Source organism: Jaculus jaculus, chromosome 1 (assembly GCF_020740685.1).
Source record: "Jaculus jaculus isolate mJacJac1 chromosome 1, mJacJac1.mat.Y.cur, whole genome shotgun sequence".
In the NCBI taxonomy this organism is placed as follows: domain Eukaryota; kingdom Metazoa; phylum Chordata; class Mammalia; order Rodentia; family Dipodidae; genus Jaculus; species Jaculus jaculus.
The window spans coordinates 223,811,666-223,949,843 of NC_059102.1; the positions used below are offsets into that span (position 1 = coordinate 223,811,666).

The 138,178-nt window shown below is 49.2% G+C and overlaps 5 protein-coding genes across 9 annotated transcripts; 4 read left to right on the forward strand and 1 right to left on the reverse strand.

Annotated features, from left to right (window-relative positions):
- Positions 1-7,784: 7,784 nt before the first annotated feature.
- Pgpep1 (pyroglutamyl-peptidase I) lies at positions 7,785-31,562 on the reverse strand. 3 transcript variants are annotated; one of them, XR_006633239.1, is made up of 6 exons: positions 31,458-31,562; positions 28,088-28,140; positions 18,111-18,227; positions 15,471-15,703; positions 12,391-12,694; positions 7,785-8,441 (listed from the first exon to the last, which is right to left on the reverse strand). XR_006633239.1 is itself a non-coding variant. In XM_004666021.2 (5 exons), the coding sequence occupies exons 1-5, from the start codon at positions 31,489-31,491 to the stop codon at positions 12,502-12,504; spliced, it is 630 nt and encodes a 209-aa protein (XP_004666078.1). In that variant the 5' UTR covers positions 31,492-31,562; the 3' UTR covers positions 12,124-12,501. The 3 variants fall into 3 exon arrangements, 2 of the variants coding, with proteins under 2 accessions (XP_004666078.1, XP_044989068.1); XM_004666021.2 differs by lacking the exon at positions 7,785-8,441 and having other exon boundaries at positions 12,124-12,694; XM_045133133.1 differs by lacking the exons at positions 7,785-8,441; positions 28,088-28,140 and having other exon boundaries at positions 12,124-12,694; positions 31,458-31,555.
- A 16,695-nt stretch (positions 31,563-48,257) lies between these two features.
- On the forward strand, positions 48,258-60,033 carry Lsm4 (LSM4 homolog, U6 small nuclear RNA and mRNA degradation associated). Of its 3 annotated transcripts, none has more exons than XM_045141980.1 (5): positions 48,258-48,404; positions 55,503-55,635; positions 58,187-58,285; positions 59,132-59,315; positions 59,614-60,033. In XM_045141980.1, exons 2-5 carry the CDS (start codon positions 55,633-55,635, stop codon positions 59,703-59,705), a joined length of 378 nt encoding a protein of 125 aa, XP_044997915.1. In that variant the 5' UTR covers positions 48,258-48,404; positions 55,503-55,632; the 3' UTR covers positions 59,706-60,033. The 3 variants fall into 3 exon arrangements, with proteins under 3 accessions (XP_044997915.1, XP_044997914.1, XP_044997916.1); XM_045141979.1 differs by having other exon boundaries at positions 48,265-48,404; positions 55,594-55,635; XM_045141981.1 differs by lacking the exon at positions 48,258-48,404 and adding an exon at positions 51,111-51,172 and having other exon boundaries at positions 55,594-55,635.
- Positions 60,034-76,859: 16,826 nt separating this feature from the next.
- On the forward strand, positions 76,860-78,642 carry Jund (JunD proto-oncogene, AP-1 transcription factor subunit). The gene has a single exon (XM_004666022.2). The coding sequence runs from the start codon at positions 76,970-76,972 to the stop codon at positions 78,002-78,004; it is 1,035 nt and encodes a 344-aa protein (XP_004666079.1). The 5' UTR covers positions 76,860-76,969; the 3' UTR covers positions 78,005-78,642.
- On the forward strand, positions 78,020-101,517 carry Iqcn (IQ motif containing N). The gene is made up of 5 exons (XM_045142494.1): positions 78,020-78,260; positions 78,625-78,722; positions 91,148-93,493; positions 93,533-94,495; positions 100,457-101,517. Exons 1-5 carry the CDS (start codon positions 78,020-78,022, stop codon positions 101,438-101,440), a joined length of 4,632 nt encoding a protein of 1,543 aa, XP_044998429.1. The 3' UTR covers positions 101,441-101,517.
- A 1,047-nt stretch (positions 101,518-102,564) lies between these two features.
- Positions 102,565-122,047, forward strand: LOC101615653 (IQ motif containing N). Its single transcript, XM_045137450.1, has 4 exons — positions 102,565-102,647; positions 107,029-107,913; positions 121,381-121,541; positions 121,648-122,047. The coding sequence occupies exons 1-4, from the start codon at positions 102,581-102,583 to the stop codon at positions 121,693-121,695; spliced, it is 1,161 nt and encodes a 386-aa protein (XP_044993385.1). The 5' UTR covers positions 102,565-102,580; the 3' UTR covers positions 121,696-122,047.
- The last annotated feature ends 16,131 nt before the right edge of the window (positions 122,048-138,178 follow it).

Here is a 138,178-nt window from a genome sequence, read left to right on the forward strand (position 1 = left end):
GCATTGGGCATAGCAAAGAAATATTCAACCAATATGATTTAAAACAAACAGGGCAAACATCAAACCCTGTAGCTCCAAGTACAACACTCTAGCCAGTGACAAGTCTCCAAGTCCAATAATTCTAACCAGCAATAAGTCTCTGGAGTTTCAATTCTGCCCCTCCAGCCATGCTATTCACAGTCCTAGAAAACTTCATCTCAGACCAGCAGCTCTTCTTGGCAGCCATCCCATAGTCCTGGCATCTTCATTGGGTCTCTGCTTCAACCCACAGTTCATCCTCATTGGGCTCCATGCAGGTAATTCAACAAGCCTGCTTCACACTGCCCATGGCCATTTCCAAAATACAAAACCATGGTGCAAATGCAATGATACTCTCTTTCCTGCATTTGTTATATTCCATAATACCAAGTGGGCTACCAACTTATTAATTCATGGTAGTAATAAAGCAGACTTTGGAGAAAGGAACATGCCTTCAGCATTCAGGCCCCTTCCAAAGAGTCTGCATCCTTTCTGTTGTCCCAATGCAGGCCAGCTGACCCAATCTCAATGCTTGTAATCTCTCATACAACTGCAACTGAATGGGCAGAATTTCAGCCCAAAGATTTCATTTTTTCTATGTCATATCCCTCTGCTCATACCAGTCCAGTTCTATGCAATGCAACCCTACATAAGGTCTCAGGACACAGTCTTAACAGCAAATCTCTCACACAAACTCCTTCTAGCCCAGTCCAGGCAAAGCTTTCTCACCCTCATAAGCCAAACCTCACAGTCTGTAGTTCTTACTGCATTCAGGTCTTTCAATTCTGACCAGAATAGTCCATCAAGGTGTACTTACAACACTGCAAGGCATCTCTTAGGCCATGATTTCAAATTTGTCCACATTCTCCTGAAAAGCAGTCCCAGAAGGCCAAAAGCTGCACAGTCAGGTTTCTAGCATTAACAATCCCACTCCCTGGTACCAATTTTACTGCTGTAGTCAGGTTTGCATTGGTGGCAGAAAACACTTTCCCAAGAGCAATTGGGGGCGGGTGGGAGGGTTTATTTTGGCTTAAAGACTTGAGGGGAAGATCCATGATAGCAGGGGAAAACGATGGCATGAGCAGAGGGTGGATATCACCTCCTGGCCAACATCAGATGGACAATAGCAACAGGAGAGTGTGCCAGACACTGGTAAGGAGAAATTGGCTATAAAACCCATAAGCCCACACCCAACAATAGACTGCCTCCAGGAGGCTTTAATGTCCAAATTACCATCAGCTGGGGACCTAGCATTCAGAACACCTAAGTTTATGGGGAACAACTGAGTCAACCCACAACACATGGGTCCTGGGGAATTAAACCTTGGTTCTTTGGCTTTGCAGGCAAGTACTTTAACTACTAAGCCATCTTTCCAGCCCCTTCCTTGGTCCTTGCTCTCATGTCAAGCAGGCCCCAGAAGACAATGGGATACTTTTAAAAACAATATATTTTCTGGGCATGGTGTTACACACCTTTAATCCCAGTACTTGGGAGGTAGAGTGTGGTGGTTGATTCAGGTGTCCCCCATAAACTTAGGTATTCTGAATGCTAGGTTCCCAGCTGATAAAGATTTGGGAATTGGGCTGAAGAGATGGCATAGCAGCTAAGCGCTTGCCTGTGAAGCCTAGGGACCTCAGTTCGAGGCTCAACTCCCCAGGACCCACGTTAGCCAGATGCACAAGGGGCCACAAGCATCTGGAGTTCGTTTTCAGTGGCTGGAGGCCCTGGCACGCCCATATTCTCTCTCTCTCTCTCTCTCTATCTGTTGCTCTCAAATAAATAAAAATAAAATATTTTTTAAAAGATTTGGGAATTAATACCTCCTGAGGCAGTATATTTGTGGTGGGCTTATGGGTACAAGAGCCAATATCTCCTTGCCAGTGTTTGGCACACTCACCTGTTCCTGTTGTCCACCTGATGTTGGTGAGGGGATGATGCCCCAGTGCCCCATCGCCCTGCCTGGCCCCATGGGGCTCATGAGAGACACTCTGAAGACCCAGGACAGCAGACCTTCGGGTCCCCAGGGGCCTCCCCTCAGCTGTCCACACCTCACTCTTCCTGGCTGATGGCCCCAACCTAAAACAACCAGTCTTTGATTCAGAAGGCCCCATGCTCCAGCTGGGCTGATCCTCCCACCACCTTCACACCATGAGTCCTCATAGACCCTCACCTCTGCTCTCTGGCCCGCCCCAACTCTGGGAAATCAATGTAGGTATCTGGCATCCCTAACCAACCACTCTGGCTGTGCCCTTCCCTGCACCCTCATCATTCTTCCATCCCTCTCTCTGTCTACTCCCCAACCCACCCCCACAACGCGCGCACACACACGCCTCCTTGCTCAGTAAGCACACCCAGCATTTGTCCTCCTGGCTGCCACTTATCACCGGCAAAAGACATAAACAGACCCTTCAAAGGGGCTGAGAACATAAGTCTCTGTTGGGTATCAGGCTGGGCAGCTGGCTCAGGATGAAGACTGTGTCCTCAGTCTGCAACTCACAGCATGCTGGCTGTGCTGGCTACCAAAAGGTGGGGGGATGACCACTAGCTGGGCTTGTAATTCTGAGAGTCCCTCAAGACAGGCCACAGTGGCAACAACATCATCCTGGGGAGTTGAACCTAGGTCTTTAAGCTTTGGAGGCAAGTGCCTTAACCGCTAAGCCATCTCACCAGTTCCCCCTCACCCTTTCTTTCTTTCTGTTTTTTTCTTTTTTTGTTTTTTCAAGATAGGGTTTCACTCTAGTCCAGGCTGAGCTCAAAGTCACTGTGTAGTCTGGTGGCCTTGAATTCATGGCAATCCCTCCCACATCTGCCTCTGGAGTGCTGGGATTAAAGGCATGAGCCACCACACCCAGCCTTATGCTGGATGTGGTGATACACTACATAGTGAGTTGTAGATCAGCATGGGCTAGCATGAGACCCTAACTAAAAAAAAAAAAAAAAAAAAAATCACACACACACACACACAGTTAGTCAGGAGGCATAGTGGCACACACCTTTAATCCAAGTACTCGGGGGCAGATGCAAGAGGATCACTGTAAATTTGAGGCCAGCCTGAGAGTACAGAATTTGTTCCAGAGCAGCCTGAGCTAGAGTGAGACCCTACCTCAAAAGCCTAAGGACCCAGATTCAATTCCCCTGTACCCACGTAAGCCAGATGCACAAGGTGGCACATGCATCTAGAATTTTTTTGTAGTGGCTAGAGGCCCTGGTATACTCTCTCGCTCTCTCTCAAACAAAATATTATTATTATTTTTTTTTTTTTTTGGTGTTTCGAGGAAAGGTCTCACTCTAGCCCAGGCTGACCTGGAATTCACTATGTAGTCTCAGGGTGGCCTCAAACTCATGGCAGTCCTCCTACTTCTGCTCCCAAGTGCTGGGATTAAAAGCGTGAACCACCATGCCTAGCTATAAGTAAAATATTTTCTTAAATATTTTATTTATTTGAGAAACAGAAAGAAAGAAAAATGGGCATGCCAGGGCCCCCAAACAAACTCCAGATGTAAGTGCCAACTTGTGCATCTGGCTTACAAGGGTTCTGGGGAATCAAAACTGGATCCTTAAGTTTTGCAGGCAAATATGTTAACCACTAAGCCATCTCTCCCAGCCCCTAAATATTTTTTTTAAAAGGGGGACTGAAGAGATGGCTTAGCCGTTAAGGCACTTGGCCGCAAAGCCAAAGGACTTAGGTTCGATTTCCCAGAACCCATGTAAGTCAGATGAACAAGGTGGCGCATGCACCTGGAATATGTTTGCAGCTGCTGGAGGCCCTGGAATGCTTCATTCTCTCACTCTCTCTCGAATAAATAAAATATATTTTTAAATTTAAAAATATATTTTATTTGAGAGAGAGAGAATGAGAATGTGCTCACCAGGGCCTCCTGCCACTGTAGACTCCTGATGCATGTGTCATTTTGTGCATCTGGCTTTTTTTTTGGGTACTTGGGGAATTGAACCCAAGCCAGTAGGTTTTGCAAGCAAGCACCTTTAGCCACTGAGCCATCTCTCCAGCCCCTACAAGAAGATACTTCTAACTTGTCCTATGGCTCTAGTAAGTCACATGTCTTCCTAGTCAGGGACAACACACACCTAGGGATTGGACTCTCCAGCCATTGTACAGTCAACACGAGAAGGGTCACAGCAAAGTAAAAGGTCCTTGATGTGTTCAAGGAAAGCCGTGTGGTCAGCACGACCCTGTCTCATCCAAGCAAATGACTGAAAGAGCCAGAAAGCTCTTCCCAGTTCCTAGAGAGGCACTCCTAAGAAAAGCACATTGAGAGTTAATTTTGGTTACCTACTTGGTCTTAAACACCCAGCTCAAGAAAATGTAACCGAAAAATATTGTAATATAAACAAAGATTCAGGCTTACAGGCTCCCCTCTTTAAGTTGAAATGTAGCTATCTGCCTCTCCTGGTCATATGCTTCTAACACTGAGTGCTTACCACAGACTTACACCTGTGTCCAACAGGATAGGCCCCTCTCCTACTGTCTCAATAGTGACCCTAATGCTCTTTCCTTTTAACTCATATACATGTCACCCCAGGGTTAAAAGAAACAGATCAGCCAGGCATGGTGGCACACACCTATAATCCCAGCACTTGGGAGGCAGAAGGTAGGTGGATCACCATGAGTTCTAAACTGCCCTAAGACTAAAAAGTGAATTCCAGGTCAGCCTGGGCTACAGTGAGACCCAACCTTGAAAAACCAAAAAGAAAAAATAAAAAAAAAAAACCAGACCAAAAAAAAAAAAAAAAAAAGGACCTGCCCAGAGGATGATGAGAGCTAGACATCAGGCTGGTTCCCAAGAAGTAGAAGCCTTTCCACTGTGGACTTTGAGATAAGATTCCCTCCATGCCCTGTGGCCCTGCTCAGCTTGAAAAAGGTAAGAGTGGTTGTCGCCTTATTTCTCTCATAACAGTTGGAGTTTCCTCTCAGAAGGGGAGGGATGATACAGATGAGGAACAAAGTCACTTTATTTTGCAGGTGATCAGCACGGGACACAGGCCCAAAGGAACATGGAGGCTGCCCTGCCCTGGCAAGACTAGAGCTAGTCTGATGCAAGACAGCGATAAAGTGGTTTCCTGATTTTAACTCCTTGTCCTGGCTTTGTCCCCACCCTCCCCCAGCCTTCTCTGAGTCCACACTTTCCTCCCAGGCTCAACAATCACCTTTAAATACATTTGAATTTGGAAATTAGGTTAATCCTAACTGGATATCCAATTGCTTATGTATCTATGTTTTTTTGTGGTAGGGTCTTACTCTAGCCCAGACTGGCCCGGAACTCATGGCCATCCTACCTCAACATCCTAAATGCTGGGATTAAAGGTACGTACCACTACCACCTACACCTGACTTGGTTGTCTAATTTATAAAGACCTGATCTATGTTGTCAAGTGGATTTCCAGGTTAGTCCTTCTCGTGAACCTCCCAGACAGACATGGGAGCTCCTCTAGGTTTGGGAGTTTTTCTTCCCCCCTCTCTCTGCTCTCTTCAAATAAATCTTTCGGACTGGGGAGATGGCTAAGTGGTTAAAGGCACTTGCTTGCAAAGCCTGCTGGCCCAGGTTCAATTACTCAGTTCTCACATAAAGCCAGATGCACAAAGTGGCGTCATGCATCTGAAGTTTCTTTGCAGTGGCAAGAGGCTCTGGTGCCCCCATTCTATTTACTTATTAAATAAAAAGATTTTAGGGGCTATAGAGATGGCTTAGCAGTTAAGGGTCTTGCCTGCAAAGCCTAAGGACCCATGTTCAACTCTTCAGGTCCCACATAAGCCAGATGCACATGGTGATGCAAGGACACAAGATTGTGCATGCATCTAGAGTTTGACTGCAGTGGCTAGAGACGCTGGCATGCCAATTCTTTCTCCCCTATAAAAAAAAAAATAATACTTAAAAATTTTCAAAGCTGGGCGCGGGGGGGGGGTGTACACCTTTAATCCAAGCACTCAGGAGGTTGAAGCAGGAGGATCACTGTGAGTTTGAGGCCAGCCTGGAACTACAGAGTGAGTTTCAGGTCAACCTGGGCTAGAGTGAGACCCTACTTCAAAAAAAAACAAAACGTAAAATAAATTCATAACACCTCTACATGTCTGCATTTTTCAATTCTTTGCTAATTGCAGACAAAAACTTTAAAGCCACTGGCTTGGGGAGTTTTAAGCTCAGCCACGGCCCAGGCTCTCACCTCCCAACCTTAGCAGCCCGCACACGTCCTAGAGCTGAGAACATTGGTAGTTCCCATTTGAACCTGGAGCTGGGGTGGGATGTCTTGTAGCTTGGGTGTCCTGCCTTCAGTGTGACCTACCTACCCAATGTCCCCACTCCTTGTGTTTACGACTTTCTCATGTGTTGTGACTGTAAAGTCTATGGCAGCTAACACTCAGCTGATGCTCCAGGGGGTCCCAGCAGGCACTGGGGCTGGAGGGCCTCTGAGGACAGGACACAGTCATCAGCAGCAGAAAGGCTTCCTAAATGGTACCTGTGTTCCCAGGTGACAGCCACACACACCTGGCCCACAGTGACTTACATTCTTACCTCCTTTGAAGCAGAGTGGTTATTTTATGAGGACAAACTGGATGGATTAAGCAATGGCAAGGCAGCTGGCACCAAGGCACCGGCTGCCAACACTCATGGAACTGATGCCCTGACCTATGAGGAAACCGAGGCTCAGGGAGGGAAAGAAAGACCCTGATCCCTCCTTGAGAACTCTCCAGTCTTAGGGTAATGCCCATAGAGGACCCCAAGACCTGCTGGATCAGCCTTACCATCACATGAGTTTAGGGTGCTGCTGAGTGGAGAGCCAAGCACAGGCAAAACAGGGTGCTGTCTCCCATGTGTACCCATGATGTCATCAGTCACACAAGGACGCACAGAAAATGGTGTATTTCAACAGTTTTATTTATTCTCTGGGTGAAAAGTATGCAGCCTCTCAGAGCCCAGACAGGGAACCCTCTCTCCTCATCGGGGTTCTGGACATGGAGCTCAGCTGAGGCACTTGGCAGGACCTCTGAAGGGTCAGGAAGGCACTGGGGCTGGAGGGGCCTCCAAAGGGGATAGGTCACCTTCAGCAGGAAGGCGTTCCATAGATGGAAACCCTGAGATGTTGAGGAACCTTACAAACTAGGTCCCCCCCCCCCAGGGCAGGCAGAAAGTGACCCCACTGTGACCTCCGGGGAGGGGACACCCACATCCAGAATGGGCTTGATGTCTCCCCAGCAGGTACATGCATGAGGCCCAGGTTAACGGGGTGTGTGGAGGTACAGGTCTATAGTTCTAGTACTCAGGAGGGGGAAACAGAAGGACTGTTGAGAGTTCAAACAGCCTGGGCTACATAACAAAAATCTGTCTCCCCCTCAAAAAAGAGGGGAATATCAGCAACAACAAAATCAAACAGCAAACTAACAAACAAAACCCAGCACACCCAAACCAACAACCCAGCTCTCTGTGGACTTCTCCAAACAGCACCAGGACATGCAGCTTCCAGAACCCAGCTACCTCTTGTACCGGGGCCCTGGCCCCTTCCTTGCGCCCATGTTCCTGGACATAGTGAGCATTCATGTGTCTGTGAGGGTGGCTGGATTTGGTGGAGGGAGGGCTACACAAAGTGTCTCCGCCACCCCCACCCCCACCCCACACCCTGAGTCTCCATGGTCTGGTTCAAGCTGACCTGGAATTCACTATGTAGTCTCAGGGTGGCCACGCACTCACAGGGATCCTCCTACCTCTGCCTCCACAGTGCTAGGATTAAAGGTGTGCACCACCACTCCAAGCTTCACAAGGTGTCTTTTTAAAATTAAAAAAAAATTTGGGGGGGGTGGGACAGGGTTTCAGAGTCCCAGCCTGGCCTTGAACTCAAGGCACTTCCACCTCAGCTTCCCAAGCAAGTGCCGGAATAACGGTGTAAGCCATCAGGCCTCTCGCTTTAGGGTTGCATTCTGTTTAAAATATATAGAGATTGATTTCAAGTGTTGGAGAAGGGGTTATCAGGTGTTCTCATTGTTACAAACAAATGCCAAATTCAGACAGTACTTTTGGTGGTCTGGCTTTATGTGGGTGGCTGGAAAATTGGACCCAGGCTGGCAGGCTATGCAAACAAGCACCTTTAACCACTGTGTCATCTCTCCAACCCCTGCTCTTGGGTTTTTTGAGGCAGGGCCTCCTGTCTTGCAGACTGGCCTTGAATTCACCTTGTAGCTGAGGATGACCTTGAACTCCTGATTCTGTTGTTCCACCCCAGAGTGCTGGAACAGCCTCCTTGGACAGTTGTGCTTAGCCTCCATTCAAGATTTAGCTTTCCCACGTGAACGTTGGCTAACTCCTGGCCCTCACAGCCACTGTGCAAAAAAAGCAAAACTAAACAAACAAAAGAGGATATTTGTGGGCTGGAGACACGGCGCTGAGGTAGAGTATCTGGTTCAATTCCAGCTACTGCAAAAAAGAAAAGACAGTGAATGCTTTCAGCCAGCCAGCCCGGACCTTTCTGAGACACTGGAGCTTAGAAAGTGGGCATTTACAGGATAGAAAAACAGAGCCTTTTTTCTGCTCCCCCAAGTCTGTGGACTGGTGGCTGCGCAGATGACCTGAGTGTGTATTTACACATCACCCCCGCCCCCCCCCACAGCATCTCACTAGATGCTGGGATCATAAAGAAGAATGGGGGCTTTGTCCCCTGCATCCCCAAGGGGACTTCTGGGCTCAGACACCATAAGGGGCGGAGAGGTCAAAGGTGAACAGTCTAGACAGAGAGAGAAGGGGTGGGTGTGAGGTCACGGTGGGTGTGGGGACACAGGCGACCCGGCACTTACACCAGCTGGCCTGGCTTCCAGCCCACACTTGTCAGACAAAAAATGCATCTTAAACCTGCTTTGCCAGCCTTCCCCCACCCCTGGGGCGCAGCCTTTCTCTTCCAGAGGTTTCCATGCCAGCAAAGAACAGAACCATGGGGTTCCCTTCTTTGCTGAAGCGATTGCCACTTTCAAAGATCTGTCTCCCAGCCCTGTGTGAGGCACACCTGTCACCCCAGCAGGCAGGTGGAGGCAGAAGTTATGGCCAGCCTTGGCTACATGAGACCCTGTACATGTGTGAGTCCATTTCTGGACTATCCTCATACCAAACCTATAACACTGTATTATCTCAGTGGCTGGGGCATGGCTCTGAAGTCAGGTGGTATAAAAGGTTCGACCTTGCTATCCTGAGTCTTCCTGCCCAGAGCACATCTGTCCATTCCCGAACGTGAAATACTTTTAGCAGCTTCTGCACTGCTCAGTACACATATGTGATACTTACTTTATTAAATTTATCTGGGAAATTTTATGCATATCTTGAATTTCAAATTATTTGTTGCTTATGTACAGAACTAAAACTGACTTTTTGTTTTGTTTTGTTTTTTCAAGGTAGGGTCTCACTCTAGCTCAGGTGGATCTGGAATTCATGATGTAGTCTCAGGGTGGCCTTGAATTCACAGTGATCCTCCTACCTCTGCCTCCCAGGCACTGACTTTTGTATGCTGTACAATCTTATAACCATAAATGCTCAATTCTTAGATTCTTTAAGGTTGTCCATATATAATTCAGGATTATATGGGGAAAAAAAAAAAAGACTCCCATTGCCCTTCTGCTGGCCCTGCCTCTCAGAGTGGCCTGGGGATCCTGCCTTGGTCCAGCCTTTGACCAGAGTCAGCCACCTGTCAGTACTCTCCCAGTCTGGCTTCTGAATTCTTTCCTTCCATTCACCCATCTGCTTCCTGTTCAAATCACATTCAGAGTGCGCAAGACACCAGGTCACAGTCCCCATTCCTGAGTCACCACGAGGCACTTGATGCCCTACAAGACCTTCCTCAGACATCCTTCTCCCCTTTCTTCCTCCTCAGTCCTCAGTCTTTCCACGCCTGGCCCCCACAATGCTCTTAACATTGGGGAAGCCCTGTCCATTTCAAGACCCACCCACTCTACAGGGCCCTCCCTCCTGAAAATGAGAGGAGCAGGGAGGACACGTAGTGTCTTAGTCCTCCCTCCTCACACATGGCCATCTTAGCCCAAGACAGAAACCAACTCCGGGAAGGAGCAGAAAGACAGGAAGAAAAAAACAGGCAGCAAGTCACAACCTACAGGGTGAGGGGGAGAGGTTTAATGGTTACCTAGTTAAATAAAAGGAACTGGTGCTGTGGAAAGGTAGGAAGGCCACATGCCATGCCATGGACAATGAATGACAGTGAGTGACCACACTCCGAACAGAGATGAAATGAGTAAAGATGGAATGTGGGTTTCAGGTTAGGACCCAGCTCCCTCCTATCTTGCCCGGCCCTTGGAGAAACCCAGAAAGGCACATGCACCCTGAATGTGGTCTAAGACAAGCAAGGGTCCTGGCATGCCTGTCACCCCAGGCAAGGGCAGCAGGATTGCCTTGAGCTAAAAACCAGCCCGGGCTACAGAGTGAAACCATTTCAAAAACGAAAACAAAAAAAAAAAAAAAAGCCTGGGCTAGAGAAATGGTTTAGCAGTTAAGGCACTTGCCTGCAAGGCCCAAGGACCCTGGTTCAATTCCCCAGTGCTCATGTAAAGCCAGATGTACAAGGTGGTACAGCATCTAGTGTGCATTTGCCGTGGCTGGAGGCCCTGGTGCACCCATTCTCTCTCTCCTTGCTAATAAATACATTAAAAATAAAAAAGTCTGAAGCCAGTCATGGCAGTGCATGCCTTTAATTCTAGCACTCAGGAAGCAGAGGGTAGGACTGCTGTGAGTTCAAGGACTACATCGTGAATTTCATGTCAGCCTGGGCTAGAACAAGATCCTACTCAAAAAAAAAAAAAAAAAAAGGCTAGGTGTGGTGGCGTATGCCTTTAATCCTAACACTTGGGAGGCAGAGGCAGAAGGATCACTGTGAGTTAAAGGCCAGCCTGAGACTACATAGTGAATCCCAGGTCAGCCTGGGCTAAAGACCCTACCTTGAAAAAAAACAGGGGGGGGGGAGGCTGGACATGGTGGCACATGCCTTTAATCCCAGCACTTGGGAGGCTGAGGCAGGATTATGAACTTGAGGCTAGCCTGAGCTACAGAGCAAGACTCCGTCTCAAGCAGACTTAGCTGGAGGAATCCCAAATTCCAGGGCCCCCAAATTCTGCTCTCAGAATCTGGCTGAGATGTGGCAGCCCCTCACAGTATGGGTCTGGGCTATGGAAGGGATGACTCCAGCACAGGCAGAGCCCAGCAGAGTCCTGGCATTTTAACCTGCCAGCCACAGCTGTAGAGTGAGGACTGGGATTCTTCCACCTGCACCCACTTTCCCTCCATGGAAAACCCAAGATTTAAAACATGTTTTATATGAATCCATCCATGGGTTCCCACATGGCAACACAGCAAGTTTGCAGAGGTGGATCTGAGGGGAAGGAGGAGGGAGTTAGGGAGGAGGGGAGGCGAGAACACGGCTCATCCTCATCACCTCAGGAACCAGTGAAGCCATGGTGGTCCATGATCGCTGGGAGAAACACAAAGTGGCTGCCTAGGGGCCAGGACCCTCGGTCCATCTTGGATGAGTGTCAAGCCTGGAGGGCCTCTAGCTTCCTTGAGAGTTGACTCTCCTCATCCCAGCCAGGTAAGTCCTAAGTCATCAGAAAAGATGAAAATAGATTTGGGGGTCCTAGGCACGTATCCAAAAAATGTCCTTACAATGTCCCCTCATTCCAAACATGCATGGACATGCTGAGCCTGGTGGCATGTGCAAGTTCCTGGGTCTTCCAGAGGCCTCCTAAGGGCACCAAAAAGATGTCCTTGCACCAAGAAGGGAAAGCCCATGCAGATGTTTGGTGACATTTCAGCTGCTAGAAGGTTGTTTTGTTTTTGTAAGTCATAGGCAGACCAGGCAAGGTGGCACATGCCTGTCACCCCAGCACTTGGGAGGCTAAGGCAGGAGGATTGAGTTCACAGGCTACAAAATGAGACTGTCTCAAAACAAAATAAAGTAAAATAAAAGCCAGAGAAAAGGAAACAAAGAATGGAAAAGGGAAGGAAAGGAGGGAAAAAAGGGCAGAGAGAAAGGAAAAAAACATGAAACAAAAGCCAGCCACATCTGGAGATGACCGTGCTGAGGCTGCCCAGGCTTTGGGGACACAGATTAGGGCTATTAGCTCTTCCAAACTTTTAATTTTGAGTGAACCCCATGTGCACGGAGCGAGAAAATTTTGAGCAAACCCCATGTGCACAGAGCAAGCACTGTAATCCTTCACCCACAGCCTGGGCATCAGAGGGTAGGGTGGCTCGGGATGGTACAACCAGCCCATGAATCCCTGTGGCAATCCAGACCTGCCCCTGGCCTTCTGGCTGGCCATGGCGGCAATGTCCCCAAACACCTGGGCATGTTGAGAAAAAGACCTCCGTGCACCTGCTTGTAGCTGAGCAAGAGAACAGCAGGTGTGTCCATTGGCCTTTCATTTGGACCCGCATGGGAAGTGTCTCCTGGAAGTCTTCCTGGGGACATGGGGTCTGGTAGCTGTCAGTGTTGGTGGCAGTAGCTGATCTTGCCTTCGGACTGCTCCAGGACATCCAGCATCTCCTCAATGATGGCCCGCAGTGCACGGCCCAGCTGGTGGGCATTGTAGGGCTTGCCCAGCGGGGGCACATGGACGAAGGCTGAGCGGCCACGGCTGCGGTACAGCGACGTGTAGTAGGTGAAGTCACACAGGTACCTGTAGGGGAGAGTGCCAGGTGGGCAGGTGAGGGGACAGCATCTGCAGGAGGACAGCCCATGAGTAAGAAAGCTTGCTGTCCAGTGAGTGGCACCACGGTGGAGTGTCAAGCCTCTAGGAAGTAGGGCCTCGTGGGGACAAAGTAAAGTTACTGGGAAGGTGTCCATGAAAGGGAAAGGTGTTATTTATGAATTTTTGGTTTTTCCAGGTAGGGTCTCACTGTAGCGTAGGCTGACCTGAAACTCACTCTGAGGTCTCAGGGTGGCCTCTAACTTTATAGCGATTCTCCTACCTCTGCCTCCTGGAGTGCTGGGATCAAAGGCATACTCCACCATGTCCAGCCTTTTTTTGTAGCCCAGGATAGACTCTGGTTCATGGTGTAGCTGAGGCTACCCTTGACTGCCTGATGCTTCTGCCTTTGCTGAATGGCAGGCATCCACCACCATGCCCGGCTTCCATTTACTTCTGTTCTTGTCTGTGACAATGTGAGCCACCTTGCTCCAACACAGCCCCCACACCATGGGACCAAGCAGCCATGGACTGAACTCTGAAACTACATTCATCTTACATGTGTTTGAATGAATGAACGAACGTGATGTGTTCCTACATGTGAGTGCAGGCCTGCAAGTGGAGGTCAGAGGTGCTTTGAGGAAGGGTCTCCTCCATGGCTTCATTCATGAGCTTCCAATAAATTCTTTTTTTTTTTTCAAGGTAGGGTCTCACTTTAGCCCAGGCTGACCTGGAACTCACTGTTCCTCCAGGCTACCTTTAACTCACAGCAATCCTCCTACCTTTGCTGGAATTAAAGGCATGGACCAACATGCTAACCAGTAAATTCTATTCTGCCTTCACTTCCCTTCTCTCTGTAGGTACACTGGAACACAGATACCCTTCACAGCTTCCAGGTTTCATGTGCAATCTGGAGTCTGAACTCAGGTACTGACAATCATGGAGCAGGTCCTTTTCCCCAATGAGCCACTTCCCTAGCCCTAACTTACATGTTGTCATAGCAACATAGCATCTATCCCAACAGCACAGGACTTGGAAAGAAGGATGCAGGTCCTACATGCCTGGACTCATATTACAACAGGAATAAAGGGGCCAGGGTAGAACTCCACCCAGAATCCCAGTGAGGAGGGGGTGTGGCTGGGAGGTAGAGTCCTGCCCAGAACCCCAGTGAGGGAAGGGGCATGGCTAGGTGGTATGAAGCCTTGGTTTCATCCTTAAGACAACAAAACAAACACCAAGGAGGTCACCCTGTGGGTAAAGGTACAGCCTATCAGTCCAAGTTCGATTCCCCCATGTCCATGTCAAGCCAGATGCACAAAGTGGAATGAGACCCATTCTCTCTATCCATCTCTCAAATGAATAAACTTCTTTAAAAAATGAAAACACTGGGTTGGAGATATGAATTAGCAGTAAAGGTGCTTGCCTGCAAAGCATAATGACCCATGTTTGACTCTCCAGATCCCATGTAATCCAGAGGCACAAGATGATACATATGCAAGGTAGCATATGTGCACTAGGTAGTGCGTGTGTCTGGAGTTCAATTACAGTGACTGGAGGCCGTGGTGCACCAATGCTCTCCCTCTCTCTCAGAATAAATAAATAAATAATAAATAAATAAAAATAAAAAGGCCAGTCTGTTGAGTTTGCCTCAAAAGAAAAAGAAAAGTAAACACCTCAGGAACCACATGTACAGGTCACAACAGGATGTTCACTGACATGAAGTATAAAAGCAGGACTGGAGAGATGGCTACATGGTTAAGGCCCTTGTCTGCAATGCCTAATGGCCCAGGCTTGGTTTCCCAGTACCATGTAAAGCCAGATGCACAAAGTGGTGCATGCATCTGTTACTAAACTGGGTTATCCACAGTGGACACTACCAAACAAGGTGAAGGACTGCCACATATCCTGAGGAGTGAGGAGCATCCACATGTGGAAGCTAAGAAAGGTAATTCACCAAAACTGCATGTGCTGTGACTCCCCCCCACACATACACCTGAAAACAAAAACGCAAAGGCAGGTGAAGTCAAATGACTTACAGACAGCCCATAAGACCCATGAGGTACCAAAACCTGCAAACACTCCAAGCCCCTGACAGAGAAGTGGCTCGAGAAAAGAAAAAGGAGGGTATGGTGGCACATAGCTCTCACCCCAGCAGTGACAGGCGGAGGCAGAAGGATCAAATAGGCCAAGTTAATCCTCAACTAGATCCCTGCAAGTTTTGGAGGCCAGCCCAGACTACATGAGACCCTGTCTGAGAAAGAAGGGGAAGAGAAAAAGAAAAATCAAAACAGGTACAGTGGCTCACTCCTGCCATCCCAGCACTCAGGAGCCTGAGGCAAGAGGTTGCTGCGGGTGTGAGGCCAGTCTGAGGCTTGGTGTATGACTGTCTCAAAAAAGAAAAATGGACAAAAGATAGTGCATGTTTCATTTGCACACACCCTCCTGTGCATCAAACCACTGCTGGGTGTCAGAAGGCTCAAGCTGTGTGCACACTAGGCACACAGGTGTGAGCCGTGTGGCTGGGGAAGTGATAAGGAGACTGGTACAGAGGCAATTGTTTCTGAGCCTTTTGGACCTGTGGCTGGTTGAATCTGCACTCGCGACCCCAGTGATTCAGAGGTCAGCTGTACGCACCAAGCCGCATGCTTCACGCACGCTGAGCAATTGGCCTGAAAAGGCCAAAGCCAACCTCTCAGCCTGATCACTTCAATCCCAGGCCCCTCCCTGAAAGGAAACCCTACTGCACCGAGTACCCCAGCACCCCAACCTGCCAGCATCCTGGGAGATGGTCACCGACACATCCAGACCCAGCGTGGTGACTCTCTTGCACACGGCTTCCATGTCGATGACGGAGTCAATGCTTTCGGGCCCATCCTCCACGCAGCATTGTGAGCCGGGGCAGAAGCGGCAGTTGTCCAGTCCTTTATAGCCTTTGTTGTGGCCACATTTCTCCAGTGTGACTGTGGTCGCCATGCCCGACACCCCGACATGCACCACCAGCTGCAGACAGACAGGCTTAACATGCTTGGTGTGGGGCCAGGAGTCCCCAGATCAAGGACAGGACACAGCAGTACTCTGGACTCTACCTGAGGTCATATTGTTTCTGACCTCATGCTGCTGGGACAACACCCTTCAGGAGCTCTTAAAAGGTCCACCCAGAGGACATGCAGGGATTCAAGATGCGCTCACTGCAGCTTTGCCTGTGATCAAATGCCACAGGGGACTTGCCATGCACAAAGAGGAGTTGCTTGAATTAACAACAAATTTGTTGCTGGCAAAATGCCCACGGCAGCCAGGCGTGGTGGCACACGCCTTTAATCCCAGCACTTGGGAGGCAGAGGTAGGAGGATTGCCGTGAGTCCGAGGCCACCCTGAGACTACATAGTGAATTCCAGGTCAGCCTGGGCTAGAGTGAGACCCTACCTCAAAAAATCAAAAAATCAAAAAAAAAATGCCCATGGCAGTTTTATATGGAATGATATTCATGACATAACATCAAATGCAAAAAGCAAGGTCTAACCTGCAGGAATCTAGGTTGAAAACCATCAGAGACTAAGGAAGACAGAAGGCTGGGAGATGGCTCAGCACGTAAGGGTGATTTCTTGCAAAGCCTAATGGCTTGGGCTTGATTCCCCAGTACCCTCTTACAGCCAGACACACAAATTCATTTTAAGTGCAAGAGGCCCTGCCCCATCCATTCTTTTTTTCTTTTTCTTTACTTACAAATAAATAAAAATATTTAAGAGCTGGAGAGATGGCTCAGCAGTTAAAAAGTGAAGTCCTTACTTGCAAAGCCTAATGGCTTGAGTTCGATTCCCCGGGAACCCACCTAAAGCTAGATGCCCTAGCACACCCATTTTTATATTTTCTCTCTCTGCTTGCAAATAAAAGTAGAAAAAAAAAAGTTTTTTTAAATGCCAGGCATGGTGGCACATGCCTTTAATCCCAGCACTCAGGAGGCAGAGGTACATGGATTGCTGTGAGTTCAAGGCCACCCTGAGACTACATAGTGAATTCCAGGTCAGCCTGGGCTAGAAAGTGAGACCTTACCTCGAAAAATTTAAAAAAAAAAAGTTACTTTAGTGTTTTTATAGAAGTGACATTCGAATCTGGGTTACATCTATAGAAGACAATCCCCAGAAAACAATCTGATTTTCCTGCCTCCACCTCTTCAGCACTGGAAGACAGGTTTGGCACACCTGGCTTGAGGAGTTTTGTTTTGTTTTTCAAGGTAGGGTCTCACTCTAGCCCAGGCTGACCTGCAATTCACTACGGAGTCTCAGGGTGGCCTCAAACTCATGACAATCCTCCTACTTCTGGCTCCCAAGTGCTGGGATTTAAAGGTGTGTGCCACCACGCCCGGCTGGATATATTTTTTGTGTATGTGTGTGGCACATCTTCAAGTGTGCAGATGCATGTTTCATATCTGTGCACATACACATGTGTGCATGTGGAGGCCAGAGGTGGATATCAGGGGTCCTCCTCAGTCACTCTCCTTTTTCTTTGTGTTTGCTTGGGGTTTTTTGTTTGTTTTTTGTTTTTTTCAAGGTAAGGTCTTACTCTAGCCCAGGATGACCTGGAATTCATCATGAAGTCTCAGGATGGCCTCAAACTCACTGCGATCCTTCCTCCTCTGCCCCTGAGAGTGCTGGGATTAAAGGTATATGCCACTATGCCTGGCTGTTTTGTTTTGTGTGTTGTTTGTTTGCTTGTTTGTTTCAAGGTAGGGTCTTGCTCTAGTCCAGGCTGACCTGGAACTCACTCTAGATCCAGGCTGGCCTTGAACTCACAGAGATCAACCATTCTACCTCTTGAATGCCAGGATTAAAAGTGTATGCCCCCATACCTGGCTCAGCAAGATGTTTTGTTTTTTTTTTTTTGTTCATTTTTATTTATTTATTTGAGAGTGGCAGAGAGAGAAAGAGGCAGATAGAGAGAGAGAGAATGGGTGCACCAGGGCCTCCAGCCACTGCAAACGAACTCCAGACGTGTGTGCCCCCTTGGGCATGTGTCTAATGTGGGTCCTGGAGAATCGAGCCTCGAACCGGGGTCCTTAGGCTTCACAGGCAAGCGCTTGACCGCTAAGCCATCCCTCCAGCCCTCAGCAAGATGTTTTGATCTTCACTTCTTTTTCATTGTTTGTTGCAGGGAAGCTCAGGCCTTGCACATGTTTGATGACAAACATCTGAGCCGTACTCACAGAACCTGTTGCTGAAGCCCAGATCCCCCCTTGCCCATGCAAAGCCCAGACAGCCAAACCACATCCATGAGGTCTTGATTTCTGCCTTCCTCCCTCACCTCAAAGGAACACACAACAGTACATTCCAGGGCACAGCTGTGGCATTACCCATATGGTCGAGGTGGTAAGAGGGGTGCTTGGGGGCATCCTGGCCTGTCCCACACTCACCTGTGGGCTGTGCTTCTCCCACAGTGCAGGGATGAGCCTCTGCACTGTTTCATACTCCACCGGGATCTCATACACATGCAGGTCCACGCTGTCCCCAAGGCCTAGCTTCTCGAGCTCCTGGAGAGATGACAGGGATGTCAGGGGGCTGTGGGAGCATTGAAGGACAGCAGCACCCTCCTGAGGGGACAAGCCACTCTTCTTCAGAAACCAGGTACTACAGCTGGGCATGGTGGCACACTTGCCTGTCATCCAGGCAGTTGAGGCTAAGGCAGGAGGATCAAAGAATTCAAGGTCATTCTCAACTACATGAGGATTTGAGGCCAGCCTGGGCTTCATGAGACCCCCCATTCCCCCCCACCAAAAAAGAGCTGCATGTTGTTGCAGGTGTGCATGAGAATCATTAATGTTCTTCCCAGGGGTCATCAATGTACTGCCTGTTAACTGCTTAGGGACAGAGCACAGAGGAAATTACCTCAGATCTCAACAAGACTCAGCCTGAGTCAGGGACAGGCACAGGTGGAGATGTCAGGGACAATAGCTCTGCTGACTGGTGTGACAATTCTTGGGTTTCGGCCGAGACCAGACCAATGCGGTGGATGTGGTGACTCCCACGTGAGGCAGTGTAGTTTGCTCCCCTGCCCCATTTGTGAGTTTCTGAGATGGTGAATTATGTAGCCCAGGATGGCCTTTAACTTTTTTGTTGTTGTTTTGTTTTGCTTTTCAAGTTAGGGTTCTGCCCTAGCCTAGGCTGACCTGGAATTCACTATGTAGTCTCAGGGTGGCCTCCAACTCATGGTGATCCTCCTACCCCTTCCTCCCAAGTACTGGAATTAAAGGTGTGTGCCACCATGCCTGGCAGTTGAACTCTTGATCCTCCTGAGTGCTGGGCTGAAAGGTACACGCCACCACGCCGGGCTGTTCTGTTGAGATTTTCTTCTTTATGATCTTTTCAGCCAAGCCTCAGCTTCCAGGAAGTAGAGGCACAGATGCCATGGACTTAGAGTATCCTTTAAGGGCTGAGAGGATCCAGACATGAGGCTGGACCAGTGTCTGCTGCTGGGCAACTCTTGCCCTCGTCTGTCTGCCGGGCTTTGGTCACCAGCCACTGGGAAGCAGAGAAGGGCTTGCTGGAAATCCCTCTTTCCTCTCCCACAATACCCTCTTCCAGCAAAGGTTAGGGTGACACGCTGGCATACACAGCCATTAAAAGGTGACAATGTCATAATGGTCAAATGCATGGGCCAGGGCTGGGAAGATAGCCCAGTGGCTACAGGTGCTCACTTGCAAAGCCTGCTGACCTTGGCTCAATTTCCAAGCCACCCATGTTGTCAGATACAAAAAGTGGTGCAAGCATTAGTTTGCTGCAGCAAGAGGCCCTGGCATATGTGCACACATGCAAATACAGTTTAAAAAATAACTAGGACTGGAAATATTGCTCAATGGTTAAGGCACTTGTCTGCAAAGCCTAACAACCCAGGTTCAATTTCCCAGCACCCATGTAAAGCCAGATGCACAAAGGGGCACATACATCTGGAGTTAGTTTGCAGTGGCTGGAGGACCTGGTGTGCCCATTCTCAGTCTCTTTATCTTTCTGCTTGCAAATAAATAAATAAATAGAAAAGTCTGGGTGTGGTGATGCATACCTTTAATCTCATTACTTGAGAGGCAGAGGTTGTAGGATCACTGTAAGTTTGAGGTCAGCCGGGGACTACAAAGTGGGTTGCAGGTCAGCCTGGGCTAGACTGAGATCCTACCTTAAATTTATTTTATTTATTTATTTTTTTTTAATTTTTTTAATTTTTATTTTTTATTTATTTATTTGAGAGCGACAGACACAGAGAAAGACAGATGGAGAGAGAGAGAATGGGCGTGCCAGGGCTTCCAGCCTCTGCAAACGAACTCCAGACGCGTGCGCCCCCTTGTGCATCTGGCTAACGCGGGACCTGGGGAACCGAGCCTCGAACCGAGATCCTTAGGCTTCACAGGCAAGCGCTTAACCGCTAAGCCATCTCTCCAGCCCCTTAAATTTATTTTTAATGCATAGTCTCCTGTACAGCCAATCCACTGAGCACCCCAGCCATGGAGCTAACATACTGGCCATTTCCCTCATGATTACCAAGGGCCTGCTTGGGAGTGGCCCTTGCTGCTGCTGTCAGGTGCCACAAGAGATCAGACAGCAAATAACTGGCCTGGAGGAAGATCTGTATTAGTCCTTTTTCTGTAACTGTAGCAAAATACCATAGTCAAGGTATCTTATAAAGAGAGGATGCTAAACCAGGTACAGTAGCAAATACCTGTCACCCCAGCATTTAGTAGGCTAAGGTAGGATTGAGGCTAACCTGGGCTGCATGAGATTCTGTCTCAAAACACCAACCAACCAACAAAAACCAAACCAAACAAAATTTTAAAAAGCAACTGTCGGACCTACGGAGATGGCTTGCTGGTTAAAGGCACTTACTTGTAAAACCTGCCAGCCTGGGTTCAATTCCCCATCCACCCATGTAGCCAGACAGGTATTCAGTTCACTTGCAGCAGCAATACACACACACACACACACACACACACACACACACACACACGAACACATACATATTTTAATAACTACTTTTAAAAAATAAGCAATACATCCCTTCCCTGGACCAATGTGCTGAGGGTGGAGGGCGCCACCTTCTGGACAAGGGAAAAATAGGAGGGGAAGAACAAAGGTCCAGCCTGTCCAGGGAAATTTGTCATGTGACTGGACACTGAAACCATGTCACCCTCACAAAATCCAAAAACAAAATAACCACTCTTAGCCAGCCACAGTGGCACAGACCTGCCAGCTTAGCATTCCAGAAGTGGAGGCAGGAGAATCATGAGCTTGAGGCCAGCTTGAGCTACAAGAAACAGTCTCAGAAACAATTAAACCTGGGCTCAGTGGTTAAAGCGCTTGCTTGCACAGCCTCCCAACTGGGGTTCAATTCCCCAGCACCCACATAAAGCCAGATGCACAAAGTGGCACATGCACCTGGAGTTTGTTTACAGCAGCAGCAAGAAGCCTCTGCCATACTCTTTCTCATTCTCTCCCCCCCCTTACTTACAAATAATAATAATAATAAAGATAAAAAAAATAAAAATAAAACGTTCACTGTCGAGAGAGTACAAAGGTACAAAGATGTCCTTGGGACATGGAGGAGTTCTGCAAGTCTTACACAGGGTAAAAATCCTGTTCCCCAAATAATCAGGACTATAGTGTTTCAGACTGAAGTTTTCCGTATTTTAAAATCTTTGAATGGGGAGGTAATATGATGGAGAATGGAATTTCAAAGGGGAAAGTGTGGTGGGGGGAGGGTATTACCATGGGATACTTTTTATAATCATGGAAACTGTTAATAAAAATTGTGACAAGAGGTTGATATTGTATATATGTAATTACAATGATTGTAATGAGGAGGTAATATGATGGAGAATGGAATTTCAAATGGGAAAGTGTGGGGGTGGGGAGGGAGGGAATTACCATGGGATATATTTTATAATCATGGAAAATGTTAATAAAAATTTTAAAAAAAATTGTGACAAGATAAAAAATAAAATAAAATTTAACAAAAAAAAAGTCTTTGAGCAGGGCTGGAGAGAGGGCTTAGCAGTTAAGCACTTGCCTGTGAAGCCTAAGGACCCTGGTTGGAGGCTCGATTCTCCAGGACCCACGTTAGCCAGATGCACAAGGGGGTGCATGCGTCTGGAGTTCATTTGCAGTGCCTTGGAGGCCCTGGTATGCCCATTCTCTCTCTTTCTCTCTCTCTCTCCCTCTCTCTGTCTGTCACTCTCAAATAAGTAAAAGATAAACAACGACAACAAAAAAATCTTTGAGCATGCCTGTCCTCCAACATTCAAGAGGCTGAGGTGGGAGGGCTGTGAGTTCAAGGACAGCCTGGACTAAAGGCCTCCTTAAAAATTAAGTAAATTAGCCAGACGTGGTGGTGCACGCCTTTAATCCCAGCACTCGGGAGGTAGAGGTAGGAGGATTACCGTGAATTCGAGGCCACCCTGAGACTGCATAGTGAATTCCAGGTCAGCCTGGGCTAGAGTGAGACTCTACCTCAAAAACAACAACAACAACAATAACAACAACAACAAGAGTATAGAAATGAGACTGGGTGTGATGGTGTACACCTTTAATTCCAGCACTCAGGAGGCTGAGGTAGAAAGATCGTTGTGAGTTTGAGGACAGCCTGGGGCCATAGAGTGAATTCCAGGTCAGCCTGACTTAAACAAATAAGTTAATCTTATAAGTAGTAAATTTTGAAACACTAAAACTAAAAGGAAAAAATGATACATTACAGTATTTATTTATGTATTTTCTTGTTGTTAAGCCAGGATCTTGTTTTATAACCTAGGCTGGCTTCAAACTCCTGAACCACCTGCCTCAGTCTCATAAATGCCAGGATGACAGGCATGCTCCATGCCTGCTGATGGTCTTTCCTAGTCACCTGACCTAAGAAACAGACACCAACAGCACCTGACTTCACAGTAACAGCAAGAGTCCTCAAGAGTGCTAACTGTGGGACAAGTGGCTGTCCCAAGTTCCTGCCTCCTGGGTCCAGGATGTAAGCACCCAGTTCCCTATGCTCTTCCCTACACCGCGGTTGTTCCCTGCCCTCCACACTGATCCCTACACTCCAGGATGTTCCCCGCTTCTCATGCTGCTCCCTATGCTCCACGCTGTTCCCCAGGACATATGCTGAGACCTTTTCCCCAAAATAAATCAATAAGCAAAGAAGAATGTCCAGAAACAAGCCTGGAGCTACCACAGGACCCGGTCAGCTGACGCCAAAGACCCTGAAGAGCTGAAGGGCAGTGGAGCAGCTGCAGGGAGAGCTGAGCAGTCAGGGTTACTTCCTGTGCTCCTGAGAGAGCACCCCAAAAGGACACAGCTGCTTTCCTGTGGGACTTCCACCCCAAACATAACACCTCAGTGTAACCATAAGGAAACATCATACAAGCCCACCTGAAACATTCTAGAAAAACAACAGAGCAGTTTATCACCACACTTGTCAATGCCAAGACAAATCCAGAGCAAGACCAAGGGATGGGCACAGGTGACAGAAGACTTACAGGACACGGTCAGGCATGGTGGTGGATGCTCAGCATCGAAGCACTCATAAGGCTGAGGCAGGAGGACTGCTAGGAGTTCCAGGCCAGCCTGAGATAGACTGCCTCAAGAAAACAGAATGCCAAGGACAGTACATGCCTGTCACCTGCCCACCTGCCTCTCAAGGTGGAGGCAAGGAGGACCACAGCCAAGTCTGAGGCTTCCTGTGATCCTGTCTCAGACAATTAAAATGAAAAACTTTCTGGTGGTGGGGGGGGGCTGGAGAGATGGCTCAGCAGTTAGGGTCTTACCTAGAAAGCCTAATGACCCAAGTTCAATCCCCCAGTACCCACATAAAGCCAGATGCACAAAATGGCACACACATCTGGAGTTCATTTGCAGTGGCTAAAGGCTAGAGGCTAGAGTTCCTGGTCTGCCCACCCTCATTCTCATTCGTATTCTCTCTCTCTCTCTCTCTCTCCCTCTCTTTCTTTTTGAGGCAAGCCCAACAGACTGGCCTTTTTTTTTTTTTTTATGCAAGAGAAAGAGAGAGAGAGAAAGAACTGGCATGCCAGGGCCTCCAGCCACTGAAATCAAACTCCAGATGCGTGTGCCCCCTTGTGCACATGTGTGACCTTGCATGCTGTGTCACTTTGTGCATCTGGCTTACAGGGGACCTGAAGAGTTGAACATGAGTCCTTAGGCTTCGCAGGCAACTGCTTAACCATCTTTCCAGTCCTCCTCCTCTCTCTCCCCCTCCCTCCTTCCATGCCAGGCACACCGTTAATCCCAACAAGGTAGGAGAATTGATTGATGTGAGTTTGAGGCCAGCCTGAGACTAGACAGCAAATTCCAGGTCAGCCTGGGCAAGATCCTACATCAAAAGTAAGGAAGTAAATAAATAAATGCTAGCTAGGCTCAGTGGCCAGCATGTGCCAGGTCTGGAGTTCTGGCCCCAGCACCCAGGGTTAGCTGGGACAGCAGTACCTGCAGGGGAGGGTGGGAAGTTGGGGTGGGAGGGGCTCACCAGAAAAGTTTCTGGTGAATGGGAGTGTTTAACATCCTGGTGACAACCAAGGGAACACATGAATGTCCACAGAGCAGATGGGACTGGTGCTTTGCTCCCAGCCGGGGCTCACCCACTCCAGAAAAGGCCACAAGCAGATTCCTCTGGAGCGGTGGAAAAGGATGTCCAGCCCTCACCTGGAAGAGGGGCCCCAAATCCCTCTCTCTTGGGCTCTACCTGCATCCCAGCACATCCTGTGAAAGTGCCAGGCTCAGGTGCCCCAGCCACAGCAGTGTTCCCAGTGGTCTAACAAGACGGTGCCTGACCTGGGCCACAAAGACCCTCTTGGTTTGCCTGCTGTGTTCTCAGCAGGTCTGTCTACACTCACTCTCACCATGCCGGGAACTGTCCCTGGTGGGATGTCACATTTTGTAACCCACTCAGGCAAGGACAGCTGCAGACCCAGGCCAGAAGCGCCTTGGCCCTCCACCCCCACCTAAGCCTTACAGGAAGAGATCAGAAGCCCATCACAGGAGCTGACACTCATGAAAGGCACCAAGCTGCCTGCAAGAAGGGCCAGGGACAGCCACCACCCCAGAGAGAAAGGACAAAAAGGCTGACTGTGTTGCTGTACACGTTTACAATCCCAGCACTTCAGAAGCTAGGCAGGACTGTGAGTTCCAGGCCAGCCTGGGTTACAGAGCAAGACCTTGTCTCAAAAAACCATGTCTTAGCTGGGCATGGTGGTACATGCGTTTAATCCCAGCACTCGGGAGGCATAGGTAAGAGGATTGCCATGAGTTCAAGGCCACCCTGAGGCTCCATAGTGAATTCCAGGTCAGCCTGGGCTAGAACAAAACCCTACCTCAAAAAAAAAAAAAAAAGAACAAAAAATAACCTGAGCCAGGTGTGGTGGCACACACCTCTAATCCCAGTACTCTGGAGGCAGAGGTAGGAGGATTGCTGTGAGTTTGAGGCCACCCTGAGACTACATAGTATATTCTAGGTCAGCCTGAGCTAGAGTGAGACCCTACCTCAAAAAAAAAAAAAAAAAAAAAAAAAGCAAGCAAACAAACAAAAAAAACCTTGGGCTGGAGGGATGGCTTAGCAGTTAAGGCATTTGCCTGCAAAGCCAAAGGACCCAAGTTCAATTCCCCAGCACCCATGTTAGCTAGATGAACAAGGGGGCACATGCATCTGGAGTTCATTTGCAGTGGCCAGAGGCCCTGGTGCACCCATTCTTTCTCCCCCTTTTTCTTTGTCAAATAAATAAATAATAATTAAAAAAACCCAAGTCTGATACGGTGTGCACACCAAACATCCCAGAGGTAGAGACCAGAAAGAGAATCAGGTGTTCCAGGCTGGCCTGTGCTATAGAGCAAGACCTGTCTCAAAATGAAATTTAAAGCAAAAAGATATAAAGTGAGAAATAGTCTGCAAAGCCAAGGAATATTACAGAAAGTGGAATTTCCCCTTAGGCCATGAAAAGTGGCTATCAGAGGCCCTAAGCTCCTAGGGATTTCCAGAGATTGTTTAATTGATTTTTTTCCCCCTATTTAGATGCAGATTGGAAGTGTCTGGGGCACAGGAATTCAGACACTTGCTTTGTGTCACTCAGCCCCGTGAAGTCCCCTGTCTGCAGCTCGCACAAAGCCAGACACACATGTCTCCAGGAACACGCTGGCTCTTTTTGTCTGGGGCTCTGGGGACTGGGGACGTGGGCAGGGCTGGCCACGCTCCCATCTGCAGGGTCCCGGACCCCGGGGTCCTCCATCCTGCTTGCAAAGTGGGGTGGGAAAGGAAGGGGGTAAACAGGAGACTTTGAGGTCTGGCCTGGCTAGGAGGGGCGGCGGGGGCATGCCAGCGCTGGGCTCAGGAATCTATGGTGGGAAAGAGTTAAGTCCTTAAATCACGCAGCTAATGGGCTAAGATTAATCCGAGTTCAGCTGTGCTCTCTGCCCAGCTGATTTATATAAGAAGCAAACATGTCTTCCTTTCCCGGCCCTCATTGTTCCCTAGTCTATCTCTCTAAAAGTCCCATCTGGCAAGAGAATGGGACGGGTTAGCGACCCATGACAGCAGGAAAGATGCCCCCTTTCCTGCTGCCATCCAGAGGCAGAGAGGTGACACTGAAAGACCTTCCCTAATGCCCACCTGGTCTCTCAGATCTCAGCAAACTACCCAAACTACACTGGGCAAGTCTCACTTTTGTCACCTGAACCGAGTCACGGTTTCTCTTGCAAGAAATGGGGAGGGGAGGAGAGCGGAGCATATTTTTCCTTTTTCTATTTTTAATTTTTTAAAAATTTATCTGAGAGAGAGAAAGGGCATGTCCCCCCCTTAAAAAAAAAAAGGAAAGAAATCAAAAAGAAGGCCAGGCATGGTGGTGCACGTCTTTAATCCCAGCACTCGGGAGGCAGAGGTAGGAGGATTACCGTGAGTTCGAGGCCACCCTGAGATTACATAGTGAATTCCAGGTCAGCCTGGACTTGAGTGAAACCCTACCTTGAAAAACCAGAAGAGAGAGAGAGAGAAAGGGCATGCCAGGGCCTCCAGCCACTGCAGATGAATTCCAGATACCTGTGCCACCTTGTGCATCTGACTTACGTGGGTCCTGGGGAATTGAACCTGGGGTCCTTTGGCTTCACAGCCAAGTGCCTTAACTGCTAAGCCATCTCTCCAGCCCCCAAAATATTTTTATTTTTTTGTAAGCAGAGATAGATATAAAATAGACAGAATGGGCTCCCAGCTACTGCAAACGCACTCCAGATGCATATGCCACTTTGTGCATCTGCTTTTACATGTGTAGTGGGAAATCAAACCTGGGTCATTAAGCTTTGCAGGCAACTGCTTTAGCCACTGAGAAATCTCTCCAGCCCTATTTTATTTATTTGTGGGTTTTCGAGGTAGGATTCTCACTCCAGCTCAGGCTGACCTGGAATTCACTATGTAGTTAGGGTGGTCTCAAACTTACAGCAATCCTCCTACCTCTACCTCTAAAGTGCTGGGTTTAAGTTAGATGTGTGTTACCATGGCTGGCTATTTTTTTTTTTTTTGAGACAGAGTTTCACTAATAGCCAAGCTGGCCTGAACTCCTCCTGCCTCAGTGAAAATGATTTTGAGCTAAGTGTAATAGTGCATGCCTGTCATTTCAGAATCAGGAAGGAAGATCATGAGTTAAAGGCCATCTGGAGTACAAGTGAGACCTTGCCTCAAAAAGTCAAACCATTTAATCCCAGCACTTGGGAGGCAGAGGTAGGAGGATCACTGTGAGTTAGAGGCCACAATGAGATAACATAGCGAATTCCAGGTCAGCCTGAGCTAGAGACCCTACTTCGAAAAATGAGAGAAAAAAAAAAAAGTCAAACCAGGGGCTGGAGAGATGGCTCAGTGGTTAAAGGTACTTGGCTGCAAAGCCTAACTACCTGGGTTCTGCCTGCAAAGCCTATTTGACCCAGGTTCAATTCCCCAGTAACCATATAAAGCCAGATGTATGAAGTGCAGTATGCACCTGGAGTGCATTTGCAGCGGCTAGAGGTTCTGGTCTGTCCATTCTCTGTTTCTATTTTTTCTCTCTCTCTGCTTGCAAATAAATAAATTTTAAAATATCAAACCAACAAAAAAAAGTACTCAACAAACATGAGCTCTGAGCCAGGCATGGGTGGTGCACGTTTTTAATCCCAGCACCCAGGTGGCAGAGGTAGGAGGATTGCTGTGAGTTAACCACCACCCTGACTACATAGTGAATTCCAGGTAAAAATCAAAATAAATAAATTAATTAATTAATAATAATAACAATAATAAAGGTCTGTGAGTCACTGTGATAGTGTGTGTGTATATCCAACCAATGTCCCTAGAGAATTTGAGATGCCAGGGCACGTTCCCCCAGATGGAAGTTACCTGGACAGCAATCCAGCTTGCGTTCACAGTATGCTCCCCAAATGGGCCAAACCCTGAAAATACAGAAAGAGCAATAAGTTACCCACCACCCAGCCCTTCCCAGCATACACCAGGCTGTGAGCAGCAGCCATCTACATAGTCCAGGCTAGCCAGGAACTGTTGGCAATCTTCCTGCTTCAGCCTGCTGAGAGCTGGAGTGACAGGCATGCACCACCACACCCAGCTTCCTTACCCTTCTTTGCCTCTGTGGAAACCTCAAACCTGAAACCTAGCAAGACACCCCAGAGAGAGCAAGCAAGGCATCTTCCTTTCTCCATGTCTTCCCATTAGCTGAGACCCAACCTGTAATTATGTTATCACTGTCTCTGTGTTGAGCTCTCTTCCAACGCTGTTAATCCAGGGCCACTGGAATGTTAAGAAACACAAAAGAGAAAGGGTACTCTCTCAAACCAGGCTGTCTAGTCCAACCTCCAGGCCCCACCCTCTCCAACCATGACAGGTGCGGCCTGAGGCTATTCTCCATGGCCCCCAAGCACTGGGGCCATTTTCTTTCCTGGGTTAACTGACAGGAGCAAGAACTGAGGTACAGAGAGGTGAAGCCTGCTCCACAAGGCCCCATAGCAAGAAATTAACAGCCAAGATTCAAACCCAGGTGTGGGAGGTCAGCCTACCCAACGCATCTACACCTGAAGCTCAGTGCTAAGGCAGGAGGACAGGTCAGCCTGGGCTACAAAACAAGACCCAGACTATAAATAAGTAAATATCTTTTTTTCTGAGATGTTTTGGTATATACGTAGGTTGATATGCGTGGTGCATGTCGTGTAGGAATGTGTGTGCTGATGCATGTGCCCTGTGTGCATGCATACGGAGGCCAGAGGCAGACACCAAACATCTTTTTCCACCTTACTTCACTAAGGAAGTCTCGCTCACTGAAAGCACGGCAACCCATTTGTTCAGACTGGCTGGCTAAGGAGCCCCAGCAATCCAAGTCTCCTGTCTCCACGCCCTTGGTACTGGGGTTATAGGCATGCTCCACCATGCCTAGATTTTATTTCATTTCATTTATTTATTTTGTTTTTTCCCAGGTAGGGTCTCACTCTAGCCCAGATTGACCTGGAATTCACTAAGTAGTCTAAGGGTGGCCTCAAACTCATGACGATCCTCCTACATCTGCTTTCCAAGTGCTGGGATTAAAGGCGTGCGCCACTATACTCGGCCATGCCTAGCTTTTTAAGTGAACTCAGGTCCTCATGCTCACATAGCAAGTGCTCTTATCCACTGAACCATCTCCTCAGCTCCAATAAAAGCCAATGAGGGGCTAGAGAGATGGCTGAGCGGTTAAGGTGCTTGCCTGGAAAGTTAAAGGACCCAGGTTCAACTCCCCAGGACCCATGCAAGCCAGATGCATAAAATGGCACATGCATCTGGAGTTTGCAGTGGCTAGAGACCCTGGCACACCCATTCTGTCTCTCTCTCTCAAATAAATAAGTAAATATAAATAAAATGTTTTTACAAGCCAGTGAGAGAGCCGGAAAGGTGGCTTAGCAGTTAAGGTGTTTGCCTGGCAAGCCAAAGGACCCAGGATGGATTCCCCAGGAACCATGCAAGCCAGATGCATAGTGTGGCACGTGCATCTGGAGTTCGTTTACAGGGCCTGGAAGCCCTGGCACGCCCACTCTGTCTGCCTCTCTCTCTCAAATAAATAATTTTTTTTTAAGCCAGTGAGAGCCGAGAGCAGTGGCGCACGCCTTTAAAAATTGTTTATTTTTCTTTCTTTATTTGAGAGTGACAGAGAGAAGGAGGGAGGAGGAGAGAGAGAGAGAAAGAGAGGGAGACAGAGAGAATGGGTGTGCCAGGGCTTCCAGGCACTGCAAATGAACTCCAGACGCGTGCACACCCTTGTGCATCTGGCTAACGTGGGTCCTGTGGAATTGAGCCTCCAACGGGGATCCTTAGGCTTCACAGACAAGCGCTTAACCACTAAGCATCTCTCCAGCCCGCGCACACCTTTAATCCCAACACTTGGGAAGCAGAGGTAGGATGATCACCGTGAGTTCGAGGTCACCATGAGACTACATAGTGAATTCCAGGTCAGCCTGGACTAGAGACCCTACCCAAAAAACAACAACAAAAAGCCAGTGAGGATTTGGGTGCGTCCAGCTTGATAAGGATTTCACTTATTATCTATCCATGTCCATGTCATGAGAGGGACACCAGTTCCCAGGACAGCAGGTAGAGGCAATATCTCAAGAAGTCACCTCCCAAAGAATGGAATTTCAAAGGGGAAAGTGTCAGGGGGGAGGGAGGGAATTACCATGGGATATTTTTTTATAATCATGGAAAATGTTAATAAAAATTTAAAAATTATAAAAAGGCACCTCCCACTCCAACTCTCTCCCAAATAGCATATCCTCTGTGAGCCTCAATTTCCCTTACTGTAAAAGGGAAATGGAGGTGATATAATGATTTAATGAAAGGAAAATGTCCAGTGTGGTGTCCGCTTAGTGGGTGCTGGATTAATAAATACCAGACACGATTGTGTGTAGGCGCACATGCTGGTCATCCCAGCACTTGGGAGGCTGAGGCAGGAGGATCACTATGAGTTCTAGGATAGATTAGGCTACAGAGTCTCAATAAACCAAGCAACCAAGTCCTCAAGATATACAGCAGAATGCCCGTGGGGGTGGGGTACAACACCTGTTAGGCAGATGCTAGGGAATTACACGACCCGCTCCTCTGGACCATTTACACCTGTTGGAATCCTGGATCTCGCCCTGACCCTGCTGACCTCGAAGTAACGTGAGCCGGGACTTAAGTCAAGTGGACCACGGAAGGGGCGGCGAGGAGGGACAGATGGTTTCGGACATTCAGTGACATTGGGAGCTGGGCTGGCCCACAAACAATCCCAGAGAGTAGCTGGGACATTCTGGAGCTGGAAAGATTGAGATGCCCCCCCAAGTGCTCGGCCCCCAAACAGCAGGGCGCGGGGAGCCGCGGCTGCGGGGTTCACTGGCCGCCAGGACAGTTCCTGACCGCGAATCGGCCTTTGTCCCCCGGGGCGAGGGCGAGCGCGAGGGCGTGGGCACGGCCGGATCTCGGGAGGGGTAGCTTCTGCCTGCTGCCGGCGTGGCACACGGCGCAAGGTCGTGCCCTGGAGGCCACTGTTCTGCTCCGCGCCCCCAGTCCCTGCCATTCCGAAGCCACGGAACCCCACAGGCGCTTCCATCTCAACTTTTTAGGTCGCCGGGACAGAGCTTGGCTCCCGCCGGCGATGACATATTAGAAACCAGTACGCGAAGCACCTGTCCCGGCCGAGCCCACCGAGTTTCCCGAGCCACCCTGGTCGCAGCCCCGGGCCGCCGCCACATACCGGTCACCACTACCGCCTTCCGAGGCTGTTCCATGTCGGGTTCCGACGCGCCTCGGACCCGATCGCCCCCGCCGTGGAACCACAGCCGACCAGGCACCGCGCCGCCCCGCCCACGAACCCGCCCCGCCCACGCCCTGGCCACGCCCCAGAGGACTGCTGGGCGTGCGCGGCTCCGCCCGCCGCAAACCACGCCTCGGACCCGAATTCGCACACCTACTGGCTGTGCACGACCTAGGCCACGCCCCCATGCCGCGTTAAGGAGGACTGCTGGGCGGGCGCGCCTTCACCGCGGCCCCGGCCGGAGTACGGCCCGGGCCTCGGCTTGTGACCAGAAATGCGCGTGCGCGACCCCGGCCCCGCTGTCAGGCTGTGGGTGGTGTGGCCCCGCCCCAATCTAGACTAAGCCCGGAGCCCATCTCTGGAGGATTATGAAGCGTACAGGACCCTACCTCGACCCAGACCACTTCCGCTACGTAGGAGCCCGGCTCGCCTAGATCTCAACCACGCCTCAATCTGCGCTGGTGCAGCTCAACCCCGTCCCAGACCACTCACCTCTGACCACGCCCCCAAATGGGTGATGAGCGTGTGCGCCCGCCCTCGACCCAGACCCCGCCTCAGATGTGGCCCCAACCACCACCCACCACCCTGCTCCTGGAACCTGACCACGCCCAATTCCATCCAGGCTCCGCCCCCAACTAGCTGTTGAGCCCTGGGTCCCCAACACTGTACTCACCGCCGCTGGTTTCCCCGCCAGTGCGGTAGGGATATTTACTCAAAGCCTGGCCGCTTGCGTGCTCTTTTTTTTTGTTTGTTGTTGTTCTAGCCCAGGCTGACCTGGAATTCACTATGTAGTCTCAGGGTGTTCTTGAATTCTTGGCGCTCCTCCTACCTCTGCCTCCAGAGTTCTGGGATTAAAGTGTGCCACCACGCCCAGCCCTCCAGTGATCTCTTAAGTGTCTGTTGTATACCTACTGCATAGAATTTTCTGAGTGCGCACCACCAAAGAAACTTCTGTTTATTCACCACAAATTATAAATGAGAAGACAGGCCCGGATCAGAATTTTTTTTTTTTCCGAGGTAGGGTTTCACTCTAGGTCTGGCTGATTTAGGATTCACTATGTAGTCTCAGGATGGCCTTGAACTCAAGGTGATCCTCCTACCTCTGCCTCCAGAGTGCTGGGATTAAAGGCGTGCGCCACTGCTCCGGGCTAAAATATTTATTTATGCATTTGAGAGAGGAAGAGGCAGATAAAGAGAGAATGGGTGCGCCAGAGCCTCTACCTGCTGCAAACAAACTGCAGACACATGGGCCACCATGTACATCTGGGGAATTGAACCCAGGTCCTTAGGTTTCTCAAACAAGTGCCTTAACCGCTAAGCCATCTCTGCAGCCTGGGATGGCATTTCTTTAATTTTAATTTTAATTTTATTTATTTGAGAGAGAGAGAGAGAATGGGCATGCCAGGGCCTCCAGCCACTGCAAGCCGACTCTAGATGCATGTGCACCCTTGTGGAGCTGGCTTACGTGGGTCCTGGGGAGTCGAACCTGGGTCCTTTGGCTTTGCAGGCAAGCACCTTAACCGTTAAGCCATCTCTCCAGCCTGGTAATGTCATTTTTGCCCAAGTCCACAGGGCTAAAGACTCCAGGGCCCAGAAGGGCTGCTCTAGCCAGGAGCTTAAGGGAGGGAACTGGACAAAAAAAAAAAAAAAAATACAGCCGACCGCATTGGGCTGTTGCTAAGAGACTAATGTGGCCCCAGAGACCTTTTCTTCCTCCCTCTGCCTCTTAGCTCCAGCCAGCTGTCTTGCAGAGCCAATCACAGTCCTAGCCCAGGGTCTTTACATGGGCTGTTTCCTGGGCCTGTACACCTGCAAACCTGGCTGTCTCTCCTTTGGCCTTCACCTCCAGTCTCAGTTCCTCCTAGGTACCCTCTGCCTGTCATCCCTTTAAAGAATGGACCATTCCATGGCCACCTGTCACTTCCTCCAAGGGTCCTGTGTCCCATTCCCTAATCCTTTCCACTGTTCTAGCTCACCCTTTACTTCCTCTGGTCCAGTAGGGCATGCTGGCTAGATGTCAATGTTTGTCCTACAACCCACATCACCTGGCACACATATAGCCTCTGCCAACCTGCATCTGCCATCAAGATCTCCCCAAAAACAGCCAGAGAAAGAAAAGGAACTCCTGGCTGTGTCCTTGGAGACAGGGCTGGCTTCGGTTTGGGCCACTAATGGTGCATTCCAAGCAATCTTGACCCCCATTTTCCAGGACACTAGGGAACAGCGGGTTTCCCCCTGCGCACCAGTCACACACCCAGAGCAGAGTTCTCACACAGCATGGGAGCCTTGTTTACAGACTGGAACCTGAGGTCATGAGCAGAGCCATTACTTTGGCTTTTGGCAGCTTTAGGTAGAATTCAGAAAATCTAAAAGTCAGCCTTGGCAGGCCTTCAGAGCAACAACCTGGCCAAATGGGAGAAGCAGGCAGACCAAAAGACTCCCCCAAAGTCAGGTATTCAGCTAGCCATGCTTCAGGGTCAACAAACCATAGATGAAGAGCACCCTAAAAAAAATTCCAGTGTGTGTGGAACCCACTTATCATCCCAGTACTCAGGAGGCAAAGGCAGGAGGATTGCTGTAAGTTCCAGGCCACATTTGCCTACACAGCAAGGCCTTGTCTCAAAAAGATCAGAACCAAGTTAGGAGCAGGTCTTTAATCCTATTGCTTGGAAGTTCAAGGCCAGCCTGGACTACAGACTGAGTTCTAGTCAGCCTAGGCTAAAGTGAGATCTTACCTCGAAAAAATAAATAATTAGGCTGGGTGTGGTAGCGCACACCGTTAATCCCAGCACTCTGGAGGTAGATATAGGGAATCTCTGTGAGTTCGAGGCCATCCTGAGACTACATAATAAGTTCCAGGTCAGCCTGTGCTAGTGTGAAACCGTACCTCAAAAAAACAAAAATAAATAAATAGAATAGACTAAAAATAAAAAATAAAGGGCTGGAGAGATTGCTCCAGTTAAGAACATTTATTGTGCAAACATGAGGGCCTAAGAGATCCTGACAGACAACTCCAGTTCACAGAACACAAATAAACAACTGGGCATGGCCAAGCACATCCATGATGCCAGTCTTGTGGGGAGCAGATAAGGGAAAACAGTTGCAGATTGTAAGGGTGTGGTGGTTTGATTCAGAGGTCCTCCATAAATTTATGTGTTCTCATTGCTAGGTCCCCAGCTGATGGCAATTTGGGAACTGGAGCCTTCTAGAGGTGGTGCATTGCTGGGAGCAGGCTTATGGGTGTTATAGTCAGCTTCCCCTTGGCAGTGTTTGACACACTCTCCTGTGGTTGTTGTCCATCTGAAGTTGGCCAGGAGGTGATGTCCACCCTATGTTCATGCCATCCTTTCCCCCTGCCACCATGGAGCTTTTTCTCCCCACAAGGTCCTTTGGCTTTGCAGGCAAATACCTTAACCACTAAGCCACCTCTCCAGCCCCAGTTTTGTTTTGTTTTTTTTTAGTGGCCATGGGCACTGTGAAGCAGGCTTGTTGGACTATCTACATGGAGGCCTGATGGAGCCATGTGACTGGGCCATGGGTTGCAGTGGAGAGCCAATGCAGATGCCTGGACTGTAGAATGGCTTCCAGTAAGAGAGCTGGCACTGAATGAAGTTTTCTGTGACTGTGAGTAGCTTAGCTGGAATAGAAACTTGTCACTCATTAGAATGAGCAAATATTTCTTTGCTATGCCCAATGTCATATTTTGCAGTGTGAATATTCTATGCCATTATTATTATTATCCTTTTTTGTATTATGGCTCATTTAAAAGACCTTGGACTATGATAATATTTGAATATCATTAGGATTAATGCAAACTCTGGGGACTTTTTAAGTTGGACTGAATGCATTGCATTTTACATAATGGATGGTTTATGGGGGGCTAGGATAGAATGTGATGGTTTGATTCAGGTGTCCCCCATAAACTTATGTGTTCCCAATGCTAGGTCTCCAGCTGGTGGCAATTTGGGAAGTGAAGCCTCCTGGATGTGATATATTGTCAGGTGCAGGCTTATGAGTATCCTAGCCAGCTTTCCCTTGCCATTGCTCATGCCATCAGTTTTCCCTGCCATTATGGAGCTTCCCCTCAAGTCTACAAGCCACAAGCTGCTCTTGGTTAGGTGTTTTCTGAAGCAACATGAAACGGACTGCACTGACTGGGCTTAAGCACTGGGATCACTAGGAGACTCCAGCTCAAACAAGCATAATGGAGTAGAACACCCCGTGGTGCCCTTCTGTCACCACAAACCAGCATGCAGACTGCCGCATGGGCAATAATTGTGCATACACCACAGACACACACATACACACTATCACCACATTATATATGCATGCAACAAAAAATAATACAGTCTGACATGGTGGCTCACACCTTTAATCCCAGCACTCAGGAGGCAGAGATACAAGGATTGCTCTGAATTTGAGGTCAGCCTGAAACTACATAGTGAATTTCAGGTCACCCTGGGCTAAAGCAAGACCCTACCTCAAAAAAAAAACAAAAATAAATAAATAAGTAGGGGCTGGGAAGATTGCTCAGTGGTTAAAGATGCTTGCTTTCCAAACCTGATGGCCCAGGTTCAACTCTCCAGTGCCCACATAAAACCCAATGCACAACATGCATGCATCTGGAGTTCCTTTGCAGTGGCTAAGAGAAACTAGCACACTGATTTCCTCTCATTTCTTCTTTGCTTACAAATAAATAAACAAATTTAAAATAAACATAGGGCTAAGTTGTGGCTTAATTGGAAGAGCAGTGCCTGGCATGCACAAATCCTTGGGTTCCATCTCCAGGACCACGTGAACCAGGTATGGTGGCACATGTCTATTATCCTAGCACATGGGAGGTTGAGGTAGAAGGATTGCCATGAGTTTAAGGGATACAGAATGAGTTCCAAGTCAACCTGGGCTAGAAATGGAGGCAGGAGAATGAGGAATTCAAGGTCATCCTTTCTCATAATAGTAAGTTCAAGGCCAGTCTCAGCTGCATTAACTAAAAACATAAAAAATAAAAACAGCCAGGTGTGGTGGCACATGACTCTAATCCCAGCACTTGGGAGGCAGAGGTAGGAGGATCACTGAATTTGAGATCACCCTGAGACTACATAGTGAATTCCAGGTCAGCCTGGGCTAGAGCAAGACTCTACCTTGAAAAAAAGAAAATGCAGGGCATGGTGGCACACACCTTTAAAAAAAATAAAAAAAGTTGTATTGGGCTGGAGAGATGGCTTAATGGTTAAACACTTGCCTGTGAAGCTTAAGGACCTCTGTTTGAGGCTCAATTCCCCAGGACCCATGTAAGCCAGATGCATAAGGGGGCGTATGCATCTGGAGTTCTCTTGCAGTGGCTGGAGGCCCTGACACACCCATTCTCTCTCTTTATCTTCCTCTTTGTCTCTCTGCCAGTCTGTCACTCTCAAATAAATAAATAAATAAAAATAAACAACACAATATTTTACAAATAAAAAAGTTTTAGTTATTTACTTGAGAGAGAAAGAGACAGATTAAGTGAGAGAGAGAATGGGTGCTATGGTCTGTAGCCACTGCAAAAAAACTCTAGACATATGCACCACCTTGTGCATCTGGCTTAGTTGAGTAATGGGGAATAGAATCTGGGTCCTTAGGCCTCACAGGCAAGCACCTGAACCACTAAGCCATCTATCTAGCCCCAAGTGACACATACCTTTAATCCCAGCACCTGAGTGGCTGAGGAAGGAGGACTGCTGTGAGTTCTTGGGCAGCCAGAGACTACAGAGGGAGTGCTAAGTCAGCCTGGGCTAAAGTGAGGCCCTACCTCAAAAAAAAAAATCAGTTTGGAGAAATGGCTTAGAGGTTAAGATGCTTGCCACCAAAGCCAAAAGACCTAGGTTCAATTCCCCAGGACCCATGTAAGCCAGATACACAAAGGGGTACATGTATCTGAAGTTTGTTTGCAATGGCTGGAGGCCCTACTGTGCCCATTCTCTCTCTCTCTCTCTCCTTCTCCCTCTCCCTCCCCCCCTCTCGCTCTATATATATGAATATATGTACATATATATGTATCTATCTATCTTTATCTGCCTCTCTCAAACAAATAAATATTTTTATTTATTTATTTTATTGGGGGGGGGGTATTTTGAGGTAGGGTCTGACTCTATCCCAGGCTGACCTGGAATTTAGTATGTAGTCTCAGGATGATGTTGATCTCATGGCACCACCACGCCTGGCTGATCCCAGCATTTGGGAGGCAGATGTAGGAGGATTGCTATAAGATCAAGGCTAGCATGGGACCACAGAATGAGTTCCAGTCAGCTTGGGCTAGAGTCAGACCCTACGTTGAAAAACTAAAGAAAGAAAGAGGCAATTGACTTCTGGTTAAGATGGCGGCATAGGTACCACGCCAAAGCAGCCTGGGGGAAAAAATGACCAAAAAAAATCAGCAAAATACACACTTTTACTAAAAAGTGAGGTGTATAGGAAATTGAAGCAGCAGTGGAGAAGTAGAAGAGATCCAGAGCCCGCACAGGCTGGCAAAAGCGGCCCCGGCATCTCTGCCAACCTCGGCTTCAGCGCAACAGGAAGCCGCCAGACTCCCCTCCAGCCGCAGGAAAATCCAGGTGCGGGAGCTTCCATTCACACTACGCTCTCCGCAACTCAGGAAACGTGAAGGGAGAGCAGCAGTGAGCAATGGAGGAGCAGACCACGAGGTAGAGGAACACGTGGAGCAGTGAGAGAACCAGAGCAGCTGCGGCTCCCTCCCCTCCCCCACCGCCTGAGCCCAGCTCCAGTGAGCAGAGCAGCATCCCGGGACCCGGCCACGCCAACTTGAGCCGACAGCGGGACCCAAGCAGGAGCAGAGTCCAGCAGCAACATCAGTGCCTCCAGCACCAGTAACAGTGGCCCCAGCAGTAGCAGATCCAGTAGCAGCAGCTTCAGCAGCAGCAGAGGCAGCAGCAGCGGTGGGCCCAGCAGAGGCAGCTTCAGCTGCTGACAGACCCAGCAGCTTTAGCAATAAAACCACAGATTAACCACTGGGACATCATGAAATTACAAAGATTTTGCACTGCAAAGGACATGGTGAATAAAGCAAAGAGGCAACCTATAGAATGGGAAAAAATCTTTGCCAGCTATATATCTGATAGAGGATTAATATCTAGGATATACAAAGAACTCAAAAAGTTAAATAATAAGGAATCAAACAAGCCAATCAAAAAATGGGCTATGGAGCTAAATAGAGCATTCTCAAAGGAAGAAATACGAATGGCATATATGCATCTAAAAAAATGTTCTACGTCACTAGTTATCAGGGAAATGCAGATTAAAACTACATTGAGATTCCATCTCACTCCTGTCAGATTGGCCATCATCATGAAAACAAATGATCATAAATGTTGGCGGGGATGTGAAAAAAGAGGAACCCTTCTACACTGCTGGTGGGAATGCAATCTGGTCCAGCCATTGTGGAAATCAGTGTGGAGATTCCTAAAACAGCTAAAGATTGATCTACCATATGACCCAGCTATAGCACTCCTAGGCATATATCCGAAGGACTCATCTCATTTCCTTAGCAGTACGTGCTCAACCATGCTTATTGCTGCTCAATTTATAATAGCTGGTAAATGGAACCAGCCTAGATGTCCCTCAACTGATGAGTGGATAATGAAGATGTGGCACATTTATACAATGGAGTTCTACTCAGTGGTAAAGAAAAATGAAGTTATGAAATTTGCAGAAAAATGGATGGACCTGGAAAGGATTATAGTAAGTGAGGTAACTCAGGCCCAGAAAGCCAAGTGCCACATGTTCTCTCTCATATGTGGATCCTAGCTACAGATGACTGGGCTTCTGCGTGAGAATGAAAATACTTAGTGGCAGAGGCCATTAAGTTAAAAAGGAGTCATAAAGGGAAGAGAAAGGAAGGGAGGAGGGTACTTAATAGGTTGATATTGTATATATGTAAGTACAATGATTGTGATGGGGAGTTAATATGATGGAGAATGGAATTTCAAAGGAGAAAGGGGGGGGGTAATTAACATGGGATTTTTTTTATAATCATGGAAAATGCTAATAAAAATTAAAAAGAAAGAAAGAAAGAAAGAAAGAAAGAAAGAAAGAAAGAAAGAAAAGCAGGTTTATGGGTCTTAATGTGGCACCACCACAGGAAAGCATTTCCTAACTGCCACAGTAGGTCAGCCACACACCCAACTAGCCACATAGCCACATAGTCACAGCTGGTTTTTGCACCAACCAATTCCACTACCGTTTCTTTTCTTTTTTGATATAGGGTCTTGCTCTAACTCAGACTGACCTGGAACTCACTATGTAGTCTCAGGGTGCCCTTGAACTCATGGCAGTTCTCCTACCTCTGCCTCCCGAGTGCTGGGATTAAAGGTGTGTGCCACCACGCCAGGCCCACCATAGTTTCTTTTCATCCATCACAGGCCTCTCCTAGACCACAAGGGGGTGTGTTCCCATCTGGCCTAGGTGTCCATGACTACTGGTCACCTAGATGTCACCAAGGGTTATGATGGCAAAATGTCTGGTACCAGCTGTTCAAAACAGTTGTGGCTGAAGCTGTGTTTTGGGGACCCAGGGCTATCAGCAGACATCATCCTGTAATTTTCTCAAGGTGACTCTGGAGTGTGTAGGTGGTTGGTATAGAGGTCTGGCTGGAGGTTTGAAGGAACTTTGCTCAAGATATCCAGGGTTCTGGCTCCTAAAAGAGACACAGGGGGCTGGAGGGATGGCTTAGTAGTTAAGGCATTTGCCTGAGAAGCATAAGGACTCAGGTTCCATTCCCATGTAAAGTCAGATGCACAAGGTGGTGCATGCATCATGCATCTGGAGTTCATTACAATGGCTAGAAGTTGTGGTGTGTCCATTCTCACCACCCCTTGCAAAAAAAAATAATTAAAAATAAAATACTCTTTCTCAAATGAATAAATAAAACATACAGACAGATCTTTTTTGTTGTTTGTTTTCTGCTTCGTTTTTTCCTTTGCCTCTTTCCCTCTCTCAAATAAATAAATAAATAAAAAGAGACACAAGTGTCTGGAGGTTCCCAAGAAACTGGACCTGATCCCTGTTTGGTGCCCAACCTCCATGGTGTCACCAAGAGAAAGAGTTAGCAAGTCTGTCTTGGAAAAGGGTCACAAATGGGGACAACCCAAGAAGGCAACCAAGTGGCCCACCCCAAGATAGAAAAGTTCAACCTACTTAACCAAAGATCCTGTCAGTTTCAAATCCATTCACTCTGGCCACCACAGACCACATTGTCTGACATTACCACCCTCAGTTATTAGTTTTAAAAAATGTCTTTGGGGGCTGGAGAGATGGATTGGCTGTTAAGACATTTGCCTGCAAAGCCTAAGGACCCATGGTCAACACACTAGATCCCACATAAGCCAGACCCAGAAAGGTGAGGCAAACACAAGGTAGCATATGCCCACTAGGTGGTAGAAGTATATGGAGTTCAATTGCAATGGCTGAGGCCCTGGCACACCAATTCATATTCCCCCACTCTCTCTCTCTCTCTCTCTCTCTCTCTCTCTGTAAAATAAAAATTTAAAAATAAATAAAAATAAAAGTAAGCCAGGTGTAGTGGCGCACACCTTTAATCCTGGCACTCTGGAGGCAGAGGTAGAAGAATCACCATGAGTTTGAGGCCACCCTAAGACTACATAGTGAACTCCAGGTCAGCCAGGGCTAGAGTGAGATCTTACCTCGAAAATAACAACTACAACAACAAAAATGTCTTTGGGTCAGGCATGGTGGTGCACGCCTTTAATCCCAGCACTTGGGGGGCAGAGGTAAAAGGATCTCCATGAGTTCGAGGCCACCCTGAGACTCCATAGTAAATTCCAGGTCAGCCTGGGCTAGAGTGAGACCCTACCTTGAAAAACCAGTAAAATAGGAAAAAAGGTCTTTGAGGCTGGAGAGATAGCTTAGCTCTTAAGGCCCTTGCCTGCAAAACCTAAGGACCCAGGTTTGATTCCCCAGGACCTACGAAGCCTGATGCACAAGATGGTGCATGTGTCAGGAGTTCATTTGCAGTGGCTGGAGGCCCTGGAATGCTCATCCTCTCTCTGTCTTTCTCTCTTTCTCATAAATAAATAAATAATAATAATAATAAAAAGACTGAGTGTGGTGGCATACACCTTTAATCCCAGCACTTGGGAGGCAGAGGTAGGAGGATCACTGTGAGTTCAAGGCCAGCATGAGACTACATAGTGAATTCTAGGTCAGCCTGGGCTAGAGCGAGTCCCTACATCAAAAAACCAAAACAACAACAAATGTATTAAAGGATTTTTTAAAATTTCTTTTTGGCTGGGCATTGTAGAATATGCACATCACTCCTAAACCTGAGCCAGGCAGATTAAAAATTCGAGGTCGTCCACTGCTCCATAGTGAATTCCATATTCCATAGGCCTTCTGGGTTACTTCAAAAAAAAAAAAAAAAAAAAGGAAGGAAACTGCTGGAGAGATTGTTCAGTGGTTAAGGCGTTTGTCTCTAAAGACTGACAACCCCCAGGTTCAATTTCCCAGGACCCACATAAAGCCAGGTGCACAAAATGGCATATGCGTCTGGAGTGTATTTGCAGCTGGTAGAGTTCCTGGCGCATCCATTCTGTGCCTGTCAATCTCAGTTTGCAAATAAATAAATAAAAAGAACCGGACATAGCTGGGCGTGGTGGCACACACCTTTAATCCCAGCACTCAGGAGGCAGAGGTAGGGGGATCGCGGAGAGTTCGAGGCCACCCTGAGACTACAGAGTGAATTCCAGGTCAGCCTGAGCTAGAGTGAGACCCTACCTCAAAAAAAGCACGTACTTCAGTGATGAGGAAGAACTCAGTGACTGAAAGTATATTTTATGTAAATATCATCAAAATAAAATCTCAGAATACAAAAAAAAAAAAAACCAAAACAGCCGGACATGGAGGCACGCACCTTTGATCCCAACACCTGGGACTACAGAGTGAGCATAAAATGAGCCTGCACTATCAGACACTACTTCTAAACACCGGCAAAAAAAAGAAAATGAATAGCGTGAGGGTCAGGTCTCCTCCACATGCACATCCCCAGTGACCCTGAATCCTATGAGGAATACCTAAAGGTGGGGAGTAAGCCATAATTTATTTTCTGTTTAGGTTCCCCTGACTCCCCTGCAGTGCCCTTGATGGCAATTTGAATGTGCCTTGCTCACAACCCCTCAGTGGGAGTCTAAGCGGGGCTCCACCTCCCAGCCACGCCCCTCCTCACAGGGATTCTGGGTGGGGCCCCACCTCCCGGCCACGCCCCTCCTCACTGGGATTCTAGGCGGGGCTCCACCTCCAGCCACACGCCCCCTCACTGGGATTCTAGGCGGGGCTCCACCTCCCAGCCACGCCCCTACTTACTGGGATTCTAGGCGGGGCTCCACCTCCCAGCCACACCCCCTCCTCACTGGGATTCTAGGCGGGGCTCCACCTGCAGCCACGCCCCTCCTCACTGGGATTCTAGACGGGGCTCCACCTCCAGCCACGCCCCTCCTCACTGGGATTCTAGGTGGGGCTCCACCTCCCAGCCACGTCCCTCCTCACTGGGATTCTAGGCGGGGCTCCACCTCCCGGCCACGCCCCTCCTCACTGGGATTCTAGGCGGGGCTCCACCTCTCGGCCACGCCCCTCCTCACTGGGATTCTAGGCGGGGCTCCACCTCCCGGCCACACCCCTCCTCACTGGGATTCTAGGAGGGGCTCCACCTCCAGCCACGCCCCTCCTCACTGGGATTCTAGGTGGGGCTCCACCTCCCAGCCACGCCCCTCCTCACTGGCATTCTAGGCGGGGCTCCACCTCCCAGCCACGCCCCTCCTCACTGGCATTCTAGGCGGGGCTCCACCTCCCAGCCACACCCCTCCTCACTGGCATTCTAGGCGGGGCTCCACCAACCAGTCTCGCCCCCTCCTCATTGGGATTCTGGGCGGGGCTCCACCTCCCAGCCACGCCCCTCCTCACTGTGGATTCTGGTCTGGGCTTTACTCCCCCATAGCCTTTCACAGGGCCTTTTGAAGATTGAAGACCCAAACTGCAGCACATGGGTCTGGAGGCAGGGCAAGATCGGATTTGCAAGGCGTCAGGAATAGCTAGATCCAGACCAGGACTCTGCCCTGAAGGTGTAACCAAGTTTGTGCCTGCACCCAGCTCAGCCTTCCAGGCCCCGTGAATGGCCAGACTTGGGCTTATGTCCTTGATGACACGGTGGAGAAACTGGAACAGTCCCAAGCAGAGGTGTCCATAGCTCTCACATTCCACCTCACGTCTTCACACTTTCAGTGAGCGTCCAGGGGCTGGACAGTAGTCACCATGTGCCAGAGTGTGAAGTGCTGAAGTTCAAAATGTAAGACAGGATGATTAGATGCAGAGACAGTCAGCGAAGCCATCACGAAGTAGATATGCATGAGTGCCGAAGTGCCAAATTCCAAGTGGGCTAAACAGTAAACAAGAACTTTGTACTGGGTATGGTGGCTCACACCTACCGTGATTTCCAGAACAGCCTGGGCTACATCATGATAACAAAGCAAACAAACTAAACTAACAAAATGATTCCTTGGGCTGGAGAGATGGCTTAGCGGTTAAGGAACTTGCCTGTGAAGCCTAACGACCCATATTCTGTATCTCTTCAGATCCCACTATTAGCCAAGTGCACAAAGGTGAGGCAAGTGCAAGGCCGCACATGTGCACTAGGTGGCACAAGCCTCTGGAGTTCAATTACAGTAGCTGAGGCCTTGGCACACCAATTCTCTCTCTCCAAAAAAAAAAAAAAAATTAGACTGGAAATACCAATCAGTACTGGAAATACGAACCAGTGGTCGAACTCTGCCCAGAACCCCCAGTGAGGGGCCCAGGTTCCTGGCTTACCGTAGAGCACATACTCTCAAGGTCTTCCAGAGGAGAGGGAGACAAAGGAAAATACAAGGAAAGAGCAGAGTAGGGGAAAAGGTTAGGAAAGAAAGAAAGAAAGAAAGAAAGAAAGAAAGAAAGAAAGAAAGAAAGAAGGAAGGAAGGAAGGAAGGAAGGAAGGAAGGAAGGAAGGAAGGAAGGAGAAAGAGAAAGAGGAAGAGGAAGAGGAAGAGGAAGGAAAAGAAAGGAGAGAAAGAAAGAGCTAAGAGGTCTGGAGAGATTTCTCAGTGGTTAAGGTTAATGACTGGAGTTCAATACCCCAGTACCCACATAAAGCCAGATGCACAAAGTGGTGCGCTGGGCACATGCATTTGGAATTCATTTGCAATGGCTAGAGGCCCTGGTGCACCCATTCTCTCCCTTCTCTTCCTCTTTCTGCTTGCAAGATCTAAGAATGAAAACTGCAGTGAGTACATGCTGCCACACCGGGGCAGACTTGCAGAGGTTTCTGGGACGTACTGGCGCTTGTGGATTGTGCAGGAGAAAGATGTTCACAGAAAAGTCATGAAAAAGTGGACCAGCATGCAATTTTCTTTCTCCTTCCACCACCACACTGAGGCAGAAATATGGCATGTTCCCTCTTTCTTTTTAATTCATCAAGTAGCTCTGCTCTCCAGAAGGGTCACTCTCTGGCAGGAGGCCTGTGACAGTTGCACCCCTCCAGTTTCACAGTCCTCCATGTCTCTGGATCACCCAGTAGGACCTGAACTCACCAACGCTCATCATGGATGTCAGCACCAACTTTGATAGTAGGAGTTAATCTAGGCCTGCTGTTTGGGGGTTAGTGTTCCTAGGATATGGAGGACAGGGACTCCATCTCTTCCACCACCTGGACCCATGTGCCCTAGGCCTCTACAAAGGGTAGGTACTCTCTTGTAGTTGTCTGTGACCTTCTTTGGGCAATCCCAAGTGGATGTGGGCCAGCAGTTGGGGAACTGAGGATCCAGTAACCAACGGAATATGGTATAGACCCCTGGGAAAGAAGCAGCACTAGGCATGCTCTCCAGCTGTCTGCACTGCACCCACAGGAAGGAAGCCCATGTTGCACACTGTATCCCAGCTCTTTGGCTCCAGCTACGACACGGCTTTCCTAGGTGTCTCTCTTCCTCATCCCCACAGGGGTCATCTCCTGGACACATGACACATCCTTGAGTTCATTTCAAATCTGACTCCAAGGGGGCTGGGAAAACACATCCTAAGACATGAGGTCAGTGGTCATAAGCTCTGAGGCTGGATGGCTCTCCTTACCTACTTTGTTTTGTTTTTGAGACAAGGTCTTAAACACAAAGCTCCGGCTGACTTCAAACTAAACTCCATATGTAGTCAAAATGATTTTGAACTCTTGATTCTCCTGCTTCCACCTCCCCAGTGCCGGGATGATAGGTGTTCACCACTACACCCAACTCGCTTTCTCATTATGTATTATTAGTTTGGTAGTGCTGGGGATAGAACCTCATGGCCACCCTCCACCCTGAGCCATGGACTGGGCTGAGACTTCTCACTTGACCAGTCAGCACAGAACCCTGCATGGAGGACAAGGATGAACCTTCAGCTTTCCAACAGAATCAGATAACCAACCCTTGTCTCTCACCAGGTCCTAAGAGGAAGATTTCCCAAGCCCAGACCTGCTAGCAGGAGGAAGGTAGGCTTGTGGCTTCTGGTCTTTTCCTGCCCAGGCCACTGATCCTTGGCACTGGGGAATCACTCACTGACATGTCCAGCATGAACAAGCTACATTCTTGCTCAAAAGCCAACAGGAGGTGGCAGCAACAAGGCCTGGCCCTTGTTATGAAGCAAATCTGAGGGCCAGGAATGAGTATGGGATCAAGGGTTACTGAGTATGCATGCACCTAGCCCAGGGTTCCATTCCCAGCAGCCCCAATAGAAAGTGAAGATAAAAGCTGGGTGTGAGCTGGGCGTGGTGGCAAACACCTTTAATCCTAGCACTCAGGAGGCAGAGGTAGGATTGGCCTGAATTTGAGGTCAGCCTGAGACTCCATAGTAAATTCCAGGTTAGTCTGGGCTAGAGTGAGACCCTACATCAAAAAATTATACAGAGGTTGGAAAGATGGCTTAGCGGTTAAGGTGTTTGCCTGCAAAGCCTCAGGACCCATGTTCAACTCTCCATATCCCAAGTAAGCCAGACACACAAAGTGACACAAGTGTGCAAGGTCACACACATGTACACAAGGTGGCGCACACGTCTGGAGTTTGACTACAGTAGCTGGAGGCCCTGGTGAGCAAATTCTCTGGCATACGCTCTCTCATAAAAAATAAAATAAAAATATGGTGGTGCATGCGTTTAATCCCAGCACTCAGGAGGCAGAGGTAGGAGGATCTGTGTGAGTTCGAGGCCACCCTGAAACCACATAGTGAATTCCAGGTCAGCCTGAGCTAGAGTGAGACCACACCTCAAAAAAACAATAAATAAATAAATAAATAAATTAATTAATTAAAGGCCAGGTGTGGTGGTGTATGCCTTTAATCCTAGCACTCAGGAGGCTTCAGAGGTAGGAGGACTTCCTTGAGTTAAAGGCCACCCTGAGACTACATAGTGAATTCCAGGACAGCCTGGGCTAGAGTGAGATCTTACCTTGAAAAACCAAAAAAAAAAAAACCAAAAATAATAAATAAGATAATGAAAGTGAAGATAAAGAAATGAGGGCTGAAGACATGATTCAGTCTGACAAGTGCTTACTTTGCAAGCATGAGGACCTGAGTTTCATACCCAGAACCTACAAACGCTGTGTATGGGGTCCCAGATTTAGGGAAGTGAGACAAAAGTTTCCCTGGGGCTTGCTGGTTATGTAGCCTAGTGTAATTGGTGAGCTCCAGGTCAATGAAGACTCTGTCTCAAAAGAGGTGGACCAGATTAGGACGATGGCTCCATGGATAAAGTGTAAGTGTGCAACCCTGACTTTTGATTTCTAACAGTCATGTGAATCCTGGGCAGGTATGGCTCCTCCTGGAATCCCAACACTGGACAGACAGAGACATGGGGTCCCTGGGCCAAGTTGGGTAGATGAATTGTCCAGCTCTGGATTCAATAAGCAATTCTGCTTCATTAAATAGAACAGAAAGTGCCAGGTGTGGTGGCAGAAGTAGGAGGACTACTGTGAGCTCCAGGTCAGCCTGGACTAGAGTGAGACCCTACCTAGGAAAAAACCCTAAATAAATAAATAAAATAGAGAGTGATGGAGGAAGACACCCGACATCAACCTCTGACACTTCACAGGCACAGGCACATACAAGCACTGCACACCCACTAATACGCACACACGCATCTGCCTAAAGAAGAAAAATGTCATCCCAGCACTCCAGAGGATCAGACAGTAGAATTCAAGACCAGCCTGGGCTACATGAGATCCTGTGTCAAAATACACATACATACATACATAATGTAAAATGCCAGAAATGACCCAAGTCCTCAGTTTCGAGTCTCTCGCCTGCACAAAGCACCCGACTTGGTAAATGTAGATCACCCTGTTCGGCGCGTCTGAGTTCAAGATGTCTTTATCTTACTGAATAATAATAAACAGATGATAATAACAGGAATGGCAGTACCAGGCACATCCCACAAGTCAGCAGAAGCCTCGACTTCCACTAAGGCCTGGCTATCAGGGGCACCGACTACCATCGCCCACTGCGGGGAGCCCAAGAACACTGAGCGCTCGGTGTGCGCATGCGCCACTACCCACAAGGCACCCTGCCGGAGCACGATGCCCTGCGACTTTTTGCATCACTTGTCGGATGCACTTTACAGCCGCTCCCCTTATTACGGCCCACCAGGCCTACCTTCCCCGGCAGACCCCGCCCTGACCCTCAGTGATTGGTTGTGCTGCCCAAGAGAGGCACTCGCTGATTGGCTCGCGCCTGTGCCACTCCTTTTCAGCTAGTGGCGCGCCACAGAGTGACCGTCGGTGGGAGCGCGGACCGTGCAACTGGTGGGCAAGTTAGGTCCCTGCCGACGACATGGTGAGGGCACGGTGACGGTGGGGTGTTGTGGCGGCGGGGCACGTAGCCTTCCGGGACCTTTGGGGACGCGGGGCGAATGCTAGGCGTGGAACACACGTACATTCCTTGTTTAGTCCCGCCCCCTGCCCGTGTCGGAGAAACTGAGGCACACATTCCATAGGTGTCGCTTATTTAGTGCTCGTCCAGCCCGTCCACGTGGGTGTTTGTCTGCAGTCTCTCTCTCTTTTTTTTTTCTCATTTGGGGACAGCGAGTTTAGGGACCGAGGAGGGGCTGCGACGAGCTCTTCCGGTGCAGGCTACCTCTGGCTGGAAAGCATGACTTCCGCTTGGCGGGGCCGGGGCTGAGCTGTGTCTTGAGGCGCGATTGGCCGACTTGGGTTTGTGTTGCACGGTGGTTGAGCTGCACACGCCCCGGCTGAAAAAAGCGCAGCGAAAGGGACATCAAGTCTCCTGGTCACATAGCATGCCATGACAAAATTCTTCCTTTTGGTTGGTGAAAGAGGAACTCAGAGCCACAGCAAAACCACATGGAATCTCTGGAGTGGGGTGACAGCCTGACGTCCAGTTGTGCAGGCTCAGAGAAAAGGGCTTCGTGCCACATGCCGGCACTGGTGGTGCCTTGGCACAGGGGACAAATGACTGGAAACTTCTGTCTCGTAACCCCTGGGTGGAAGGATTTTTTTTTTTTTTTTTTTTTGCGGGGGAGGGGTTTGCTGTAGCTCCTGCTGACCTGGTTCACTATGTAGTCTCAGGCTGGCCTTCTGGGATCCTTCTACCTCTGCCTCCTGAGTTGTGGGCTTAAAGGCGTGGGATACCGCACTGGGATGAGTATTTCTTTTTGTTTCTTTTTTTTTAATTATGTATTTGAGAGAGAAAGAGACAGAGAATGGGCATGCCAGGGCCTTCAGCCACTGCAAACGAACTCCAGATGCCTGCGCCCCCTTGTGCATCTGGCTCATGTGGGTCCTGGAGAATTGAACCGGCATGCTTTGGCTTTGCTGTCAAACGCCTTAACCGCTAAGCCATCTCTCCAGCTCCTCATTTTTTTTTTTATTATTGATAACTTCCATAGTTATAGACAATAAGCCATAGTTCCCCCCACACACATTCCTCTTCACAACTCCACTCTCCATCATATCTCTTCCCCCCCACATATTTGGTTTTTATTGTTGGTTTATTTGGTTTTTTGTTTGTTTGTTTTTGGTTTTTTGATTTTTTTGAGGTAGGGTCTCACTCTGGCCCAGGCTGACCTGGAATTCACTATGTAGTCTCAGGGTGGCCTCGAACTCATGGTGATCCTCCTACCTCTGCCTCCCCAGTGCTGGGATTAAAGGCATGCGCCACCACACCCCGCTCTTAATTTGGTTTTTGTGAGATAAGGTCTCAGTATGTAACCCAAAGTGGTCTTAAACTCATGATCCTCCTACCTAAGGTTCCCAACTGCTGAGTGAGATGGCATGTGTGCACCATCATACTCTGTCTTCCTGCATGCTAAGCAAGTACTTGATCAACAGAATTAACCCCATAAATTGTCCCACGTAAATTCTCAATGTCCCAAGCAAGGTAAGGACTCATTCCATTATTTGAGAGGATATAAATGAGCGCGCCAGGGCCTCCAGCCATTGCAAACAAATTCCAGACGAATGTGCCACTTTGTGCATCTGGCTTATGTGGGTCCTGGCTTTGCACACAAGCTCTTTAATCTAAACCATCTCTTCAGTCCCCGCCCCCGGACCTCCCCAACTCTCTAAAAAGGTTCTCAAGTCTTGGAACTTCCCTGGAGGTGTGGCCCTCCAGGTCGGCTGGGTGGGAACAGTTGCAAACACTCTCAGTTCCCTGTGCTCAGTCAGAATAGAAGGTAAGACCTAAGTGAGTAGTAAGGGTGGAAACCCATCAGGCCTTCTGAATTCTAGTCCTGGCCTGTTCATGGGACCCTACATAGTAAAAGAAAACCTAAGCTAAATGTTGTGGCACACACCTTTAATCCCAGCACTTGGGAAGCAGAGGTAGGAAGATCATTGTGAGTTCAAGGTCACTCTGAGACTGCATAGTGAATTCCAGGTCAGTTTGGAGGATAATAAGACCCTACCACGAAAAAAAAAAAAAAAAATAGAAAACTTAGATAAAGCATTCTCTTAATTTTTTTGTTTTTGTTTTTTGAAACAGTGTCTCATTCTAGCTCAAGCTGGCTTACATGAGTCCTGGGGAATCAAACCTGGGTCCTTTGGCTTTGCAGGCAAGCATCTTAACCACTAAGCCATTTCTCCAGCCCAATTTTTTTTTTCAGCCCAATTTTTTTTTAAAGTTTATTTTTATTTATTTATTAGAGACAAAGAGAGAATGAGAATAGGAACGCCAGGGCCTCTAGCCACTACAAATGAACTCCAGAGGCATGCGCCACCATGTGCATCTGGCTTATGTGGGACCTGGAGAATGAGCCAGGGTCCTTAGGCTTCACAGACATATACATTTATTTATTTATGTGTGCATGTGCGAGAGAATGGGCACACCAGGGCTTCTAAGCACTGCAAACAAACTCCAGACGTATGCACTACTATATGCATCTGGATTATTTATGTTCTGGGGAATGAAACCTGGATCCTTAGGCTTTGCAGGAAAGCTCCTTAACTACTAAGCCATTTTTCCAGCCTGTTACTTAAATTTTTTCTTTTTTTGTTTGTTTTGAAACAGGATCTTCCTCTGGCCCAGGCTGACTTGAAGCTCACACAGATCCTCCTGCCTCAGCCTCCTGAGTGCTGGGATTAAAGGTGGGTGCCTTGACACCTGGCCTTAAAACTTTGGAGGTTTTGGTGTGGTGGTTGTACATCTTTAATTCCAGCACTCAGAAGACAGAGATGTAGGAGGATTGCTGTGAGTTCGAGGCCAGCCTGGGACTACAGAGTGAGTTCCAGGTCAGCCTGGGTAGAGCAAGACTCTACCTTGAAAAAAAACAAATAAACAAAAAACCCTTGGGTTCACGGCCCAAAGCCTTGTGCTTGGCAGGTGCTTTGCCACTGGGCTAGAGCCCTGAGAGCTTTCCAGAATCCCGTGTGACTTCCCCAACTCTAGAGGGCTCTGTCACCTGGGTGGCCACCTTCTCCCACCTCACTTGGTGGCCCCTTTCTACACCTGTGTTTGTGCTTTTGTTGTTTTGCCATAATGGGGATGGAACCCAGGTCCTTGCGCATGCTCACCAGCTCCACCATTGGCCCCTGGCCCAGCCTTGAAGCATCTTCCGGGATCTAGAAGACCCCACCCACCCTTGCTCCACCCCCGTCTCCAGCAGGGTGTGGGGTTGTAGATGCTGCCATCTCCATGATGGCTCGGTGAGGCTTCCTGTCCCCATGGTACCTCCTCTAGCAGCCACCCTTTTTCTTCACCTGCAGGTTGGCCAGACTCCTTGGGTGGGTTACTTGTTTACCATCCTTCATGGATGCCAAGGCGTGGGCAGCCCAAACCCACCCAGATCTCTGTCTCCCCGGGGAGACTGGTAATAAATCACCCTGTAATTACAGAGCGGCTGCCTGCCATAGAAACAAACAGCTGTAGGTCCAGGGTGGACATTAGGAGACTGAGCCAGGGAGGTGATGTCCCAGCCACCAGCCTTGGGAAGGGCTAGGGAAGGGTGCCCTGGGCCCTTAGGCAGAGTGACAGCCTAGGGAGGGACAAAGGTCAGGCTGCAGGAATGGCCCTGGCCTGGGCCTCCCAGCAGGGGTGTAAGGTTCATGGAGTCCCACCCATACCATCTGCGGTCAGATGTGCTGCTCTGCCTCCAGTTTGGTTTTTTGTGTTTTGTGATGGAACCCTGGCCTCACACAGGCCCCCAGCCCCCACTGCCCCTAACACTTTGGGGATGGGATTTTTCTGTTTGGTCAGTTTGGTTTTCTTGAGGGTTTTTTTTTTTTTTTTTCCTGTTTGTGTGTTTTGTTTGTTTGTGTCACTTCTACCTCAGCTTTCCAAGTTCTGGGATTAAAGATCTATGCAACCATGCCAGGCCTGGTTTGGTTTCTTTGAGAAGGGGTCTCATGTATCCCAGGCTGGCCATAAACTCCTTATTGTAGTGACCTTCAACTTCTGATGCTCTTATCTCTGTTTCCTGAGTGCTGGGATAGCAGGTATGTATGACCACACTGGTTTTTATTTATTTTTATTAGCTTTTGTGAGGACAAGTCTCACTCAGTATGTAGCCCACGCTGACCTGAAGCTGACTATGTAACCTAGGCTGCCCTCAAACTCATGGCAGTCCTCCTGCCTTGGCTTCCTGAGTGCTGGGTCTCCCTGACTGAAGGGGGATTGCCTACAACAGTGCAGGGATCACTGGTTCCTCCTAGGCTGTGCTGCTCACAGCCAGGGTCATATGGTGTCCATAGGGTTTGTCCCCAAAGTGGCAGATGTGTGTACGCCACAGCAGGTGTCAGCCTGTGCTTTGCCTTCCCTCAGTAGCCACTGAACCACCTTCATTGTGTTCAATGCTAAAGATGAAAGAAAGCTGGGCCCCCTGCCACCCAGCAGCCCAGCCTTCATTCAGTTCCTGGGGTGCAAGGTAGCCCAGATTCAGCATAAACCACCACTGATGACCTGAAGCTGAGGCCACCCCCCCACACACACACACACAAGCAGCCGCCCCTCTTCCTCCCCCGCCCTTCCAGGAAGCAGCCAGGGGAAGTTGGCTTCAGCAGGGATGCGGGATAAAGGGTTCTGCCCCAGCCCCTTCATCAGAGCCACCCCTTGCTGTGAGGACCTTCCTTTCCTCTGAGACAGGCCTTTTGGGTTTCCTGCCACTGTGTGGTTGGGGCTCTAGACACCCAACCAAGACACTGGTGGGGGGAGGGTGTGATTGGCCCTCCAAAGTTGTAGGGAAAGTGTAATATAAAAGCAAAAGAATACTTGATCTCTATAGACAGTGTATTGAGAGGTACAGCGAGGGGCAGCAGCCTTCCCGTGAATGAAGGCTGAAGCACTGAGTCAAGATGGGGTTCAAACTTATACAGAGGATCCTAAGGCAAACAGACTGAATCAGCTGCAGGTCCAAGGGAAGCAGATAAGGAATCAAAGTTAGTGTGTCCTTGCTCAGAGTAGGCTCTTTTTTTTGAAAAAAAAAAAAAATTACTTATTTGAGAGATGGAAAGGAGGGAGGGAGGGAGAGAGAATGGGTGCGCCAGGGCTTCCAGCCATTGCAAACAAACTCCAGATGCCTGTGCCACGTTGTGCATCTGGCTTATGTGGGTACTGGGGAATTGAACTAAGGTCCTTTAGCTTTGCAGGCAAGCGCCTTAACCACTAAGCCATCTCTCCAGCCCAGAATAGCTTTTTAGAATAATTGTCTAGGGAGGACTGGATGTCTCTGTTCTTTGACTTTCTAATCTTAAGGTTAGTTATTAACTATTTAGTTCCCTCTAGTTTTCTGGGAAGGCTATTTTTATTTTTTCAGGGAAGTCTATTAACCCTTAAAAAGTCACCAGGGTCAGGTATGGTGAGGCCCCTGACTTTTTTTTTTTTTTTTTTTTTGACACAGTCTTATGTACTTAGGTTGATCTTGGAGTCCGTGTATAGATGAAGCTGGCTTTGAACACCTTCCTGCTCCACCTCCTGAGTGCTAGGACAATAGGAGTGCCACCACACCTGGTTTATGTTGAGCTGGGAGTGGAATTCACCAGGCTTTGTAGATAGAAAAACATTCAACCCAAAGGTGTATCACAGCCAACCCCAGCTGAGGTATTTTCTTAGCTGGATGCCCCCCCCCCTTTTTGTATGTTTTTGCAGTGCCAGGGATGGAACCATGGTATCACATGCCAGGCTGCAAGCTGATCTGGGCCACACCTCCAGCTCAGGGCCATGCTTCCTGGGACCCAGAGCTACTCTCTGACTCACCCTTTCTGAAAGCCCTGAGGCAATCCTGGGGACCTGGTCATGTTTTGTTTTGAAAGAAGAGATGCCTTATTCCCAGTGAGAAACACTATCCAGGTTGGGCTCAGATAGGGTCCTTGCCAAGAGTGGAAGCCCTGGCTTCATCCCCAGAGCCGTGGAGACATAGGAAGCTACATGTGGGAGGTTGCTGTGAGTTTGAGGACAACCAGGACTACATAGACACTGTCTAAAAAGTATTGGAAAAAACACCATGTATCTGGTTACACACCTGTCATTCTAACACTTAGGAGGTGGAGACAGAATTGCTGCAAATTCAAGTCCAGCCTGGGCTGCATAGCGAGACCTTGGTTCAAAGCAGGAACTTAGGAGACAGCTTACTGGCTAAAGTGCTTGTCTTACAAGCAAGGGGACCTGAATTCAGACCCCCAGCACCCACGTAAAACCATGTATGGGCCTGGCATGGTGACACACGCCTTTAATCCCAGCACTTGGTGGCAGAGGTAGGAGGATCACTGTGAGTTCCAGGCCACCTAGAGCAAGTCCCTACCTTGAAAAAAAAAGGGTGACATGTGCCTGTAATCCCAATGTTAGGGAGGAGGATCTTAGGAATCTTGAAGGAGGTGGATAGTGTTCCTAAGGGTAACACCCAAGGTTGTCTACATGCATGCCTACACATACACACACACACACCCTCACCAAATGAAAGGAGCCAGATATGGTGGCTCACAGCTTTAATCCCAGTACTAGGGAGGATGAGGTAGGAGGATCACTGTGAGTTCAAGACCAGCCTGAAACTACATAATAAATTCCAGGTTAGCCTTGGCTAGATCCTGCCTTAAAAAAAAAATCAGTGCATGATGACACACACCTTTAATCCCAGCACTTGGGAGGCAGAGGTAGGAGGATCACTGTGAGTTCAAGAACATCTTGAACTCCAGGTCAGCCTAGGCTAGAGTGAAGCCTTACCTCAAAAAAAAAAAAAGGAAAAAGGAAAAAAAAACCCAGCCGTGGTGGCGCTCGCCTTTAATCCCAGCACTTGGGATGCAGAGGTAGGTGAATCACAGTGAGTTCGAGGCCACCCTGAGACTACATAGTGAGTTCCAGGTCAGCCTGGACTAGAATGAGACCCTACCTTGAAAAACCAAAAAGAAAGAAAGAAAGGTCCACAGAGTGAGTGTATAGCCTGTGGCTACTGTCTGGGAGGGGACAGGCATGGTTCTTCCCTAACAGGAGGACAGTGTGCTCCTGGTCACTGGTTCCAGCCCCACGGGAGGCCCAGTCCAGCCTGAATAGACTCCTCAGGACTGTGATTGCTTTACAGCTGCCCTTGTCCCTGCTGAAGACGGCACAGAACCATCCCATGGTGAGTAGTGTGGCCACAGCTACCCTGTGTCCAAACCCCTGAAAAGAACCCCATGTGCTAGTTGAGAGTCATGGACAAGTTGAGCTGGGGCTTGGCTGGTGCGTAGTGTGTTTGCCCCACTTGTGCAAGGTCAGGGTTCCATGTGCAGCATCGCAAGTTTTCTGCCAGACTGGCCTTCATAGCAAGATATCCTCTGTCAGAAAAAAAGGAAAGGAAATTCAGGGGCTGAAGATAGTCATTTCACCTCATATAACTTTTTTTTAAATTTATTTATTTGAGAGCAACAGACACAGAGAGAAAGACAGAGGGAGAGAGAGAATGGGCACACTAGGGCTTCCAGCCTCTGCAAACGAACTCCAGACGTATATGCCCCCTTGTGCATCTGGCTAACATGGGACCTGGGGAACTGAGCCTCGAACCGGGGTCCTTAGGCTTCACAGGCAAGCGCTTAACCAGTAAGCCATCTCTCCAGCCCTCATATAACTTTTTTTAGGGGGGTATTTTTATTTAGTTAATTTTGTTGGGAGAGAGAAAAAGAGGCAAAGAGAGAGAGAGAGAAAAAAATGAGTATACTAGGGCTTCTAGTCACTGCAAATGAACTCCAGATGCATGCGCCACCTTGTACATCTGGCTTACGTGGGTATTTGAACCCGAGTCTCTAGGCTTCACAGGCAAGCATCTTAACTGCTAAGCTACCTCTCCAACCCTTTTCTCTCTCAAACCCTTTTGTAGTTTTTGGTTTTTCAAGGTAGGGTCTCACTCTAGCCCAGACTGACCTGGAATTCACTATGTAGTCTCAGTGTGGCCTCGAACTCATGGTTATCCTCTTACCTCTGCCTCCCAGGTGCTGGGATTAAAGGCATGTACCATCATGCTTGGCCTTTTTTTTTATGAGAGAGAATTGGTATGCCAGAGCCTCCAGCCATTGTAATTGAACTCCAGATGCGTGCACCACTTTGTGCACATGTGCGACCTTGCGTGCTTGTGTCATCTTTTGCGTGTAGCTTACATGGGACCTGAGTCCTTAAGTGTCGCAGGCAAACACCTTCATCGCTAAGCCATTGCTCCAGCCTCTTTATGGTATTTTTTTAAGGCAGGGTCTCACTCTAGCCCAGGTTGACTTGGAACTCACTCTGGTACTTAAGTTTAGAGAGACTTTATTAGTTTAAGAGAAGGAAAGAGGAGATGGTATGATGAGTTCCTGCAGGGAGTAGACCAGAGGGGGTAAAGCCCACCTAGAGACCCAAATTGTGGTTATTTACAGGTTCTAAAAGGGAGCTGAGCTAACCAGCCCTGATGCCAAGTTTTGGGGCTGAGCTTAACAAACCACAATGCCAGGTTCAGGTTTAATTCTAGGAATCTTAATTCTAGGAAAGGGGAACTCCTGCCTAGGGAGAGACTCGGGTTTACTTTTTTAAAAAAATATTTTACTTATTTATTAGGGAGAGAGAAAGATGGGCACACCAGGACCTCCAGCCACTGCAAACAAACTCCAAACACACATCACCTTGTGCATCTGGCTTACATGGGTTTTGGGGAGTTGAACCTAGGTCCTTAAGCGTCACAGGCAAGTGCCTTAATCACTAAGCCCAGGTTTACTTTTTTTTTTTTTTTTAGTTGGTGTTAGGGTTCAAACCTGGGTCCTTGTACATAACCATTTCCAGGCCTGGTCCAGCAACTCATTGAGTCCCTATTTCAAAATGAAAAGGATGGAGCCTATAGAGTTCAGTTGGTGGAGGCCTAGCCCAGAATGCACATGGCCCAGGACTTGATCCCCAGTAGGGCAAAGATGGATGGATGAATGCATGAACAGCTTGATGGCACATAGCATATTCATACCCTAGTTTCCCTTCCAGCTCTGGCCACCTCTGATTGCCTTCCTATCCCTGCATTTGCCTCTTTGGGGCATTTCTGTGAATGTGGCCACATTCTCTTCCTGTCTCACACCTCAGAGTTATGCTCTTGAGGCCCATCCACAGCACAGCCTGTGTTCGAGTCTGCTCCTTTTCCTGGCTGGTAGCACTCTGCCATTGAATGGCCACGCTGGATTTGTCCTTTCCACTCTCTGCCTCATGCTGTTGGGAACAGGTCAACTGCAGGGAATGCATGCCTTTCCTTGCTTCTTTCCCTTGGGAAGACCCCAGAGGTATTTGCTTTTCTTTAGTGCAGTGCTAGGGATGGCAGCTACAGCTTCACACATAGTAGGCCAGTGTGCTCTGTATTAAGCTGTGGCCTCGCCTCTGGTAGTTGTGAACCTAGGCCATGAACTTGCCAGCCTCCTTTCTCAGTGTTAGATCCACAGGTGTGAACTACCACGACCAGCTAATGTGAGGTTTTAGTTCATGTTAGTGCTGGGGACATACCTGAGTCCTTATGGCTATGAGGCACTTTCTCTGCCCCTGAGCCCAACCCCTCAGTTTTCCTCGTAGCTGCACCCAAGGTCCTGTGACTTCAGAACCCAGCACACCCATGGCTGGGGTGTGAGTTAGCACCCTGTGGGGTGTCTCCAGCTGGACTCTGGGCCACACTGACAGTGGTCTTCCCTCTTCAGCTGGTGGAGCTGAAGAATGGAGAAACATACAATGGGCACCTGGTGAGCTGCGACAACTGGATGAACATCAACCTGCGCGAGGTCATCTGCACGTCCCGGGTGAGTGTCCCCGGCACTGCTTCCTAGGGTCAGGTCCTCCGTGCGGCTGGCCATGCAGACACCTGGGAGGCTGAAGCAAGAGGATCTTGAGTCCCAGCCCTTCTGAAGAACAGATGTCGTTGTGGGGTTTACTTCCCACAAGCAGGCAGTGTGGTATACACCTCTTCCTGTCATCTCAGCACATGGAGGCGGAGGCAGGAGGATCAGGAGCTCAGAGTCATCTTCAGCTACACAGGGATTTGGAAGCCAGTCTGGGATACATGAGACATTCTCACAGAAATCAAGTTAAGGGGCTAAGGCGATGGCCCATTGGGAAAAGGCACTCATTCTGCTGACTGGAGTCTTGAACTCAGCATCGAAGCCAGACAGTGCATGAGTCTACCCTAGCATGCTACAGACTCCATGTGTTCCGGTGCTCATAGGAGTCTGGCTTCGCAGCAGCACAACTCTTATCTCGAACAAGGTGGAAGGAGAGAGCCACATGTCCTTTGCACCGTGGCATGCCCACACATCATTTACACTTGCAAATTAGGTTTTTAAGAATTTAAGATGGGTGTGCACACCTTTAATCCCAGCAAGAGGTAGGAGGATTGCTGTGAGGTTGAGGCCAGCCTGAGACTATATAGTGAGTAATTAAGTCAGCCTGAGCTACGGTGAGACCTTGCATAGAAGAGAAAAAAAGAAAAAACAGACCAGGCCAATATGCCAGGAGGTCCTTGGCACTCAGAGCAGAGGATGGGTCTTCTGGTGCACCTTGGGTTCCCTGCTAGGGATATATCCTACACCCAGGGGCTGTCCTGACCCATCTTTGGCCAGTCTATGTGATGGTCTTTGCTCCCTTTATAGGATGGTGACAAGTTCTGGCGGATGCCAGAGTGCTACATCCGGGGCAGCACCATAAAGTACCTCCGTATCCCTGATGAGATCATCGACATGGTGCGCGAGGAGGCTGTGGCCAAGGGCCGTGGACGTGGCGGGCCGCAGCAGCAAAAGCAGCAGAAGGGTCGAGGCATGGGAGGTGTTGGCCGAGGTAGGGGTGCTAGGCCAGGGACTGGGAGTTATCCCCAACAGCCTGAACTTCCCCCCATCTTGCTGGAAGGTAGTCAGTGCCCAGGGCCATGGGCTGCAAAGCAAGCTGGAGTTGGCTGGGCACTGAGCCCAGGAGCAGGAAGAATCAGACTTCAACCTTCTACCAAGTCCCTTGGAATGGGAGAGACCTCTGTCACCACCTGCTGTACACCCCCTTGTCCCTTGACACACTTGGTCAGTTATGGCTCCTGGGCTGGCAGGGGGTGCTGGCCTGATGTTGTCACCTTCTCTGTCCGCAGGTGTGTTTGGTGGCCGTGGCCGGGGTGGGATTCCGGGCACAGGCCGGGGCCAGCCTGAGAAGAAGCCGGGCCGGCAGGCGGGCAAGCAGTGAGTGAGTGGATGGAGCCAGCCATCTGCCATCAGACATGTCGTTGAATTGCGGGAAGTGTCACTTGTGATCTGGTTTTGTGACCCGCTGCCCTCCCTCCAGCCAGTGACTATCTGGAAGCTTCATTGTAGGAAGAGCTGGCGGTTTTCTGGGTGCAGTGGCTTTGTGGTTCGCACTGGAGCCTGTGAGGCACTGAGTGGCCAGCACTGAGAATGACACCTGGAGCCTTCCCGTCCATAGGACCACCTGACCCTGCCCACGCCCTAATGGACCCCAAGCCCAGCCCATCCTATGTCTCTGTTACAGAAATAAAGGCAGCTCTGCTCCACCAGTCCTAGCCCTTCACTGCCTCCCCTGAATGATGCCACCTGCCAGTGTCATCAAAGTGCTTCCCACCCAGGGCTGCAGTCCCATGTCCTGGGACACATCCTCATCCCTTTGTACTGCCCATCCTGGTAGGGTGACCAAGACTTGCGTCCATAGCTGGGCACAGTGGCAAATGCCTGTCATCCTGACACTTGGGAGGTGGAGGTAGGAGGATCAGGAGTTCAAGGCCATTGTCTGTCGGCCCTAGACTCACCTGAGACCCCTTGTCAGAGTGGCATCAGAAAGTGGGGTTCCTCCTAGAGTCCCAGTCCACAAGGTTGTCACATTTCTCCTCTGGGCTGGAGAGGTGCTGAGTATCCAGAGTATAGGTTGGCCCTGACAGGAGCCATGTGTTCTACTCTCCACCCCATGCTTTTCCATAGTATCTGTGGCCACAACTACCTGTGGAACTCCAGATGAAGAGTCCAAAAGCACGTGTCCCCTTCCCACATCTGGGTCTTGCCAATCCAGATGCCGGGTCAGCACTTTGAGAAAACGCGTTTTTTTTCTTTGTCAGTCTGTCCCCCTGGACATGTGTTCATCTTGTCAAGACCTGCCCTGGGGGGATGCTTCTGCCATGGAGCTAGCTTCTGTAGCCTTGGCACTGTCAGCTGGGGCTAGAGATGGCTATGTGCATAGCGCTGGCCTCACAGGAGCAAGAGTCTGATTCCTGTCCCAGGCACCCATATACAGTGGTGGCACACCTGTAATTAGTGCTTGGGAGGTGTAGACAAAGGTCCTTCTGGCCCTGGCAGATGGGAGACCTGTCTTTTTTTTTTTTTTTTTTTTCTTTTTTCCAAGGTAGGGTCTCACTTTAGCCCAGGCCAACCTGGAATTCACTATGTAGTCTCAGGGTGGCCCTCAAACTCACTGTAATCCTCCCACCTTTACCTCCTGAGGGCTGGGATTAAAAAGATGTGTGCCACCACACCCAGAAAGACCTATTTTATTTTAAAGATGGCAGTACATAAGGTTGTCCTCTGGCCTCCACATACAAGTAAAGGTCTTTTGGTTTTTCAAGGCAGGATCTCTCTCTAGCCCATTGATCCCCCTATTTCTGCCTCCCAGGTGCCCTATGCCCAGCTGAGAAGGACTTTTCATCAGGCCTGGTGGTACACCCCTCTCAGCCAGTCTGAGGGCTGCTGAGTCACATTTGTGTTAAAGATCTTTTAGCCATGCATGGTGGTGGGCACCTTTAACCCCAGCACTCTGGGAAGCAGAGGTAGGAGGATCACTGTGAGTTCGAGGCCAGCCCCAGACTACACAGTTAGTTCCAGTTCAGCCTGGGTTAGAGTGAGATCCTACCTTGAAAACAAGAAAAAAAATTTTCAGCTTTGGCTCAGACTGTTCCTTAGGCGTGTGTCCCCATGCCCCCTCCGGCTCCTCTTGTTTCAGGTCTGTTTTTTCCATCCTTGGACTGTCCCTGTCCTAGGAGCACGTCCCTGCTGAGGGCATGATCTTGTGGCTCTGCTTGGAGGGCGACATCCTGTCTCCTCCCCAGTTCTAGAGCCACCTGGCATTCCAGGCTCAGCAGTTCCAGAAGCTTCTGAGTGTGCACAGTTTTGGTCTTCCTGAGTGGTTGCTTCCAGGAACCTGGGAGGAGGGGAGAAGTCAGAGTGCTACTCAGCTCCACTTCCAGGTCCTTGGAGCCATGCCAGGACTGTTGCCTGACCACAGCTGTCTCCTGTGGGCTGTCTCCTACCCAGGGCCAGCCCCAGAGTGACTCAGTGGGGTCTCCAGCAGCACAGGACCCACACTCCCCGCCCCTGTGGACAGAAGGATGAACACCCACCCAGCTGGTGCAGTTGGCTTAATGTCCCCGGTGGGCCAAAAGCTGCCAAGGTGTGGAAATCTGGCACACAGCCACCAGCAGGCAGAGCCCCCATCCGAGGCTGGCCACACACAAACACTTCACTAAGAAGAAAGGGCAGGGCACATGATCAGGAAGGCAACAAGGGAACATTCAAGAACTGACAAGGCCGGGTGTGGTGGTGCACACCTTTAATCTCAGCACTTGGGAGGCAGAGGTAGGAGGATCGCTGTGAGTTTAAGACAACCCTGAGACTACATAGTGAATTCCTGGTCATGTCAGCCTGGACTAGAGAGAGACCCTACCTTGAAAAACAAACAAAAAAAAAAAAAAAGAAAGAAAGAAAAAAACACCTGACAGGGTCGGGTTGTGGCTTTGCAGGTGAGGTGCCTGCCTTCCCTACACAAGGCAGCCCAGGGGGCCACCTCAGCCAGTAGCACATATACTGAGCATGGTGGCACATACCTGTCATCCCTCATCCCAGCACTCAAACTGAGGCAGGAGGATCAGAAGTTCAAGATCAGTGTGAGCTACAGGAGACCTCAAAAGGGGGGGGGGTGTGGAGAAATGGCTTAGCATAGTGGTTAAGGTGCTTGCTTGCAAAGCCACAGGACTCAGGACCCACATAAGCCAGACACACAAGGTGACACATGTATCTGGAGTTCATTTGCAGCAGCTGAAGTCCCTTGTACACCCATTTATTTGCCTCTTTCTCTCTCTCTCAAATAAAGATTGGAAAAGTCTGCCAGGAGCACCTAGGTTTGAAGAATGCTGGGCCTGTTCCACAGTGGAAGAGGAGCCCTGGCACTGTCTGCCCATCCGCCCTGCCTTTGCTGCTGTCACCTGACCAGCACCCCAGCCTCTGAGGCCATCCCTGAGTCTCTTCAGAACCCGGGTGGGCTCCAGGCCCATTCTGAGCCAAGACATAAAAAGCCATTGCTGTGGTGTTTGGCTACATAGGAGAGGGCTTGAGGTGCCTGTGAGGAGGCTCAGATCTCCCCGCTCCCACCCCCGCAGCCATCCTATGAGGCACTGCTGGACAGGGTTCAAAGCACATGAGTGAGGTGCCTGGGAAGTTTAACCCACTGTGCCTCAGTTTCCTCGACAGTCCATAGTGGTAACTGCACCTCCACCTCAGAATATGCCAGTAAATATTTTATGACTACTGTGGTATACAAGTGTATATTGCTGTGATCGCCCTGGGACTACTGGTGCACAGCAAACTCTCAAATGGATGGCATAGTGATCACCCTAGTTCCAACTTGGTATACAGCAAGCATTTAGTGCGTGATGTGGACGTGAGTGATCCTCTGGACGGGTTTACAAGTGTTCAGTGATCTCCTAAGAGTCAGTCTGGTATAGAGCACATATTCAATACATGCACACTACCCCCCTGTGGTGGCGCATGCTTTCAATCCCGGCACTCTGGAGACTGAGGAAGAAGGATTGCTTTGAGTTCAAGGCCAGCCTGAGACAACAAAGTGAATTCCAGGTCAGCCTAGGCTAGAGTGAGACCCTACCTCAGAAAAATAAATGCACAGACCAGTAGGCGTGGCAGCTTCTGGACACCTGCAGTCCCCTTTCAACCTTACAAGCTCTGGGGTCAATGAGAACAACTTGTCCACTGGGGACCCAGGGATTTCTCCAGCGGCCCTCCCTGGCAACAGTCCTAGGCCACTGCCCTTGGACTCAGCCAGCCAATATTCACCTCTATCCATCATCCTTCGGGGTCCAGCTCTCTCCCACTGGGCCGCCCCTGTGGCCACCCTGTGATGACTCATGCCTGCTCTCCTCTGCTGGAGTTGCCCAGCCTGCTCTTGGGAGTGGCCATGGACATACTTCAGGGCTGCATTCAGTGCCTAAAAATACTCCCCACTCCTCTAGCCTGCCTTCCCACACAGTACCACATATGCCAGGTCTGTCCCCACTGCCCTTCTGAGCCTTTGTCCAGGGAGAGCAGAAGGGACTGTGCCTCCGTCCCTGCAGCTGTGGAGGGGAGCCCTTTAAGGACTGTTTTCTGAACCTCATGATCTTGACCACAGAGACCTCTATGACTTAATGCTTTACATTTTGCATAAATAGTGGGGGAGAGGTGAGTGTGTGCAGTTGGAAGGGTTAAGTCTCTCAACTCAGAGCCATTCTCTTCAGAGCTGCTTTATTTCCTTTTTTGTTTTTTCAAGATAGGGTCTCCCTCTAGCCCAGGCTGACCTGGAATTCACTAAGTAGTCTCAGGCTGGCCTTGAATTCACGGTGATCCTCCTCCCTCTGCCTCCCAAGTGCTGGGATTAAAGGTGTGCCTCGCCATGCACGGCAGAGCTGCTTTTTTTGTTTTATTTATTTTTATTTAAGCTCTTAAATAGAGAAAGAGGCAGAGAGAGAGAGAAAGAGTGGGCGTGCCAGGGCCTCCAGCCTCTGCAAACAAACTCCAGATGTGTGCGCCCCTTTGTGCATCTGGGTAACATGGGTCCTGAGGAATTGAGCCTTGAACCAGGGTCCTTAGGCTTCATAGGCTTCATAGGCAAGCGTTTAACCGCCAAGCCATCTCTCCAGCCCCAGAGCTGCTTTCTTAAGTACAGTTCTTACTAAAGATGTAGGGCTGGTGTGGTTCCACCCCTAAGACAGCACTCAGAGGCAGAAGGATCACAGTGAATTCAAGGCCAACCTTAGCTACAGAGTGACTTCCAGGTCAACCTGGGCTAGAGTGAAACTCTGTCTTAAAACAAAAATATATAAATAAATTTTTAAAAATGGTGGTGTAGGCCTGTGGTCCTGTGCCTGGGAGGCTAAGGCAGAAGGATTCAAGTCCAGGTCTCCACAGGGCCTGTGGTCCCAGTGTGGCCCACTTTGTCCTCTTGGCCAGGTTCTTACCTTTCTAGAGATCCAAGAAAAGAGGCAGGAGAGCAACACAGAAAACATGACGACTCACCCAGGAGAGATTCAGAGAGCAATCACTCCAGAGGGAATGGCAGTTGGAAAGGCCAGGGGCCAGGTGCAAGCTGGTGTGCCGGGGATTCCGTAAGTTGACTGTGTGCCAGTGAGCCAAGAGATGCAGCACAGCTGGCACACAGCAGGTGCTCTGTCAGGCAGCCACACTGCCCCACGTCATTATCCCTTGGGGAGGGTGAGTCATCCTAGACATGTCTAGTCCAAGGAGTTGGCCTCCCTGACCTGCCAGTCTTAGGAAGCCTGGATTATTTTCTCTCTTCCCCTCTATTTTATTTTTTATTTATTTACTTATTTTTTTGTTTTTGAGAGTTTTACTCTAGCCCAGGCTGACCTGGAATTCACTATGTAGAATTCAAAGGTGGCCTTGAACTCATGGTGATCCTCCTACCTCTGCCTTTCAAGTGCTGGGATTAAAGATATGCACCACCATGCCTGGCTATTTATTTATTTATTTATTTATTTTATTTATTTTTTTTTTTTTTGGTTTTTCGAGGTAGGGTCTCACTCTGGCTCAGGCTGACCTGGAATTCACTATGTAGTCTCAGGATGGCCTTGAACTCTCGGCGATCCTCCTACCTCTGCCTCCCGAGTGCTGGGATTAAAGGCGTGCGCCACCACGCCTGGCTTATTTATTTATTTTAAAGAGGTTTTTATTATTATTTATTTGAGAGAGGTAGATAGAAAGAGAATGGGCATGCCAGGGCCTCTAGCCACTGCAAATGAACTCCAGATTCATGTGCCACCTTGTGTGGCTGGCTTATGTGGGTCCTGGGAAATTGAATGGGGTCCTTTGGCTTTGCAGGCAAGCACCTTAATCACTAAGCTGTCTCTCCAGTCTTTTTTTTTTTTTTTTTTAGATATGACATTGTATAGCTCTGACTGGCTTAGAACTCATTAAGTTACCAAGGTTGGCCTCAAACTAGATATTCCTTCTGCCTCAGCCTCCCAAATGTCATCTCCTGAGTCTTTATGCTCTGGAGAAAAAAAGGAGAGCTGGAAAAAGGAACCAAGGATTTAAGCACCACAAAGTCCACGTGAGTGAGGAATGGGTTGCTGAGGCCCTGCTGTAGACAGTAGGTGTGCCAAACTCACAGTGGAACAAGCACAGGGGAGAAACAGGGCCACAGCTGCTGTGGGCCATAGTGGAGACTCTGAAATGTCAGAAGGGGAGATGAGGAGCAGAAGGATGGGACTGGGTCTCACCTCCAAGTCTGTGGTCTGAGTGGCTGTGAAGGACCTGAAGACTCCTACTCCAGACCCTGCACTGACCCAGTGACAGCCCAGAAAAGGCCACAATCTTGTGCCTAGAACATTGGAACACTGGGGTCTGAATGGATGAACAGGGTGGATGGACAGATATAGAGACAAATAGACAGATGGAGGGATTGATGGGTGGATAGATGGATGTATGGGTTAGTGGATGGGTAGGTGATGGAATGGATAAATATATATCCTAGCATGGTGGTGCACGCCTTTAATCCCAGCATTTGGGAGGCAGAGGTGGAGGATTCCTTTGAGTTTAAGGGCAGCCTGAGAGTACATAGTGAATTCCAGGTCAGCCTGGGCTAGAGAGAGACCCTACCTCAAAAAAAAACATAACAAAACATATATATACACACACATACATATGGGAGAGAGTGGTGATGGACATATAGATGGAGAGGGGGTGAATGAATGAGAGAATGGGGGGGCCTGGACAACTACTTGGCCCCCAGGTCTGGGTCATGAGAATTCAATTTTGTCACATTCCTGCTGGTGCCTAGACAGTCTGTGGAACCCTGTGTCCATGTCCTGTGGGGCACCCCACCTTTCACAGGCTCAGGAGACCCCATCCTGGGTAGAGGCTGTATGGTGGGAGTTGGGCAGGATATAGAGCACTGGTCAGGCAGGGGTGGGCAGCCTGGTACCAGATGCCACTACCTGCCTCTGCCTCTGAGTCACCATCACCATAGCAACTGGGCCTTGTGATGCTCCTCTAGGCACATTGTCATCACTGCAGCCAAGCTGCCATCATAGCTGTCTCCTTGCAGGGGGCACAGCTATTTTTACCCAGATTTGGGACAATGCTGGGAGACCTCAATGCCTACCTTTTTGCTCCCCACATGCACAGTCTACATGAGCCCCCTCTTCTTGTGGGAGTATTGGACATTGCTGACATAGACAAGGGCTGGGTAGAGTAGGCACGGCTGGGGAAGGTGGGGCCCTTGGCCAGCGCTGGCCACCATGAAGAATGTAGCTGCTTTCCAACCTGAGCCTTCTTGGGAGTATGGGACAGTGGTGGGGAAATTGGAGGAACAGCTGTCATGGGCTGCCAAGATCCAGAGAAACCCTTGGTTGCTGAGTCTCTAGTTGCCCCCAGGGATCTCCTCCATTGTCACCCACCACTGCTGGCCACCACTCATTTCCCTTCAACACTAGCCAATTTCCTGCCCAGGGGCCTTTTATGCATGCTCAGAAACACCCTCTCATGGGCTAATGCCCTCTTCTATCCACCTGTTGATGCCACAACCCCCAGGCTCCTTTCTCCAGGCAATTGTTTCCTGGTACCTTTTATTACCACCTGAGTTACAATCTACATTTTTAAATTTTTAAAAATATTTGGGGGCTGGAGAGATGGCCTAGCAGTTAAGACATTTGCCTACAAAGCCAAAGAATCCTGGTTCAGGGCTGGAGAGATGGCTTAGCGGTTAAGCGCTTGCCTGTGAAGCCTAAGGACCCCGGTTCGAGGCTCGGTTCTCCAGGTCCCACGTTAGCCAGATGCACAAGGGGGCGCACGCGTCTGGAGTTCGTTTGCAGAGGTTGGAAGCCCTGGCGCGCCCATTCTCTCTCTCCATCTGTCTTTCTCTCTGTCTGTCACTCTCAAATAAATAAAATAAAATAAAAATATTTAAAAAAAAAAAGAATCCTGGTTCAATTTCCAGGACCCATATAAGCCAGATGCACGAGAGGGTGCATGCATCTGGAGTTCGTTTGCAGTGGTTGGAGGCCTTGGCCTACCCACTCTCTCTCTCTCTCTCTCTCTCTAGGAGACACATGAGCCACTTGTGCATCTGGCTTTACATGGGTATTGGGGAATTGAACCTGGATCCTTTGGCTTTGCTGGCAAATGCGTTAACCACTAATCCATCTCTCCAGCTCACAATCCACATTTAAAAAAATAATTTAGCTGGGCGTGGTGGCGCACACCTTTAATCCCAGCACTCAGGAGGCAGAGGTAGGAGGATTGTCCTGAGTTTGAGGCCACTCTGAGACTCCATAGTGAATTCCAGGTCAGCCTGGGCTAGAGTGACACCCTACCTTGAAAAAAAAAAATTATTTGCAAGAAAAGAGAGAGAGAGGGAGCAAGAACACCTCAATGGGCACGCTGGGGTCTCCAACCACTGCAATGAACTCCAGATGCATGTGCCACTTTGTGCATCTGGCTTTATGTGGGTACTGGGGAACTGAGCCCAGGGACTTAGGCTTTGCTGGCAAGTGCCTAAACCACTGAGCCATCTCTCCATCCCCATTCCACGTTTTTATTATTTTTTAATCAGGCAGAAAGGATTGGCAGGCCAGGGCCTCCAGCTACTGTAACTGAACTCCAGATACCTGCGCCACCTTGTGCGTCTAGCTTACATGGAACCTGGAGAGTCAAACATGAGTCCTTAGGCTTTGCAGGCAAGTTCCTTAACTACTAGGCCATCTCTCTAGCCTCATTCCACATTATTTTTTTTTTACTTTTTTCTTTTTTTTTAATTTTTAAATTTTTATTAACATTTTCCATGATTATAAAAAAATATCCCATGGTAATTCCCTCGCTCCCCACACTTTCCCCTTTGAAATTCCATTCTTCATCATATTACCTGCCATTACAATCATTGTACTTATATATATACAGTATCAACCTGTTAAGTACCCTCCTCCCTTCCTTTCTCTTCCCTTTATGTCTCCTTTTTAACTTACTGGCCTCTGCTACCAAGTATTTTCCTTCTCACGCTTTTTTTTTTATTTGAGAGAGGCAGCTAGAGATGGAATGAGAGAATGGGCACACCAAGACCTCCAGCCACTGCAAATAACTCCAGATGTGCATGTGGCACTTTGTGCATCTGGTTTATGTGGGTCCTGGGAAATTGAACCGTGGTCCTTTGACTTTGGAGGCAAGCGCCTTAACCGCTAAGCCATTTCTCCAGCCCGCATTCCACATTTTTTTGAGTTACACCCAGAACATGAGGCTGCTGGGTCAGCCTTCTGCCACCTGGCCCACACCCCGCCTTGGCTCCTTCTTTGGAGACTTACTACTTCAGTTTACCCATCTGTGGCCATGTGTGCGGAGTACAGGGTGAAGGAATACCTGACCCAGAGCTGTAGTGACTCGAAATGACAGTAGCTCCTAGGCGGGTAAACTCGACACCTCAAGGTCCTATCAGACATCAAATCAGGCGACAGCTCTGCCAGTCCCTGGGGCGCGGGCAGAAGGTCGGAACCTCAAGGCAGCGCGCGGCCTGGGAACCGCAGGAGCCCCTCCCCCAGCACTGGATCCCAGCCGCGGGCCCGGGAAGGGGGAGGGGCTGTCGGGGAAGGAGGGATGGGGTCACCCTCCACTGCGGGCCCCCCCCCAAGCTCCTTCCTTTCTCCCGGGCTGAGCCGCTACGCACGGTGACTCTCCGCGGTCCCCACGGTGCACTGGGGAAACAGGCCCAAGTGCCGGGCACGCGGGGGCCGGTGGCTTTGTAAGAAAGTGTCTTTGCGCTGAAGCAAGACAAAAAAGTCCCAAACCCAGTTCCTCCCGACAGGGACCTGGGGCTCCAGAGATAGGAAGCGGACCAGCCACACCTCCCGCTTTCCGGTGCCTCAGTTTCCCCGCCCTGCCTGACTCTCGGGGAAGTGACGTCCCTGCCCCCACCTCGCGCAACGTTTTTGCTGACGTTACTGACCCGCGGTTAACCCTGCGCCTCCGCCGCCCTTCGGGGGTCCCAGTCTGCTCATACTGAGACCCCTCCCACACATTGTTTTTTTCGGTTTTCTGAGGTAGTCTCACTCTAGCCCAGGCTGACCTTGAACTCACTATGTAGTCTTAGGGTGGTCTGAAACTCAGTGTTTCAATGCTGGGATTAAAGGCGTGTCCCACCACACCCAGGCTTTTAAATTTTTTAAGTATTTTAATTTTATTTATTTACTTATTAGAGAGAGGGAGAATGAGCGTGCCAGAGCCACCAGCCACTGCAAAGGAACTCCAGACCACTACCTGCATCTGGTTTAGGTGGGCTCTAGAGAATCAATCCTGGGTCCTTAGGCTTTGCAAGCAAGTGCCTTAACTGCTAAGCCTTTTTTTTGTTTGTTTTTTTGAGGTAGAGTCTCACTCTAGTCCAGGCTGACCTGGAATTCATTATGTAGTCTCAGGGTGGCCTTGAACTTGATACTCCTACTTCTGCCTCCTTAGTGCTGGGATTATGCCCAGCTCTTACATTCTTTTTATTTTTTGGTTTTTTGAGGTAAGGTCTCACTCTAGCCCAGGCTGACTTGGAATTCACTATGTAGTCTCAGGTGGCCTTGAACTCACGGCGATCCTTCTACCTCTGCTTCCCGAGTGCTGGGATTAAAGGCCTGTGCCACCACGCCCGGCTACTTTTTATTTTTTATTCTTACATATTTTTTAATTCATTTATATTCACAAGCAGAGAGAGAGCGAATGGGTGTGCCAGCCAGTTTGTGCATCTGGCTTTACGTGGGTACTGGGGAACTGAATAAACCTGGGCTGGCAGGCTTTGCAAGCAAGTGCCTAGTAACTGCTGAACCATTTCTCCAGCCTGGCCTCCTCTGTTTTTGTTTTTCCTGGTAAATTCTCTCTCTGTAGCCCAGGCTGACCTGGAACTCACTCTGTTCTCTCTCTCCTCCTACCTCCAAGCGCTCGGATTAAAAGCGTGAGCCACCTCACCAACCCTGTAGAAGGACCTGCCTGTTTCTCGGTTTCTGTCAAGCTACCTGTCCCCCATACAGGCACTTCCCAGCTGTGCCCTTTCTGGAGGCAGCAGGGAAGCCCCATGGCCAGAGCTACCCGTTCCCACAGCAGATGTGGAGGGAGGGCTTTCTTCCTTGGGCACCACCTGCTCTTTCATTCATTTGCTCATTCATTAATGTCCAGCCATGATTTCACTCACATGACACAGGATGGCAGGGGACCACAGGACCGTGGGTGGGGACAGCCTAAGGCTGGTTGGGAACTTCCATCTTCCCTAGCTGAGGCCCCCAGCCCACACCTCAGCCCCTTGTCCCCAAGAAGTGAGTGAGTGCAGGGCCTGCTGGGGCGCAATCGCAATGATGCAGACATGTGCTGAGCACCCACTGTGTGCTGGCTTGATCCAAGCCCCATGGGGACAGTACCTTCGGTGCTCCAGGGTGTGTGGGGCTTCAGCATCCCTGCCTGCCTCGAATGCCACTCAGGCATATGTGGCACCAAGGACGGAAAACCTGGCTTTCCTCTCATTTCATGGTTTTTGCTTTCCTTCTATTTATGGCAAGAGAAACTGGTTTTCCATTCTTGGTGACATGAAGGTTCCCTTTTGAAATGTCTCTATGGGAGCAAAACCAGAATAGGAAGTGGGTATGAAAAAGTGCCCTTGGCCAGAGAGTGATTCATTTTATTCTTATTATTTTTGTTGTTGTTTTTTTGGAGGTAGGGTTTCACTGTAGTCCAGGCTGACATGAAATTCACCATGTAGTCTCAGGCTGGCCCTGAACTCCTGGTGAACCTCCTACCTCTGCCTCCCAAATGCAGGGATGAAAGGCCTGTACCACCATGCCCTGCCTTATTTTATTACATATAAATATGTATGTATTTGTCGTTTATTTTGAGCCTCGTCTTATGTTGCCCAGGCTGGCTTTGAATACCTGATCTTCCTGCCTCAACCTACTAAGCGCTGGGATGACAGCTGTGCATCAAGGTGCTGGACTGCAGAGGACAGACTGTCATTTTCTGTCCCCTAAAAGGACACTACCACCAAGGGAAAAGTTATGGTGGCTGAAAAGCCCTCTGCCCTGCATGGAGTGGCAGTCAGTAGTAAAGCCTGTCTCCCGAGATGCGTGATGGAGCTAGAAGAGAGCGATAGACTGGCTTCTGAAGCTGGGTTGTTGACATCACACAAGATCCTCTAACCTGCTAAAACCTTCTGGACTCCCAACATCCTTCCTGTGGAAAGGCCTAATGGGGGCCTGAGATTCTATGCACTTTGAATGACATCTGGGTCCTGCCTGCCTTAGGGAATTGAGATGGTAAGTTTTCTCTGTTAGGTGAGATTTTCCCAGGAACTCCTGTAAGTCAATTAACGGAGCACTGGATCAGAACTGTGAGGAAGCTAGGGACTGCCCAGCCTCAGGTACCAGGAGACAGAAACATCAGGACACTTGTGATCAGATGGTGTCAGCTATGCTGGAGGGAGAGAATGGCTGGCTGCACCTCGGTTTCCTCATTTGTAAGAAGGTTTCAGGATGGCTGTACAGAGCTGGTGACAGCCAGAAGGCAGATGCAGGTTTCCTCCAAGTGTCCACAAAAACACCTGTGGTGACAGCTCTGGACATGGGCCAAAGCACAGGGACGTGGAGAGAAGTGGCCACCTTACCCAATAACCGGATGCTCAGGAATGCTGGGTGGCCTGGTGCCCCTTCCCCCGACGGCAAAGACCCAGCCACCTGTGTGACCAACCCCCAAAGCTCTTCCTTCACACCCTGGACAGTCCCTGTCATAGGAACCCCTGCCCCCACCCTGGGTCCCCAGTGAGCTCACCCTCCCTGATCTGCACATTTAAGCTCTTTCTTGGCATGCTTCGGTTTATGAAGTTGTTGGCTTCTGAAAATAAAACAAATCTCAAGTGGAAGCAAAAGGATCAGAAGTTCAAGGCTAGCCTTCCCAAAATCTAACAGAGGACAGCCTGGGCTCCATAAGACCCTGATTTGGGCCCTGTTATAGTCCCTTTCCCCTAGCTGGATGGGGTGCAAGCCCAGCACTTGGGAGGCAGAGGTAAGAGGATCGTTGTGAGTTTGAGGCCAGCCTGGGTTTACACAGAGTGAGTTCCAGGTCAGCCTGGGCTAGAGCAAGACCTTATCTCAGGAAGAAAAAAACAAAAAACAAACAGCAACAACAACAACAACAACAAAACCCAGCCCCACTTCCACTGACTTACAACCCTGCCTTACTGTGGAAGCTAAACCACACCTCCCACCCAAACAGAGTCCAACTGCTTCCTGCCCCAGGGCCTTTACACTGCCTTTCTACCCCCTGGGAAACTGATTCCCCATTTCTGGGTTTTGAAGGATGAGTAAGTTTCCCAGGGAACTCCAAAAACTGCAGTAGTTTTACTTATTTTTTTCTAGCACTGTCTCCTGGGGCGGGGGGAATCTAAAACATTTCCCTCTTCCCCTCCATGGAGAGACCCCTCCCCCCAGATGTGTTGCTCCCTGCTCCTGCCAGGCTGGGCACTTGCAAGCTGTGAGGCAGGATTACATCGAGGGAGGGACTAGAATAGAAGGTTCTTGAGGGCTCCGTGATTAGGAAGATTGGGGACATGGAAGAGCAAAGACACAGGAAAAGAAACCTTGGAGGCTGAGTAGATGACTTAGTGGTTAAGGCACTTGCATGTTCGATTCCCTAGGACCCACATAAGCCAGATGGACAAGGTGGCATATGCCTCTGGAGCTTGTTTGCAATGAATGGCTGGAGGTCCTGGTGCACCCAGTCCCTATCTGCCTCTCTCTCTCAACTTTTCCAATAAATATATACATAAAACATTAAAAAATAATAAATAAAAGAATCCTTGTTAGAGATGCTTCAGCGTCCAAAGGTGCATGCTTGCAAAGCCTGTTAGCTTGGGTTCGATTCCCCAGTACTCACGTAAAACTAGATGTACAAAGAGCCCTTGTTGACTCCAGGGTGGTGAAAACTGCTGAGGGCCACTCCCCTACTGAGGCCAAAACAGCCCAGCCCCACCCAGCATTGGGGACCTCCCATCTCCTTGTTTGTGGGAGACCTTGTCTGCCCTAGGTGTGAAGGCAGGATTTAGCCAAACAAAGGTGTCTAGGTATGCCTCTGTCCCCCTCACTGCTGATATCACAAGAGGCCTCGTTGGGAAAGAAGTCTTGAAAGGGCGAAGGAGATGAGTTTTGAAGGATGAGTAGGAATATGCCAAGACGCTAAGCACTTGCACCCCAAGAATGACAATTAAGTTTGTATAACAAAACTACTGTGCCCTTACTATCGGCCTCAAATCCTCCCTATAATGACTTCAACATCGAAACAGAATTATTCACTCCAGGCTCTTAAGAGAGAGACTGAGGCTCATAGAGCCTAGGCTGTGAGGCCGACCTACCTAGAGGAAGGTCCTCAAGAGCCCTAGACCATCCCCCAACCGTCAAAGCCAAGGCCCACGGTCAGGGCGGAGCCTGCCTTCCCCTCCCCCCTCCTTCCGAGGAGCCCGCCCAGCCGCCTCCACCCGCCCTGCCGAGAGGCCCAGACCGGCGCCCCAGGACGGGCTGGCTGCCGGCCAGCTGGCGGCTGCTCCCCTCTCCAGGGGGCCCGGGCTGGGATTGCGCCTGAAAAGCTGAGACCCGCGTGTGTGGAAAAATGCACAACTGGGCGTTCGGGGACAGCCCACGCTGTCACTGTGGATGGTCCCAATGCTCTGGGTGTGTGTGTGTGGGTGGCGGTCCGCAGGGACCAGAGACGTTGGTGGGGGGGGGGGGGTCCGACCAGACCGAGGGCACTGCGCATGTGCAAAGGTCCTGCGGTAGGCTGGAGCTCGCCTCTGCAACCAGGAGGCCCTCCCTCTCCCGCCAGAGTGAGGGAGATAGCAGGGGTCAAGGCCAGGCCTAAGTGGGCCTCTTCCACCTGGCCGAAAGTGATGGGAAGCCATGGAGGTGCTGTGGAAGCACACGTCTCTAGGGCACTTGGGGTTCTTTCAAAGCACATCCCAGACAGCCTTAATGGTGGCCCATCTTGCCCTGGCAGCAGAGACATACTAATAAGCAGGTACTTACCAACTGGGATTCCTGCTTCCCGGCTCCACCCCAGGCCGAACCCTGTGAATGTGGATGGCCTAGGCTGCACAGGCCTGGGGCGGAGCTTAGCTGCCTGTCATCCTGCACTTGGGAGGCTGAGGCAGGAGGTTCAGGAATTCATGGCCAGTTTGTGGTACATACGACCATGTGTCAATAAAAACTAAACCTAACTGTGCCCAGGTTGGCAGCTCCCAGCACCTGGGAGGCTGAGGCAAAAGGATTGCTGTGAGTTCATCGTTAGCTAGAACTACAGAGTGAGACCCTGTCTCCAAAAAAAGAAAGAAAGAAAGAAAAAGGGCTGGAGAGGTGGTTACAGTGCTTTGCCTGCAAAACTCTGGGGGTTTGATTCCCCAGTAGCCACATAAAGTCAGATACACACAGTGGCACATGCATCTGGCGTTCACCTGTAATGGCTACAGGTCCTGGCACGCCCATCTCTCTCCTCCACTGTGTGCAAAGCAGTAAATTACACACACACACACACACACACATATACATATACATACACACATACATATATATAATTTTTTCGAGGTAGGGTCTCACTCTAGCCTAGGCTGACCTGGAATTCACAATCTAGTTAGTTTCAGGGTGACCTCGAACTCACAATGATCCTCTTACCTCTGCCTACTGGGACCTCTGCCTACTGGGGGCTAGGATTGAAGGTGTGCACCACCACACTCAGCTAAATAAAATACATATATGTAACTTTTTTTTTAAGGGCTTAAAGAAACAGTTTAGCTGTTAAGGTGCTTGGCTGCAAACCCAGGTTCAATACCCTGGTATAGGCAAGATGTACAGGGTGGCACATAGGTCTGAAGTTTCTTTGCAGTGGCTACAGGCCCTGGTGCGCCCATTTTTTTCTCTCTCTGATTGCAAATAAATAAAATGAAATAAAAAAAGAAGTCGGGCATGGTGCGCATGCCTTTCATCCCGGCACTTGGGAGGTAGAGGTAGGAGGACCACCTTGAGTTCGAGGTCACCCTGAGACTACACAGTGAATTACTACAAGCAAGACCCTACATCGAAAACACACACACACAAAAGATGAGTAAGAAAAGGAAGGAAAAAGGAAATTTTGAAAAAGGTTTAAAATAAGAAAAGGACAGAAAAGTAAAGACTAAGAAAGAAAGAAGAAACCCAGGGGTCAAAGCCTGGCTCGGTGAGGACTCAAGGTAGTTCGTGGGGTGAACAGGTTGCTCCACTTCGCTGAGCCTCAGTTTCCCACCCTTAAAGGCAGGAAGTTACACTCCAGGCATCTAGACTCCGCCCAGTAAAAATGATGAGCAGGAAAAGCACTTCTAGCAACTTCTGGCGAGCTTCCTCTTCCCTCCCCCATCCTTCTGGGACAAAAGACCTGCCCCCATTCCGGCGAGCCCCCCTAAAGCCCCTCAAAGTCCCCCAGCGCGCTCGGGGCCTAGCGAGCATGCCGACTGCAGCTGCAGACCCGCCGAGGGGCTCTGGCCCGGGACCCATCCCCCAACGCTCCCGGAGGCCGGCTCCGCCCACGAGGGGGCGCGGCATCGCGGATAGGCGTGACAGAGGGCGGGCGGAGGCCTTAGGCTGGGCGGTGGCCGGGACGGGTGGACGGGCGGGCGTCTGGCCGCCGGAACCATCACGCCACCTGGGACTTGCCTTGGCGCGAGGTGTCGCTGGGGAGGGGACCACCGTTCAGCCTCAGCGCTCGGGGACACTGGGGACCCGCGAACTGACCCGACCGGGCCACGCAGCTCCGCCTCCATGACGTCAGCCCACAAGGCAGCGCGCTGTTGTGCCTTGTAGCTCGCGTTGCCGAGGCAACTAGCGGGGCGGGCGGGCGTCAGCGAGCTCGGCCCCGCCTTTATATGCAAATACACGACGTCACCTTCGCCCAATAGCAAGCGGGGGCGGTGAGCTCATCGCGAGGGAGGGGGCCGAGGCTACAAAAGGAGAGAGCGCGGTGCGCGGGCGCAGGACCTGCCGCCGCCAGCGGGAAGGCCGGGCGCAGCGGCCTCGGCCCGGTCGCGCGCGCGCGCAGGGGGCCTGAGCGTATTGGGGGGGCGGCGCGGGGACCTCCCCTGGGAGGTCGCGGCCACTCCCCCGCGCCCCGGGCCGAGCACGGCGGGGGAGGCGGAGGATGGAAACACCCTTCTACGGCGATGAGGCGCTGAGCGGCCTGGGCGGTGTTGGCGGTGCCAGCGGTGGTAGCTTCGCGTCGCCGGGTCGCCTGTTCTCCGGGGCGCCGCCGACGGCGGCGACGGGCAGCATGATGAAGAAGGACGCGCTGACGCTGAGTTTGAGCGAGCAGGTGGCGGCGGCGCTGAAGCCCACGACGGCGCCCCCTCCGGCCCCACTGCGCACGGACGGCGCCCCGGGTGCGGCGCCCTCCGACGGGCTTCTGGCGTCGCCGGACCTGGGGCTGCTGAAGCTGGCGTCTCCGGAGCTGGAGCGCCTCATCATCCAGTCCAACGGGCTGGTCACCACCACGCCGACCAGCACGCAGTTCCTCTACCCCAAGGTGGCGGCCAGCGAGGAGCAGGAGTTCGCCGAGGGCTTCGTCAAGGCCCTGGAGGACTTGCACAAGCAGAATCAGCTGGGCGCGGGGGCCGGCGTGGCCGCGGCGGCCACTGGGGGACCCTCGGCCTCGGCGCCGTCCGCTCCGGGAGAGCTGCCCGCGGCCGCCGGGGCACCCGAAGCTCCCGTCTACGCCAACCTGAGCAGCTACGCGGGCGGCACCGGGACGCCAGGGGGCGCGGCGACCGTCGCCTTCGCCAGCGAGCCCGTGCCTTTCCCGCCGCCGCCGCCCCCGGGGGCACTGGGACCGCCGCCGCGCTTGGCCGCGCTCAAGGACGAGCCCCAGACGGTGCCCGACGTGCCGAGCTTCGGCGACAGCCCGCCACTGTCGCCCATCGACATGGACACACAAGAGCGCATCAAGGCGGAGCGCAAGCGGCTGCGCAATCGCATCGCCGCCTCCAAGTGCCGGAAACGCAAGCTGGAGCGCATCTCGCGCCTGGAGGAAAAGGTGAAGACGCTCAAGAGTCAGAACACCGAGCTGGCGTCCACGGCCAGCCTGCTGCGCGAGCAGGTGGCGCAGCTCAAGCAGAAAGTGCTCAGCCACGTCAACAGCGGCTGCCAGCTGCTGCCCCAGCACCAGGTCCCCGCGTACTGAGCCCGAGTGCGGCGCATGCGCGAAGCCCTCTCCGCGCGAGGGGCGGGGAGGGAGGTTGGCGGGTGGGGGCGCCCGGACTCGGAGGGAGACAGGGGTGCGGCCCACCCGGAGGGCCCCCAGGACTTGGAGGGGGGCGCCCTGGACTCGACAAGCTGGACCCCCGTGCTCCTGGGGGGACCCGAGCGCACGAACCCCGTCCTCGCGCCGCCTCCGCCCCCGCGCGTGTTGCACAAGCCCGTGCCCCGGCAGCCTCTTTGTGCTCCGAGGGGCGCAGCCTCACGCCCTGCCTTTCTCCTTTGCCTTTTTTTTTTTTTTTTCCGTTTGTTTGATTTTGGACTTTGGAAGAGAGAAAAACAGAATGTCCGATTTCACCCTATTTATGTTTCTACTCGGGAACAAACGTTGGTTGTGTGTTGCGTGCGTGTTTCCTAGTGTTGGTTTTTTTTTTTTTTTTTAAGAAATAGGAAGAAGAAAAGACTCCTCCTTTCCCTCGTTCTCGCCCCCCTCATCCCGGCATCTTCCTTCCTCCTGCCCTTTTTGTTCTGCTGGTTTTGTTTTGTTTTGCTATGAGTCCACATTCCTGTTCCTAATCCTTGGTTCGCCCGGTTTTGTGTTTTCAGTAAAATCTCGTTACGCCAGCTCTGCTGTCCGCCTCCTTCTTCCCCTCGGGCCCGGGGTGGGCGTGGCCTGGCCGGCTCCCATCTCCCCCGCGGCGAGGGTGTGGGAGGGGCCTGCACATCTGGCTCGCCGCGAGCGCCATCTAGGCGTCACAGCGGTCTGAGTCCAGATGGGGACCTGGAACACTAGGGCTTTCTTGAATCAGTGTTTGCTGTTAGTAATTTATGTCTCCTGAAAGCGGGGTGGCCCCAGCGTACCTGACCATCTGTGCCCACCAGTGGCTCCACAAGTTGTACATCAACCTCACAGGGTTCGTATACAGTTGGTGCTCAGTGTTAGTTTTATCACTCCTAGTTGGTTGGGAGGAATGCCTAGGCACAGGGATACAAAAGGTACCCCAGGACCGGGAAAGATAATGGTCACTGTGGGATCAAACTACTCCCCTTGTCCATATGAACTTAGAAATCGCAGCTTTGTAAATATCTCCATGAGGGCCCCTTTTCCTCCAAGATCTTAATCTTCCATTTCAATAAAATAGAGCTTGAGCAGTGAATTGAGGTCATAGCCTCTAACAAACTTTTTTTCCCCAGTGTTGGGGATTGAACCCAGCCTTATGCATGCCTGGGGGGGGGGGGGTTGTAACCCAACTGTGGGGTAGTCCACAGTGTCTCTAAGAGACTGCAGGGACTGAGGCCCACACCTCCAGTGTCTTAACTCTAAGCTATATAGGTTCCTTCCTCCCTTCTCTGACTCATGCTGTGAAGGCCTTGAGCTTGGAGCGGTGTCAGCTTGAGTGCCTAAGGTGGTAAGCCCTGCTGGGGAAAACAAGATTCATTGTTGTATACTTGAGTGCAAGAGTGGCCACCGTGTGACCACTGTCCCTTGGCCATGGAAAGAACGAGCTCCCTTTCCACCTCTTGTCCTCTCTTCCTGCTGCCCATTTGGCACAGGACTCTTGTGAGTTGGACACGGTGGCACATGTCTGTCATCCTGGGTTTGGAGGCTGAGGCAAGGAGGATCATGAGTTTCAGGCCAGCCTGACGATACAGAAAGACCTTTTCTCAAAACAACAAAATAACTTTGGAATTTTGGTGCTTAACGTGTAACCTGGCAATACACTAAGGTCAAGCAGAGATTTCAGTAGGGGACTCTAGCCTGAGAAGGGCACTGATGTGGAGGGTGGGGAGCTGTCATATATCTTGGGCCAGGCATCCTCATTGAGTATCCTTGAGTGGCTGTGTGACAGCTGCATCTCTCCCCACTGGCTGGCATCTACCTGTGTGCTGTAAAGTGGGGGTGTCCTTTAGTATTTCTCCATAACCGGGTAATCGGTGCAACCCATTCATAGAGGGAGATCCAGGGAGACCAGAGGACTCTCTCCTACCTCAAGATGGAATCCTGACTTGCTTGCTCCTGATGACTAAGGCAGAGGCCTTGGGGAGGTCAAGGACTGGCGGCCAGGAGACCCTGGCCTTTCAGCATGTAGACACATACTTGGTGCCCAGGCTGTGCTGGCAAGTCCTTGAGGGAGACTTCCAAGATAAAGGGAGAGGTAAACAGGTATGAGACCCCAAGTGAGGAAACCCTTTCTCTTGTCTTCCCTCCTCTCTTTCTCTATAGAGTCTCCTACAGTGCTGGCGTGGAGGCTGGGGCCCCTCTTTTTGAACTTTTTGTTTTGTTTTGTTTTGTTTTTCAAGGTAGAGTCTTGCTGTAGCCCAGGCTGACCTGGAATTTACTATGTAGTCTGAGGCTGACCTTGAATTCACAGAGATCCTCCTACCTTAGCCTCCTGAGTGCTGGGATTAAAGGTATGTGCTACCACACCCAGCACTGGGGCCCCTCTTTGTTGGGGTCAGAGGTACTTTTTCCAAAGTGTAGTGGGTGACATCTGTGATCCTGGTGCTGATGAGGTGGAGACAGGAGGATTCCTGGAGTTTGTTGGCCAGCTAGTCTATCTTAAGTGGTTGGTGAGCTCCATGTTCAGTGAGAGACCCTGTCTGAAAGAATAGGATGGGGAGAAATTAAGGACTCCCCATGATACATGGTCGGGCACCCCTCGGCCAAACACACAACAAAATCCAAGGGTTCTGTGGTAAAGTGCTCGTCTACATGCCCAAGACCTTGTACTCCATCCCCAGCATTCCAGGGAGAAAAAATTCCTTTCCCTTTAGCCTCAGGGCCTTTGCTTAGCTTCTGCCTGACTTGGTGCCTTCCCAGCTGCTCTCTCAGAGCCTCCCAACCTTAGGTCTTTAGTCTGTAAGGACCTATTTCCCCCCTAACGGAACCAAACCCTGGCTAGGCTCCCACAATGTTTTATGTCCTGCTTCACTACCCTGTACCTTCTGGGTTTGTGTTTAGCTTGCCAAGGGGACTCTCCTGGGCACTGCAGTTGGCAACATAGAGCAAAACTTCTGTCAACTGGCACAACATTAAACACCCACCTGTGGTGTGCAGAAGACATGGTGGGGTAGAGGTGATGATCTTGGAGGGAGGCTTGGCACCTCTGCAGACCTGCTCTGGCACTCCCTGGCAGCTACTGAGGGAGGCCAGGACTAGGGGCTTTGGCTGAAGCCTGCTTTGTGGAGGCCAAGGTGTGCCGTCAGCCTTGGCCTTGAGTGGCCAGGGTGACTCATGCTGGGCCTGGCCCAGCCTGAAGAGGCGGCCCAGGACACTGGCCTCAGTCCCCACCCTGTGCCACAAGGCTGTGGTGTATAGCACTTTGGCTCTATTGCCCACTTTTGTGGTCTGCAACAGGGTCTCTATATGGCCCCAATTGGTTTAGAACTCACTATTATTTGTGTCTTGCATGCCCAGGCCAGAGAAAGTTTAAGCATATATATGTCCTCAGCATGTTCCCAAGAATGAAAGATTTGGTGGGGGAGGTCACCTGTGTGCTCAGAACCCTAATTTTCTGCTCAGGAAAAGCAGGCCCATCAGGCCCCCACCCTACCTCTAGCCCTTGCTCTACCTTCTAGAACACTCTTCCTCAACAAGCTGGTATTGATTGGCCGGAACTTGGCTGTGAGTCATAAAGACACCGTGGAACCAGGGTCCCCAGACCTGCCATCAGGGCTGGTGGGTTCAGGTTTGGGGATAGGTGAGTAGGGTCAGAGAGGGCAGGTACTGGGGTGGGGGGCACCAAGGGGATCCTGTCAGCTCCTTTGAAATATTTGAACTACTTTGAGAGGTATGACAGCAACTCAGCTCCTCAGAGAGGAGCTTTGGGGCTCCCAAGCCTTGCTAGTGTGTTGGTCTCACTTGGGCACCAATCCTGATGAGTCTGTTGTCTTATTGGGAGCTTGGGAAAGTGGCCTTAGTTTGTGTAACAGATAGAGAAGCTCAGAGAGATGTTCTTGCTATTTCCCTGAGACCCTTTCAATCTCTGTGTCCTGAGGGGCCCTTTCAGCTCACCCCACACTCTTTTTTTTTTTCTTTTTGTCTCATCCTTTGTACATATTGAACTTTTATTTTTATTTTTTTAAATTATTTATTTATTTATTTATTTATTTATTTGAAAGCGACAGACACAGAAAGACAGATAGAGGGAGAGAGAGAGAATGGGCGCGCCAGGGCTTCCAGCCCCTGCAAACGAACTCCAGACGCGTGCACCCCCTTGTGCATCTGGCTAACGTGGGACCTGGGGAACCGAGCCTCGAACTGGGGTCCTTAGGCTTCACAGGCAAGCGCTTAACCGCTAAGCCATCTCTCCAGCCCTGAACTTTTATTTTTATTTACTTTTTGTTGTTGTTGTTTGTTTTTTTGAGGTAGAATCTCCCTCTAGCCGAAACTGACCTGAAATTCACTATGTAGTTTCAGGGTGGCCTTGAACTCATAGCGATCCTCCTACCTCTGCCTCTGAAGTGCTGGGATTAAAGGCATGCACTACCATGCCTGACCAATAGAGTTGTTTTTTGTTGTTTGTTTGGTTTTTTTTTTTTCATTTTCAAGATAGCGTCTCACTTTAGCCCAAGCTGACCTGTAGCTCACTCTGTAGTTGTAGGCTGTCCTCAAACTCACAGCAATCCTCTTATTTCTGCCTCCCGAGTGCTGGGATTAAAGAAAGGTGTGTATCATTACACCTGGCTCATCCTGATTTTTTTTTTTTTTTTTTAAGGTAGGATTTCACACTAGCCCAGGCTGACTTGGAATTCACTATGTAGTCTTGGACTCAACAGGATCCTTCCACCTCTGCCTCCTGAGTGCTGAGATTAAAGGCATGTGACACTACACCCAGCTTGTTTTTTGTTTTTTTCTTGAGGTAGGGTCTCACTCTAGCTCAGGCTGACCTGGAATTCACTATGTAGTCTCAGGGTGGCCTCCAACTCATGGCGATCCTCCTACCTCTGCCTCTGGAGTGCTGGGATTAAAGGCGTGCGCCACCACACCTGGCTTTTTTTGAAACACTCATTCTGTGGCTCCAAGTGGCCTTGGAATCCTGTTTCAACCTCCTGGAACACACCCAACTCATACTGACTCATATTCTATATCATTTTTTTGTTTATTTTATTTTTTTCGAGGTAGGGTCTCCACTCTAGCCCAGGCTGACCTGGAATTCACTGTGTACTTTCAGGGTGGCCTCATGGTGATCCTCCTACCTCCATCTCCTAAGTGCTGAGATTAAAGGTGTATGCCATGACACCAGGCTTATGTATTATTTATTTGAGAGAAAGAGGTAGAGAGAGAAAATGAGAATGAATGGAACTCCAGACATCATACTGATTCTGTATAATTTTTAAATTTTATTTATTTTTATTTGAGACAGAGAGAGGGAGGGAGAGAAAGAAAGATGAGAGAGAGAATGGGCAAACAAACATATGCACACATGCACAACCTTATGCATCTGGCTTAAGTGGGACCTGGAGAATCTAACCTGGGTCCTTAGGCTTAACAGACATGTGTCTTAACTGCTAGGCCATCTCTCCAGCCCATCATACTGATTAAAAAAAATAGTTTTATTGGTTGGGTGTGGTGGTGCACACCTTTAATCCAAGCACTTGGGAGGCAGAGGTAGAAGGATCACCAGGAGTTCAAGGCCACCCTGTGATTACATAGTGAATTCCAGGATAGTCTGGGCTAGAGCAAGACCCTACCTTGAAAAACAAAACAAACAAACAAAAAACACATATGTACACACATACACACACACACACACACATATAATTTGAGAAAGACAGAGAAGGGTAGGGGGAAAGTATGGGTGCAACAGAGCCTCTTTGTGCTGCAAATGCATTTCAGATGCATGTGGGACTTTGTGCATCTGGCTTTATGTGCATACTAGGGAAACAAACCAGGGTCATCAGCAGACTTTGCAAGCAAGTGCCTTTAGCCACTGAGAAATCTCTCCAGCCCCCTACATACTAATTTTGTTTTATTTTTCGCTCTAGTTCAGGCTGACCTAAAATTCACTATGTAGTACCAGGGTGGCCTCAAACTCATGGCGATCTTCCTACCTCTGCCTTCCAAGTGCTGGGATTAAAGGCGTGGGCCACCACCATAAAATAGTTTTAAATAGTTTTTTGTTTATTTATTTATTTTTTATTTGAGAGTGACAGAGAGAGAGAGAGAGAGAGAGAGGGAGGGAGGGAGGGAGGGGGGGGGGGAGGGAGGGAGGGAGGGAGGGAGGGAGGGAGGGAGGGAGGGAGGGAGAGAGAGAGAATGGGCACGCCAGGGCTTCCAGCCACTGCAAACGAACTCCAGATACATGTTCCACCTTGTGCAACTGGCTTATGTGGGTCCTGGGGAATCAAGCCTCAAACCAGTGTCCTCAGGCTTCACAGGCAAGTGCTTAACCACTGAGCCATCTCTTCAGCCCCATATGCAAAATGATTTTTAAGACAGGGTCTCATACAGCCCAGCATGAACTGATCCTTCTCCCAGACATTGGGACAAGAGGCATGTGCTAACATGCCTGGATACATGTTATTTTATTATTTTATTTGGTTTTCCGAGGTAGGGTCTCTAGCCCAAGCTGACCTGTATCTTACTATGTAGTCTCAGGCTGGTCTTTAATACACAATGATCCTCCTACCTCTGTCTCCCAAATGTTGGGATTAAAGGCATATGCCAGGCTGGAGAGATGGCTTAGTGATTAAGCTTTTGCCTGTGAAGTCTAAGGACTTCAGTTTGAGGCTCCATTTCCCAGGACCCATGTTAGCCAGATGCACAAGGGGGCACACACATCTGGAGTTTGTTTGTAATGGCTGGAGGCCCGGGCAACCCATTCTCTCTCTCTGTATCTGCCTCTTTCTCTCTTTGAAACTCTCAAATAAATAAATAAAAATGAACAAAAAATAATAATACAGGCATGTGCCACCATACCTGACCTAGATAGATTTTTTTTTTTTTTTTTGTGGTAGGGTCTCACTCTAGCTCACATTGACCTGGAATTCACTATGTAGTCTCAGGCTGGCCTTGAAAGCACACTGATCCTCCTACCTCTGCCTCCCAAGTGCTGGGATCAAAGGCGTGCACCACCAAGCCTGGCTTCTAGATAGATTTTTAAAAAAATATTTTATTTTTATTTATTTCTGTTAGAGAGAGAAAGAGGAGAAAGAAAGAGAGAGAGAGAGAGAGAGAGAGAGAGAGAGAGGCAGATAGAGAATGTGTACACCAGGGCCTCTAGCTACTGCAAATAAATTCCAGTTTCGTGTGCCACCTTGTTCATCTGGTTTATGTGAGTACTGGGGAATTGAACCTGGATCCTTTGACTTTGCAGGCAAATACCTTAACCGCTAAGCCATGGGTAGGTTTTTATTCTTTTCTAAGGTGCTAGGATGGAATCCAGGGCGTCTGGCATGTTAGGCTGTACTTTAGCACTGAGCAATGCCCCCAGTCCCATACATGAATTACTGCTTTCCCAGTCTTCAGTGTCTGAGCCCCACTTTTCCTGTGCAATTGTGACTTAAGCATCACCAGATATACTAACAATAGTGTCTTATGAGCACACTAAATGGCCCTGGCCCCTCCTAGCAGGCCTGAGCTCTCATGACTGTTCCGGCGCAGGGGATAGGAGCTCACATTTATACCCCACGCTGCTTTGGTGTTTGAAGCCAGGGGTGTCTTAAGACAAGCACCCACAGTTGTCACTCCAGGGCAAAGGGCACCCCTGGGGCCCACCCTGAAGTTGGGGATTGTAGTCTCTCTGGCCAGCCCTGCTGAAGGGAAATTCAGAAGTTGAAGACTCAGGGATCTAGGCATGGCTCTGCTATGGACCCCCAGTCTGACTGTGGACAGGTAACCCTGTACTTTGAGTCTCAAGTTTCTCCATATGGAGATACCCTTAGGTCTGGCTGGCGGAGTATAAATATGTGGAAAGAATGTGCAGTCACCCGGATTTGACTGTTTTTATTGGGTTGTTTTATCATTTGCTAATTAACACTTGCAGGCCAGCCAGGCATGATGGCTCATGTCTTTAATCCCAGCATTCAGGAGGCAGAGATAGGAGGATCGCTGAGTTTGTGGCCAGCCTAAGACTACAGAGTGAGTTCCAGGTCAGCCTAGGCTAGAGAGATACCCTACCTTGAAAAACCAAAAATAAAAGGGCTGGAGAAATGGCTTAGCAGTTAAGGCACTTGCCAGCAAAGCCTAAGGACCCAGGGTTGATTCTCCAGACCCCATGTAAGCCAGATGCACATGGTGATGCATGTGTCTGGAGTTTGTTTGCAGTAGCTAGAGGTCCTGGCTTGCCCATTCTCTCTCTCCCTCTCTGTCTCAAATAAATAAAAATAAACACTTGGGAGAGTGCTTAAGTGCTTACAGAATGAAGCCAAAAAAAAAAAAAAAAAATCTCTGAACCACAGAACTCTTAGCAGGGTAAATATTCTCTCTAAGGACGATCCTCAGAATATCCGTCTTTATACACATATCCAGCACTCAACATTAAAGTATGTCTTTTTTTTTTTTTTTTTTTTAAGTTAGGGTCTCATTCTAGCTCAGGCTGAGCTGGAATTCACTATGAAGTCTCAGGCTGGCCTCGAACTCACGGCAATCCTCCTACCTCTGCCTCTCAAGTGCTGGGACTAAAGGCATGCACCACCACACCTGGCTATGTCATATACATTTGAGACAGTTTCAATTTGTAGCCCAGGCTGGCCTGGAACTCACTATGTAATTGAAGGTGGCCTCAAACTCATAGTGATTCTCCTGCCTCAGCTTCCCAAATAAGAGGATCACAGACTCAAACTTCCCCCAGGCCCCACCTTAATTCTGTGGATGTCAGGCTCTATGGCACTTTATTTATTTATTTTTATTTTCTGAGGTAGAATCTTGCTCTAGCCCACACTGACCTGGAATTCACTAGTCTCAGGGTGGCCTTGAACTCATGGTGGCCATCATTCTATCTCTGCCTCCTGAGTGCTGGGACTAAAGGTGTGTGCCACCACACTTGCCTCTGAGATGCTTTCTTGAGAGCCTCAGCCATCCCTGATGAGCAGCTTTTTTTTTTTTAAATTTTTATTAGCATTTTCCATGGTTATAAAAAAAATCCCATGTTAATTCCCTCCCTCCCCCCCACACTTTCTCCTTTGAAATTCTATTCTCCATCATATTACCTCCCCATCACAATCATTGTACTTACATATATACAATCTCAACCTATTAAGTACCCTCCTCCCTTCCTTTCTCTTCCCTTTATGCCTCCTTTTTAACTTACTGGCCTCTGCTACTAAGTATTTTAGCAGCTTTTTTTTTTAATTTAATTTTATTTTTTCTCAGTTTTTTAAAACATTTTCCATGGTTATAAAAAATATCCCATGGTAATACCCTCCCTCCCCCCTTTTCCCCTTTGAAATTCCATTCTCCATCATATCCCCTCCCCATCTCAATAAGTCTTTTTATAAGTCTTTATAAGTCTTTTTATAAGTCTTTTTATAAAACCTAAGGATCTAGGTTCAATTCCCCAGGATCCATATAAATCAGATGCAAAAGGAGGCATGTACATCTGGAGTTCGTCCGCAGGTGCCTGTGGTGCCCAAATGTCATGATCTTTCCCTCCTCTTATGATGGTCTTGTGTAGGTAGTGTCAGGCACTATGAGGTCATGGATATCCAGGCCATTTTGGTCTGGGGGGAACATGTTGTAAGGAGTCCTGCCCTTCCTTTGGCTCTTACATTCTTTCTGCCACCTCTTCTGCATTAGACCCTGAGCCTTGGAAGGTGTGATCGAGATGTTACTCGGTACTCTAGTCACTTCTTTCCAGCACCATGATACCTTCTGAGTTGTCCCGAGGTCACAACCACCTGACGAGTGGCTTTTGAGGAGTTTTGGGCTTTTACTCTTCTAGAAAGTGAAGTGGGGAGGGGTGCTGGGAGATGGCTCATCAGCTATAAGGAACTGGCTTTCAGAGCCCAATAGCCAAGGTTCAATTACCCAGCCACCAACATAAAACTGACCACAAAAGTGACACAAATGTGTGATACTGCATTTGTAGTGGCAAGAGGCCCTGGCATGCAAACACACACATGCATCATACAAATAAATAAAACAAGGTGATAGCCATCTTCCAGCACACCTCTTTCTGTGTCTCCGGAGTCCCTCTTTCTCCCCTTCATGGTCAGTTCCAGGCGCTGTGTCCACAAATTCAAATAATAGCTGGGCATGGTGGCACATGCCATTAATCACAGCACTCAGGAGGCAGAGGTGGTAGGATCACCGTAAGTTTGAGGCCACCCTGAGACTACATAGTCTCAGTCTCAGATCAGCCTGGCTAGAGTGAGTCCATACCTTGAAAACAAAATGGGGGGATGGCTGGAGGCACTTGCCTGCAAAACCTAAGGATCTAGGTTCAATTCCCCAGGATCCATATAAATCAGATGCAAAAGGAGGCATGTACATCTGGAGTTCGTCCGCAGGTGCCTGTGGTGCCCATTCTTTTTCACTCTCCCCCTCTTTCTCTCTCTCATGTAAATAAATAAAATTAAATATATTAAAAGATAAACAAAAAATATGGATAATGAAATAAGACCCCTGACACATTTTTTTCCTGTGGCCTTTTCTTTCCTTGAGATTTCAATGGTGGTGGGTTTTTGTTTTTCTTTTCATTTTCACTATTCTTTTCCTGTTTCTTTCTTTCTTTTTTTTTTTTTTTTTTGCTGTGCTGGTGACCCACCCGACACATTCTTTCTTACATGGATCTTGAGGACAGACCAGACCACAGCATAGCTGTTGAGTGTTAGGATGAAGAATTGAAGGTCACCTCCTATTCCAAGCTGTCTTCTGATACTGCACCTACCTCTGTTGCTGCTCATCTAACTCTATGATCTTCCAAGGTAAGGAAGAGTGTGGGCCAATATTCTAGCTCATCCAGGCTTAGAGGAGCTTTGACACACAAGCCTGACACACTTGAGGTTATACACCGGGCAGCTAGACATTGCTCCAGCTCTGTCCACTCTCTATCTCAGTGCTCCAGCTATCTCTCACTCTCTTTCTTAGTCTCTCTCTGCCTGTCACACACACACACACACACACACACACACACACACACACACAGTATTCCAGGTCTCCTCACACTCACAGTACTTCCCCTCTTTCTCTCTCAGGGCTCCAGCTCTCTCTCTCACAGTGCTCCAGCTCTCTCCTCTCTCTCACATTACTCCAGGTCACCCCTCTCTCTCACCGTGCTCCACCTTTCTCCTCTCTCTCACAATGTTCCAGCTTTCTCCTATCTCTCACAGTGCCCCACCTCTCTCCTCTCTCTCACCTTGCTCCAGGTCTTCCCTCTCTCTCACAGTACTCCAGCTCTCTTCTCTCTCTCTCACAGTCCTTTAGCTTTCTCCTCTCTCTCTCACATTGCTCCAGCTCTCCCCTCTATCGCACAGTCCTCCAGCTCTCTCCTCTCTCTCACATTACAGCAGGTCTCCCCTCTCTGTCACAGTGCTCCAGCTCTCTCTCACACACTCGTTATTCCAGGTCTCCCCTCTCGCTCATGGTGCTCCAACTCTTCCCCTCTCTCTCACATTGCTCCAGGTCTTCCCTCTCTCGTACAGTACTCCAGCTCTACCTTTTCTCTCACGGTGCTCCATCTCTCTCCTCTATCTCACAGTCCTCCAACTCTATCCTCTATCTCACAGTCCTCCAGATCTCTCCTCTCTCTCACATTGCTCCAGCTCTCCCCTCTCTCACACAGTCCTCCAGCTCTCTCCTCTCTCACACACTACTCCAGCTCTCTTCTGTCTCTCACGGTACTCTGGCTCTCTCCTTGCTCTCACTGTACCCCAGCTCTTCCCTCTCTCTCACAGTATTCCAGCTCACCCCTCTCTCTCACAGTGCTCCAGCTCTCTTCTCTCTCTCACAGTGCTCCAGCTCTCTCCTCTCTCTCTCACTGCTCCAGTGCTTTCCTCTGTCTCTCAGTTCTCCAGCTCTCCCCTCTCTCTCAATGTGCCAGCTCTCTTCTCTCACACAGTGCTCCAGTTCTCTCCTGTGTCTCATACAACTCCAGCTCTCTCCTCTCATAGTGCTCCAGGTCTCTCCACTCTCACAGTGTGGGGTGGTTTGATTCACATGTCCCCCATAAACTTAGGTGTTCTGAATGTTAGGTCCCATCTGATGGAGATTTGGGAATTAACGCCTCCTGGAGGGAGCGTATTGTTGGGTGCGTGCTTGTGTGTATTATAGCCAGTTTCTCCAAGCCAGTGTTTGGCACACTCTCCTGTTGCTATTGTCCACCTTATGTTGGCCAGGGGGTGATGTCCACCCTCTGCTCATGCCATCATTTTCCCCTGCCATCGTGGAGCTTCCCTCAAGCCTGTAAACCAAAATAAACCTCTTTTTCCCACAAGCTGCTCTTGGTTGGGTGATTTCCACCAGCAATGTGAACCTGACTGCAACACAGTGCTCCAGCTCTCTCCTCTCTCCCATAGTGCTCCAGCTCTCTCCTCGCTTTGACAGTGCTCTGGCTCTCTCCTCGCTCTCATAGTTCTTCAGTTCTCTCTCACACATTACTCCAGCTCTCTCCTCTCTCATACAGTGCTCCAGCTCTCTCCTCTCTGTCAAAATGTTCCAGTTCTGTCTTTCCATACAGTGCTCCAGCCCTCTTCTCTCTCAGTACTCCAGTTCTCTCCTCTCTTTCAAACTGCTCCTGTTCTCTCCTCTCTCACAATGCTCCAGCTCTTTCCTTTGTCTCACAGTGCTATAGATCTCTCCTCTTTCACAGTGTTTTTACTCTCTGTCTCAGTACTGCTGAAAGCCACATATCTCTTGCTTTTTCTTCTGTGCTCTGTGTTAGTAACCTGTGTCCCACCTATGATCTATTATGGTATCCATCTATGCCACACACCCACCACCTATCTTCACATCTGTCCACACATATTTCACCCATCCACCCATTCATGAACCAGTTCACTCACACACCCATCCTTCAATTCACCTACCCATCCACTCTTCCATCCATGCAGCCACCCACCTACCTACCCACCCTACCTCCTGTCCACCCACTTACCTGTCAATCCTCCGTTCATTCCGCCCTCCCTCCACACACCCTCTGGTTTCCTCACCTTCTTATCTCTGGTCCTTGTCACCCTCTACTCACAGGCACTGCCTTTCTGCTCAGACACCAAGAAGATGCGGCCAATGCAGCCTGTAACAGCACTCCAGCTCACAAGGCCACTTTCACCAAGCAGCCCAAGCCTCCCCCAGTCTCTGCCTGCTCCTAGTCTCCAAGAAAAAGAGGTACGAGAGCCCCCTCAGTCCCAGCCCCAGCCCAAGCCCCAGCATGCGTCCAACCTCCCAAGGCAGCAGGGTCAGGGGCAGGCCCCGCAGCGCATCCCCCGCCTGCGGGCCGTGGTGGAGAGCCAGGCTTTCAAGAACATCCTGGTGGACGAGATGGACATAATGTTCTCTCAAGCAGCAACCCTCATCCAAGCAAACTGGAGGGGCTACCAGCTCCGGCAGAAGCTTGTTTCCCAGATGATGGCAGCCAAGGCTATCCAGGAGGCCTGGAGGCGGTTCAGCACCCGCCGCTTGCTGCACTCCAGCAAGCTAGGAGCTAAGAAAGTGAGCAAGGATGAGGGGGATATCCCCTACCATCCACCCCAGCAGGTGCGCTTCCACTACCCAGAGGACCATCCTGCTCTGAGCCCGCCTGTCATGGTGAACAAGAAGACCCAGTTCCCTTCCAGGGACAATCTGACTTTGTCACAACCCCTGGCAACCCCTGGAGGTGCAGAGCCTGGTATGCAGACTCCATGTGGCCATGGAACTGCTGGCGTGGTCTTTCTTCCACCGCAGACTATGGCCACCAGACTCCCGTGTCCCATGAATCTACGTCCAAAGCACCAGCCGTGCCTGATTACCAAAACCGTGAGGAGTCCCTGCTGCAGCACACACTTGGAGGGGGACAAGGTGAAAAGCAAACACGTGACTTGCAGAGTCACCAAACCAGGGTCCCCGGAGTCAACAACCTCCATAAAGTATGACCTGTCAAACCTTGGGCCCCTAAAGAACCAGACGCAGGTCCACATTGAAGCAGTCATCAAAGCTCCACCCCTCTCATGTCCAGTCACCAAGACATCACCCAAGATGCATCCGGGGGTTTCAACTCTCAAGTCCCCAGCTCCGATGTCCACAGAACCCAAAGCTTCACCCCAGGCATGTCCCTCATCCATCACACCAGTCATGAGGAACCTACCACAGACCTGTGCAGTGCGCCCAATGATGACCAAGGCCCCTGTTCACATGTACCCGACCTCTTCACTCACCAGCACCACACCTCAGGTGCGTCCAGCAGGCACCGTGGCCAGGGGTGTGCCCCAGGGGTGCCTGCTGGCTTCTTCTGTCAAGGCCTCACCACATCCAGTGGCTCCCATGAGCAGGAGCCCACCACAGACTAGCACTGGGCCCGGGACAACAAAGACATCACCCCAGACACGTCCAGTGATAAGAAACCCCATTGGACCACAGATGTGTCCAACAACCACTTCATCCAAGACTTCCTCCCAGACAAGCCCAACGGCCAAGCTCTCACCCCAGATGCGTCTGGCAGCCATGATAACCAAGACTCCAGCCCAGATCCGCTCAGTGGCTGCTGTCCTCAGGACCTTCTGTATGGTCCCTCCGGTGGTCAATAATTTCAAGGCTCCACCCCAGACTCCAGTCGCTGGGGTTCCCAATACCTCGTCCCAGGCACGCTTGAATACCACAAGGGCCAAGGTCACAGTGAATGCCAAACAAACAACTGGTATAGCGAAGGCCTTCTCCCAGTCATACTTGGCCAAGGGGAAGAGCAGGTGTGCTCCCCAATCACATCTAGGTTTGGGGGCTCCTTACCCTCCTCCAAAGAAGACTCCATTGGAAGCTGAAATCAAGCCTGCCCCCTCAAAGCTAATGATGAAGGAAAGAGCACCTAAGACTCACACAGCCATGGGGATGACCAGGGCTCTATCATGGACAAGAGTTGCAGAGGACAGAACTAAGCCCCCAGGTCAGACCCACCACCAGGCGGAAGTCATTAAGGTCCGGTCCAAAGTGTACACGCCTGTAGAGACACCTGTTACTCTGTCCCCGGCCCAGATGGCTATACCCTCGACCAAGACTTTATCCAATGCCCAGACTCCCACCAGGCAAACCAGAGTCCAGCCCCATTTGGCCACACACCCCTCTCGAGCTCCATCCCATCCACCCTCGGGCGTTGCTGATGTGACTGTGGCCTTGCCCAAGGGACACCTGGCGACAGGTCCACCCTCTACCATGCTTCAGCCCCAACTGGCCACTTGTGTGACAAAGGGTTCATCCCAGATCCGTCCACCTGCCAAGCAGAGCAGCATTCCATCCCAGGCCCGTCAGGCCACGTGCCCTAAGAAGGCCACATCTCAGGGCTATCCACCTACGAAGCTGGGCAAAGCCCCATCCCTGGCCCATCTCCTCACGTGTCTGACCAAAGTCTCCTCTCAAGGCCACATTCCCATAGGGCTGACAAAGGCCCACTCTCAGGCCCAGATGGTCCCAGAAACGGCTAAGTGCCTCTTCACCGCCCATGCCCCCGCTGACCTCAGCAGCAAGACCCAGTCGCAACCACTTCTGACTGGTTCCAAGGCTTCTGTCCAGTTCTGGCAGCACTTTGGTTCCCTGGACACTGGGTCCCAAGCAAAGCCAGAGGACAAACGGATGGCCCAGTTCCAGCTGCACAGCCGCACACAAACTAAGACCACACAGGATCCATGCTCAGTGGCCATGGATACCCAAGGCATGCTGGTCCCCTTGCTGACTTCTGCTGGACATCCCACATGCAATGCAGAATCCTGGGGCGATGGTGTGCCGTCACAGATGCCCCCACCACCGCCACCAATGCCCAGCCAGACGATGTCCTGCCAGGATGACGTGGTCATATCTCAGATAGCGTCTCTGTGTGCAGAGGCACTTGCTGCACTGGGCTCCCAGGAGGACCTCCGAGCCTTGCTGGTCAAGGCTCTCTCTCAGGGTGAAGTCCGAGCTGCTGTGAGCCAAGCTCTATCAAGGGAGGTCCTGGGAGCCACTGTGGTGAAGACCCTGCCTCAAAGCATGCTGGGCATGGCCCTGATTAAGGCATTATCTTGGGGGGAACTGGGTGTCACGCTGTCTCGGGCTCTGTCCCGGGGGGAACTGAGGACAGAACTCCCCAAGTCTGTGCAAAGTCGGCTGGCTGAGGTGCTCTGCAAAGCCCTGAGTGGCGAGGAGCAGGCAGCCCTCAGCCAGGCTCTCTGCCAAGGAGAGCTCGGGGCTGTCTTCAGCCAGTCCCTATCCCAGGTGGCTCAGAGAACAGGCACCATGCTCCCCAAGGCCACCTCGAAATCAGCAGCAAGCAGCATGATCATGGCATCTACCCCAGTGGAGGTGAACTGCAGGGGGCACCTGGCGGTGGAGTGGGGACCTGCACTGGGCTCTGTAAAACCGCCGTCCAGCAAGGTCAGGCCACCTTGGGATGGCTTTGCCATGGGCCCATACACCAGGGCTCTGCAGGGGGCGGGGGATGGGGCCACATTGGAGGGATTACCCTGCTCGCCACGGTCCCCAGTGAGCACCTCTTGGCTTAGAGGGTTGTGCACCAGCACAGACCAGTGTCCCTTCATCATGGACCTGGACTCTATGCTCCCTTGGGAGATGGGAAGGCTATTCTACTGTGACCCATGTCCAACCCCAAGGCCTTGTAAACCAGAAACAGATGACAGCCATCCCCATTTGCCCAAGCCGACCCCCTGTCAGTCAATTCCCAGCCCAGGGCAGCCACTTGTTGCCAATGGCGTAGGCCCGAGTACCAGCCAGCCACCAGTGACCAACAGCACAGTCCCCAATTCCCACCAGTCACCCGTGGCCAGTAGGGTGTCCTCTCGTCCGTGGACATCGTCTCGGGAGGGTAGCATGGCATCGGGGAAGTTTCTAGGCAGTGTGGGTAGGGGGCAGCCTCTTGCATCCCAGAGACCTTCATCCACTTGTCGGGGTGACGTTTGTCGATGTCAGAGCTCAGGGCTCAATAGGGCATCTTCCTGTCGCTGTCACCCCTCAGTGGTCAAGAGTCCTAACCAGCTACCCAGGACCACTGAAGAGAAGGTGAAGAGGACTCTGTCCTCAAGCCACAAACAGGCCTGTCTAAGTGCCAGAGAGATGATGGGTAAAGTGAGCACAAGTCCACCCAAAGCCACCATGCTGAGGCAGGCACAGCAGACATGGGAAGATGGCAGCCCATCACAAGTGTCCCCAGACATTAGACTACAAGTCATTCCCAGCAAGTCGAGTCCCAGACAGGACAGGAATGCAGCCCCTGGGTCTGTCAAAGCCCCATCCCGCTCCCCAGAACCAGCCACCCGCCATCATGTGTCCCTTCTCGATGAGTTGCTGGCCACTTTGCCGCAGCATCCAAGAAACGTGTTGGCTAAAAGCTTTCCCTGTCGCTCTATGACCCATGATAGTAACTCTCAGAGCTCCCAACTAAGTGACAGCTCTGTCAGTCTTTCCACCCTGTCCACATCCAGCGTAGGGATTTCAGAATTGCCAGAAGGTTCCCAGGAGGTCAGCTTGCATGAGGATCATCAGCTGGGATCACTGCTATCCAGGGAGGTGGAGGAAAGGCCCCTAGAGCTGGCACATAATGACAAGGAAGAGCAATCTAGCTTTCTTCATGTGCCCTCCTGTGTCCAGCCACAGTCCCTGCAGCTCACATCCATTCTGTGCCACAGTACCATGGCCAACCGCCTGTCTCTGAGCATTTCCTGGGACTCAGAAAACTGGTCAGACCACAGCTCCCAAGATCTGATCAAGAGGCCATGTCGGGACCTGGTCCCACCAAGTCATGCCTCACCAAGGCTCAGGAAGAGTTTGTCATTGGATGCTGTGATACCAACCATTGACCAGCAGTCTGTAGGGGCCTCTCAGCAGGATTCCACCTTATCTCAGCCCATGCCCACCAATGGGAGAGCCCCAAGCCCCAATCAGCCTTCTGAGGCCAGTACAAAGTCCCCGCCCCTAAGCCAACCATTAGAGGCCGTGCAATTGAGTACAAGCCCATCCCAGCCTATAGTTACCAGTACTGTGACTCCAGGCCTGACCCAGCCATCTGTGGTCTCAGGGGTGCCACCAGACCTGGTGCAGCCATCCATCGTCACTGGGGAATCTCCAAGCTTGACCCAGCCACCTGTGGTCGTTGGGGTGCCATCAAGCCTTACCCAGCCATCCATGGCCTCTGGGGTACCATGGAGCCTGACCCATCCATTGGTGGCCACTAGGGTGTCACCAAGTCTAGCCCAGCCATCTGTGGTCACTGGGGTACCACCAAGCTTACACCAGCCATTTATTTACTATGGGGGGTCCCCAAACCTTGGCCAACCACTTATGTACTCTGAAGGGCCCCCAAACGTTGTCCAACCATTTGCATACTATAGGGAATCCTCAAACTTTACCCAACTATCAACCATTAATAGAGTGGCCACCAGCCAGCACCCAGTGAACACTGGGGTGTCTTCAAGCCTAGTCCAGCCATCTGTGGCCAGTAGAAGTTCCCCAAGCATAGCCCAGTTACCTGCCACCACAACATTAGCACCAAACCTAATCCTGCCATTAGGGATCAGTGGAAAAGCTCCCATTTCCACTCTCCCATCCATAGCTGTTGTGGGGAACTCCCAACCAACCCAGACAGCCGCAACTGGGGCAGCCATTATCTCAGCTCATCAGTCTAGGGGGCATGGGCTGGAGCCCATGAAAAGTCAACTACATGAGACCACAGGGTTATCTCCCAGCCTATGTCAGTCATCTGTGGCCAAAGGGATGTCCCTAGGTGTAAGTCAGCCATCTTTGGCCACTGGGATGTCTCCAGGCCTAGGCCAGCCATCTTTGGCCACTGGGATATTCCCAGGAGGACTAGGTCAGCCACCTTTGGCCACTGGGGTGTCCACAGGCCTAGGTCAGCCATCTTTGGCTCCCTGGATGTCCCCAGGCCTAAGCCAGCCATCTTTGGCCACTGGGGTGTTCACAGGTCTATGTCAGCCACCTTTGGCCACTGGGGTGTCCCCAGGTCAATGTCAGCCATCTTTGGCTCCTGGGATGTCCCCAGGCCTAGGTCAGCCATCTTTGGCCACTGGGGTATCCCCAGGCCTAGGTCAGCCTCCCTTTGCCATGGGGGTACCCCCAGGCCTAGGTCAGCCATCTTTAGATGCAAGGGTATCCCCAAGCTTGACTCAGAAACCTACGGCTACTGAGGTGTCCACAAGCCTGGTATGCCCAAGCTTGGCTGGGCCATCTATAGCCACTGGTGTATCTCCAAACTTTTTCCAGCCATTTATGTCCTATGGGGTATCTACAAACTTTGCCCAACCCTCTGTGTCCCATGACGTGTCTCCAAATCTGGTCCAGCCTTCTGTGGTCACTATTATGTCACCAAACCTGACTCGTGCATCTATGGCCCCAGGTCTAGACCAGCCCTCTTTGACTAGAGGCATGGCCCCCAGCCTAGTTCCTTCATTTCTGTCTCCAGGGATATACCCTAGACCTGCCCAGCCTTCTGTGAATACCCTGGGATCCCTCAGCCTGTTGCCACCAACTGTGGTATATGGGGTGGATCATAGCATGAACCCGTCAGCTCTAGGCTCCTTGGTGGGCAGCCTGCAGGGTCCAAACACTAATGAAATGGATGCCATTCAGGAACCCCCCTCCATCCTCAGTCCAGGTGGACCACCTGAGATGACCAAAGTGGGTCAATCATCTCTGGGCTCCCAGGGGGGTCCAGTTGATGACCCTCTGATAGTGACCAGCAGTGTATCAGCCCCCCAGGGCTCTCTTGGTCTCCCTGTGTCACCCTCTGTTAGCAGAAGGCCTCCAGTTCCACTAGCTCATTCCCACCCCACTTTCTACCAGGTTTCTGTGGACCCCGAAAAGGCCCTGGGAGCCAGTGTACCATGTCAGACTTGGTTCAAGGGCATAGCCACAGGCACACCCCAGGGGCCTGTGGCTGCTGGAATGTTCCTAAGCATGTGTCAGGGGCAGGCCCCATCCAGCCTCACTGCGGGCATACCCTGGAGAAACGTGGCCACATCTGTGAGTCAAAGTCCAGGTCAAGTGACCAATAGCCTGGCCTCCTCAGCATCTTGGAGGGTAGAGGCAGGTGGCCCTTGGCCTCATGACCAGGCTTCCATGATCACAGGTATGAGCCAGAGCCTTTGTCCACCTGCAGTCCCCAGCATGCTAGGTGGGGGCCCATGTGAGTTCTTCATAAGCCAGGTGAGCCCTGGTGTCCCCCAGACTTGCATCCCTCTTCCAGTCACACTAGACCCCCAGATTCACTCTGTGGCCACCATGGTTCCTCCCAGTTACCCATATGTAGGTATGGTCCCTGGGATGGGTGCTGTTGGGGGTGGCAGCTTTGTGCCAGGTTCCATAGATAATAGGGTATCTTTGGCCATGGCCTTTAAGCCTGCAACTGGGAATGTGGCTCTTGGTCTCCCTCAAGGGTCTGTGATCAGGGGTGTGGGACAAAACCTTCCCCCAGGGCCTGTGGTACATGAGGTGGCCCAGAAAGTCTCCCCAGAGTCCACGGTAGATGGCATGGCCCAGAGTGTCTCCCCAGAGTCCACAGTGGATGGCATGGCCCAGAGTGTCTCCCCAGAGTCCACAGTGGATGGCATGGCCCAGAGTGTCTCCCCAGAGTCCACGGTGAATGGCATGGCCCAGAGTGTCTCCCCAGAGTCCACGGTGGATGGCATGGCCCAGAGTCTGGTGCCCAGTTACACACAAGTGGCCAATAATAGTAGGAAGAAGTCAGGCCTGGCTCTAGGACCCTTGGCCAGCTCTACAACAACCATGACCCCAGTTTCTGTGGCTCAAGAGGCAGGTCCAAGCACAGCTCTTGGTTCTGTGGAGGGTAGTGTGGCTCCGGGGTCCACACTGATAGTAGGAATCAGCCCACATCCTTACCCTGGAGGAAGGACTGGGGAGGGCTCCCCAGTTCCTGGACTCCACGCTGGCAGCCTGGCACAGGCTCACCCACAGGCCATGAAACCTGGTAGTACAGCACAGAGCCTATACCACATGCCCTTGGTTATGAACAGAGCCTTGCAAGCCAGCCAAGATCCTGGGACAGTGACCTTTGGGACACTAGACCAGCAGGCCTCACTGAAGCCAGAACAAGCAGATGAGACCAAGTCCCTAGACTACATCAAGTCTGAGGTCCCTGAGGTCACCCAAAGGAGGTATGACAATCTCATGGAAACTGATATGGATCCTGAATATGTACCCGTGGTGACTGAGATCTTCCCCACAGGCCAAATGCCACTCAGGGAGGAAGCTCCCAGCAAAGCTAGTGGCACCACCCCGGTCCCTTTATGGGCTCCAAGTTCAAGCAGACCTTCCATAGCTGATGATACCACCTCAGTTCTGCCCTTACCATCAGCCATCAGCAAGGTCCCTTCCTATTCCCACCCTGCTGATAAGGTCCCTAGTGCACAAACGAGCTCTGTGAGGGACAGGACAATGACTCAGGCCCTGGATACTGAGGGACACTTGGTTCCCTTCCCTGAGTCTGTCACTCATGCTGAACCCAAGAATGGCTTTCTGGGGACAGTGCCTTCTGATGTAGTGTCAGTCCCCCCACAGCTGGTCACAGGGAGCACTGCATCTACAGGTTCCATAGCCAGTGTGAATAACCCTAGTCTTCCCCAGAGTTTAGGGATGACTAGCATGGTGTCACACGTCCAATCATCTGTGTCGCTGTCTCAAAACATAGCTTCAAGTCACCCCCAGACAAAAGCTGTCCTCAACTCGTCTCAGAAACTCTCCTCTAGTAGCTTATCCCAGAGTGACCACCATGAACCCCTCACTCATAAAAAGTCATACAGATCCACTGATAGTAGCATTGTTTTAGAACTTCTAGAAGGCCCTATGGATAGACTGTTGCCCTATGATGCACAGAGGAAATTGTCTGGGGCCCCAGTGGGTGGTCAAAAGTGGTCCACCCCAGGAATGCCATCAGTGACAAGCATAACACCCATTATCCAATCTTGTGATGTGGCACATGATAGGAGTGGACGGAAGTTGTCTATAGGAGTCCGAAGGGTGTCTCTGGGCTATGAGTCTTCCCCAAGTGGCTCCCGGAGGCTTCTTCGTAATCAGAGCTCCTGTGATGCCCTGCACACTGTCCAGCATGGGTCGTCCCTGACCCCCACTGTACCTCAGGGCCCAGAGATCCCCAAAACTGAAAATGATGGAGGATCTCCAAATGCCATTTTACCCCATGGCCAGACCCTCCATCATGTAACCACCCCTGATGCTGGCTATGATGAGGGGTCCTCAAACCCCACTGTACCCCAGAGCTGGGACCCCCATCATATCATAAGTTCTGAAAGTGGTTATGACGGGGGATCCCCAGCCCCCACTGTACCCCAGGGCCCTGTAGACACCATGGCTGGTTGCCAGTTGTGGAACCTGGCCTCTCCCAGTGTAGCAGTCAAACCCACAGACTGCAGTGAGATGCTTCCCAGCATGTGGTATCCAACCAGGGTCCCCAGACCATGGGACCCTATGGGAAATGTGGCTGTGTTGGACCGCAAGCCATCGGGGGAGTTGCTGGTTTCAATGAAGGCCATGAACAGCATCTTTGTACAGGCCGTGGTAACCATCCAAGCATGCACGCGTGGCTACCTAGTACGCCGAACCATCAAGGTGTGGCATCAGTGGGCCATCATCATCCAAGCCACATGGCGTGGCTACCGAGTGAGGAAGAACCTGGCACAGCTCTTCAGAGCCACCACAATCATCCAGGCTGCTTGGCGGGGCTACTGTGCCCGCCGAGATCGGGCCTGCCAAGTACTGCTCCCCACGGCATGGCCAGAACAGGGCAATGGAGCCAGGAAGACCTCCTACCGCCGCAGTTTACAAGGGATAGAGAGAAGGCCAGGCTCCAACCACTGCTGCTTCCTCTCCTGTCAGCCTGAGGTCTGCAATTTCTGCCAGTCTCTGAGTCCCCAGCTGAAGAGTCCTAGTGTGGTGATGCTCATGGGCTCCCGGCCCCGCACCTGCCACGTGTGTGGTCACACGCTGTCCACACGGGTGGTGCAAGGCGTAGGCCAGGGTATATCTGGTGGGACTGGATCAAGATGGGCCTCAGCATCCCAGAGGGGTTCCCTGTGTCCCCAGAAGAACCAAGCGGCCACGGCTATCCAGTCCGCCTGGAGGGGTTTCAAGACCCGCAGGCAGCTGAGTCGGCAGCAGTCTGCTGCCAAGGTGGTCCAGGCCAACTGGAGGGGACATTACACGCGCAGCTGCCTTACCACAGATGCACTGTTGGGATCGGGTAGCCCATGGGACAGATCCAGGGATGCCTCACGACATAGTGTGCAGTCACAGTCCTTGCACTGGCCTGGTGTTTAGGATCCTGGCTGTGGGCAGGGAGACATGATGATGGCTGTGTGGCACTGAGTCTCACAATAAAGCCCTCTATTGCCTGATGCTTGGGTCTGGTGTTATGAGTTAAAGGGTGGCTTCTTGGGCATGGTGGGAAGGACAAGAAGGATTCTAGAACTTCACCGAGGCAAAGGGCCCCAAGGATTCCAGTTCCCACAGTGTATGCCCAGGACTTATAACCAGGATTAGGGAACCCTGTTTTTCCTGGGAGTCACAGGCCACCAAGGTAGACTCACTTGGGCCATACAACTAGCAGAGACACATTCAGTCACCTCTACGTGATAGCTGTGCCCAGTGTTTCTAAAAACTTGTGTCTTGTTGGGCTTGGTGGCACACACCTGTCATCCCAGCACTCAGGAGGCTGAGGCAGGGGCATCACTGTTTGAGGTTAGCCTAAGACTACCTGAGACCTTATCTCAAAAAAGCAAGCCAAACCAAACCAAAACAAACAACAAACTTGTGTCTGGGCAGACTTGGTGGCACACACCTGTCATCCAGCACTGGGGAGGCTGAGGCAGGGTGAATGTGAGTTCCAGGGCAGCCTGTGCCACATAAGGAGACCCTGTCTCAGAAAAATAAAGGCAACAGAAAAACTATCTGGGAACCTGGCTTTAGGCCACTCTGGTATATGTGTAGATAGTCATTCTGGAAATTCTAGAAGGCTCTAGTTATGCTCGTGGGTGAGGAGGGGTGCTAGGCCCAACCCGCAAGGGGTCCCTTGTCTGGATGAGACAAAAGACAAAGATAGCCCCTGCCGATGGTTGTCAGGGACATGTTTGGGGGCAGAGGAGGTGCCTGGGAGCAAGCGAGATAAGGGTTCAGCATAGGTTTGAGCAGCTATAGGTAGGCATCCGAGTGGTGGACAGTAGGTCTGTGTCCTTAGAAGCATTTAGATGTTTCAGGATCAGTCTAGGCCGCATGTTGAGGAAGGTAGAGATGTATAGATACAGGGGTGAGGACGAGAATGGCATCCTTTCGACTGGAGTGACTGGCACGCACCTCGCCCCTGCGCAGTACCTCTCGTCGCCGATAGGGGGCGCGCGAGCGCAAGGCTCAGCCCCCTGGACTCGCACCGGGCAGAGGGGCAGAGCCGGGCTCCGCGCAGGCATGGCGAGATCCCAGCTGCTCCTGCTGGCTCTGCTGCTGCTACCCAGGCCCTGGATCTCCTCTTCAGGTAAGAGCCGGTGTGAGGAAGGCAAGCCTTCCAGAAAGTTGGTGGAGGGAGGGGGCGCGACAGTGTAGGGGAGAGGTGGCAGGGGATGACACAGCTCAATACCTCACCTGGCTTCTAGACCCTTTTCTCTTGGTACTCAGAAACAAATACAGTTGTAAGAACCCTCTGAGGCTACCTGTGCTTGGACTGTGTGACTTGACGGGACAGAAGCTGGTGACCACCTGACACCCAGAGGCGTGGGAGGGGGTCGAGGGTAGAGGCTCACTTCCTGGTCATTCAACATCCAAAGCTCCCATCACAAGTTCTGGTGTCTGACTTAATTCCCTCCAGCTGTCCTGCTTGCCACAGCCCACCAACAACCAATGGGACTTTTCCTTTCTGCTTAACTCTCCAGCTAAGCCAGTTAACAGGTGTCCTCCACCGCGTCTCAATGGACACCAACTGATTTCTTCATTCCATTCTCTAGAGTTCTGGTTGGGCTTGGGGTCCACTCCAGTCCCTGATGGGTCATCTCACTTAGATGCCTCCCTACACTCCTGGACATCACCCCCACAGTTCCTAGTAGACTACTAGAGACTTGGCACCCCCCCCCCCCAGGGTCAATGCCTAAGTGTTAGTTCCGCATTTCTGCTGTCTGGGGTGACTGACTCAAGAAGGAAGCACAAATATCACCCCGGGCACAGTGGACATGGGTGTGAACTTGCTTACAGACCTAAGAGTCCAGCCACCTGGAACTGGAGGAAGTCATTATGGGAGGTGTACCAGGAACTATTTCCCAACCCTCTGCCACACCTGGAATCCAGACACACACATGCACACACACAGTGGGAATAGTGTTTCAAAACGTGTGTGTGTGTTGAAACACTGGTTGTTCCCACTACCCAGCTGTTAGAAATGAGTCTAGGGCTAGGTTTGGTGGTGTACACACACTTTAATCCCAGCACTTGGGAGGCAGAGGTAAGAGACCTGTGGCTATGGAGTGAGTTCCAAGTCAGCATGGGCCTCGAGGGCAGTTTGGGACCACTCTAGAGTTAGACCCTACTACCAAAAATAAATGAACAAATAAATAAAAAGCCGGGAGTGGTGGCACACACCTTTAATGCCAGCACGTGGGAGGCAGAGGTATGAGGATTTCCATGGTTTTGAGGCCACCCTGAGACTACATAGTAAATTCCAGGTCAGCCTGGGCTAAAGCAAAACCCTACCTTGAAAAAACAAAACAAAATAAACAAACAAACAAACAAAAAACCCAAGTCTAGGGCCTCAGAACGACTACACAATCCAGAGTATTTTGGCAAAGTCATGCTTACTTGTGCAGAAGGGGACCGAGCTTTCTAAAGCTCAGGCCAGCAATCTCAAAAGCAGGGATCTAGCCGGGCGTGGTGGCACACACCTTTAATCCCAGCCTTCGGGAGACAGAGAGGTAGGAGGATTGCCATGAGTTCAAGGCCACCCTGAGACTACATAGTGAATTCCAGGTCAGCCTGGGCTAGAGTGAGACTCTACCTCGAAAAACAAACAAACAAACAAAAGCAGGGATCTGCTGCCGTTTTTGTTTCCTGAAGCAGGCAGGGTCCTAGGTGTTCCTCTGAGTTAGAGTTTGGCCTCACAAACTCATGCGACTGTTAACATAAAAACGGGGCAGTTTGTAGGGGAAACCTAAAGAAATGGAAGATTTAGGGACTTTTGACCACATGCAGAAATAGAACCCTTAGCCCGGCAGGGTGGTGCATGCCTTTAATCCCAGCACTCAGGAGGCAGAGGTAGGAGGATTGTTGTGAGGTCGAGGCCACCCTGAGACTACATAGTGAATTCCAGGTCAGCCTGGGCTAGAGCGAGACCCTACCTCGACAAGAAGAAAAGAAAAGAAAAGCTGGGCTGGAGAGATGGCTTAGTGGTTAAGCGCTCGCCTGTGAAGCCTAAGGACCCCGGTTCGAGGCTCGGTTCCCCAGGTCCCACGTTAGCCAGATGCACAAGGGGCGCACGTGTCTGGAGTTCGTTTGCAGAGGCTGGAAGCCCTGGCGCGCCCATTCTCTCTCTCCCTCTATCTGTCTTTCTCTCTGTGTCTGTTGCTCTCAAATAAATAAAAAAATAAAAATTAAAAAAGAAAAGAAACCTTGCTCTCAGAGATTGTTTTGGTTTTGTAGATTGCGGACTCAGGCAGGGGGCTTCTCACAAAATGGCATCCTTCCAGAATTAAGTTTCTCCATCTTTTTAACCCTTTGACACATTCCTCCCGCAGGAGTTTGACCTGGGACACGCAGCTCAGTGGTAGCAGGTGAGCCTTCCATACTGTGAGCTTGGTTTTATAGCTGGTCTAGGTCCCTGGGGAGGAAGGTCACAGCTGAACCTGCCAGACTCAGAAGTGATCCCCGTGGGCAGGCACAAGCATCTTTGTCAAGGGCAGTGACTTCCACTCTACCAAAAAGGGAAACTGAGTCCCCAAAAGTTGAAAGGCCTTTCTCAGTTCTCTGCCTGGGCTTTGGGGTGCAGGCATCTCCTCCACTACAAAGGTTTTAGAGCTCTGGGGTGCTTGGAGGTCCCTACCTGAGGCTCATTTTTCACTGAATGCTCTGAGTCCCGAATCCACTGTAGCTGGATATTCCCCTCCTTCCACAGTGTTGGGGACCCAGCAGGGCTTGCAGTCTCCATGGGCTCTGTAGAGCCAGACATCGGGCATGCTCCGCAAGTCCGGCAGGGGGAGCCCTGGCCTTGAGCCTGTGTCACTGCTGCTGGGATGGACCACTAAGCAGTATCTCTGGTCCCCATCACAGCCTGTTTCTGATTCCAGGCTCTGTATAGCCCTGGGAATTCCATTTCTTTCTTTCCTTCTTATTTTCTTCTTTTTCCTTCCTTCTTCTTCTTCTCTTTCCTTCTCCTTCCTTCTTCCTCCTCCTCCTCCTTCTTTCTTTTCACACAAAGTAGGGTCTCATTATAGCCCACGCTGACCTGGAATTCACTAAATAGTCTTAGGATGGCCTTGAACTCACAGCTGTTCTCCTACCTCTGCCTCCCGGGTCCTGGATAAAAGGTGTGCACTGCCACCACCTTGGCTGGGTTTTAGCTTATCTTTAAAAAGTTGTATTCAGGGCTGGAGAGATGGCTTAGAGATGGCGCTTGCCTGTGAAGCCTAAGGACCCCGGTTCGAGGCTCGATTCCCCAGGACCCACGTTAGCGAGATGCACAAGGGGGCGCACACATCTGCAGTTCGTTTGCAGTGGCTGGAAGCCCTGGCACCCATTCTCTCTGCCTCTATCTGCCTCTTCCTCTCTCTGTCACTCTCAAATAAATAAATAAAAAAAATTAAAAAGTTGTATTCATTTTCTTATTTGCATATATGTGTGGGAGGGGGCAGACAGATTAGGGCCTCTTGCTGCTGCAAACACCAGAGCCGTGCCCCAATGCACTTATAGAGAGCTTGAGAATTTAGCTCCAGACTGGCATGTTTTGCCAGCAAATGCCTTTAACCCCTGAGCAAGTCCCCATTTCCTTTAATTTTTAAAAAATATTCAGAAATATTCAGGAGGCAGAGGTAGGAGGATCGCTGTGAGTTCGAGGCCACTCTGAGACTACATAGTGAATTCCAGGTCAGCCTGAGCTAGAGTTAGACTTTATATAGAAAAACCAATATGTGTGTGTGTATTATTTATGTGTGAGAGAATGAGTGTTCCAGGGTCGCTAGCCACTGCAAATGAACTCCAGATGCATGTGTCACCTTGTGCATCTGACTTATGTGGGTACTGGGGAATTGAACCTGGGTCCTTAGGCTTTGCAGGCAAGCGCCTTAACTGCTAATCCATCTCTCCAGCCCTCTTTTCTATTATTTCATTTTTGGTTTTTTGAGGGAGGGTCTCATCTTAGCCCAGGCTGACCTGGAATTCACTATGTAGTCTCAGGTAGCCTCAAACTCACAGTAATCCTCCTATCTTTGCCTCCTGAGACAAAAGGGACTAAAGGCATGAGCCACCACACCCAGCTTCAGCTCTCTTAAAATTTTAGTTTTATTTATTTATAGAGGGGGGTACATCAGGGCCTCTACCCACTGCAAACAAACTCCAGATACATGTGCTACCTTGTGCATCTGGCTTATGTGGGTTCTGGGGAGTCAAACCTGGGATCTGAGGTCTCACAGGCAAGTGCCTTAACCATTAAGCTATTTTATCCAGCCCTCTTTTATTTATTTATTTATTTGTTTGCTTATTTATTTATTTGGAGGGGGTAGAGGTAGGATCTTACTCTATCCCAGACTGACATGGAATTTACTATATAGTCTCATGCTGGCTTCGAACTCACAGGGCTCCTCCTGCCTCTGCCTGCTGAGTGCTGGGATTAAAGACATGTGCCACTACATCCGACTCCTTTTCCTTTTTTGTTTTCGTAGATGATTCTAGAAAGCTGTCTTCCAATGCTCAGAGCTCTTCTACTGACAAACAACGTTCAAGGCCAAGCACTAACTCTGTAAGTTCCCAAGAAAACTCCACCATGGATTCCGACCCCACAAGTCCACAAGAAAACACCACGGACCCCGACCCCAGAAGTCCACAAGAAAACACCACGGACCCCGACCCCACAAGTCCACAAGAAAACACCACGGACCCCGACCCCACACGTCCACAAGAAAACACCACGGACCCCGACCCCACAAGTCCACAAGAAAACACCACCACGGACCCCGACCCCACAAGTCCACAAGAAAACACCACCACGGGCCCCGACCCCACACGTCCACAAGAAAACACCACGGACCCCGACCCCACAAGTCCACAAGAAAACACCACCACGGGCCCCGACCCCAGAAGTCCACAAGAAAACACCACGGACCCCGACCCCACAAGTCCACAAGAAAACACCACGGACCCCGACCCCACACGTCCACAAGAAAACACCACGGACCCCGACCCCACACGTCCACAAGAAAACACCACGGACCCCGACCCCACAAGTCCACAAGAAAACACCACGGACCCCGACCCCACAAGTCCACAAGAAAACTCCACCACGGACCCCGACCCCACAAGTCCACAAGAAAACACCACGGACCCCGACCCCACACGTCCACAAGAAAACACCACGGACCCCGACCCCACAAGTCCACAAGAAAATACCACTGACCTAGGCCAAACAGATTCCATAACAGACTTCACCACCCCACAAACCTGGACATTGTCTCTTTCCGGCTCTAGTTCGCCCGGTCCAGAGATCACCTCGGCTTCCCAGGCCACTGCCTTGACCTCAGGGACTCTCACCCCTCATAGCCCAGGCCCAGGTGAGTATGAAGATTCTGCCTTACACAGATGCAGTCTGGCAACGCCCCCAGGGGAAGACAGAGAGTAAGGAGTATGGCCAAGTCAAGCTCCTGCCACCTGGTCTAAAGCTGGTTAGCATAGTCTGCATATTTATTGACTATCTGGTGTATGCAATGTCCTGGGGCGTAGCTGTGTGCAAGAAACACAGGTTATAATTACATAGTTGTCACCAACTGGGCTGGAGTAATCCTGTAGTCCCAACACTCAGGAGAGCAAGACCCTGTATCATAAAAGGAAAACACCCAAAAAGTAAGAAATAGCCTGGTGTGGTGGCGCACGCCTTTAATCCCAGCACTGGGAAGGCAGAGGTAGGAGAATCAGTATGAGTTCAAGGCCAACCTGAGACTACATAGTGAATTCCAGGTCAGCCTGGGCTAAAGTGAGACCCTACCTCAAAAAAAAAAGAGGGGGGAGGGGTGGTTGAACAGATGGTTTAGCGTTTAAGAAGCTTGTGTGCAAAGTTAAAGGACCCAGTTTGTAGCTTTTTATTTCTTGTGTAGTTATTGTTTGTTTTCTTATCTATTTATTTTTATTTTTTTATAATTAACAACTTCCATGATTGTAAACAATATCACATGGTAATTCCCCCACCCACATTCCCCTTTGAACCTCCATTCTCCATTGTATCCCCTCCCCCTCTCAATCGGTCTCTCTTTTATTTTGATGTCATGATCTTTTCCTCCTATTATGATGGTCTTGTGTAGGTAGTGTCAGGCACTGTGAGGCCATTTTGTGTCTGGAGGAGCACGTTGTAAGGAGTCCTACCTTTCCTTTGGCTCTTACATTCTTTTTTTTTTTTTTTTAATTTTTATTAACATTTTCCATGATTATAAAATATATCCCATGGTAATTCCCTCCCTCCCCACCCCCACACTTTCCCGTTTGAAATTCCATTCTCAATCATATTACCTCCCCATTACAATCATTGTAATTACATATATACAATATCAACCTATTAAGTATCCTCCTCCCTTCCTTTCTCCACCCTTTATGTCTCCTTTTCAACTTACTGGCCTCTGCTACTAAGTATTTTCATTCTCACACAGAAGCCCAGTCATCTGTAGCTAGGATCCCCATATGAGGGAGAACATGTGGCGCTTGGCTTTCTGGGCCTGGGTTACCTGACTTAGTATAATACTTTCCAGGTCCATCCATTTTTCTGCAAATTTCATAACTTCATTTTTCTTTACCGCTGAGTAGAACTCCATTGTATAAATGTACCACATCTTCATTATCCACTCATCAGTTGAGGGACATCTAGGCTGGTTCCATTTCCCAGCTATTATAAATTGAGCAGCAATAAACATGGTTGAGCATGTACTTCTAAGGAAATGAGATGAGTCCTTTGGATATATGCCTAGGAGTGCTATAGCTGGGTCATATGGTAGATCAATCTCTAGCTGCTTTAGGAACCTCCACACTGTTTTCCACAATGGCTGGACCAGATTGCATTCCCACCAGCAGTGCAGAAGGGTTCCTTTTTTTCCACATCCCCGCCAACATTTATGATCATTTGTTTTCATGATGGTGGCCAATCTGACAGGAGTGAGATGGAATCTCAATGTAGTTTTAATCTGCATTTCCCTGATGACTAGTGACGTAGAACATTATTTTAGGTGCTTATATGCCATTCGTATTTCTTCCTTTGAGAACTCTCTATTTAGCTCCTTAGCCCATTTTTTGATTGGCTTGTTTGATTCCTTATTGGTTAACTTTTTGAGTTCTTTGTATATCCTAGATATTAATCCTCTATCAGATATATAGCTGGCGAAGATTTTTTCCCATTCTGTAGGTTGCCTCTTTGCTTTTTTCACTGTGTCCTTTGCGGTGCAAAATCTTTGTAATTTCATTAGGTCCCAGTGGTTAATCTGTGGTTTTATTGCCTGAGCAATTGGGGTTGTATTCAGAAAGTCTTTGCCAAGACCAATATGTTGAAGGGTTTCCCCTACTTTTTCCTCTAGCAGTTTCAAAGTTTCCGGTCTGATGTTAAGGTCTTTAATCCATTTGGACTTAATTCTTGTGCATGGCGAGAGAGAAGAATCTATTTTCATCCTTCTGCAGATATTTATCCAGTTTTCAAAACACCATTTGCTGAAGAGGCTGTCTCTTCTCCAATGAGTATTTTTGGCATTTTTATCGAATGTCAGGTGGCTATAGCTACTTGGGCTTACATCTGGGTCCTCTATTCTGTTCCACTGATCAACATGTCTGTTTTTGTGCCAGTACCATGCTGTTTTTGTTACTATGGCTCTGTAGTATAGGTTAAAATCAGGTATGGTGATACCACCAGCCTCTTTTTTGTTGCTCAGTATTATTTTAGATATTCGAGGTTTTTTATGATTCCAAATGAATTTTTGGATTGTTTTTTCTATTTCCATGAAGAAAGCCTTTGGAATTTTGATAGGGATTGCATTAAATGTGTAGATTGCTTTAGGTAAGATTGCCATTTTCACGATATTGATTCTTCCAAGCCAGGAACAAGGGATGTTTCTCCACTTTCTAGTGTCTTCTGCAATTTCTCGCTTGAGTGTTTTAAAGTTCTCATTGTATAGATTCTTTACTTCCTTAGTTAGGTTTATTCCAAGGTATTTTATTTTTTTTGATGCAATTGTGAATGGGAGTGATTCTCTGATTTCATCCTCTGTGTGTTTGTTGTTAGCATATACGAAGGCTACTGATTTCTGTGTATTTATTTTGTATCCTGCTACATTGCTGTAGGTTTTGATCAGCTCTAACAGCTTGCTAGTAGAGTCTTTAGGGTCCTTTATGTATAGAATCATGTCATCTGCAACTAATGATAACTTGATTTCTTCCTTTCCAATTTGTATCCCTTTTATGTGTGTCTCTTGCCTTATTGCTATGGCTAAGACTTCCAAAACTATATTAAATAGAAGTGGAGACAGTGGACACCCTTGTCTTGTTCCTGATTTTAGTGGAAAAGCTTCCAGTTTTTCCTCATTTAGTAATATGTTGGCTGTAGGCTTGTCATAAATAGCCTTTATTATATTGAGATATGTTCCTTCTATTCCCAGTCTCTGTAGGACTTTTATCATGAAGGGATGTTGGATTTTGTCAAATGCTTTCTCTGCATCTAATGAGATGATCATGTGATTTTTGTCCTTCAACCCATTTATGTAATGTATTACATTTATAGATTTGCGTATGTTGAACCATCCCTGCATCTCTGGGATAAAGCCTACTTGGTCAGGGTGAATGATCTTTTTGATATACTCTTGTATTCTGTTTGCCAATATTTTGTTGAGAATTTTTGCATCTATGTTCATGAGGGAGATTGGTCTGTAATTTTCTTTTTTTGTTCTATCTTTGCCTGGTTTTGGTATCAGGGTGATGCTGGCCTCATAGAAGGAGTTTGGTATGATTCCTTCTTTTTCTATTTCCTGGAAAAGCTTAAGAAGCAATGGTGTTAGCTCTTCCTTAAAAGTCTGGTAAAATTCAGCAGTGAATCCATCCGGGCCTGGGCTTTTTTTAGTTGGGAGATTATTGATAACTGCTCGGATCTCCATGTTTGTTATAGGTCTATTTAAGTGATTAATCTCATTTTGATTTAATTTAGGTAGGTCATATAGATCAAGGAAATCATCCATTTCTTTCAGATTTTCATACTTTGTGGAGTATATGCTTTTATAGTATGTCCCTATAATTTTTTGAATTTCTCTGGAATCTGTTGTGATGTTACCTTGTTCATCTCTGATTTTATTAATTTGTGTCTCTTCTCTCTTTCTTTTGGTCAGATTTGCTAAGGGTTTATCAATTTTGTTGGCTCTTACATTCTTTTCAACACCTCTTCCTCAATGGACCCTGAGCCTTGGAAGGTGTGATAAACATTTCAGTGCTGAGCACTCCTCTGTCACTTCTTTCAGCACCATGATGCCTTCTGAGTCATCCCAAGGTCACTGCCATCTGAAAAGAGAAAGTTTTCTAAAGAAAAAGTGAGAGTAGCATTAATATATGAGTATGAACATTAAGAGAAGTGCTTACTGAGCAGTTTGATGAGCATAGTATAAACATTAAGCCAAGCAGCAGCAGATGTTATACCCCTGGGGCTTATGACTACCCCTGTTGTAGGTTTTCAGTATCAAGGATGTATTTCCTCCCGTGGAGTGGGCCTCCAGTCAAATTAGAGGGCGATTGGTTTCTCCCATAACAGACATGCCACTATTGCACCCATTGTTTCATTTGGCCTGGTTGGCCAAATATAAGGCTTGCAGTGTCCACTGTTGGGTATCTTCACTGGTGATTTTTCTCTCTGCTGTTGAGCTGCATGCAGCGTGGCTTTTTCCAACTTTCTGTCAGCTGGTCTACATGGAGGAGGTTATCAGCTCAGTTCCAGCGGGATTTCTCAATGACCTTGCAGCCCAAGTATGTGGAGTCTTCAACAATAGGGTCTTACCATCTATTCCTGGTGGGAAACCAAGGACTTTGGCAATGGCCTTTAATGTTTTGGGGGCCTCAGGGACCTCCCTGGCCAACAACTCACTGGAAGGTATCCCATCCCTGGTATAGAAAATTTTCTAGTAACAATCTCTGGCTCCTGAGTGTTTTCTTGTCCAAAAAAGTAGGTTTCCATATGATTTATTTATATCCTCTTAGATTTTGATTAGCCCTTCCTCCATATTTCCTTTACTCAATCTCTTCCCCTGACCTCACTTAGGCCTTTTCACCCCCATTAATCTTTTCTTCTACTTACATATATACAATATCATCCTCTTACGTCTCCCCCTCCTTTTTATTCCCTTTATAGCTCCTTTCTACCTTACTGGGCTCTGCTACTGAGTTTTCTTCCTACTCATACAGTCCAATCACCTATAGTTAGGATCCACACATGAGAGAGAACATGCGACATTTAGCTTTCTGGGCCTGGGTTACCTCACTTAGTATAATCCTTTCCAAATCCATCCATTTTCCTGCAAATTTCATAACTTCATTTTTCTTTACTGCTGAGTAGAACTCTATTGTGTAAATGTGCCATATCTTCATTATCTACTCATCAGTTGAGGGACATCTAGGCTGGTTCCATTTCCTAGCTATTGTGAATAGAGCGGCAATAAACATGGTTGAGCAAATATATCTAAGGTAGTAAGATGAGTCCTTAGGATATATGCCTAGGAGTGCTATAGCTGAGTCATATGATAAATCTATTTTTAGTTGTCTCAGTATCGTCCACACTGATTTTCACAATGGCTGAACCAGATTGCATTCCCACCAACAGTGTAGAAGGGTTCCTCTTTTGCTGCATCCTCACCTGCATTTATGGTCATTTCTTTTCTTTTTTTTTTTTAATTTTTATTAACATTTTCCATGATTATAAAATATATACCATGGTAATTCCCTCCCTCCCCACCCCCACACTTTCCCATTTGAAATTCCATTCTCCATCATATTATGGTCATTTATTTTCATGATAGTAGCCAATCTGACAGGAGTGAAATGGAATCTCAGTGTGGTTTTAATCTGCATTTCCCTGATGACTAGGGATGTAGAACAGTTTTTTAGATGTTTATATATGCCATCCATATTCTTCTTTTGAGAACTCTCTATTTAGTTCCATAGACCATTTTTTAACTGGATTGTTTGATTTCTTATTACTTAATTTTTTGAGTTCTTTGTATACCCTAGGTATCAATTCTCTATCAGATGTATAGGTGGCAAAGATTTTTTCCCATTCTGTAGTTTGCCTCTTTGCTTTATTCACAGTGTCCTTTGCTATACAAAATCTTTGTAATTTCATGATGTCCCAGTGGTTAGTCTGTGGTTTTATTGCCTGAGCAATTGGGGTTATATTCAGAAAGTCTTTGCCAAGACCAATATGTTGAAGGGTTTCCCCTACTTTTTTCACTAGTGGTTTCAGAGTTTCAGGTCTGATATTAAGGTCTTTGAACCATCTGGACTAATTCTTGTACATGGAGAGAGATAAGGATCTATTTTCATCCTTTACAGATATGTATCCAGTTTTCCCAGCACCATTTGCTGAAGAGGCTGTCTTTTCTTCAGTGAGTGGCTATAACCCAGGCTTACATCGGGGTGCTCTATTCTGTTCCATTCATCTACATGTCTTTTTTTGACCCTGTACAATGCTTTTTGTTACTATGGCTCTGTAGTATAGGTTAAAATCAGGTATGGTGATACCACCAGCCTTATTTTTGTTACTCAGTATTGTTTTAGATATTTGAGATTTTTGTAATTCCAAATGAATTTTTGGATTGCTTTTTCTATTTCCATGAAGAATGCCATTGGAATTTTGATGGGGATTGCATTAAATGTGTAGATTGCTTTTGGTAAGATTGCCATTTTCACAATATTGATTCTTCTGATCCAAGAACAAGGGATGGTTCCATTTCTTAGTGTCTTCCACAATTTCTCGCTTGAGTGTTACAAAGTTTTCATTGTAGAGATCCATCACTTCTTTAGCTAGGTTTATTCCAAGTTACTTTATTATTATTTTGATGCAATTGTGAATGGGAGTGATTCTCAGATTTCATCTTCTGTGTGTCTGTTGTTAGCATATAGAAAGGCTACTGATTTTTGACTGTTTATTTTATATCCTGCTACATGGCTATAGGTGTTTATCAGCTCTAACAATTTGCTGGTAGAATCTAGGATCCTATATGTACAGAATCATGTCATCTGCAAATAATGATAACTTGATCTCTTCCCTTCCAATTTGTATCCCTTTTATGCGTGTCTCTTGCCTTATTGCTATGGCTAGGACTTCCAGTACTATATTAAATAAAAGTGGGGAGAGTGAACACCCTTGTCTTGTTCCTGATTTTAGTGGAAAAGCTTCAAGATTTTCTCCATTTAGTAATATGTTGGCTGTAGGCTTGTCATAAATAGCCTTTATTATGTTGAGAAAATGATCCTTCTCTTCCTAATTTCTGTAGGACTTTTATCATGAAGAGATGTTAGATTTTGTCAAATGCTTTTTTTGCATCTAATGAGATGACCATGTGATTTTTGTCCTTCAGTCCATTTATATAATGTATTATATTAATCAATTTGCATATATTGAACCATCCCTGCATTTCTGGGATAAAGCCTACTTGGTCAGGGTGAATGATCTTTCTGATATATTCTTGAATTATGTTTTCCAATATTTTGTTGAGAATTTTTGCATCTATATTCATGAGGGAAATTAGTCTGTAATTTTCTTTTCTTTTTTTGGCAGGGGGTGGGGTTCAGGGTTGAAGTAGGGTCTCACTGTAGCTCAGGCTGGCCTGGAATTCACTAGGTAGTCTCAGGGTGGCCTTAGGGTGGCCTTGAACTCATGGCAACCCTCCTACCTATGCCTCCTGAGTGCTGAGATTAAAGGCATGTGCTACCAAGCCTAGCTTGTAATTTTCTTTTATGGTTCTATCTTTGCCTGGTTTTGGTATCAGGGTGATGCTGGCTTTGTAGGAGTTTGGTAGGATTCCTTCTATTTATATTTTATGGAAAAGTTTAAGAAGCAATGGTGTTAGTTCTTCCATGAAAGTCTGGTAAAATTCACCAGTTAATCCATGTGGGCCTGGACATTTTTTAGTTGGGAGATTTTTTTTTTTTTTTTTGGTTTTTTGAGATAGGGTCTTGCTCTTGTCCAGGCTGACCTGGAATTAACTCTGCTGGGAATAAAGTCATGCGCCACCACACCCAGCGGATCCTGCTTTTTTTTTTTTAAATTTTTTTGTTCATTTATTTATTTATTTATCTGAGAGTGACAGACACAGAGAGAAAGACAGGTAGAGGGAGAGAGAGAGAATGGGCGCACCAGGGCTTCCAGCCTCTGCAAACGAACTCCAGACGCGTGCGCCCCCTTGTGCATCTGGCTAACGTGGGACCTGGGGAACCGAGCCTCGAACCGGGGTCCTTAGGCTTCACAGGCAAGCGCTTAACCGCTAAGCCATCTCTCCAGCCCAGATCCTGCTTTTTAACCCAGTCTGCAAACCTATGTCTTTTGGTTGGGACATTGAGGCCCTTGATATTAAGAGTTATTATTGAAAGGTGTGTATTTATTTTTGCCATTTTGTTTGTTTTGTAGTTTTTCCGGTTTTACCTTTGCTCTCTTGTATTAACTAGTATTTGAGTATTGTTTGTTTTTTCCAGGTTCCTTATATGTGTGCTTTTATTTCTCTTCAGCATGGAGGATCCTTTCAAGTTTTTCTGCAGAGCTGGCTTTGTCTTCATATATTCCTTCAGACTGCTTTTGTTGTGGAATGTCCTTATTTCTCTGTCTATTTGAATGGATAGCTTTGCAGGGTAAAGTAACCTTGGTTGCCAGTTGTTATCCTACAGAACTTGGAATACATCACTCCAAGCCCTTATGACTTTTAAAGTTTGTGTTGAGTAATCTTCTGTGATCCTGATAGGCTTTGCATGTGACTTGGTTTTTTCTCTAACTGCTTTCAATATATTTTCTTTGGTTTGTACATTTGGTAGTTTAATTATAATATGGTGAGGAGAGGTTCTTTCCAGGTTTTATCTGGTTGGTGTTCTAAAGGATTTCTGTATCTGCATTGGCATCTCTTTGCCAATTTGGGGGAAGTTTTCTTCTATGATTTTGTGAAAACACCTACTATGCCTCTGGAGTGAAATTCTTCTCCTTCTCCTATACCCTGAATTCTTATGTTTGATGTTTTCATAGTGTCCCAAATATCTTGAAATTCCTATTCATACTTTCCTATTAGTTTGTCTTTCTCTTGGTTGGACTGTATTAGATATGCCACCTGGTCTTCTAGCTTAGATATTCTGTCCTCTCCTTCATCCATTCTACTGAGATTTTCTACAGAGATTTTTATTTCATTGACTGTGTTCTTCATTCCTAGTAATTCTGACTGGGTTTTCTTTCTTTATTTTTTTTGCTTATACTTTTTTATTTTTTTATTAGTTTTCTATTGTGCAAGTATAGGCAGTTTGGTACCATTATTAGGCTCATCCATGATGGGTTTTCTTTATTATTTCTATTTCCTTATTTATATCTTGTATTGACCTCCTTATTTCATTGATTTGATTTCATGTGTCTTCTTTCATTTCTTTGAACATACTTATAATCATTCTTTTGAAATCTTTCTCAGGTATTTCCTCTAAATCAGTCTCACTGGAGGTCATTTCTGATGCATTAATACTTTTTGGTGGATATATATTGTCTTGATTTTTTGTGTTTCAATGTATATATTTTTGCATTAGATTAATTTAATGTTTGGAATTTCTAATTATCTGCAGTATTATCAGATGTATCAATCAATCTGATGTTATGTATCTTCAGGTTAGGAGCTTAAGGTGCTAGGTGTGGCTCTTAAGACTCTCAGAGTATCTACAAAAGTGACCCTGGATGTTGGGTTTGCTTGCTATGAGAATATTCAAGTAGGCTGAATGGAGTAAACTATAGGCATATTCTAAAATTTAACTAAACAATGTACACATTCAATGAAAAACAGTACAGAGTATTTACGTAAGAGTGGGTATTATTGGGGCTGGAGAGATGATTTAGCAGTTAAGCACTTGCCTGTGAAGCCTAAGGACCCCTGTTCAAGGCTTGATTCCCCAGGACCCACGTTAGCCAGATGCACAAGGGGTGCACGCGTCTGGAGTTCGTTTGCAGTGGCTGGAGGCCCTGGCGCGCCCATTCTCTCCCTCTATCTCTGTCTCTTTCTCTCTGTCTGTCACTCTAAAATAAATAAAATAACAACAAAAAATTAAAAACATAAAAGAGTAGATATTATGACAACCAGATCCTTTAGCAAAGTCACAGTCCGTTAGGATGTGTGTTGCTCCATACCCTTAATCCTGTCAACTAGGAGGCTAAGATTTCTGGTCTGTTGAGGGTGTCAAGTCAGTTTATGACCAAGTGAGACCATTCCCTAATGAACAACAGAAGGAAACAAATGGGAAACAAAGGCACTATAAATCATGAAGCAACAAATGACAAGTCCCAAATATAGCTTATTTAAGAATGGCAGATCCGAGAGTCTCGCCCCACCTATGGTCTAGAAAGGTGAAGGATGGGCTAAAATGAAGAGTGCACACTGTCTGGGTCTTCTGCCTACCTAGACCACAAGCTGGAAAGTGGGGAAGTTAAAACCCACGTTGGGAAGGAGGAAATCTAGGGTTATGGGAAGTGGTGGAAAACAGTCTGTCTGAGGCTATGCAGAGCTGACATCCTCTACCCGACAGCACATAGAACTAGGAAATAGAACCAGCCTAGATGTCCCACAACTGATAATGGATAATGAAGATATGGCACATTTACACAATGAAGTTCTACTCAGCGGTAAAGAGAAAATGAAGTTATGATATTTGCAGGAAAATGGATGGATCTGGAAAATATTATACTTAGTGAGGTAACCTAGACCCTGAAAGCCAAACATCATATGTTCTCTCTCATATGTGGATCCTAGCTACAGATGATTGGACTTCTGTGTGAGTAGGAAGAAAACTCAGTAGCAGAAAAGAGATATAAAGGGAATAGAAAAGGAGGGGGGGCTCTTAATAGGATGGTGTTGTATATATATCTACACATATATATATGTATATATGTAAGTAGAACAGATTAATGGTGAAATAGCCTAAGTGGACACTGCAAGCCTTAGATTTGGCCAGCCAGGCCAAATGAGCCAACAGGTACAATAGTGGCACATCTGTTATGGGAGAAACCAACCACCCTCTACTTTGACTGGAGGCCCGCTCCATGGGATGCAATACATTCTTAATACTGAAAACCTACAACAGGTGCAGTCATGAGCCCTAGGGGTGTAATGTCTGCTTGTGTTTGGCTAAATGTATATAGTATGCTAACCAGACTGTCCAGTAAGCACTTCCTTAACGTTCATACCCATATATAAATAGTACTATCATTTTTGGTTAGAGAAGCTTCTCTTTTCCTATGACAGTGACCTTGGGCTGACTCAGAAGGTACCATGGTGCTGAGAAGAAGTGACAGAGGAGTGCTCAGCACTGAAATATCTCTATCATACCTTCCAAGGCTCAGGGTCCATTGCAGAAGAGTGGAAGAGCCAAAGGAAGGGTAGGACTCCTTACAACATGCTCCTTCAGACACAGAATGGCCTGGATATCAATAACCTCACAGTGCCTGACACTACCTACACAAGACCATCATAATAGGAGGAAAGATCATAACATCAAAATAAAAGAGAGACTGATTAAGAGGGGAGGGGATATGATGGAGAGGAGAGTTTCAAAGGGGAAAGTGAAGGAAGGAAGGAATTACCATGGGATATTGTTTACAATTATGGAAGTTGTCAATAAAAAAAAAAAATTGGTCTGGAAAAAAAAAGAATGCCAGATCCAACCATCCATCAGATTTACCATATAATTTATCCTGACATGGAAGGTACAATTAGCACTTCTGATTCAAGCCTACCTACCTGGCGGGTACTGACCTGGTATAATCCCAGTTACCTTTTGGGATTGTTTTGGTCTCAGTTATGCTGCTCTCCCACTTGATTCCCTCTTTGCTGCTGTGTGGGCTCAGGTAGGCTGGCTGGGTCCCTGGATCTCTGCTCTGGTTGCTGGTGCTGGGTGCTTTATAGGTACACTCCCTTCCCAGGTCTCTGATACTTGCTGGCGCTTGCACTGGGGGGTGGGTGAGGCTGTGGATGGTGGCTCTAGTTCTCCTGCTGATCCTCCCTTGGTCCCTGCTATCCTCCCTTCATGTTTCTTGAGTTTGTGCAGAGGCCAATTTGAGTGGAGAATCCCCTCACCTGGCTTTTCCTGCGGCTCAGGACTTAGGCCGAGCCTTGTGACTGTGGCCATGCCTGGTGGGCTCTAGATGCTCTGGATCTCTCCTACTTCTCTGCTATAGTTGATAATTTCTTATACACTTCACTTTTTAGTAGAAGAGTGTATTTTGCTGTTGTTTTTTTTTTTTTTAACTTTTTCTCCCCTAGGCTGCTTTGGCATGGTTCCTATGCCACCATCTTAACCGGAAGTCCCTAAGTGGTTTTTAATTTAAATTTATTTATTAGTGACAGACAGACAGAGAGAGAGAGAGAGAATGGGCATGCCAGGACCTCCAGCTACTGCAAACGAACTCCAGATGCATGTGTCCCCTTGTGCATTTGGCTTATGTAGTTCCTGGGGAATCGAGCCTTGAACCAGGGTCCTTAGACTTCACAGGCAAGTGCTTAACCGCTAAGCCATCTCCAGCCCACGACCCAGGTTTGATTCTCCAGGACTCAGATGCACATGGTGGTGTATGCATCTGGACTTCGTTTGTACATGCATTTCTCTCTATCTGCCCCTTCCCATCTCTCTCTCTCGCAAATAAAAAATAAAAGATAAAAATCCCATAAAATTTGTACGTTTATATAAAATGACAAAATAGGCTTTGTAAGTGTGATTCAGAGGCAGAACCCTGCCTAGAATTTCCAATGAGGGATGGGGCATGGCTGGTAGGTAGAGCCACTGTTTTTTTTTTTTTTTTTCTGCAAGGTAGAGTGTTACTCTAATCCAAGCTGACCTAGAATTCACTAGGAAGTCTCAGGGTGGCCTTGAATTTATAGCAATCTTCCTAACTCTGCCTCCCAAGTGCTGGGATTAAAGGTGTATGCCACCATCCCCAGCCCCAAGAGCCACTCTTTCTTTCTTTCTTTCTTTCTTTTTTTTTTTTTGAGGTAGGGTCTCACTCTAGCCCAGGCTGACCTGGAATTCACTATGGAGTCTCAGGGTGGCCTTGAACTCACGGCGATCCTCCTACCTATGCCTCCCGAGTGCTGGGATTAAAGGCGTGCGCCACCACGCCCGGCTAAGAGCCACTCTTTCTTTAGACTAGGGTGACCCTGGTCACCAGGTAAAGGAAAGAACAGGCCTAGAGGCAACATTCCTTTAATCCCAGCACTAGGGGGCTGAGGCAGGAGGTTCACTGTGTATCAGAGGCCAGCCTGGGCTACAGAGTGAGACTCTGCTTCCAAAAAGCCCAAGGTCAGCCTGAGATTATACAGTGAATTCCAGGTCAGCCTGGGCTAGAGCTACCTCAAAAAAAAGGGAGGGGCACTGGAGGGATGGCTTAGTGGCTAAGGCACTTGCCTGCAAAGCCAAAGAACCCAGGTTTGATTCCCCAGGGCCCACGTAAGCCGGATGCACAAGGTGGCAATGCATCTAGAATTCGTTTGCAACAGCTGGAGGCCCTGGTGTGCCCATTCTCCCCGCCCCCTCGCCCCAACACCTTCTCAAAAAAAAAGAAAAAGAAAAAGGAGCCAGGCATGGTGGCACACGCCTTTAATCCCAGCACTCAGGAGGCAGAGGTAGGAGGATTGCCATGAGTTTGAGGTCACCCTGAGACTACATAGTGAATTCCAGGTCAGCCTGGGATAGAGTGAGACCCTACCTGAAGAAAGAAAAAAAGGAAAAAAAAAAAAAGGTTCTAGGACCTGGCATAAGTGAGACTCCAAGTGACTGTAGATTTCTGTCCCCAGCTCCAGGTGACAGGTGGATCCCTACTTCACACAGGAACCCAGGTGTGGTGATAGCCGTGTGTTTGTTAGTGTCTGTTTTGCTCATTGGCTCCGTGGTCATGGCAGTCAGACACTGTCACCAAGATGTGTCAGAGTTTCACAAGCTGGATGAGGTGTCCATGGTGAGCGGGTCCCAGGTAGGGTGGGGGAGGCTGCCTTCCTAATGGGGAAGTTCCTTTGTGGTAGAGACCTCTGGTGCCTGAAGGTATGTTTATGTTCTTTTTCCAGGGAAATGTGAGCCAAAGAGTATCATTTGCAAACCTCACTCCTGAGTGACGACCTCTGGCTGGGTGGTGGGTTGGACACCTGGGCCAGAGTGATGCTGAAGAAACAAAAGCCCCTGCTGGGCTGAGTGGGCTAATGGTGGCATCTGCAGTCCCCGCTGACCAAGAGGCTGAGGTAGGAGGATCCCAGGAGTCCAGGAGTTCTAGGTAGCCTGTGCCACACAATGAGACCCTGCCAACAAAAGAAAGCCTGTTGTGGTACGTCACACCTGTCATCCCAGCACCCCAGAGATGGAGGCAGTAGGGAAACCTTGGCTACACTGAGAGTTTGAGGCCAGCTTGGGCTACATGAGACTGCCTCAACCAAATCCAAAAAGAAAGTAAAATGAAGTTCCTAGTATTCACCCGAGGTGTCCTGAGTCATAGATTTATATGGTATTTGGGCATCACACTGGGGACTCCATCTCTGCTCTCATGGGGGAAGGGGCTGCAGCCTCGTGTGGGACAAGACAAGAGCCTGGGGAGCTGAGACCACTTCAGGCACAGAGGGCCAGAGTCATAGGGTGGGGCTGCTGTTCCCACCTCAGGGCTGGCTGATGTATAGGTGTATGGGAAGGACAGGACCCTCTCTGAGGAGGAGAGGAGCTCTGAAAGGTGGGAAGGAGCTGGCCAGGGGAAAGATAATTTGGCCTAGGCCAAGGCGCTGGGGTCGAGAAACATGTAGCTGTTTGCTAAACAATGAGTTGCTTAATGTCCAAGTGGGTGGGTATGGTCATGGAGGGTCCTGGGGTTGTGGAGAGGATTTGGTGTTTTCTCCCAGAGATGGATGGGGACTCAGACTCCAAGGGACTTCCAGCAAGCCAGGGTCTGAATCTGGCTTCCCAGCTCAGGACATGCTGCAGTCAGCTTGTGCCTGCCTCAGTTCTCTGCCCTACTTGCCTGTTCCTCCTGTGGACAGAAGGGAAATTGAGTCCAGCGAGGTTCCAGTGTGGGGCTGGGAACCCTGGAGACAAAGGTCTCTTCTTTTAGTCCCACCCCCAACATCTCCAGTGGAGGGTGAACCCTCCAAAGTTGGGGTGCTGTTATTCCTTCTGGGACGGGTCTCCAGGGAATGGCTGCCTTTGCCTCTCTGAGAGACTCGCATCCAGGCAAACCTCTCCCACCACCCCAGCCTGGCCCCGTGAGGCCTGTCATGCTCTGCTGATCATCCAGGGAGGTGACGGAGGCCTCCCTGGAAGGAGGTAATGGTTTGGGTAAAACATTAACTCACATCAGCTCCAGAGTCACAGGTGGCCCCTAGAGCCCTTCCAGGGGCCCCAGCTCTCTCATGGGGCCTCAGGTTCCAGCCACAAGGTTTGATCAGAGAGGGTCATTGATCTACCTGGAGGGACACAACATAGGTGACTGAGGGTGACTCACTGGGCACCTTTGAACTCCTGAGGCCCTATTTCATGGGCTTTCTATTCCACACACATGTTCTAGACCCTATGCTGGTTAAAAGTTGCCTTATCTCCCCTCAACATGCTCCCTGCCAAGAGTAAACACATTAACAATTGCAAACTCTTATCAGCTGCCCACCTCCCCCTCCACCCTCCCTCCACCTGGGTCACACAGTTGGTCACACATACACCTTCTAGCCCTCGCCCTCACTCTGTCCACCACCCTGTCTTCTGATCCTAGGGTGGGATGTGTCTTGGCTTAAAGGACTCAGCTGGCAGGGAGACCCACGGCTCCACTCTGGGACAAGCCTGTCCTTCCCTCCCTGAGTTACTGGGAGGTCTTAGAACACATGCAAGACTGGGTGACAGCAGCCGGGGGTGAATCCCAAGCCCGTGAGAGTGTGATGGGCTTGGACTTCATAATCCCCGCCCCCAAAAAAAACCTGCCAAAGTCAAGCCAGGAGTGGTGGTGCACACCTTTAATCCCAGCACTCGGGAGGCAGAGGTTGGAGGATCACTGAGAGCTCAAGGCCACCCTGAGACTACAGAGTGAATTTCAGGTCAACCTGAGCTAGAGTGAGACCCTACCTGGAAAGAACAAAACAAAACAAAACAAACAAACAAACAAATTAAAAAAAAAAACTGCCAAAGTCCTGTTGGGAACTGAATGGTGGGAGGCCCTGGACCCAGGGAACTTCATCCCAAGAGCTGGCCAGGAGAAGGGGCTGTGGCCCTGCCACTCTGATTGTCTCCAGGCTCTGAGGGTGGGGTGCATGAGCTGTCTCAGGGATGTCCCACAGGGGTTCATCTGAGACTCTGGGGTCTTACCAGCCTCTCCCATCTCCACAGACATGTGGTACATGAGGCACGGCCACATGGTGCTGTCCTTCCTGAGCAAGGTGAGTACCTGGGCACTGGATTAGTGCCCATTAGACATTACTTGGAAATACCCAGAGCTGCCTGAGACCAGCTAACAGGAAAGTGAGGCACAGAGTCCACTAGAGAATCTGGGGACCTGCTGAAGTGACCAGTCAAGCTCTATTGCTATTGGGTTTAGGAACAGGACTTCTATGCAAGATTGTGTGTGGTGAGTGTTGAAATAGGGCCCAGGCTGGCCAGAAACTCACTATGTAGCTGAGTATGACCTTGAACTGCAGATCCTCCTGCCTCCCAAGGGACTATCCCAAAAGCTGTCCAGGGGAGGAGGATGTGGCCCTGCCACCTTGATTGAGTGGTGTGCCCTGCCACACCCAGTTTATATTCTGCTGAGAATGGAACCCGTGCCTTCCTGCATGCTGGGAGAGTATGTTACCAACTGAGGCCCAGCTCTAGTTCATGAAATATTTATTGTACTTTTTTTTTGTTGTTGTTGTTGTTTTTGAGCTAAGGTTTACTGACCTGGAATTCACTATATAGTCTCAGGCTGGCTTTGAGCCACCACTCCCTACTTACTTTATTTTATAGACACAATCTCACTATGTAGCCCAGGCTGACCTGGAATTCATGGCAATACTGCTGCATCCACCTTCCAAGCTGGAGTGACAAATGCCATGAGTTTGAGGCCACCCTGAGACTACATAGTGAATTCCAGGTCAGCCTGGGCTAAAGCGAGACCCTACTTTGGAAAAGAAAATGTGATGCACACATTTAGTCCCAGCACTGGCGAGGCTGAGGTAGGATGATGTCTGTGAGTTCAAGGCCAACCTAGGAATACAAAGTGAGTTTCAGGTCCGCCTGGGCTAGTGTGAGACCCTATCTAAAAAAACAAAACAAAACAAAAAAACAAACAACAAAAAAAAACCCGGGAGTTCTGGAAGGAGTGGTGGCTCACACCTTTAATCCCAGAACTTGATAGGCAGAGGTAGAAGGAACTCCATGAGTTAGTTCAAGACCACCTTGAGATTATGCAGTGAATTCCAGGTCAGTCTGAGCTAGAGCAAGACCTTGCCTCAAAAAACCAGATGCACATGGTGGTACATGTGTCTGGAGCTCATTTGCAGTGGCTAGAGGCCCTGACATGACTATTCTCTCTCTCCCTCCCTCCCTTTCTCTCAAATAAATTAACTAATTTTAAAAAAGTAAAAATGTTGGGGCAGGACCAGCCAGGGCTGGTGAGGGCTGAGGAAGCTGGCTGTGAGGTGGGTAGTGGAGACAGAGCCAACTCTGGTAATGCTGCTTTATCTGGCCCAGTAGCTAATGGAGTCCTTATTTCTCCATAATGTCTGGTCTTACCTGTTTCACCATCAAACCAGCAAGTTTAATAGATGCAGGGTTGGGGTGTGGCTAAGTGAGTAACAAACATTTTTCCTTTCCTTTCCTTTCCTTTTTTTTTTTTTTTTTTTTTGTTTTTTGAGTTAAGGTCTCACTCTAGTCCAGGCTGACCTGGACTTCACTATGGAGTCTCAGGGTGGCCTCAAAGTCATGGTGATCCTCCTATCTCTGCCTCCCCAGTGCTGGGATTAAAGGCATGTACCACCATGCCTGGCGAGTAACATCTTTTTAATGTGCAGTTGATTATACTCCCTGCACACACCTGTCATCCTGGAGCCAAGAGGATCAGGAGTTCAAGGTCATCCTCTGCTTCATCATGAGTTGAAAGTCAGCTTTGGTTCCATGAGACCCCCATCTCAAAAACAACTTGTTTTGAGCCAGGCATGGTGGCTCACACTTGTAATCCCAGAACTCAGGAGGCTAATGTGGAAAGATTTGTGAGTTCAAAACCAGCCTGAGCTACAGAACAAGTTCTAGGTTAGCTTGGGCTAGAGTGAGACCCTATCTCAAAAAAAAAAAAAAAAAAAAAGTTCAGACCCAAACCTATTGGCTCCTCTTGGTAATTACAGTATGCTTAAAACAAACCAGAGCATACCCTTACCCTTGTCCTCCATCTTCCTCGCCTAGGTCAAATAGCCCCTCCCAGCATGTGTAGCCAGAGCTCTGGGAAATGACTTGCTGCCAGTCATGGTGACCCCTGGTCACTGTTGTCTCCCTCATATCCTGTGGCCATCTCTCAGCTTCCAAAACATATCCCAGAGCTGAGGCGCTGATCCAAGGTACAGCACTTACCAAGCATGAGCTAGGCCCTGGGTTCCATTCCCAAGACTGAAAAAAAAAAAATGAGAGAAAGTTGGAGGGGCAGGAGAGATGCCTTAGCAGTTAAGGCACTTACTTATGAAGCCAAAGGTCCCAGGTTCAATTCCCCAATACCCATGTATGTCAGATGTACAAGGGGGTACATGTGTCCGGAGCTCATTTGCAATGGCTATAGGCCCTGGTGCATCCACTCTCTGTCTCTATCTGCTTCTTTCATCCATTCTCTGTCTCTATCTGCCTCTTTCTCTCTCAAATAAATAAATTATTTTTTCCAAAACTTTTATTTATTTGCAAGCAGAGAGATAGAAGAGAGACAGAATGAGTGTGCCAATTCTCTCTCTCTCTCCCTGAAATAAAATAAAGAGGCAGAGGTAGAAGAATCACTGTGAGTTCAAGGCTACCCTGAGACTACATAATGAATTTCAGGTTAGACTGGGCTAGAGTGAAACCATACCTCGAAAAACCAAAATAAAATAAAATAAAATAAAATAATTAATCATTCTCCTAGAACAATATCCCACTCCTCACCCCAATTCAAGCCCTTTTCCAGCATTGCCCCCAGGATCACTTCTGAGCCCACCCATGAGTCCTCCACCTGAACCCTTTCCCCAGATCCTCCTCCAAGAATTTGAGTTCCCTTCCCAAAGGGTCAGGCGTTTGTGTTCAAGTGGATCACTGGTCAAGTATGGTGGGGACTAGAAATGAGGCTTGGGCAAAGCCAATAGTTCTCAGGCTGGAAGGGAACCATGTGTGCCTCACACAGGTCAGCCTCAGCCTCACCCTCTTCCCTCCCCCTGACCTGGCTCAGGCCCTGCTGGAGGGGCTATGACCTAAATTCAGTCTGACTATGGAGATAGACATCTGTGAGCTAAAGGCTAAGGCACCCTCTGAACACCACTCGTCCCCTCTGGTCCCCACCACACCTTGCCCAGAAGACTGAGCTCCCACCCTGTGGTCAGAAATAGTGAACAGCTCCCACCCCTGTCAACCATAGGGAGAGCCAGGGTACTGTTCATGGTGGACTGACTGCCTGTTGTACATGCCTGGCGAATCAGGTTTCACCCCCAACACCACAGGAGAGAAGGAAATGTCACCCTCAATGTTCACATGCACAACCCCACCCCCAAAGATGTAGAAACTGAGGTTCAGAGGGGTTAATTTGCTCAGGGTGGTAGCCTTGAGGTTCTGTTCCCTGCTGGTCCAGGCACCCTGGTGAAGGTATCTGGAAGCTTTGGGGGGGGGGCGCATAGGGTGCTGATGGCATTCTATGCCTAGGAACTTGCTCATATATTTCTGGTGTCTCCCCAGGGGGTGTGGTGGTCTATAGATTGTGGTGTGGCCCCATTAGTGGGGGATGTCATCCAGAGACACTTCTCAAGGACCCCACTGCTACCACCACTGTCTAGTTGACTTGGGCCCCTAGGAGATGTGGAATCAGGTGCCCATGTGGTGTTTACCTTGGAGTTCATGGTACAGACAGAAGCCAGGGCCAACTCTAGGCAAGTGAGGAGCGTGGGTATGCAGTGCTTGCTCCACCCACACCTTTCTTCCCCTGTCCAGGAAGTCAGTATTAAATAAGAACATACTGTGTTCAGGGTTGTGTCCTGAACCACTGGAGACCAAGGGGCTCAGCTGCTGGTGTGGAGACAGACTTGTGCCAGGGGGAGAGCACAATGGGCTATCATGCTATGATGGAAAAGGGTTAGGGCTCAGACCCCTTGCAGGCTCCTGGCCTGGCCATGGTGGGGTCTGGGGAGGCCTATGTGGAAGAATAGCATCTAGGCTCAGGATGATGAGGGGTGTACCAGCGAAGCCTCTGACACTGGAGGGTCAGTGCGTGAGAAGCTGGAAACAGATTGGTGAGCAAAGACCACAGGGAGATGGCAGGGACTGGGCTACACAGGACCCCATGGGATGAAATGGGTGGTGTTTCTAAAGGACATAAAATTGACTATATTAGCATTTTTAAAATTTCCCAAGCCACCTGAGGGTGGTTGCTAATTTTTTTGTTTTTGTTTTTCAAGATAGGGTCTCATTCTAGCCCAGGCTGACCTGGAATTCACTTTGCAGTCTCAGGCTAGCCTTGAACCCACAGTGATCCTTCTACCTCAGCCTCCTGAGTGCTGGGACTAAAAGCATGCACCATCACTCCTGGCTACAGGGAGCATTTTTAGATAGTTTCACTATGTAGCCAAGGCTGGCTTGCCACAATCTCCCCATCTCCAAGCATTCCAAGTGCCAGCATCATAAGACTGGCAAGCCAAACATGGTGGCGCACACCTTTAATCCCAGCACTCAGGAGGCAGAGGTAGGAGGATCACTGTGGGTTCAAGGCCAGCCTGAGACTGCAGAGTGAATTCAAACTCCTAATCCTCCAGCCTGTACCTCCTGGGTGCTGGGATTACAGATGTGCCTGATTTATGTTGTGCCAGGGATGAAACAGGGTTTCATGAATGCTAGGCAGGCACTCTACCCACTAGACCCCATCTTCAGTCCTCCAGGGAGCATTTTTTTCGAGGAAGGGTCTCTCTCTGGCTCAGACTGACCTGAAATTCACTATGTAGTCTCAGGGTGGCCTCGAACTCACAGCAATCCTCCTACCTCTGCCTCCTAACTACTGGGATTACAGGTGTGCACCACCACGCCCAGTTTAAGGTCATCTTTTAAGATTTTTTTTTTTTCAGTTTTTCCAGGTAGGGTCTCACTCTAACCCAGGCTGACCTGGAATTCACTCTATAGTCTCAGGGTGGCCTCAAACTCACAGCAATCCTCCTACCTCTGCCTCTCAAATGCTGGGATTAAAGGCGTGCGCCACCACATCTGGCTCAAGGTCATCTTTTATTACATAAAAGCCAGCCTGGGCTACATGAAACTCTATGTACTAACTATCTTCTCTTTCCTGAGACTAAAAGCAGCCGATGGGAGGAAAGTTCTTCTTTTGGTTTATAGTCTTGAGGGAAAGCGTCGTGATGCAGGAGACAACATGGCATGAACAGAGGCTGGACATCACCTCTGCCACAGCAGGTGGACAACAGCAGCAGGAGAGTGATCTGGACTCTGACAAGGGGGGCTTGGTATAAGACCACTAACAAAGCCCCCAAGAACACATCTCCAGTCGGGCTCCACCTCCCAAATTTCCATCAGTTAGGGACAAAGCATTCAGAACATGTGAGTTTATGAGTCACATGATTCAGATGAGATTGGCTGTGTTCAGAGTGGTATAGCTGCATAGTGGACATGTGATTCAATCCACTACACCCTGTCTCCAAAACAAAAATGGGGCTGGAAAGATAGGTCAGTGGATAAAGTGCTTACCTTGTAAGCATGAGGACCTGAGTTCGGGTCTCTAGAACCCAAAGCCAAGTGTAGTGGTCTGTTCCTGTAATCCAAGCACTGGGGAGGCTGAGACAGAAGGATCCCCAGGGCTCACTGGTCAGCTAGTCTAACAAATTGGTGAGCTCCAGGTTCAGTGAAAGCAGAGAGAGATGGAGGAAGACACTAGTCCTTGACCTCTGGCCTCCACATGTACAAACACAGACACACACATGCAATGCAAGAGTCCATATAGCCAGGCATGTGGCTCACATCTTTAGTCCTAGCACTCAGGAGGCAGAGGTAAGAGGATTGCTGTGAGTCTGAAGCTAGCTTAAGGTAATGAGACCTCCAAAACAACAAAATTCCATATAGCTCCTGTAAGGAGAAGTGGAAACAGCAAGAGGCCCTGGAGGAGACTCAGGCTGTATCTTGGGAGGTGCTGGTGAGTGAACCAAAGTGGGAGCGTTGGCTGATCTGGTTGCATTTAGGAAGCAGACATGACGATCTTGAGCGGAAGGACAGCAAAGAGGCGGAGAGGCCGCTGGTGGCACCAGCTCGTTCAGGTGTGTGTGGTTACCTTCGTAGTGGTGCAGCTATACTCACAAAGCCCCCACTTGCCAACATAGAAAGAAGGTTTGGGCCAGGCATGGTGGTGCATGCCTTTAATCCGAGCACTTGGGAGGCAGAAGTAGGAGGATCGCCATGAGTTTGAGGCCACTTTAAGACTACATAGTGAATTCCAGGTCAGCCTGGGATAGACTGAGACCATACCTCAAAAACCAAAAATAAATAAATAAATAAGAAAGAAAGAAAGAAGGTTGGGGCAGCATTGCCAACCACTGTCAGCTTTACAGGACTGAGTGACAGGGTGGGGACTGAGCCACTCCAGTAAAACAAACAAACAAAAAACAGAAAAGGTTTAGACCTGTCAGCACTCAGGAGGCTGTGACAGGAGGATTCCAAGCTTGAGATCAGTCGGAGCCACAGAATGTGTGAAAGTCTCTCTCTCTACATACATACATACATACACATGCCAGGCATGGTGGCATGCCTTTAATCCCAGCACTAGGGAGGCATGGGTAGAAAGATCTCTGAGCTCAAGGCCACCCTTAGACTACATAGTGAATTTCAGTTCAGCCTAGGCTAGAGTGAAACCCTACCTTGAAAACCTGCATATATATTTGGGAATGTAGCTTGGTGGTGAGAAAAAGAGGTTTTTATTAATTTTTTTATTGTTTTGACGTAGGACCTCACTCTAGTCCAAGCTGACCTGGTATTCACTCTGTAGTCCCAGGCTGGTCTACTTCTGCCTCCCAAGTGCTGGGATTAAAGGCATGTTTCACTACACCCAGCAAGATTTTTTTGTTTGTTTTTTTGTTTGTTTCAAGGTAGGGTCTCACTGTAGCTCAGGCTGGCCTTGAACTCAAGGCGATCATCCAATGTCTGCCTCCCAAATGCTGGGATTAAAGGTGTGTGCCACCACGCCCAGCCCAAGATTTTTATTTTATTTTTTGAGGTAATCACAACACACTGGCCTATTTTCTTTTTTTTTTAATTTTTTTAAAAAAATTATTTATTTGAGAGCGACAGACACAGAGAGAAAGACAGATAGAGGGAGAGAGAGAGAATGGGCGCGCCAGGGCTTCCAGCCTCTGCAAACAAACCCCAGACGCGTGCGCCCCCTTGTGCATCTGGCTAATGTGGGACATGGGGAACCGAGCCTCGAACCGGGGTCCTTTAGGATTCACAGGCAAGCGCTTAACCGCTAAGCCATCTCTCCAGCCCAAGCCTATTTTCTTAAGATTTATTTTTATTTATTTGAGACAGAGAGAGGGAAAGAGAGAGAGAGAGGGTGGGCGCAGCAGGGCCTCTAACCACTGTAAACAAACTGCAGACATATCTGGTTTATGTGGGACCTGGAGAATTAAACTTAGGTCCTTAGGCTTCACAGGCAAGCGCCTTAACCGTTAAGCCATCTGTCCAGCCCAAAGAGATATTATTTGTTGTTGTTGTTATAAATCATTCAGCAAGATGGAGCAGTTGTTCTTGGGACTTCCTACCAAACATTTTCAATTTCTCTTAATCTGGAGACATGGTAGCATTGGAAGGAGACAGCTTCCAAGGGAAATATTTCTCTTGAAAACTTTTAATGCCTGTAGAAATATCTGGGTTCTTCCTGTCCCTTGAATCTGTGGCACCACGTGGCCCTCTCAGAGCTGCACAGGCCTCTCCACATCATTTCCCAGAGCAGCACCCTCAGGGGACTTCAGCCAGAGACTGTCACAACCCATGTCTTCCAACCTCACACCCACCTAACCAGCCCTGATATTGTTCATAAAATACACTTCTGCTAATTAGGATGAAAAATGTTCTCATTTCTTCCAGCCACTCCCCCCACCACCGAGATTAAGATTCCCAATGGCTTTGCGTTTAAATTTTTAGAACTAGGAGGGAGGGAGAGGCAGAGCTAAGATTCGAGGCAGGAATCATGGCTGTGAGGTGGAGCTGTGGATGTCTGGCGGCAAATGAGATCCTGCCTTTTGCAGAAGGTCTGAGCATTTGTGTGGCTACAAAAACATGGGGGCCTAGGCAGTGTCCCTACTGCTTGTTTGGAGTGCGCACACAAGGTAGGTTTTCTTTCTGGTGACTCCTAACTCGGCTCTATTGTTACTTTGGGGTGGGCAGAGCCTGCTAGAGATGTTTTTTTTGGGGAACTGTAGCCTGTGTGTGTCCATCCTAGGCATGGAGGGGTCCTGGATCTTCTGGGATCCCTGCTCCTCTAGGGTTGGAGCACTTAATCTTCCTTGCTGAGCCAGCTTCCATCTGCTTCCAGAAGACTTGCTGCTGTTCGCGGGGAGGGCGGATGAGTTGATACACTTTCGCATGTCCTCCAGGGATGGTGCCCTGGTCTCAGGATGTCTTTCACCCTGTCTCCCCGCCCGCCATTGCTTTAGCTTCCTCGTCTCCTGCACCTGCAGCCTTTGAATCTGCTCCCCCACCCTTCCACCTGAATGCAGTTTTCAAGCTTGGGGAGGTGAAGGAAGGTCTCCCGGGGTCCTCCGCCCTGTTTCAGCACCGTCGTGCCATGGACAGCCTCCTGTCTCTCGCACTCGCAGCCTGTGAATCCGCACTACTCCCTGTCAGCACGCAAAGCGTGCACAGCGCCCTGGCGCCGGATTGCTGGGTGTCCAGAGCCCTCCAGGGAACACAGACCTCTCGGGGCGTCGGCGTGTCTCCAGCCCCCGCAGTTTCTTTCCTTTTCCTCTTCAGAACCCTGTGGACGACCACTCCACCCTCGGGCACCTTCTCTCGCCCCAGCACTCTCGTGCGGCTATCTTCCCGGGGCTCCCGGCCATGGAGACCTGGGGATCTGCGACGGGGTGGGGGATGCATCGGGCGCGCTGAGCGCTCGCGCCATACCCGCGACCCCTGCGCCCCCAAGCACCTCTGGCGGCGGCCGCGTCGCCCCATCCGCGTCGAGTCGCGCGGCTCGAGGCCCCAGCTCCTCCCACGGCTGGAGGCCGCAGGGGCGGGCTTGTAGGGCGGCCTGCGGGAGGAGCCTGCCCAGCTGGGGCTTCCTGGGCAACAGAGGCTGGGCGGGGCTGGCTGAGGGGCGAATTGGGGCGTGGGGGCGTCCTAGGAGTGGGCGGGGTGTGACCGGGTTGAGTGATGCGGGATGCCGGATGAGGAAGGGTCCTGGCGCTCTGAGGGGCTCAAGGTGGGGCCTGGAGGCACTGCGAGGCGTGGCGTGGGCGCGGGTCCACCGCTTGAGGTCGGGCTTGGCGCAGGCGGAGGCGGTGCAAGGCCAGGTGTGGGCAGGGCGCCTACGACGTGGGGGCGGGGAAGGTCGTGGGTCCTGAGGGGCGGGGCCCCCTCCGGCTGGGCGGGGGTCCGGGTGCCGCTTTGGTGGAGCGGGTGAGAGGGTCGTGATTTCTAGTGTGTGGGGTGCGCGGGTGCGGTGAGGGGGCCCCAGTATGTGCCTACATGCTGGTATGAACCGCGGTGCCCCTCCATGCTCTGACCTATTGAGTCTCTGAAACCTGAGTTTCCGTGGGTTACCCGCTGAAGCTGCATATCCACGCTCGCGTGGAATTTTGTGTCTCACCCTGTGTACGTGAGTCTGGGGTTGCTCCCGTGGGCTGCAGTTGGGCGTGACTGTCATTGCTTTGTCCTAGATGGGGGTTAGAGGAGAGTGTTCTGGAATGTTTCCCCAGGCCCAGTGTATTATTTTAGGTGTGTGTCAGAGGGAGGGCCAGAGCCTCTTCCATGGCCTGTCTTATGCCCCCAGCCCTTGGGAACCTAGAACACAGGATATTTCTTGCATTTAAGAAAGAAAGAAGGAAGCCGGGTGTGCTGGTGCACCTCTTTAATCCCAGCACTTGGGAGGCAGAGGTAGGAGGATCACCGTGAGTTCAAGGCCACCCTGAGACTACATAGTGAATTCCAGGTCAGGCAGGACTAGTGTGAGACCCTACCTGGAAAAACCAAAAAAAAAAAAAAAAGAAGGGGGGCTGGAAAGATGGTTCAGCAATTAAGGTGCTTGCCTGTAAAGCCTAACAACCTGGGTTCAATTCCCACTTAAAACCAGATGCACGAGGTGGCACAAGCGTGTGGAGTTCGTTTGAAGTGGCTGGAAGTTCTGGCACACTCATTCTCTTTCTTTCTTTCTATCTGCCTCTTTTACTCTCTCAAATAAATAAAGATAAAATAAACTACAAATCAACAGCAAGAAAAGCTATAGAGCATACGCAAAATCATGTAAACTAAACAGTATACTACTAAATGATGAATAGGTCAATGAAGAAATCAAGAAGGAAATTCATAGAATCAAATAATAATGAGAACACAACATACCAAACATTTGGGACACAATGAAGTCAGTCCTAAGAGAGAAATTCACAGCTTTAAGTGCCTATATTAAGAAATTAGCCAGTCGTGGTGGCACACACCTTTAATCCCAGAACTGGGAGGCAAAGGAAGGAGGATCACTGTGAGTTCGAGGCCACCCTGAGACTCCATAGTGAATTCCAGATCAGCCTGGGCTAGAGAGTGAGACTCTACCTCGAAGAAATACATACATACATACATACATACATAAATGGGCTGGAGAGATGGTTTAACAGTTGATGCACTTGCCTGTGAAGACTAAGGACCCAGATTTGATTCTTCAGGTCCCATGCAAGCCAGATGCACAATGGTGGCACATGCATCTGGAGTTCATTTGCAGTGGCTAGAGGCCCTGGCGTGCCCATTCTGTCTCTAACAAATAAATAAAAATAAATAAAATCTTAAAAGAAATTGTCCTTAAAAAAAAAAAAAAAGAAATCAGAGGAGCTGGAGAGATGGTTAAGCAGCTAAGGCCATTGCCTGCAAAGCCTAAGGACCTGGGTTTGATTCCCCAGTACCCACATAAGCCAGATACACAAGGTGGCACATGAATCTGGAGCTCATTTGCAGCGGATGGAGACTCTGGTGCACCTATACTCTCTCTGACACATAAATAAATAAAATAGCCTGGCATGGTGCCACATAACCTTTAATCCCAGCACTCTGGAGGCAGAGGTAGGAGGATCACAGTGAGTTCAAGGCCACCTTGAGACTACATAGTGAATTCCAGGTCAGCCTGAGCTAGAGTGAGACCCTTGAAAATCCCCTCCCCCCAAAAAAAAGAAATTAGAGGGGTGGAAAGATAGCTAAATGGTTAAGGTGATTGCCTGCAAAGCCAAAGGATGGAGGTTCAATTCCCCAGGACCCACATAACACAGATGCACAAGATGGTGCATGTGTCTGGAGTATGTTTGCAGTGGCTGAAGGTCCTGGCATGCCTATTCTTTCTCTCTCTCATTCTATTCTCTCCTTCTTTCTCTCTGTCCCCTCAAATAAATAGATAAAAATAAAAAAGAAATTAGAAAGGTTGCAAGTAAACAACTTAATGCTTCACTTTAAGGCCTTGGGAAAGAAAAAAACAAGGCAAACCAAAAATCAGTAGATGGGAAGAAATAGTAAGATTAGGACAGCTGGGTGTGGTGGCGCACGCCTTTAATCCCAGCACTTGGAAAACACAGGTAGGAGGATTCCTGTGAGTTTGAGGCCAACCTAAGACTACATAGAGAATGCCAGGTCAGCCTGGGCCAGAGTGAGACCCTACTCTGCATAACAAAATAAATAAATAAATAAAAAGATTAGGGCAGAAAATAATGAAATATAAAGCAAAAACATAGGGCTGAAGAGATGTCTCAGTGGTTTATCTACTTGCTTGTAAAGCCTAAAGGCCCCGGGTTTAATTGCTCAGTACTCACATAAAGCCAGATGCAGAGCTGTGCATGCAGTGGCAGGAAACATGTTTTCTTTCTCTCTCTCTCTCTCTCTCTCTTTCTCTCTCTATACTTGCAAAGAAATAAATAACAATGTTTTTGAAAAGAAACCAAGGGCTGGAGAGATGGCTTAGTGGTTAAAGCACTTTCCTGCAAAGCCAAAGGACCTCGGTTCGATTCCCTAAGATCCATGTAAGCCAGATGCACAAGATGGCACATGCATCTGGAGTTTATTTGCAGTGGCTGGAGGCCCCGGCACACCCATTCTCTCTCTCAAATAAATAAATAAAAATAAATTTTTAAAAAATTATAAAAAGAAACAAAAAAAAAAACAATACAAAGAATGAAACAAAGAATTGGTTCTTTGAAAGGAAAACAAGACTGATAGATCCTTAGCAAATCTGACCAAAAGAAATTAAGAAGAGACACACATCAATAAAATTAGAGATGAAAAAGGCACCTTTACAACAGATATCAATGAAATTCAGAAAATCATGAGGACATACTTTAAGAAGAAATACTCCACTAAGTTTGAAAGTTTGTAAGAAATGGATGATTTTACTTGATTTATATGACCTACCAAAATTTAATCAAGATGAGATAAACCATTTAAATGGAGATCACAACAGTTATAAAAAAAAAAATTCCTGGGCTGGAAGAATAGCTTAGCAGTTAAGGCATTTGCCTGCAAAGCCAAAGGACCCAGATTCAATTCCCCAGGACCCAAGTTAGCCAGCTGTACAAGGGGCCGCATGTGTCTGGAGTTCATTTGCAGTGGCTGGAGGCTCTGGTACGCCCATTCTCTCTCTCTCCCTCTTCCTCTGTCAAATAAATAAATAAAAATAAAATATAAAAGCTGGCATGGTGGCACATGCCTTTAATCCTAGCACTCGGGAGGCAGAGGTAGGAGGACCACCGTGAGTTCGAGGCCACTACATAGTGAATTCCAGGTCAGCCTGGGCGAGAGTGAGACTCTGCCTTGAAAAGCAAAAAAATAAAAAATAAAATAAATAAAAATAAAATAATTTTTTTTTAATCTCCCAACTAAAAAAAGTCCAGGCCCAGATAGATTCACAGGTAGATTTTACCTGACCTTCATGAAAGAACTAACACTAATGCTTCTCGAACTTTTCCATAAAATAGAAGAGAAAGAATACTACCAAACTCCCTCTACAAAGCCAACATCATCCTGATACCAAACCCAGAAAAAGACAGAACAAAAAGAGAAAATTACAAGCCAATCTCCCTCATGAACACAGATGAAAACATTCTCAACAAAATGCTGGCAAACAGAATACAAGTACATATCAAAAAGATCATTCATGAGGCTGGAGAAATGGCTGAGTGATTAAGACACTTCCCTGAAAAGCCAAGGGACCCAGGTTCAATTCTCCAGGACCCATGTAAGCGAGATATACAAGGTGGCACATGCAACTGGAGTTTGCCTGCAGTGGCTGAAGCCTCTGACATGCCCATTCTCTCCATTCTCTCTCTCTCCTTCTTTCTTTCTGTTTTTCTTTTCTTTTCTTTTTTTTTTTTTTGAGATAGGGTCTCGCTCTAGCCCAGGCTGACCTGAAGTTCACTATGTAGTCTCAAGGTGGCCTTGAACTCATGGCAATCCTCCTACCTCTGCCTCTCAAGTGCTGGGATTAAAGGTGTGTGCCACCACGTCTGGTTCTCTATCCCTCTTTCTCTTTCAAATAAATAAAAAATAAGATATTTAAAGTCATGAGCCCTACGTGTGTAATGTCTGCTGGTGTCTGGCTAAATGTGTATACTATGTTCATCAAACTGCCCAGCAAGCACTTCTCTTAATGTTCATTCCCATATATTAATGCTACTCTCACTTTTGGTTAGAGAAGCTTCTCTTTTCAGATGGCAGTGATCTTGGGATGACTCAGAAGGCACCATGGTGCTGAGAAGTGACAGAGGAGTGCTCAGTACTGAAATATCTCTATCACACCTTCCAAGGCTCAGGGCCCATTGTGGAAGAAGTGTCGGAAAGAATTTAAGAGCCAAAGGAAGGGTAGGACTCCTTACAACATGCTCCTCCAGACATAAAATGGCCTGGATATCCATGACCTCACAGTGCCCTGACACTACCTACACAAGACCATCATAATAGGAGGGTCAAAATAAAATATGAAAATAAGAGAGGCTGATTGAGAGGGGGAGGAGATATGATGGACAGTGGAGTTTCAAAGGGGAAAGTGAGGGAATGGAGGGAATTACCATGGGTTATTGTCTACAATTATGGAAGTTGTAAATAAAAAAATCAATTATTGGCCTGGAGGGATGGCTTAGTGGTTAAGGCATTTGCCTACAAAGCCAAAGGACCCAGGTTCAATTCTCCAGATCCCACGTTAGCCAGATGAAC

Coding starts and splice junctions, on each gene's coding strand:
- Iqcn (XM_045142494.1), top strand. CDS start 78,020: ATGCGCGAAGCCCTCTCCGCGCGAGGGGCGGGGAGGGAGGTTGGCGGG. Junction 78,261..78,624: donor CGTGCCCCGGCAGCCTCTTT/GTGCTCCGAGGG, acceptor TTGTGTTTTCAG/TAAAATCTCGTTACGCCAGC. Junction 94,496..100,456: donor TAAAACCGCCGTCCAGCAAG/GTCAGGCCACCT, acceptor ACTGTACCCCAG/GGCCCTGTAGACACCATGGC.
- LOC101615653 (XM_045137450.1), top strand. CDS start 102,581: ATGGCGAGATCCCAGCTGCTCCTGCTGGCTCTGCTGCTGCTACCCAGG. Junction 107,914..121,380: donor CCCTCATAGCCCAGGCCCAG/GTGAGTATGAAG, acceptor TTCTGTCCCCAG/CTCCAGGTGACAGGTGGATC. Junction 121,542..121,647: donor AGCTGGATGAGGTGTCCATG/GTGAGCGGGTCC, acceptor TTCTTTTTCCAG/GGAAATGTGAGCCAAAGAGT.
- Jund (XM_004666022.2), top strand. CDS start 76,970: ATGGAAACACCCTTCTACGGCGATGAGGCGCTGAGCGGCCTGGGCGGT.
- Lsm4 (XM_045141979.1), top strand. Junction 55,636..58,186: donor CGGCACAGAACCATCCCATG/GTGAGTAGTGTG, acceptor TTCCCTCTTCAG/CTGGTGGAGCTGAAGAATGG. Junction 59,316..59,613: donor CATGGGAGGTGTTGGCCGAG/GTAGGGGTGCTA, acceptor CTCTGTCCGCAG/GTGTGTTTGGTGGCCGTGGC.
- Pgpep1 (XM_004666021.2), bottom strand. CDS start 31,491: ATGGAACAGCCTCGGAAGGCGGTAGTGGTGACCG. Junction 18,228..28,087: donor CAAGCTGGATTGCTGTCCAG/GTAACTTCCATC, acceptor TCATCTCTCCAG/GAGCTCGAGAAGCTAGGCCT. Junction 15,704..18,110: donor GGGAGAAGCACAGCCCACAG/GTGAGTGTGGGA, acceptor GTCTGTCTGCAG/CTGGTGGTGCATGTCGGGGT.